The sequence below is a fragment of the Salvelinus namaycush genome, chromosome 4 (genome assembly GCF_016432855.1).
Source record: "Salvelinus namaycush isolate Seneca chromosome 4, SaNama_1.0, whole genome shotgun sequence".
Taxonomy (NCBI): domain Eukaryota; kingdom Metazoa; phylum Chordata; class Actinopteri; order Salmoniformes; family Salmonidae; genus Salvelinus; species Salvelinus namaycush.
This window is the reverse complement of record NC_052310.1, coordinates 34365276-34509454: the sequence shown is the minus strand read 5'-3', so window position 1 is coordinate 34509454 and position 144179 is coordinate 34365276. Positions and strand designations below refer to the sequence as shown.

Here is a 144179-nt window from a genome sequence, read left to right as displayed (position 1 = left end):
TTTATAGTTTGGACCGATCACAAAAATTTGGAATATATCAGAACCGCCAAGCGACTCAACTCCAGGCAGGCGCGGTGGGCACTCTTTTTCGGACGTTTTGACTTCTCTCTCTCGTATCGCCCGGGTTCCAAGAATGTCAAACCCGATTCCCTTTCTCGCATTTTTGACCATTCCGAACGCCCATCCACTCCCGAGTGCATCCTACCCGGGACCCTATGGGTCTCCACACTCACATGGGAGGTTGAATCGAGGGTCAAAACGGCCTTAGAAGGGGTAAAGCCTCCGCCCGGTTGCCCGCCTAATCGGTTGTTTGTGCCGGAGGGGTGTCGGTCCGATGTTATTCGGTGGGGGCATTGCTCCAACGTAGCGTGTCATCCAGGAGTCAGCCGCACTAGCTTTTTGGTTAAGCAACGCTTTTGGTGGCCACTGATGGCTCGTGACATTCACAGTTTTGTCTTGGCTTGCTCGGTTTGTGCCACTGGGAAGACTTCTAATCGACCTCCAGATGGGTTACTCCAACCGCTGTCGGTCCCTTCGAGACCCTGGTCCCACATCGCGCTAGATTTTGTTACCGCCCTCCCGCCCTCCCAGGGCAAGACGGTTGTTTTGACCGTGGTGGACCGGTTCTCGAAGGCGGCTCATTTTATTCCCTTGCCTAAATTACCATCTGCCAAGGAGACAGCGGTAACTGTCGTGGATCACGTCTTTCGCTTACATGGCCTGCCGATGGACGTAGTTTCTGACAGGGGGCCCCAATTTGTGTCCAAGTTTTGGCAAGAGTTTTGTAGGTTACTGGGAGCGAGTGTCAGTCTGTCTTCAGGGTTTCATCCCCAGAGCAACGGTCAAACGGAGAGGGCCAACCAAGATTTGGAGAGAGTGTTGCGATGTTTGGTTTCTAAGAATCCCTCTTCCTGGAGTCAACAACTCTCTATGGTTGAGTACGCTCACAATTCGTTGCCAGTGGCAGCCACGGGTCTCTCTCCGTTTGAGTGTAGTTTAGGTTACCAGCCACCTATCTTTCCCAGTACGGAGTCCGAGGTCACTGTTCCCTCCGCTCACGCTTTCATCCAGAGGTGCCGTCACGCATGGAGCAGAGCCCGTGAGACTCTTCTCCGGGTGGGGGCGCGCACCAAGGCTAAGGCCGATCGCCGCCGGTCGAAGCCTCCGGTATACGTCGTTGGCCAAGGAGTGTGGCTTTCTACTAAGAACATTCCACTCCGATCCGTTTCGAACAAGCTTGCCCCCAAATTTATCGGCCCGTTCAAAGTCACCAGGATCATTAGTCCGGTGGCGGTCCGGCTCAAGCTTCCTCCGGCGTATAGGAGAATTCATCCTACCTTTCATGTGTCTAAAATAAAACCTGTGTTTCAGGCACGCATTAACCCGCCGGTCCCGGTTCCCCCGCCGCCACGACTTGTTGATGGGGAACCCACCTTTTCTGTCAATCGTATTTTGGACTCTAGAAGGAGGGGACGCGGAATCCAGTACCTGGTGGACTGGGAGGGTTACGGTCCGGAGGAGAGAAGTTGGGTACCTGCTAGGGACATTCTGGATCACTCCCTTATCGATGATTTCAATCGACAGGTAGATTCGCCTGGGAACGCCAAGAGGCGTTCCTAGGGGGGGGGGGTATTGTCACGGTTCATGAATCCACTGCCTCCCTCTCTCTCTCTCTCTTTCTCTTTCTCTTTTTCTCTCTCTCTCTCTCTCTCTCTCTCTCTCTCTCCCGTGTTTGTGTGGGCGTGGTTCCCAATCTCGGCCTGATTGTCTGCGCCAGCTGGAATCACTTATCTTCCCTTTATATGTTCTGTAACCAGTGTTTCTTGTTGTCAGATCATTGTTACTTCCCTGAGGTTGTGTCGTGTGTCTGGGCTCTTTCTCTCGCCGCCCTTGTGTGGATTATCTTCTGTGCTCCTTCCTACCCATCCGGACACATTCCCCTGGATTTCTCAGCACGCTATCTTCGGTATATGCGCCGTAGTCCCTGGGTCGGATTCCGTCTGAGTACAGTCTGTCTGTCCTGTTGCTGCTGTAAACTGTATTCATTAAACCATCGTTGCTTGCATCTTGCATCCGCCTCTGTATTGTCACACCCTTTGCCTTGATGACAGGTTTGCACACTCTTGGCATTCTCTCAACCAACTTCACCTGGAATGCTTTTCCAACAGTCTTGAAGGCGTTCCCATATATGCTGAGCACTTGTCGGCTGCTTTTCTCCTAGAGAGCTCAATTTTTATGGAATGATCTGCCAATCAATGTGAGAGATGCAGACTCGGTCTCAACCTTTAATTAAGTCTTGACTGAAGACTTCAGTAGTTCCTAAAATTGAGTGTAGTCTGGCCTAGGGGTGCGAAGGTGGATGGCAAGGCACTGGAGTGACGAACCACCCTTGCTGTCTCTGCCTGGCCGGCTCCCCTCTCTCCACTGGGATTCTCTGCGCCCGACCCTATTTTGGGGGCTGAGTCACTGGCTTGGTCGCACTCTCCCATCCTTCCTGTCCTCGGCGCTCGTGCGGTGGGGGAATTCTTCATGGGCTATACTCAGCCTTGTCTCAGGGTAGTAAGTTAGTGGTCTATTGATATCCCTTTAGTGGTGTGGGGGCTGAGCTTTGGCAAAGTAGTTGTGGTTATATCCTGCCCGGTTGGCCCGGTTTAGGGGCAAAGTTGGACGGGCCACAATGTCTCCCAAACCCCCTGTCTCAGTCTCCAGCATTTATGCCGCAATAGTTTATGTGCCGAGGAGCTAAGGTCAGTCTGTCAAATCTGGTGTAATTCTCCTGTGTGGTCTTAGGTATGCTCTCTCTACCTGGCCTGACGACTCCTGGCTATTTGACCCTGATTTACTAGAAGACCCTGCTATGAACATTTGAACATTTGAACATCTTGAAGAACGATCTAGCCTTAATGGCAATGTACTCTTATAATCTCCACCCGACACAGTCAGAAGAGGACTGGCCACCCCTCAGAGCCTGTTTCCTATCCAGGTTTCTTCCTAGGTTCCTGCTTTTCTAGGAAGATTTTTCCTAGCCTCGTGCTTCTACATCTGCATTGCTTGCTCTCTTGGGTTTTAGGCTCGGTTTCTGTATAACTGCTGATGTAAAAAGGGTTTTATAAATATATTTGAATGATTGATTAAGGCTATCTCCATTTTAATGTAGTCCATTTTCATCTTCTTTTGTATTTGACAAAAGTGTAAAGCTAATATTTGAGATTTACTGCCACCTGCAGTGCTGGAGTCCTGAACAAAATCTTGTGTGTCATTCATTTATTGTGGCCACTAGATGGCGGTGACATAGCTTAAAGCTATTTACAAACCATAGCACCCAATTTGAAGAAGACAATGCTCTGATCAGCGGCTGATTGCTCCCAATAGGAATCCCTACCCATTTGACAACTTTACCCAGTCGACATTGTCCATGCTAAAACAGGTTATATTAAAGTTGAATCCTCTAACTATCTCAATGACCTCCACCTGTTTCATACAAAATGGTGGTGCATTTCCTTGAGCCAGAGGCGGAAGGACAGGAGAAACACTGACATGGTGAGGGTTGACCTTGGCATATGGGAACTATTGGTGCCGTGTTTTTTAATTCTCATGGTTTAGAGGTAAAAATGTCTAATGTCATAAACCCAGGAGAAGGCGGCGTACTACTGTAGCCTTTGCACTGACACAAATAACACATGTATAAACACACATGACTAAATGGGTAAATCCAATTTTAAGGACTCTGATCTATTCCGCTCCGACAGCCACCTTCCCAAATAAGTGTCTAGTCAATGTTACACACAGACAGCAGTTAAATAAGTGAAGCTAAACGTTTCTTCCACCGAGCTCCCTGGCCTGTTACGGATATGTCAGTTGAGCACAGCAGAGTACATGGCAGTGTGAATAATTTGCAATTGTGAGAGATGAAGTAACACATAGGGGGTCATAAAACATGTACTCTCTGGATAATTCCATCATGCCATTCTCCTATACTTCTTTCTTTCAACTCGCCTGTCACCCAAAAGCACTTATCACAGGAGTTATGTTGAGTTGTGTTTGAACTGTTTTAGAATATTGATTTGGAGGCATGACATTTTAAGTAATACCGGGTGTTAGCTATCGTAGGCAATGCCTTTGGTTTGCATATGAGGGAGATGAGGGGAGCAAAGGAAATAAGAATAAAGCACTTAGTGTGAACAACTAGTAAAAGGGGATAATGCGGATGGGAAAGAACCAATGATGAACTCTATTTAAGGTCTAAAAAATAGCAAAATACAGTACCAATCAAAAGTTTGCCAAGAGTGTGCAAAGCTGTCATCAAGGCAAAGGGTGGCTACTTTGAAGAATCTAAAATAAAAAATACATTTGGATTTGTTTAACACTTTTTTGGTTACTACATGATTCCATGTGTTATTTCACAGTTGTGATGTCTTCACTATTATTCTACAATGTAGAAAATAGTAAAAATAAAGAAAAGTAGGTGTGTCCAAACTTTTCACTGGTACTGTATTTTTTTTTTAATAGCTTATTTACATAAGTATTCAGACCCTAAGTATTCAATCACGAAATTGAGCTCAGGTGCATCCTGTTTCCATTGATCATCCTTAAGATATTTCTACAACTTGATTGGAGTCCACCTGTGGTAAATTCAATTGATTAGGTGTGTCCAAACTTTTGACTGGTACTGTATGTCTGTCCGTATGTCTGTCAGTCAAAGTGTATTCTGTTATGTACAAAAGTCATTCAGACTTAACCAATCGATCTGTGTTTTCTCCCCACAGGTTGCAGTTAATGTCTGTTTAAGCAGGGAACTTGGCTTGCCAAGAGAGGGAGAGGAGTGAGAGAGGACAACGGGGAGATGAGGTAACTTTGCAGCACTCCATTGAACAGCAATAAGCTTTGAGGGCTTAGCCAGCATAAACATATTAAACAGATGAGATTCATCAACACTCTAGTGTCAAATCCATAATGCCCACAGGCAAATCTCAGCCAACTGCAGATACAGGGCTCTCCTCAACACACAGGCAAGCCGCCATCAATTCTGCAGAAGGCAAGAGGGAGAAACTGAAATCATAAGTAAAGATAGGCCTAAGATATTTGGTCTTCAATTGACAGCCTTTCTGAATAAAGACATCATAAGCTAGTCTAGACATTCCTTCAAATGCATGTGAAGTTACAATTGTCACAGGAATATTACCTGCTGAGACTAAAGTCTGGTTAAATTACAAAGCAATGAAAAGCAATCTTTTAGCAGATCTAAATACTTAGTCTGAGACAAGGGCTGGTTCCAATTCAAACGAAACTAGGAATAGTGATGTTTATGCAGTATCTTTACTTACAGTTCATTCGGAAAGTATTCAGACTCCTTGACTTTTTCCACATTTTGTTATGCTACAGCGTTTTCTAAAATGGTTTCAATAAAACATGTTCCTGAATTGCACATTTCTTCAAAATAAAAAACAAATATCTTATTTACATAAGTATTCAGACCCTTTTTTATGAGACTCTAAATTGAAGTGCATCCTGTTTCCATTGATCATCCTTGAGATGTTTCTACAACTTAATTGGAGTCCACCTATGGTAAATTCAATTGATTGGACATGATTTGGAAAGGCACACACCTGTCTATATACGGTCCCACAGTTGAGAGTGCATGTCAGAGCAAAAACCAAGCCATGAGGTCGAAGGAGTTGACCGAAGAGCTCCGAGACAGGATTGTGTCAAAGCACAGATCTAGGGAAGGGAACTAAACAATTATGCAGCATTGAAGGTCCCCAAGAACACAGTGACCTCCATCATTCTTAAATGGAAGAAGTTTGGAAACACCAAAACTCTTCCTAGAGCTGGCCGCCCTGCCAAACTGAGCAATCGGGGGAGAAGGGGCTTGGTCAGGGAGGTGACCAAGAACCCGATGGTCACTCTGACAGAGTTCCAGAGTTCCTCTGTGGAGATGGGAGAAACTTCCAGAAGGAAAGCATCTCTGCAGCACTCCACCAATCAGGCCTTTATGGTAGAGTGGGCAGACGGAAGCCACTCCTCAGTAAAAGGCACATGACAGCCCGCTTGGAGTTTGCCAAAAGGCACCTAAAGGACTCTCGAACCATGAGAAACAAGATTATCTGGTCTGATGAAACCAATATTGAACTCTTTGGCCTGAATACCAAGCGTCACGTTGGAGGAAACCTGGCACCATCCCTACAGTGAAGCATGGTGGTGGCAGCTTCATGATGTGGGGATGTTTTTTAGTGGCAGCGACTGGGAAACTAGTCAGGATTGAGGGACAGATGAACGGAGCAAAGTACAGGGAGATCGTTGATGAAAACCTGTTCCAGAGTGCTCAGGTCCTCAGACTGGGGTGAAGGTTCACCTTCCAAAAGGATAACGACCCTAACCACACAGCCAAGACGATGCAGGACTGGCTTCGGGAGAAGTCTCTGAATGTCCTTGAGTGGCCCAGCCAGAGCCCGGACTTGAACCCGATTGAACATCTCTGGAGAGACCTGAAAATAGCTGTGCAGCGACGCTCACCATCCAACCTGACAGAGCTTGAGAGGATCTTCAGAGAATAATGGGAGAAACTCCCCAAATACAAGTGTGCCAAGCTTGTAGGGTCATACCCAAGACTGGAGGCTGTAATCACTGCCAAAGGTGCTTCAACATAGTACTGAATAATAAAGGGTCTGAATACTTATGTAAATGTGATAGTTCAGTTTTTAATTTGTTATAAATTTGCAAACGTTTCTAAAAAAAAAAACAATTTTTGCTTTGTTATTATGGGGTATTGTATGTAAGGGTCTGTATGTAGATTGATGAGGGGGGGAAATTATTTAATACATTTTAGAATAAGGCTGTAGCGTAACACAGTGTGGAAAAGGTGAAGGGTCTGAATACTTTCTGAATGCACTGTACCAAATACATTACCTACACTTATGACATCCAAGTGCGATAGGTTAGGCATGCGTACTAGCAAGTGGTTAGGGTTAAGGTTACGTTTAGGCATGCTAGAGAGGGGTAAGGGTTAGGTTTCGAGGTTAAACCACGTCAAAACGAAAACCCAATTGGATTCAAACTGCTGCCACTTGCAGATTGCGATACGTTACATCCTCCGCCACCCCCAACTGGCTTAAAAATGCAAGCCATTTACAGTAAAACACATGTCGATTTGCAAAAACTTTCACACAGTTCATCTTTAATTAGTTTAATCTCCAAGCTGCACAGCTGGACCAGTATATCATACCCTGATAAAATGATACATTTAAATTGAAATATTTATCCTCTGAGGTACCGTAAGGGGGGCCCTTTAACTTTATTTCACCATTTATCTGTTGTCTCATTTCTTTCCAAATCATTATAGCCTTTGCCTTTTGGATAGTTTCACTGGATGTTGCCAGATCAGCATGAAATTAAGCTCAGTTTGAATCTTTACATGCTCCAATCAGATGAGCTGAGATTTAATCATCAGCTGCCTACCCTACCGGAATGAGTCCCCTCTGATGAAATGGACTACATATTCATAGGTTCACTTACATGGTTGATTATAACAGCGGAGAAATGTATACATTTTTCTATTTCCTGTGAAAATGAAGATGGATATTGGCCCTCATTGATTGAGTCTGGAAGTATGAGAACAAATGGGAGGAGAACCCATCTCACATGGAGGAGAAATACGATGCTGGGCTGGATATGAACAAAGCATCTGATCTTCGGTTAGTTTACTCTTCTCAGATGTGTTAAATGCATAAAACAGTCCTATTCATTCATTTCCAGCTGCTTAATGTATCATTTACAGCAGAGAGAACGTTGCGTTTTGCTGCTAATTTGTGTGCATGGCCTTGTAATAATTCCATTACCTTGCCTGACATAAAATAATGCCTTTGAATAATGGGAAATAATACCTGATGAATTAATTTACGCGATAGCATCTGGGGTAAGTAGCTTAAATGCCATCTTAAATTACATGCAGGCATTGGGAAAACTTTCAACTTGTCTCATTTGCATAAGAGGAGCACTGAGTGTAGCCTTGCTTCTCAGAGAGGCCGGCACAATCCCAGAGAAGGCTAATTGATGAAATATTTTTAATAAATTATAAATCACATAATTAGTGAGCAGAAAACATTATCCACAATCTTTTTTTCTCCATGACAGACTGTATCCCTCTCTATTGTTTGGTCCTACTTAAATGTACTGCCAACAATTAAGCGATTGCTCGTTAGCACCCAGCTGTGGCACTGGTCCACATACTGTATCACAAGGAGTGCATCATTGTGTGCCAATCATCATAAATGGTTCTGTTTGTTACCTCTTTTGCTGTGTGACCTCTGGCAGGTGAAAATACTCCTTTCGAAAGTGGTTTATACAGTATGCGCAACAAATCACTTTTTAAAAAAGTAATAGACTTCATAAAAGCATACCAGTGTAAAAAGAGTTGCGTTATTGTGTTTGGACAGTGTTTCAGACATATACGCAGGATAAATTAGGCCCTAAGGTAATAATAGCAAAATATAATATGGCTAGTATGGCTAAAATCTTTTCAAACAATCGAGTCAAACCATTTAACTATGGCACAGCTTGATTGTGTGAAAAGACTACAAGTTGGTACCAGTCTTGATAGGGATTGTCATACTAGGTCACCAAATCCCAATGTAAAGCACACTGCACAAAATTTGTATTCCTGCAAAAGATTACTAATAACTTCCTTGTTTTCAGTTAACACATTTACAGTGTTCTACTAAATAGCATTAGTGTTGTAATGAAATAACCCCTGCAAAGTTTACACAAAATAATACATCTGTCACGTTCCTGACCGGTTTTCTGTTATTTTGTATGTGTTTGACGGTCAGGGCGTGAGTTTGGGTGGGTAGTCTATGTTGTGTGTTTCTATGTTTGTTAAGGGTGACCTGATATGGCTCTCAATTAGAGGCAGGTGGTTTTCATTTCCTCTGATTGAGAGCCATATTAAGGTAGGTGTTTTCACACTGTTTGTTTGTGGGTGGTTGTCTCCTGTGTCTGTGTCTATGTACGTTGCGTTGCGCCACACGGGACTGTTTTCGGTTTGTTTGTTCGTTTGTTCGGTTTATGTAGTCTGTTCCTGTTTCATGCGTTCTTCGTGTCATGTAAGTTCTTATGTTCAGGTGCGTCTACGTCGTTTGTTGTTTTGTAGTTTGTTAAAGTGTTTTCGTGTTTTTTCGTCTTGAATTTAATAAATCATGTCCTCAGCCCAGAGCTGCCATTTATACAGAACCACCCACCACACCAGAACCAAGCGGCGTGAATTTGAGCAGTGGCCTGCTACACAGGAATCCTGGACATGGGATGAAATATTGGAGGGAAAAGGACACTGGGCTCATATTGGGGAATATCGCGCGCTCCTGAGGAGATGGAAGCAGCGAGAGCCCAGGAGCGGTGGTATGAGGAGGCAGCAAAGAGACGTGGCTGGAAGCCGGAGAATCAAGCTCAAAACCGCAGATATGAAGGTATGTGGCTAGCAAGGAAGCCCGAGAAGAAACCCCAAAAATTTCTTGGGGGGGGGCTAAGAGGTAGTGGGCCAAGGGCAGGTAGGAGACCTGCGCCCACTTCTCAGGCTAACCGTGGAGAGCGGGAGTACGGGCAGACACCGTGTTACGCAGTAGAGCGCACGGTGTCTCCTGTACGTGTGCATAGCCCGGTGCGGGTTATTCCACCTCCCCGCACTGGTAGGGCTAGATTGAGTGTTGAGCCGGATGTCATGAAGCCGGCCCTACATATCTGGCCACCAGTACGCCTCCTCGGGCCGGCTTACATGGCACCAGCCTTACGCATGGTGTCCCCGGTTCGCCTACATAGCCCGGTGCGGGTTATTCCACCTCCCGGCACTGGTCGGGCGACGGGGAGTATTCAACCAGGTAAGGTTGGGCAGGCTCAATGCTCAAGGGAGCCAGTACGCCTGCACGGTCCGGTATTTCCGGCGCCACCTTCCCGCCCCAGCCTAGTACCACCAGTGCCTACACCACGCACCAGGCTTCCAGTGCGTTTCCAGAGCCCTGTTCCTCCTCCACGCACTCTCCCTATGGTGCGTGTCTCCAGCCCAGTGCCTCCAGTTCCGGCACCACGCACTAAGCCACCTGTGCGTCTCCAGAGCCCTGTACGCACTGTTCCTTCTCCCCGCACTAGCCTTGAAGTGCGTGTCTCCAGTCCGGTGCCTCCAGTTCCGGTACCACGCACCAGGCCTATAGTGCGCTTCGAGAGGTCAGTGTGCCCTGTCCCTGCTCCCCGCACTAGCCTTGAAGTGCGTGTCTCCAGTCCGGTGCCTCCAGTTCCGGCACCACGCACCAGGCCTACAGTGCCATCTGAGCCATCCGTCTCCCCAGCGCCATCTGAGCCATCCATCTCCCCAGCGCCATCTGAGCCATCCGTCTCCCCAGCGCCATCTGAGCCATCCGTCTCCCCAGCGCCGTCTGAGCCATCCGTCTGTCCCGAGCCATTAGAGCCGCCAGTCTGTCCCGAGCCGTCAGAGCCGTTAGTCAGTCAGGAGCCGCTAGAGCCATTTGTCAGTCAGGATCTGCCAGAGCAGCCAACCAGACAGGATCTGCCAGAGCCGCCAACCAGACAGGATCTGCCAGAGCCGCCAACCAGACAGGATCTGCCAGAGCCGCCAACCAGACAGGATCTGCCAGAGCCGCCAGCGAGCCATGAGCGTCCAGAGCCGCCAGCGAGCCATGAGCGTCCAGAGCCGCCAGCGAGCCATGAGCGTCCAGAGCCGCCAGCCAGCCATGAGCGTCCAGAGCCGTCAGCCAGCCATGAGCGTCCAGAGCCGTCAGCCAGCCATGAGCGTCCAGAGCCGTCGGCCAGCCATGAGCGTCCAGAGCCGTCGGCCAGCCATGAGCGTCCAGAGCCGTCGGCCAGCCATGAGCGTCCAGAGTCGTCGGCCAGCCATGAGCAGCTCCTCAGGCCGGAGCTGTTATTTATCCAGAACTGCCCCTCAGTCCAGAGCTGTCTCTCTGTCCGGAGCTGCCCTTCAGTCCGGAGTTGCCCCTCTATCCTGAGCTACCTCTCTATCCTGAGCTACCTCTCTATCCTGAGCTATCCCTCTGTCCTGAGCTACCTCTCTGTCCTGAGCTACCTTGTCCCGGAGCTGTCCTTTATCTTGGTGTTGCCCCTTAAATTAGGTGGGTGGAGTAAGAGGGTGGTCATTCTGAGGGGGAGACGTAAGCTGGGATTGACTATGGTGGGGTGGGGACCTCGCCCTGAGCCTGAGCCACCACCGTGGTCAGACGCCCACCCAGACCCTCCCCTAGACTTTTGGTGGTGCGTTCGGAGTACGCACCTTGAGGGGGGGGTTATGTCACGTTCCTGACCGGTTTTCTGTTATTTTGTATGTGTTTGACGGTCAGGGCGTGAGTTTGGGTGGGTAGTCTATGTTGTGTGTTTCTATGTTTGTTAAGGGTGACCTGATATGGCTCTCAATTAGAGGCAGGTGGTTTTCATTTCCTCTGATTGAGAGCCATATTAAGGTAGGTGTTTTCACACTTTGTTTGTGGGTGGTTGTCTCCTGTGTCTGTGTCTATGTACGTTGCGTTGCGCCACACGGGACTGTTTTCGGTTTGTTTGTTCGTTTGTTCGGTTTATGTAGTCTGTTCCTGTTTCATGCGTTCTTCGTGTCATGTAAGTTCTTATGTTCAGGTGCGTCTACGTCGTTTGTTGTTTTGTAGTTAAAGTGTTTTCGTGTTTTTTCGTCTTGAATTTAATAAATCATGTCATCTCAAGAAGCTGCATTTTGGTTCAATCCTTGCTCCTCCTCTTCGGATGAAGAGGAGGAGGAAAGCCGTTACAACATCAAAGGCTTCACCTTTAAAACCTCATTTATTTTCCCAATAAAATTATTAGCGCAACAACTTGTTCCATTTTCATTCAATTTTTTATGTGAGAGATTACATTCTGTTAGAAAATGACTCTCTACAGTCATTTTAATTGGCTAAATTGAGGGAATGTCAATTTAAAGTGGAAATAAAACATGTTCGGCTGACTGATATCATCTCTTTAATTTTGGTCATTTAAAATGTTGTCATTAAAATGCATTATTGATAGAAAAAACACCTATGGCAACAATGTTTCTGAACATTCATTCAACTAGGAAATCACTGTAACGGGGTTAGCAACAGGAATGTCACTCAGGTGTCCATCTTGAAATGACAAAACCTGCTACAGTGTATTGATGCCCAAAAGTATTGTCCCACTCGCCAAAGACGTCAGTTCAACGTCTAGTTTGGATTTAGATGTTATTAAGTTGTCAACTTACATGAATTGAATGTGAAATTCACAAACATTTCAGCAATGTCATTGGTTTAGGTTTTAAGTTGGGTGAAAAAAAGACAAATTCCTTTACATTGATGACTTTTGCAAATCCAATCAGTTTCCATGTTGATTCAAAATCACGACATTGAATTTTTGATGATGTGGATACAATGTACTGCATATCTTTATCTTTCAGGGATCCCCAGCATTGTCAGCGACATCCTTTGTTCAGCATAACATTAATTCTTTCTCAACTGGGGATTCGTATAGTAGCTGTTAGTTAGATCCCTTGTTGTCATTTGAATGGAGACAGAACCTCAGAACCAGCATCATCATTTTCTTATTAGGTGTTTAGTTTTCTTGAGACTGAGGTTTTCTTTTGATTCTTTGACGGATTTTCTTTATTTTTGTTTAAAAGTTCCCTCTTAATTTTGCTCATCTGCAGCAAAGTGCTCAGGTAAACTCCACCATAGCTCAGGGAGAGAGAACCCCCCCCCCCCCTCCCCCCCGCCCAGATTGTGGAAAATCTCCTGCCTTTAGAGTAAGAGCGAGAGAGGGAGAGGAATGCCTTTCCTTCCTCATTACACTGCTGTCATTTACTCTTCATCCCCCGTACTCTTTAGTGGCATTAAGACGGGATGTAAATTTGACAGTTAACGCTGTTAGAAAATGGCTGGTTCAAGAAGGGCAGGAATTAGAGATGGGCATTAGGCACTGATAAGCTCTTTTCCTCTGCCGCGGCGGCGGCTGCTTAACATTCATGGGAAAGTCATCATCAAACAACGTTATCGCAGCTCTGTTGACGGCTGAGGAACATCATCACTATGATAATTTTTTTTATAGCTGTGAGCCAAAAAAGCACTCTTTTATTTCAGCGGTTTGTTAATGAGATAGGAGCTTGTTGGTATGGGCGATGCAAACTTGCCACTCTCCAGTGTTTGTTTGAGCCCCCCCCCCCCCCCTTGTCCCCCATCCCCACTCTCCCAAATTCCCCCTCTTCCCCCTCTGTGCTGTTTAATGTTGCAGGGGGACATTTTTTATGTACTCCAATAGAAGTGTTCTGTGTACGTTGCTGAAGGAGGGCCTTTATGTGTACCTTACAGATAAGTTGCTCAAAGAACGAAAAACATAATGATATCAACAAACACTCTCTCTAAGCAGCAAGGTGCCTTGGCGTGTGGCACCTGTCAATCACTTACTAGCATACGGTCACGGGTGCAAGGAGGGGTTGAACTATAAGATATCATTGGTTGACCTATAGCTATTTTAGTTGAGGTATATTTCTGGTATGACCATCATAAAGCTTCATTCCCATGTCCTTCAGCAACAAAAGTGGTTATTATGATCTCTCTTTAAATGGTAAAATTGTATTTTTGATCGTTTAGTGCCGACTTAATTTGACTTATGGTGGAATTGAGGAGTATGGTTTAAGTTGTCTGAAATGCATCTAAGAGATATAGGAAAGCATCAAGGACAAAAAGAAAGGTTAAATGTGTAACCCTGGTTCCAGAAAAGCCTATTAACTTCCATACATTTGTACCGCCCGGTACCAGGTTAACTTCTGAGGAGTTTTGTGAAGCTTGCTCAAACCATTCAGACTGTACAGAAGTTTATTCCAAAAAAAAGGTCACACGACGAGGGAACCAATATCAGACTAGTCCAGTGAAAATTGTGGTCATCTTAGAGCAGGACGGACGACGCGTTCGTGAGAGTCTCAGCTTTTTAGAACGGGGTCCAAATAGTTTCTAGCAGTTTGGACATTACATACATTTTCATGAGAACAACTGTTTCCGGGATGTGTCCTGGTCTCCCAAACAGCATTGTCCCTCTGCCGCATTCCACCGCACAGCCGAATAGCCGACACCGGCGGATGCAGTGGATTGAGACGCAGCCAATGCAAACATTGGAAGTCTCTAGGTTTAACTGACGGATTTTGATGAATAAAACAGTGATTAATTATGCTAACTCCACGTGGGTGCGGACATCAACTCCAGGGGGTTGGACCCTGCATTGGGTTGGACCTTGCATTGGACCTTGTATTTTGCACTATAATGGCCCGGAGTAGAGATTTCTACAGCTTTGGAAACCATTACAAGTTGAGCAATGTATGAAGTGTGGTCGCTGCCAGCACAAAGCAGCTCTGTTTTGGATGGGGATGCGTACACTGTGGACTGTAGATACCCAAAATCAGATATTGGATTTATTACTTAGCTTTTGTTTGTTGAATGGCTTAGCAGATATTTTATCTTTTGAGATCCCTACCAAGGGAGCCTACCAAGGATATCTAACTTGCATTCATTTGTTTTAAAACTTGTGTGGACTGAACTGAAAATTGTGATATGCCATTCATTCATTGTCGTTTCAGACATTCCATAAGTCATAAACAATGGTCCTAACAGCAAATCGCCCTAGTATATATGTTTCACTGTTTGGAACTTTGCAACATCTCTTGCTTTGAACTCAGACTAACAGAGCTGTTATAGCCTAACTGAATATCCTGCTGGGTAGAGTTGTTTGTTTTTATATCCATCCCCATGAGCTGTTAATTTCCCAGCATAAGGTCCTTCTATTGCTTTCAAAGTAAATGTATTTCCTCATGGCCTCGAGTCCTAGGGCACAAACAGGTGCGTTTGTGAATTCTCTGTTGTTTTTTAGCGCTTCTCCGCTTTTACCTTTATTGAACAGAGAAAAGGCAACTTTGTAAATAAATTGGTGTTTATTTCTTACCAGTTTGTACCCTAGGCATATTTCATAAGGATAACCTTGAATGCACCCATGACAAAAGTAGGCTACAATACATATAAATATTGCCATTCATTTTCTGAGAATTAAATGTGATACATGGTGTTTATGTCTCATTGCGTGCCTGGCAGACATCATAATCACAACACACGGTGTCCCCCTCCAGAGTGTAAAGAACCTTGACGTGATCTTGGACAACACCCTGTCTTTCTCTGCAAACATCAAAGCAGTGACTCGATCCTGCAGGTTCATGCTCTAAAACAGCTGTAGAGTACGACCTTTCCTCACACAGGAAGCGGCGCAGGTCCTAATCCAGGCACTTGTCATCTCCCGTCTAGACTACTGCAACTCACTGTTGTCTGGGCTCCCCGCTTGTGCCATCAAACCTCTGCAACTTATCCAGAATGCTGCAGACATCCTGGAGTTCAACCTTCCTAAGTTTCCCATGTAACCCCGCTCCTCCGCACACTCCACTGGCTTCCAGTCGAAGCTCGCATCATCTTCAAGACCCTAGTGCTTGCCTACGGAGCAGCAAAGGGAACTGCCCTTCCTTAGCTTCAGGCTATGTTCGAACCCGACATCCCAACCCGAGCACTCTTTTCCGCCATCTCTGGTCTTTTGGCCCTCCTACCCCTACGGGAGAGCAGCTCCCGCTCAACCCAGTCAAAGCTCTTCTCTGTCCTGGCACCCAAATGGTTGAACAAGCTTCCCCCTAAAGCCTGGAGAGCGGAGTCACTCCCTGCCCATTTTTCAAAACGTCCAAAACTGTTCAAGGAGGTCGGTTACGGTATCTTAAATAACTCTACCCCACCCCCCACCCCCCACCCCCCACCCCCCACCACCAAACATTTTAAATAAATAACTACAAGCACTGACTTTGCTGAAAAATACTTTGTGGAGGGAAAATGTACTTACGATACGATTGTTATGTGAAGTCTAAGCCTTATAAGTTGTTTGTTTAAAGTGGGTCTAGTTGACCTTTTCTGAGTACATTTACTACATTGAATGACTGTTATTCTACAGTACCAGTATGCTTCAGTAGAATTTTGAGCCCATTACTTAGTAATCACATTGTAAAATCCTCTGTGCCTTTCATCCATCCCACACCCTGCTGCTGTATTTGTGATCCCTCCTTCTCTCTCTCCCCTGTTCACTCTCTCGGTTTCCCTTGCGTTGGTGTTTCAATTCTGAGGGAATGAATGGATTACTCTTACTGAAATAGCTGTAACTATGATTTGAGGTCAACAGCAAATCCATTTAGAAAAAAACATACAAGTAACCCCACTTTTCTCTCCCATCCACGGTGACCTGTTTTTCAACAGTTCCTCATCATGTGGAGCTGAGCCAAGAGCTTAGTGCCCCCATTGTTGGGAGGTAATCTGTAACACTATTTCTTCCCTAATATATTTACATTATTGTATTAGACTAAAATAAGCACCCTATGCGAGTGAGAGCTGGAGTGTTGTTGAATGATTACCTAGAGGACTGACAACAAACAGATGTCAAATGGAAGGGGAAGCGATGGGTCATGGCGGAAACATACTGTGATGCGATTCCTCACATTCTGGATTCTAGTAAAAGGCTTAGTTTTGTGACTGCACAATAATGTGTCTCAACCTTTTCATCAAAAGCATGCTAGAATGCTTTAATTAACTTATAACAAAGCTCCAACTTTTTCTTGGGAGGAGAGGCTATTATCTTATGCTAATTATGGGTACCTAATGAGTAAATGTAGAAAGCATGTGATATTATGACCAAATCTCATGTGTTCTTGAAAATGGTTGACCATAGATCAATAACAGATGAGGTCAATAGGGCAGAATGGGGTATTTATGGATTTATTCATATTTTACATTTTAAATAATAATTTAAAATAAGCAGATAAGGGATAGAAACGTTTGTGAAAATGTCCTTAGTTTAGGATTGGATTCTAGAAATTGTCTCCCTGCATACTGAATATGATGAGGGGTGCCTGGATTAAGACTTCATAACTCATTCATAACACATTCCCAAGCAGTGGATCATTCTTATCTCAACAACTAATATATTGGTTATGTCACAGTAATGGCCCTTATCAACTAGCTACAATTATGAGCTGCTGCTTATGAATGTGTTATGGATGTATTATGAAGTCCTTATGTAGGCTACCATTCAAAGTGTTACCATTTTTTCTAGGTTATTTATTTGTCATGGCTGAATTATGATCATTTACAAGCACTGCTTTCTAAATAAAAGGCTCTGAATTTGCGGCAGTTCTTGTGATGCACGGGTTCACAACTTATTAATTTGTAATTAGCAGGTAATACTACTTAATTGAAACTGATACTGTTTTAATAGTTTTTAAGAGTACAGTTTCAACAGAAACAAATCCACTCATTCAACACAATAAAACTGGTTGCATGAAAGAAATAAAGTGAAAAAGCAAAGAGCATTGAAGCTAACGAAGTGCATTACACACATATTAAAGTCATTTTCTCTCTGCCTCCCAGAATTGGCCAAAACACTTTTAAGTTTCCATTGTACTCCTAGGTATGTAGGTTTTTTTGCTAGTTAACTTTGAAGTAGCTCAAAAACGCATATAGGTAGAGAGGGGATGGCATCAAATAATCAGCAACTTCAAAAAGCATGCTGCCACTTAGCTCTCCCTAAGCTAATGTCCTCGAGACATTCCCGAATGGAAATGATTCAAACTCATTTAGTGGCAGCAAATTGGTCTAAGTTCAATCAGAAAACAGACTGGCGCTGAACAAGAAGTACAGCGTAATTACACTTGTTTGTCAAATGAAAATTTCATTTGGGCAGAAATGAAACCTTCCAGCAACTTATTTTAAGGTGAGCTTCTAGTTGTTTTATCAGCTAAATGCAGTAAAATCCATAATCATATGGTGATAATGAAAATGGAGCCAATGTTAACATTCAGGCTTCCATTACCCCGGGCACATGGCGATAAAAATTAAGTACCATAGTCCTCTGCCAGGCACGTTGACACCCAGGCTGGTCTTTAGCCTCTTAGATGCGTTTTTGCATTTTAAAAACGTTATCAAAGCACTGTTTCCATGTGGAAAATGTCAACGTAAAATGCACTGAAGGCAAATTGGAATTTCATTAATTGCAAAATTATTGCTTTCGACTGATGTATTACTATGCTTGTTAAGAGCTCGAGACTAGAACACTTTTCGTCTGTCTGCTGTGCAGTCTCACCTCCTCTTGTTCATTGTCATTTTCTGAAAGTTACATCTACTTTCTGACCAAAATGGAAAGTAGTAGTTGTACTAAAGGGTAAGTGAAGGCAATATCTGAATATCTAAAACATTAATTTCCAACATAATAGCATTATCTTTGTCTTATGTGGATCTAAATGGTGCCATACAGAGTACAGAGACAAATGATGAGGAAAGAGGAAAGACGATGGACACATGATTAGACACTATTCTCCGTTTGTTTTGAATGTCGTTAGCAACCTACTGTTGGAGTGTATTGGTCGAAACCAGTCACTTACAGCCTGAGCTACAACACACCATAATGGTTGGTCCTAGATTAACCAATGTTATCATACAAAGAGGTGACCTCCCATGGTCTAGTTGGTAATGATCCATATGTTTCACTAGAAACATAGACTGTATACAGAGAGCGCCTATCAGTCAGACCAAGAGTATTGAGCTGCAACTACAACACAGCTTTAGAGAGGCCCCTGTGTGCAGGTATCAGAGAGTCCAGAGTGTAGGTATCAGCTGACTGATACACCTTCCCTTACAGAGCTTGTGTTTATTGATTTACCTCTTAATCCTCCGTATCTCAATGTTGTCAGTGATGTAGGAGTGAAGGAATCAATGGGTTGACTGATCAAATCCGACAGATTTATCAACAGAAAATAAAGACTAAAATGAAGTAAACATTTTTTCACTTACTTGGTTTGAATGACACACTGACTCTTGGGGGACTCAAACCACGACCCAGGCTTGGAAGCCACATTTATATTTGATTTGTTCTTCTCTTCTCACCTCAGGTGTGCTATTTACCATACACGAGCACAATTGCAAAAGTCATATGCTGCATAGAATATCAACTAAAGGGAACTACTGTCCCTGTACTTCGCCATGCAGGAAAGGGGCACATTACGTACAAACAGACGCACAAGTGTTATACCATACAGGCCAGAGTATTAGTCTTACTACTATATACCTTTCATAACAGTTTAATATGTAAAGACAAATAATGCCGTTTTTTTATTTAGTAATTATTTGATCATTTCCAAACCTAGGTAGTGGAATGCGTTCAAATAATTTGTGCAATGACGGTCTGCAATAAAGCTTTTGGAGGTGGTTATCAATTAAAATGTCTCCATTTAGACATCACTTTAATATCAAGGCAGATTGTTGCCTGGTAACCTGTGTCAGTCATACGGACATTATTCAAATAAAACTAAACCTACAGTATTGTCACACGGCTCATCTCGATTAATCACATCATGACTTGGATTTGTAATGACGTTTTATGCTAACCTATTTCAATATACATTGGCCTTGATGCGCAGAGAGCTGCATACGGGTATACACATATGTCTTGCATAGATGAGATTGAGAGCAACTGCAAATGTATTTGCAGTGGAGCTCTGACCTCTTGTGAACCATCCAGGTAGTGCACTAGTGACTAGTATGCTACTTAATCGAGAAATGCAGAACAAATTATGAATCATCTTTGCCACTGAAAATAATCCAAATGTAGGCACATTTTTTCTGTATATAGAGTTTCTGTGAATGCAAAGTATGATAGACTACATTTCACTCTACTTGGCAAGATTATTTAATGCATGTTTATTTAATGCATGTAAAACATTGAAGTCACTGTTGGACTTAATATTATGTGCAATTGGACAGTATGAGTTTGCTGTTTGAGTTTGGTCATATTTGATCAAATGTATGTAAAATGTAAAATGTTACATTTTCTATTTACAATCCAGCATTGAGAGCTGAGATTCTGTTTCATGAGAGCTCTACAGTAGGACGACACACAATACCATTATTCAAAAACCATTACATGTTGCAGACAACTACAGTATATTCTGTATGGGGATAATCAATGATTGAAAAGTATACTGCATGCCGTAGCCGGTTTTAATATCTCACCTCTGTGGTGCAGTTGGCTAGTTATACATAGTCACTTGTCAATCTATTACTCCTTGACATCATTGAATTAGATACTGGATTAAGCAAAAAATAAGGCTAAGTATAGTTCAGCTTCATGGCCACGAGTACAAACTCCTTTAAGAATGAGCAGAGTAATACATTGAACCATACTCCTGCCACGGGTGGCACCTTGCTAAACCTCTTCACTATTTACCCTATTAATAAAAATATACTGTACCTCCGATATACCACATTGTCAAGGATTGCACAAAATGTCAGTATGTATACGGAATATAGCACTAATTTGTGTTGCCGTGAACTTAGTACCTTTTGGGGATCTGTACATAGGATACTGACATCTTTCTATATTTAGATGTGCTCTAAGAATATATATATATATATATATATATATATATATAAACGCTCTCACATTGACAATGAGGCCACTCTGCAAACGTTCTATTCAAAATAAAACATCTAAACATCTCTAACTAGACATGCACGCGGCCCAACATAAGTAAATGAAGCAAGAAGGATCTGCTGGACAGCATGATTACTGTAGGCCAAAGCTGACATCCAAATGGAATGTCTTATCATGTCCAAGTGATTCCAGCAGAGCAGAAATGGTAGATGACAGCAAAATGATCTTTAAATAGTATTTTAAGATGGTGATCAATATCATCAATATTGCCTATTTAGATCATCCAGATTAGGCTAACTGGTCCTTTAAATGTTTCATAAATTATACACTGAACAAAAATATAAGTGTTGGTCCCATATTTCACGAGCTGAAATAAAAGATCCCTGAAATGTTCCATAGGCACAAAAAAGAATCTTTCTCAACTTTAAAAAAAATCCTTGTTAGTGAGCATTTCTCCTTTGGCAAGATAATCCATCCACCTGACAGGCATGACATATAAAGAAGGTGATTAAACAGCAAGATCATTGCACAGGTGCACCTTGTGCTGGGGGCAATAAAAGGCCACCTGAAAATGTGCAGTTTTGTCACACAACACAACGCAACAAATATCTCAAGTTTTGAGGGAGCATGCAACTGGCATGCTAACTGCAGGAATTTGTTTCCAGAGAATTTAATGTTAATTTCTCTACCAATGTCGTTTTAGAAAATTTGGCAGTACGTCCAACCGGCCTCACAACGTGTATGGCGTCGTGTGGGCGAGCAGTTTGCTGATGTCGACATTGTGAACACAGTGACCCATGGTGGCGGTGGGGTTATGGTATGGATAACAAACACAATAGCATTTTATCGATGGCAATTTGAATGCATAGAGATACCATGATTATATCCTGAGGCCCATCGTCATACCATTCTTCCACTGCCATCACCTCATGTTTCAGCATGATAATGCACAGCCCCATATTGCAAGGATCTGTACACAATTCCTGGAAGCTGAAAATGTCCCAGTTCTTCCATGTCCTGCTTACTCACCAGAAATGTCACCTATTGAGCATGTTTTGGGATGCTCTGGATCGACGTGTATGATAGCGTGTTCCAGTTCCCGCCACTATCCAGCAACTTTGCACAGCCATTGAAGAGGAGTGGGACAACATTCCCTAGACCACAATCAACAGCCTAATCAACTCTATGCGAAAGAGATGTGTCGCGCTGCGTTACGAAAATGGTGTTCCCACCAGATACTGACTGGTTTTCTGATCCACGTCGCTACCTTTTTTTTCAGGTATCTGTGAGTGTGACCAACAGATGCATATCTTTATTCCCAGTCATGTGAAATCCATAGACTAGGGCCTAACAAATGTATTTCAGTTGAATGATTTCCTTATATGAACTGTATGTAACTCAGTAAAATATTTTAAATTATTACATGTTGCGTTTATATTTTTGTTCAGTATATTTCCTCAGCGATAATCTCTTTAAAACGTCATTGTATTATCAATGTTACTGACTTGCAGCTTGTAGCAGCTCTAACCTGTAGAAAGTGGAGGAAACTGCAAAAGAAAGCAATTTAAAAAAAAAGAATGTAGACATATTGGTTTTCATTATTTTTCTGCTGTTTATAAAACTAAAATATACAATATAAGAAGTAACAATCTGTCATAAGTTTGGCTACTGGCATTAACAGACCATCTCAGTGCCCTTGTTAGTGTCCGCCCTCAGATTTGAAGGTTGGGGGTTTCAATCCCCAGTCAAGTCATACCAAAGACTAAAAAGGGACCCGATGCCTCTCTGCTTGGCACTCAGCATTAAGGAAATGGATTGGGAGTAAGGCTCTGCGATTAACTAGTATCCTGTTCAGTGGGTGTACTTGTATATCAAACTGTCTCACACTACAGAAACAGGAGACAGGCTCCTGGGCTGTTCTGGATCGGACAAGATTACTTACTGTCAATGGCACCACTCATTCTTTCTAGTAAAACAGGTCGTTTTTAGAAGGACTACTTAAAGGGATGGTTCCCTTTTTCTTTAGGTTTTAGTTTATTTTCATAGGGGTGTTGTCATTTCCTACAAACTGGTTTTCAACAGGCTAGGTAATGCACGGATAAGCTAAAGCGTGAACTATCCCTTTATGACATCAAATCTAGCTAATTATAACATTGCAAAGTGGCTTGTCTAAAACGTAAGATTACAACAACAGTCAAACGATAGCAGTTTAGGAACCACCCCCGTATATTTTGACAATGGCCAATTGAAATAGGACCCTTCAATGGCACACTTATCTTTGTATTGTTCTGCCAATGACGACCTCAACCTAATATCTAAAAAACCCATGAATAAGATTTGTTGTTGTCTCTTCTGAGTACGCCTGCATAGAACGTCCTTGTTGAGGGAAATGTCAATCCTATTTTCCTCCTTGCTAGTCAATGCAATGCTTGTTTAAATGATAATTGGAATCTTATCCTGCTGTTTGCTCATCATTTCCCTTGTGTGGGCTTTCTCGACCTGAACTCCATTTAAGTTGTTAATAACATTTTAGAATAGTTCCAATTCAGGTAAGCAGAATCTGATTACCTTGATGGATTGGAAAATGTATGTCTGACATAGGTTTATTTGATTTATTTCTGAGCTACAAATGGAGCAGTTTTATCAAGGGAAACAAACATTGCTCAGGTACTCAGGCACAACATACGATATATTCTACCTCAAAGTATGAAAACACTGGGGGAATATTGGAGTGACATACAGTACTTATACTTGTTTTGTCATTTGTGCCACTGTGTTGTATCTAATGATTTCTGGAAATCCAGACAATACAGTATATAAGTAATATGTCGCTGCAAATGACATATTGCTAATGTGTACGTTTTGGTGACATATACATGTAGGTTACAATGATAAAATGTCACAACTTTGAAATGTTCTAATGAGACCATATTGGGAAATCCTCAGTCCCAAGTGCAGTACTGATGCTCAAACTTGAAAAACTTGTTGAAGAGTGTATTATTAACGGGCACAAAAACATGCAGTGTGATGATCCAAATGTAAGTACCAATTAAAATAATTGCAAATATGTTCTCATATTTTGTACAGTAACCTCTGAGGGCAAAACAGAGCTCAAGCACAGAAGTACATTTCCCGAAGATGTATTTGTGTGGCCTAATGTGAGTGTAGAAATAAAATCACCTGAATATATTTTCATTAGGTACAAGACTCCATGTGCAGGGTCTAAAACTATTCTCAAACTGTTTTAGATTTCCTTCCATAAGCATCTCATTCTGTCTGATGGACATCTTGCCACAACTGCTGGCCAGCTGTTTACCAAATGAGGTTATAGTGTTTCCCCTACCAACTATACATTTCAATAATTTGTTGGAGGGGCCTCTCACTATCACTTGTTATCATATTATCAATGAGGACTCAATTTCGCTTCGGCCACTCCAACTGGAGAGCTGAACCCGGCCCTATTACAGTCCTGTAATGAAGTGCAATGGAGTGGTAATTGGTCCACATTATACCAGATCAGGTAACGTTAGACCTATTTCCTTATCACAATGAGCCCTGCTGCTGATTCATAGTCCCTTTTTTATGCAGGCTATCATCCAAATAACATTTCAGCTACCACCCCCTATTTCAGTTTTCCATTTCAAGATTTCACTCCACATCCTTAGGTTGTAAGTGCAACTTGTTTCTGGTTTCTCTCCACTTAAAACTCCAGAAAAACTCCCTTATTACTAATGCAGATATGTGGGTGGATCCAGATATGTCTCCTAGGATGGGGAAGTACAGTAAGTGAGCAGGTTACATGAGCGTCTTCCTGTAATGTGAGATGTACAGTTCTGGTCTGGCCCATTGTGCTCTTGTGGCTCCGTCCATGCCGTGCATTGCAATATTGTTCTCTTTTGTCCTGGTGTGAGTCAAATGAATAGGCAAAATCATACTCCACCTTTTTGAAATGATACCTCACTCTACTCTAAGAAGTGTTTTTCTAACTGAAATCCCCAACACATTATGTCCCATTTCTGATAAAGTTAATTCATTTAAGAACATTTCAAGATATCACTTCAAATCCCAATCATATCTTTGAGATGAGAGGTTAAACATATCCCAGGGAAATGATGGTAAGATTTTCAGACAGAGAAGCTGCCCTATATTCATGGCGGTTGAATATTTCCACTGTTTATGAACATGCACAAGTGTAACTTTTGTTGAGAATGACAGTGGCCAGGGTTATAATTATATGGGTCACACTTTTTCTATAATTTTGTCAAATTATAAATTATGCCATATCCAAGCATTCAACTGAGCTGAACAACAGATTTCCCTATAGTAGACTAGGCATGATTCCCAACTCTCAAATATTCCACCTTTAAATGATTTCTTCTCTCAATAGAAATGTGACACTGCAAGGTCAACTTACTAGATATCATGTACTACAGGGTTGAGGTCAATACAGTGGAAGCTAACAGTGTGGAAGGGAAAAGACAAATGGGAAGTATTGACAATGGCTGGTATTGATTCACTGACTGTTACACAGTACATGCAGAGGTGTACATAGTCAAGGATACTATTTACTGACACTTCACACAGATTCATCATGCACTTGACAATTGGGTTCAAATCAGAGAATGCACGAATTCTGAGCTTGTTGAAATGCATCTGTAGAGATTTCGAATTTTGGTCGTTTTTTTGTTTTCTTGACAGAACAATGGTCCAGAAGTATACTTAAAAAAAAAGTCTAGATTTAAAAAACAATGAACTTTTGTTTTGACATACTGCAGTGTAGGCCCAGCCTCCTGCTCTGAACGGAGTCTGGCTCTCTGGTAAGGTCAAACCCATGTGCTGAACACTCACTGAGGAATAAAAGACAGGATATTGGATAACAAGGTTAAAATATAGGAGCAAAATATACTCTTATTAAACTTAGGCTGCTGGGATTTGACTTGAGCCACTTAATAGACAGTAGTTTTGAGGGAATCCAAACAAAAGGTAAAGGTACGGTCATGCTTATGGTAGCTAATGGCCGAGTTAAAAGAAATTAGGGGACTTTTTCCACAGGAAATTGTACTTAGAGACAGGTCATGGATCACCAGACTCTTCAGAGGCAGTTTCAGAAGTGAGCGTTTATTAGAACTATTAAAAAGACAACATACTTTCAGGGAAGGAGATAAAAAAATATTATATATACAGTCCCAGTCAAAAGCTTGGACACACCTACTCATTCAAGTGTTTTTCTTTATTTTTACTATTTTCTACATTGTAGAATAATAGAGACGACATCACAACTATGATGGAGTGATGGAGTGCTGCATCAGATGACCTGTCCTCCACAATCACCAGACCCCAACCCAATTGAGATGGTTTGGGATGAGTTGGACCGCAGAATGAAGGAAAAGCAGCCAACAAGTGCACAGCATATGTGGGAACTCCTTCAGCATTCAGCAAAAGCATTCCTCATGAAGCTAGTTGAGAGAATGCCAAGAATGTGCAAAAGGTGGCTACTTTGAAGAATCTCAAATGTAAAATATATTTTGATTTGTTTAACCATTTTTTTATTACTACATGATTCCATATGTGTTATTTCATAGTTTTGATGTCTTCACTATTATTCTACAATGTTGAAAATAGTCAAAATAAAGAAAAACCCTTGAATGAGTAGGTGTGTCCAAACTTTTAACTGGTACTGTACACACACACACACACACACACACACACACACACACACACACACACACACACACACACACACACACACACACACACACACACACACACACACACACACACACACACACACACACACACACACACACACACACACACACACACACACACACACACAATCTGTTATTAAACAGAAAAGAGAAGTGCAGTATGATTTCATGGCTGGAGCACCAACTGATTTCATTTTTAGATAAGTGCAAAAACTAGTGGAAGTATCAGTCTCATATAACTCTCGAATTGGATTTTGATCAATGATAGGTATGAGTGTGTGTGGAGTTGGAGCTGGAGTTAGTGTTTGTATTCAGTAATGACGTGCTGCCCTCTGGTGGCATCACTAGCTCTATTCTGGGCATGTGTCAATGTATACACTATAAAGTTCTGGAAATCAAATCAAAATCAATTCAAATTTTATTTGTCACATGCGCCGATTACAACAGGTGTAGACCTTACAGTGAAATGCTTACTTACAAGCCCTTAACCAACAATGCAATTTTAAGGAAAATACCTTATATAAGAAATAAAAGTAAAAAATAATTAAAGAGCAGCAGTAAAATAACAATAGCGAGGCTATAAACAGGGGGTACCGGTACAGAGTCATTGTGCGGGGGCACTGGTTAGTCGAGGTAATATGTACTTGTAGGTGGAGTTATTAAAGTGACTATGCATAGATAATAACAGAGAGTAGCAGCAGTGTAGTCTGTATAGTCTGGGTAGCCATTTGATTAGATGTTCAGGTGTCTTATGGCTTGGGGGTTGAAGCTGTTTAGAAGCCTCTTGGACCTAGACTTGGCGCTCCGGTACCGCTTGCTGTGGGGTAGCAGAGAGAACAGTCTATGACTAGGGTGGCTGGAGTCTGACAATTTGTAGGGGCTTTCTCTGACACCGCCTGGTACAGAGGTCCTGGATGGCAGGAAGCTTGGACCCAGTGATGTACTGGGCAGTACACACTACCCTCTGTAGTGCCTTGCGGTCAGAGGCCGAGCAGTTGCCATACCAGGCAGTGATGCAACCCGTCAATATGCTCTTCGATGGTGCAACTGTAGAACCTTTTGAGGATCTGAAGACCCATGCCAAATCTTTTCAGTCTCCTGAGGGGGATAGGTTATGTAGTGCCCTCTTCACGACTGTCTTGGTGTGCTTGGACCATGTTAGTTTGTTGGTGATGTGGACGCCAAGGATCTTGAAGCTCTCAACCTGCTCCACTACAACCCCATCGATAAGAATGGGGGCGTGCTCGGTCTTCCTTTTCCTGTAGTCCACAATCTCCTTTGACTTGATTACGTTGAGGGAGAGGTTCCTCTTAGAGGTGCTTATGAGTGTTGTGATGTGGTTTTGCCATGAATACTTTATGCATGACGATATAGTCACATAACTATAGAAATACAAACTTTTTTCATTTTTTATAAATGCTTACTGAATAGGCTGTTTGATGAGGCCATCTTTTGGTCTAATATGTAAATGATGTGGAACCACAAGACATGCCTATACCGTCAACTTGCATGAGCCCTCAGTCTCTGACATGCTTTTTGTTGTATTTTCAGGTTGACATTGAAAAGCACTCATTTTAATCTGTGAGGAAGTGAAAAAAGGAACATGAGACAACTATCAGGTGTGTGTGTGTGTGTGTGTGTGTGTGTGTGTGTGTGTGTGTGTGTGTGTGTGTGTGTGTGTGTGTGTGTGTGTGTGTTTGTGTGTGTGTGTGTGTGTGTGTGTGTGTGTGTGTGTGTGTGTGTGTGTGCGTGTGTGGACGTGTTTAACTATTCTTGTGGGGACCAGAAGTCCCTACAAGAATAGTAAATGAACAAACAGTTGACCAGCTGGGGACATTTTGTTAGTCCCCACAAGGTCAAATCCTATTTCTAGGGGGTTTAGGGTTAAGGTTAGAATTAGTGTTAGGGTTAGAATTAACTTAAATATTAAGGTTAGGAGCTAGGGTTAGTTGTAGGGTTAGGGTTAGGAGCTAGGGTTAGGTTTAGGTTTAGGGTTAGGATAAAGTTGAGGTTTTTGGGTTAGGGTTAGGGTTAGGGTTAAGGTTAGGGTTAGGGTTAGGGTAAGAGTACGGGTTAGGATTAGGGTTAGGTTTAGGGTTAGGGGTTAGGGAAAATAGGATTTTGAATGGGACTGAATTGTACGTCCCCACAAGGTTAGCTGTACAAGACTGTGTGTGTGTGTGTGTGTGTGTGTGTGTGTGTGTGTGTGTGTGTGTGTGTTATTGGTGGTGTCAAATACAATGACTGTTTTGTGGTCTTCGTATGTTTGCTCTATCGTTATTGTTTTGACCTGAGGCTTGTTTTTGTTGGTACAAACCAAACTTTGTGAGAAGAGACGACTCATGTCGCAAGCACTAGTTCATATCTACACAAATTACTAAAGGATACCGTCTGCATTTCTTTCACACTCCTCTCAGGGGAATGTCTCACTGCTGTAACTGTTTTAGGAAGTGACGCCGTGCCACTCAACATCAGGAAACTGTTTCTATTAATATGACAGCGCAGGGGGTTAGTTTGTGAAAGTTGTTCATGCGAAGAGCCTAAATTCAGCAGGGAAGAAAGAAGGGCTTGACTCCAAAAAGTAAGGCCAGCCATTGACAAGGACAGATGTTTTGTGCTGCGGGGTGAGTTGATACAACTGTTCTCAAACTTCACAATGGATAGAGTTGTCTCGTCTTCAGAAACGGGTAAGAAGTGAACTTGTCTTAAATGTCTTTCTTTTTTGTCCGATGTTAGCCTGACAACAATATAGAAATGTTTCTAATTGTACAAACCAATACTATAAGCACTCACTGCACACTGTAGAACCTATCGTTGGTCAATCAACAATTCAGCGGGGAAGAAAGAAAGGGTTTGGTTTTAATGAATGTTTTCATTGAGAAACTTAAATATGACATATACCTAAAAATGTTTCAAGAATCTGTTAAAATTGCTTTTTTTTTGTAGTTTGACTGAATGTAAAAACCATTTACAGATTTGCTTTCAAAATAAGGAAGTTAGTGTTTTACTCTTCCTGTAGGTAGTTAGCATTGGTGACATGTTTTTGCATGTCATCTCAGCAAAAGTTTTGCAAAACAATTTCTGTACATTATGATTGAAACACATTTATGATTGTGGATAATAATGTTGGTTCAGACAAATGACGCGTGTTTCTCAATTCTACGAATGTAGTGGTTTCTGACAATAAAGAAGCTATACTATATGCTGTTTCTTTAACTTTTAGGTTTACAGGGATGAACTTGGCTTGATACTCGGATCAATGTTTGTTCAGCTCCCTATTGACTGTACTCATCTCAAACAGCATGCCTATTGATTCTTCTAACCACATTAACCTTGAAATCTCATAGCTCAGGCTGTTTTGGACACTCGGCATTGTCTACAGTTTTAGTGCAACGTTTAGCATAACCCCAGCTTTAATACCCTGACTTTTCTTTTTCTCAAGAGAAAAAAAGAACTATAAAGATAATTTGATATAAATGTAGGCATATTAAGTACAGTTATGTTTATAAAAGTTATAGATCTTTTAATAATTAATTGATAAAATAGATCCCATGATTTGTCTTCCAGCAATGTCTGGATTCCACTCCACGTGCGAGCTGTTGATTGTCCATTCTAGCGAGGCTCAGGAATGGGCAACGTACCTGCAAAAAATCTTGAAGTCTTCACGGAAGTTCCCTAAGAGGTCTATCGTATTGTATGCAGTTGACTGTGCTGATCAGCTACATGGATGTGACTTCAACATTTTCCATAATAGTAAATGCATTGTGCTGCTACTGACAGCCGCATTCCTAGACATTCTAGATGACCCTGAAGTCCTGGGTACTTTTCAGAGACTCCTACACCCTCCACACAGAGTGGTGGCGCTGTTGTGTGGAATGTCAGAGGATGACATATCGACTGAATGGTTTGAGGACTGGCAGAGCTGGAGAAAACTTTATCCTGAAGATGAGCCTGCTCTCTACATCTCCACCATTCTACAATCCATTGCTGACAGTATGTTCACTATAATACCCTTATAAAGTTTGGGGAAAGTATATTACATTTTATATATATTTTTAACCTATATTTAACAAGGCAAGTCAGTTGAGAACAAATTATTATTTACAATGACGCCAGACAACGCTGGGACAATTATGCACTGCCCTATGGGACTCCCAATCACAGCCGGTTGTGAAACAGCCTGTATTCGAACTAGGGTGTCCGTAGTGACACCTCTAGCACTGAGCTGCAGTGCCTTAGATCGCTGCTGCACTCGGGAGCCAGATATAGCCAGATTCTCATAACATTCAGACATAAGTTTCCGCTTGGGTTTTTGTTTCTCTGTTTAAAGTGGATGTAACCATTACTGAATTATACTCAGAGAATTACATACCATCTAGTTGTGAACTTACAGGCTAAACTTTCAGTTCACTAAACTCACCCATTCCACAATTTTCAACCTATACCTACCGATAGGTTTTTATTTTGACTTTGTATTCAAAAGGTAATACAGAAGAGGCTGAACATGATGTGGAAGCTATGGCAACAACAGAAGCAAAAATCCCTGTGGTCAAGAACCGCAAAGCTGAGGGGACAGAGGACGAGTCAGTGACAGAACCAGAGTGTGTCCAGGATGACAGTGACAACGTGAGAACAGAGGTCCACCCAAACCAGGCAACGAGCCCCACACATCCTGCCTGCCTCACTGTACAACCAAACAGAGTTCTATGTGGGGTAAGAATTGCTTAACATACTTTATAGACAATGCTGTAATGGCACTGAACAACGTTCAAAGATTTCTTCTGGACAGCACAGCATAAGGAAAGATTAATGGTACATTGTACAGTGCCTTCAGAAAGTTTTCAGACCTCTTGATTTTTTCCACATTTGTTGTTTTGCAGACTGAATTTAAAATTGATTAACTTGTAGAAGAAAAAGAGGAGGAAGGGGAGCGCTGCTAAGGTACACAATAGTAGATTTTGGTAGACAGAAGGTGCTCTTTGGTAAAAGGGGTAAATTGGTTATCACAAAGAACAGAGGACCAAGGCACTCTTCATATAATTAACTAAAATGACATTATTTGTATGGCATGTTCAATAGAAACAAAGTTTTACAAATCTGCATGGCCTTCATCAGGGAGTACAAAGAAATGATAATGCAATGTCCTCTTTTAAACAGCTTTTTCCAATCAGCCCTAATTAGAAGAGTGAGTGGTTACAACATTGATTGGACAACACCTAGTAAGCAATACTATACACATTAAAAAGTGAAATACTGTAGATATCTTATCAACATTGTTTACTCCAAGCTAGAAGCATCAGAACGCCTAGAAAGGTAGTTCTAACCTTAAATATGACTGGGCAAAGTGCCAAGAAAAGGAAAGTAATCTATTCCATAGTACACAGATAACATGGACAACAACAGTCTAAACATAAACTCAGCAAAAAAAGAAACGTCCTCTCACTGTCAACTGCATTTATTTTCAGCAAACTTAACATGTGTAAATATTTTTATGAACATAACAAGATCCAACAACTGAGACACAAACTGAACAAGTTTCACAGACATGTGACTAACAGAAATGGAATAATGTGTCCCTGAACAAAGGGGGGGTCAAAATCAAAAGTAACAGTCAGTGTCTGGTGTGGCCACCAGCTGCATTAAGTACTGCAGTGCATCTCCTCATGGACTGCACCAGATTTGCCAGTTCTTGCTGTAAGATGTTACCCTACTCTTCCACCAAGGCACCTGCAAGTTCCGGGACATTTCTGGGGGGAATGGCCCTAGCCCTCGCCCTCCGATCCAACAGGTCCCAGAAGTGCTCAATGGGATTGAGATCCGGACGCTTCGCTGGCCATGGCAGAACACTGACATTCCTGTCTTGCAAGAAATCATGCACAGAACGAGCAGTATGGCTGGTGGCATGGTCATGCTGGAGGGTCATGTCAGGATGAGCCTGCAGGAAGGGTACCACATGAGGCAGGAGGCTGTTTTCCCTGTAACGCACAGCGTTGAGATTGCCTGCAATGACAACAAGCTTAGTCCGATGATGCTGTGACACACCACCCCAGACCATGACGGACCCTCCACCTCCAAATCAATCCCGCTCCAGGGTACAGGCCGCGGTGTAACGCTCATTCCTTCGACGATAAACGCGAATCCGACCATCACCTCTGGTGAGACAAAACCGCGACTCGTCAGTGAAGAGCACTTTTTGCCAGTCCTGTCTGGTCCAGCAACGGTGGGTTTGTGCCCATAGGCGACGTTGTTGTCTGATGTCTGGTGAGGACCTGCCTTACAACAGGCCTACAAGCCCTCAGTCCAGCCTCTCTCAGCTTATTGCGGACAGTCTGAGCACTAATGGAGGGATTATGCATTCCCGGTGTAACTCGGGCAGTTGTTGTTGCCATCCTGTACCTGTCCCGCAGGTGTGATGTTCAGATGTACTGATCCTGTACAAGTGTTGTTACACGTGGTCTGCCACTGCGAGGACGATCAGCTGTCCGTCCTGTCTCCCTGTAGCGCTGTCTTAGGCGTCTCACAGTACGGACATTGCAATTTATTGCCCTGGCCACATCTACAGTCCTCATGCCTCCTTGTAGCTTGCCTTGTAGTTCACGCAGATGAGCAGGGACCCTGGGCATCTTTCTTTTGGTGTTTTTCAGAGTCAGTAGAAAGGCCTCTTTAGTGTCCTAAATTTTCATAACTGTGGCCTTAATTGCCTACTGTCTGTAAGCTGTTAGTGTCTTAACGACCGTTCCACAGGTGCATGTTCATGAATTGTTTACGATTCATTGAACAAGCATGGGGAACAGTGTTTAAACCCTTTACAATGAAGATCTGTGAAGTTATTTGGATTTTTATGAATTATCTTTGAAAGACAGAGTCCTGAAAAAGGGACGTTTCTTTTTTTGCTGAGTTTAGCTGAGGGCAATAGAGCAAAATGTCCACCAGATGACAGCAAATGGACCTATCACGACCCTACAGAAAAGGTGAAAAATCCATATCTTAATTTAACCAGGGTACTTAGTGGCCTGTAATTTGTAAATCCAAAAACTTTCCCTTTGGGTTAGCCGTTTAAGACAGTCCCCTTTTCTAATTGAGGCCGGAACATGATCAATACCCATAGCTTGTAGGGAGGCAGGGTTGCCATGGTGTAAGGACTTGTAGTGCCTTGCCATGGGGTAGTCTTCGTTGCCTACCCGTATGGCATACTTGTGTTCCGCTAAGCGGTCTTGAGGTCTTCTCATTGTCCGTCCTATGTAGAACATCTTGCACTGTGGACATTCCAATCTGTAGATGACATGAGTGGTTTTGCAGTTAATGAAATGCTTGACGTGATACTCCATTTTAGAAGCTGTGTCAACAAAATACTTTTCCTGTGCAATATTTCTGCGATGGTTGCACTGGTTGCATTTAAAAGAGCCCTTGGGTTTGTGGTCTAACCAAGTTTTTTGAGCATCACCAGGAAGATAGCTGTGGACTAATTTGTCATTTAGGGTAGGACATCTCTTAAAGCTTATTATTGGTGGCTCTGGGAAGACTTGGCGTAGTAGCGTATCATTTTGGACGATTCCCCAATTATTTTTTATTATACTTTTAATGTTCTCTGCTTCAGTGCTGTATTTTGTAACAAAATACACTCTCTCTGATGTATCACGAGGCACTCCCCTTCGCAACAAGTTCTCTCTGTCAAGTCATCCGGCCCTTATACCTGCATCTTTCAGGACCTGAGCGCTGTAGCCCCGATTCAAGAAGCGGTTCTCCAATTCAGCAGATTTGACACTGTAGTCTGTTTCCTGATCACAAATTCTGCGGAGTCTTTGGAATTGGCCATATGGAATGTTCTCTTTTAGCCTTTTGGGGTGAAAGCTGTCTGCCCTCAGAATGGTATTCCCGTCTTTAGGCTTCCTAAAGATTGATGTGTGCAAACAACCTTTGTCATTTTTACTGATGTCAAGGTCCAAAAAATGAATGTTTTCCTTGCTGTACTCCATAGTTAGTTTGATGTTAGGGTTAATGCTGTTAAGGTATTGGTGGAAGGAAATAAGTTCATCTTCTGATCCAAAATGAAATCATTTTCCCATTTACCCAAGTACAAACCGCGTAGGAAGGGCTGTAGCAAGCTCCCATGGCACATCCTTTGACCTGTTTAGTAATACGGTCCTGAAAGATAAAGATGTTATTATTAAGATACCATTGAGTCAGTGAGACAATGAATTCTGTAGGAGGCATCTCAGTCGCAGGCCGGGTACTCAAGAAATGGTGCATAGCTGCCAATCCTTGTTCATGTTCAATGGTGGTGTATAGAGACTCCACATCCATGGTGACTAAAAAGGAAGCTGTACCTATATTGTTCAATTCCTTAATTTTGTTCAACACATCTGTGGTATCTTGAAGATAGGCTGGGAGTGACGGCAGAAAAGGCTTAATAAAGTAATCAATGTACTTAGAGATGGGTTCTAATGGATTACATTGAGATGTTTTGGTCACTGGCCTACACACACACACACACACACACACACACACACACACACACACACACACACACACACACACACACACACACACACACACACACACACACACACACACACACACACACACACACACACACACACACACACACACACACCTCATAATGTCAAAGTGGAATTATGTTTTTAGAAATGTTTACAAATTAATAACAAATGAATATCTGAAATGTCTTCAGTCAATAAGTATTCAACCCCTTTGTTATGGCAAGACTAAATAAGTTCAGGAGCAACAATTTGCTTAACAGTCACATAAAAAGTTTTTTAATGACTACCTCATGTCTGTACCCCACACATACAATTATCGTTAAATGTCCCTTAGCTGAGCAGTGAATTTCAAACACAGATTCAACCACAAAGAAAAGGGAGGTTTTCCAATGCCTCGCAAAGAAGGGTACCTATTGGTAGATGGGTAAAAATAAAACAAAAACAGACATTGAATATCCCTTTGAGCATGGTGAAGTTAATAATTATACTTTGGATGGTGTATCAATACACCCAGTCACTACAAAAATACAGACATCCTTCCTAACTCAGTTGCCGGAGAGGAAAGGGAACCGCTCAGGGATTTCACTAGAGGCCAATGGTGACTTTACAATCAGTTAAAGAGTTTAATGGCTGTGATAGCAGAAAACTGAGGATGGATCAACAACATTGTAGTTACTCCACAATCAGTGGTGAATATAGCATGTAATCTTGGTGGGGCCAACTCAACCAGTTTTTTAAAAAGCGTTGGGCCAGTAACCGAAAGGTTGCTGGATCGAATCCCCGTGCTGACAAGGTAAAAATCTGTTGTTCTGCCCCTGAACAAGGCAGTTAACCTGCTGTTCCCCAGTAGGTCGTCATTGTAAATCAGAATTTGTTCTTAACTGGCTTGCCTAGTTAAATAAAGGTTACATTTTAAAAAAAATACAAAAAATAAAATGCCAGCAAAGCCACTACATAACATTTTAATATTTTATATTTTAAAAAGGAAGGAAAATACAATCACGACGATCCACTTTTATAGACAATATACCGATGAACTGACAGTGTATTGTGCAAACAAAACAACCCTAGCAATATCAACTGGAATTACATGGGTCTATTACTGAACGTTTTGAATGGGAAAAGACTGTCACTGGCAAACATGGTTACAGACCCAACAACATTATATAATATCCCCTTCTCGTGAAGAAATGAACATGAGCTAATTATAATACACAAAGTAAGCAAAGCAATGAAATCATTCCAACATGATCTAAAATGATGAATAAGATACTAATGAGATAGACCTACAGTATATACTGTAAGGAATATAACAATTGAGATGTACAAACTATGGCATAAGGGAACAATGAGCGGATAAGAGGCAAGCCGTAATTTCGATGAAGACATTAATGAGCTAGTAGTTAATAAAACTATTTGCTCAGCAATTTTTGAAATGTACAGTGACAGAATTCAGAACATGGGCCATTCTTACAATATTCTCCCCGTGCACCAAGTCAGAACTGTAGGATAAATAACAGGGGCATATAAGCAGACAATGAAAGGGCTTACAATATTTGATTATGACATTTCTCTACAACAGGCTATAGACTACATGTGCACCACCAAGTCAGAACATTAGGCCACTTCTGTGGGGGAGAGGGACCAAATTCTTAGGGTGATGGGCTACTAACAGCTTACTACATTCTCTGGATTTATGGTGCTTTCAAGACAACAGGGAACTATGAAAAAAACAAGGTTGAATCATGACATCAGTGATCTTCAGGTTGTAGCTCTAGAAAGAGGCCTGAGTTCCCAACTTGGAATTTCGAGTTGGATGACCGTTCAAAACGTATTTTCCCAGTCCAAGCTAGTTTTGTCCCCCGAGTTCCCAGTTGTCTTGAACACAGTGAAGTCTGAGATTTCCCAGTTCCGAGTTTCCAGTTGTTTTGAATGCGGCAGAAGTCATGATGGATTGACAGCATGGTCAATGTATTTAACCTTTTCTGGCCCATGGTGTTGCGTGTGAATGTTTATCCTTTTAAGCTTGGAAATAAGACCCTTTCAGACGGATGTTATAAATCCTTAAACCCAGACCCAGACTGCTTGTCTAGCTTGCTAGCTAATATTGTGAAAGTATGATGTTGACATCAGTCTAATCAAAGCTACGGTTAATATAATGTGATTTAACGTCATTTTATCTGTAGCTAATGACCTTGAGACTTTTTGGACGGGCACTTCTAATGTAAATCTATGACAGCACCCAATGGGGCTTGAACTGCTTAGCTCTTCCTGTGGATTCGGCGGTGACGTAGTGTCCCCATGAGTGACAGAACACTGAGCCAATCACTGCGCAACTAGAGAAGATTACCAACGCCTATGCTCTGTACTTTCGCTGGCAGCCCCCTCCACCACAGGAAGTACTGAGCTAGGCTGAAACACCTGCATTTTGGAGTGGCCATACTCAAGAAAGAGACCATGTTTGTATGCGGCTTTATTAACTCAAGGAAAACATAGTTGTTTTTTTACATTGTTTGCAAACTGATATGTGACACAAATAGATGCCAAAATAACATGCAACAACAATATATATACATACAGTACCAAACGTTTGGACACACCTACTCATTCAAGCATGTGCAAAGATGTCATCAAGGCCATGGGTGGCTACTGAAGAATCTCAAATATAACATATATTTTGATTTGTTGAACACTTTTTTGGTTACTACATGATTCCATATGTGTTGTTTCATAGTTGTGATGTCTTCACTATTATTCTACAATGTAGAAAATAGTAAAAAATTAAGAAAATCCCTGGAATGACTAGGTGTGTCCAAACTTTTGACTGGGACTATATTTAATAAAACATTTGTTTATTTATTTATTTGCTAAACAGGTGGGGCAGAGCCTTACAGCCCCAGCTGCCCTGAATGACGGGCTGCCACTGTCCACAATACTAACCTAAATGACAGAGTGGAAAGAAGGAAGCCTGTACAGAAACATTTTTTTTTCTAAAACATGCATCCTGTTTGCAATTACGCACTAAAGTAAAACTGCAAAAAATGTGGCAAAGAAATTGGCTATGTCCTAAATACAAAGCGTTATGTTTGGGGCAAAACCAACACATCACTGAGTACCACTCTCCATATTTTCAAGCATTGTGGTGGCTGCATCATGTTATGGATATGTTTGTCATGGGCAAAGACTAGGGAGTTTTTAGGATAAAAAGAAACTGAATAGAACTAAGCACAGGCAAAATCCTAGAGGAAAACCTGGTTCAGTCTGCTTTCCAACAGACACTGGGAGTTTAAATTCACCTTTCAGCAGGACAATAACCTAAAACACAAGGCTAAATATAAGAATCTATGGCAAGACTTGAAAATGTCTGTCTAGCAACGATCAACGAGCAACTTGACAGAGCTTGAAGATTTTTTTTAGAATATAGTACAATCCAGGTGTGCAATGCTCTTAGAGGCTTACCTAGAAAGACTCACAGCTGTAATCTCGTCTCGAGGTTGTGAATACTTATGTAAATGAGATGTTTCTATATTTCATTTTCAATAAATTTGAAAACATTTCTAAAAACATGTTTTCAATTTGTCACGATTGGGTATTGTGTGTAGATGGGCGAGAAAAATATATATTTAATACATTTTTAATTCCGGATGCAACACAACAAAGTAAGTCAAGGGGGAAGAATACTTTCTGAAGGCAATGTACATGATACTGTTATAATTGTAACAGTTGTTGGAGTGTATGGTATTGGACAACCATGCCTCTTTGTTACTATCATTTTTGGTGTGTGAATTTGTCTGATTATTTCTTGATTCATATCGAGGCACACCCTTAAATTACACTCAAATTATAATCAGCCCAGGACAACTTTATTTGCAATTACAGTTTTTTTTGTTGCCAACTCCTATTAAGCCTAGAATACAATTTCTTCCAGTATCTGATGTCTCCGTGATGACTGTACATGTTTTACAGGACCATGCAACTATTTTCATAATCTTTTCAAATAAACTGGACAACCAATTGAAAATGGAGGTGGAGTTTTCCTCTAAAGATTTAGCTGCAAAACGGGTTGTAGGGATTTTGGAGAATGAATACACCATCAGTGTTAATGCGCCTGGTAAGTAGGCTACCTTTAGAGACTTTATAGCAAAGCTATAGAGGAACATTTAGAACACTTACCCAGTCTTCTGTTTCACTTTCACTTATTATTCTATTTCACTATTACATTCTTATTGTGGACATTTCTTTGACCAATGTGAATAACTTGAAGTGATTTGCCAGCCACTATTCTGTACAGTAGATAAAGAATGCTAACCCAGGTAAATGTTATCTTTACCAGATATGCCAGCAGGAGAGATGTCACTCACTCTGCATGGCAATGACTCACCAGTCTGTTTGAGGCCTGTAACATACTACACAGCCATGGGAGAAGTCAGTCGTTACCTTGAACTTGCAGCTGCTCCCATGGATTTTATGTGTCAGGTGAGAGTGCTCAGTATAGGGTAAAAACAGAATACTGAAGACTGACAAACTCTGTTTTCAACACCTCTAAATAATTTATTTTGAAAGGGATAATTCACCCAAAATACAAAATGACATATTGGTTTCTTAACCCTGTAAGCAGTCTATGGACAAGGTTTGACAGCAATCCATGCTTTGTTTAAGTTTCCATGGCACTGTTTCCAAATGCAAACATTTTATCATTTGTGCCAAATCCAAGTCCTGGTACCGATATTAGAATTTTGTCCAAATCATCCGAAAGTATCTCAAATTCATTGTGAAGCTCAACAAAATCACTTTTAGATGATTTGAACATGATGTATGAAAAAGGCTAATATCGGTACCATGACTTGAATGGGATTTGTGCCACAAATGCGAGTCCCTGTTACCATTTACTAGGCTTGCAACAAGCTAAGGTGCTGGGGATGGGCTTAAAATGCAAGCTACGGTTCCAAGCATCGGGGGTTCCATCCCAGTGATAAGCACTCGTTTTGCTATTTTAGTTTTTTCTGTTTTAACCCTATCCCAAACCTTAACCCTAACCTTAACCAGTTGGAATTACTGCCTAAACTTAAGTTTCGGTTTCATTTTTGTGCAGTTTGACTGAAAGCTAACATATGGCGAATACGCTGTCATTAAAAGGGCTTTTAAGAGGCCATCTCCTGTTGCCTGCAGTTATGTCAAATGTCTACATTTTCATTGGAGGCTACATTGCATTTCACACAGACTAAAGCTTCAAGGAAACCTAAAAAACATGTATATTTAAATTCTTTAGAACATATTCTATTTCCATCAATAGTGTGTTGTTCATTTCTATGTTTCTAGGCATTCAATATCACATCCAATGCCACAGAGTCACTTGACAATATGCTGACAGACTCGTTAAAAGGCAGGATTCCTGCAAGTGAACTTCATGTGTTTGGAATCAGACAGATCGAGAAAGACAATATGGCTGCATGTAAGTGCTTTACATTTTGACCAGAAAATATAATGGAATGATACATTTGCTTGTCTACACACTAACAGTTCTATTGAAACTGCTATGCGTGTTTTTGTTGTAAGGAAAAACAATGTGCTAGCTAGTTTCTAGTGAATACTAGAAACACTACATTGTTGTAGATTTTTCACAAGAGAGTAAAGGGAGTTCCTCAAACAATTCAACTAATCTCAGTTAGGCATTTTATAAAATCATATTATTTCAAATCAAGTGATACAGTTGCGGCCGAATATATTGGCACCATTGCACTTTCCCCTATTTCTTATAAAATAATTTGACATTTAAGCATTTGGCCATCAGATCTTGTAATTGGATTTTCAATATTGCATTTTTTTAAAACTTAAGTTTACTATTTTAATTGAGAAAATAAAGATAAATGGCATTGCCAAAATTATTGCCACCCAGGAGCTAGCACAGCTTTTGGCCAAGATAAATACAGACAAATGCTTCTTGTTTACTGCAGCTTTCCACTGGCAATTTGGCCCACTTTTTAGCAACAAACTGCTCTAATTCTTCAATGTTTAAAGGGTGCCCTCCACCAACTGCTGTTTTCAGATCTCGCCATAAGTTTTGGATGTGATTCAGATCTGGACTCTTCGCTGGACACTCCAAAACAGTCCAGCATCTCTTACGGAATCATTCCTGGGTGCTTTCTGATGTGTGTTTGGGGTCGTTTTCCTGCTGGAAGACCCATAACCTTCAATGGGGACCCAGTTTTTGGACACCGGGTTGAACATTGGACTCCAAAACACCTGATAATCTGATGATTTCATGATGTCTTGCACGCATTCAAGGCTCCCAGTACCAGAGGCAGCAAAGCAACCCAGCAAAGCATTATTAAACCTCCCCATATTTGACTGCAGGGAGGTTGTTATTTTCTTTGAATGCTTAATTTGTTTGTCAGGAAACACAGCACTGATCTGTATTGCCAAAGAGCTCTAATTTCATTTCATTGGTCCACAGAACATGTTCCCCAGGATTTAGGCTTGTTTAGGTGGGTTTTTGAGAAGTTCAATCAGGCTTTCTTGTGTCTCCTTCAGCAGTGGAGTCTCTATGATTTGTATATCAACAGCAAAATGAAGCATTCAAAGAAAAGAAGACCTACCCTACAATCAAACATGGGGGAAGTTCGATAATGCTGTGGCGTTGCTTTGCTGCCTCTGGTACTGTAAGTCTTGAATGTGTGCAAGACATCATGAAATCATCAGATTATCAAATCAAATCAAAGTTTATTTGTCACATGCGCCGAATACAACAGGTGTAGTAGACCTTACAGGGAAATGCTTACTTACAGGCTCTAACCAATAGTGCAAAAAAGGTATTAGGTGAACAATAGGTAAGTAAAGAAATAAAACAACAGTTAAAAGATAGGCTATATACAGTAGCGAGGCTATAAAAGTAGCGAGGCTACATACAGACACCGGTTAGTCAGGCTGATTGAGGTAGTATGTACATGTAGATATGGTTAAAGTGACTATGCATATATGATGAACAGAGAGTAGCAGTAGGGTAAAAAGAGGGGTTGGCGGGTGGTGGGTGGCGGGACACAATGCAGATAGCCCGGTTTGCCAATGTGCGGGAGCACTGGTTGGTCGGCCCAATTGAGGTAGTATGTACATGAATGTATAGTTAAAGTGACTATGCATATATGATAAACAGAGAGTAGCAGCAGCGTAAAAAATTGTTTTGGAGTGCAATGTTCAATTCATGTCTGCAAACTGTCTCTGTTGAAGGTTGTGGGTCTTCCAGCAGGATAACAACCCCAAAACACATCAAACGCATGCTGGAATTGTTAAAAAAAGAAACGCTGGACTGTTCTGGAGTGGTCAGCAAAGAGTCTAGATCTGAATCACATACATAACCTATGGCGAGAGCTGAAAACAACAGTTGGTGGAGGGCACCCCTCAAACATTGAATAATTAGATATGTTTGCTGCTGGAGAGTGGCACAAATTTCCAGTAGAAAGATGCATCAAGCTCACAAGAAGCATTTATTGGCAGTTATCTTGGCTAGTCCTTTTTTTTCATGCTAGTTGTTTTAATAACTTAAGTTAACAACAATGTAATTTGCTCTGCAATGTTGAAATCCAATAACAATGAGTGGAGACATTTTATTATTTTAATTTCAACTTATTTTAGAAGAAATAGGGAATTATTTCAGAAAGGTGCAACTGTTTTTGCTTTTTTTTATGGGGAAAAAATACAGACAGTGGCTCTAAGCAGAGTTGGGGTCAATTCCATTTAAAAATAGGGGGTTGATTGAAATTCCCTTTATATTGAGAATCAAAAGACACTAAAACATAAAGAATGAAGAAAAACAATCTTGCAATTTGGGTTATGACAGTGTAGTACAGTTGTAGTAAGCAAGCCCAAAAGCCATGTATAAGTTATTTTCTTATTTAATTCTTTAGCATTGTCATTTAATTACAGGAACTTTTACAGATTATGCCTTAAATTAATTACAGATTGTGACGTTAAATTTACTCTGACAGTCATCTTAGTTCATAGTCAAACGTATATAAATCCATCCTAAAGCAGACAGTTATGGTTACGAAATTGGATAAATGGGACACTTCAAGAAAAATAAGTTGCCAAAATGTGATTTTTTTCATATGACCGATGAACTACCATTCACCTGCTGTAATCATCCACATTTTTTATCTGGCACATCCAAAAATGTGATGTGGGACATGGCCACTGGTCACCCAAAAATGTTATCTGGACATTCAAAAATGCCATCAAATGATGTCCACATTTTTTTATCTAAGAGTCCAAGAATCTTATCCCCATTGAGTTTTGTTGACATCCAGAGATATGAGCCAAGGTCCTAAAAAGGTCAATACATTCTGTGTTCTAGGTGAATTGGGAACATTTCTTTTTTGGGAACATTTCTTTTTTTATCAAGTTCAACTTATATCCTGAAGGTTTTGAGTCTTCAAGAACATTCATAACAAGTGGAATAGATCACAGTTGTCTGTTTTTGTCACTCAGATCAGCGAAAGCAGGAGCTTCCCACTCTGCTTCATTTTGCTGCAAAGTATGGCCTGAAGAAGCTTACCACAGTCCTGCTACAGTGTCCAGGTGCCTTGCAGGCCTACAGCGTGATGAATAAGAATGGAGACTACCCAAATACACTGGCAGAGAGGAGCGGCTTCTCTGACCTGAGACAGTTCATGGACGACTTTGTGGTAAGTCCATTGTTAGTATATTCATTCAGTGATGTGTTTATCTTGTATCTCTCTAGTGTGATCTCAATTTGGGAAAATGCTCTGGATCGCACAACAATGATTTCAAATAACAGCCACCGGCTCTTATTGTAGTAACTTTGTGAAATCATATCTTTAGTGAAGACTAAGACTATGTGCACGATATCTCGTATGTAGGAGACGGCTGACATGCTGAAGTCTCATATCAAAGAGTCCATCGCGGCTGAAGAAGATGAGGATGTGTACGAGTCCACATCCAACTCCTCTCGAGATATCATCATGAAGTATTCCCTAAACCCCGGGTGCCAAGAAGACATCTATGAGTCCATGATGGGGTTAAGCCCAGACTACATGGAAGACCTATGTATGATTAATTACATGAAGTACCATTTCCCTTTGATGATGATGACGATGATGATGGATTACTACTATCTTTGAATATTTATTCCCCTCAGATGAGGACATGGAGAAGGCATTAAGAGAGTCGCATAACCCAGAAGAAATCATACTTAGAACATTTTTTCAAGGTAAATTGACAAAACACTAATGGTGGGAACCAATATCGATTATTCAATATGATATTGATATCGTTTGATATCAATAAACAGTGCATTCGAAAAGTATTCCGAATCCTTGACTTTTTCCACATTATGTTACGTTACAGCCTTATTCTAAAATTGATTCAATGTTTTTTTCTCTCATCAATCTATACACAATGCCCTATAATGACAAAGTAAAAATAGGTTTTTATACATTTTTGCATATAAAAAACTGAAATATCACATTTACGTAGGTATGCAGACTTTACGTAGGTATTCAGATTTACTCTGTACTTTGTTGAAGCACTTTTGACAGAGATTACAACCGTGAGTCTTCTTGGGTATGACAAGCTTTGCACACCTGTATCAATCAGGTTCAAGTCCGGGCTCTGGCTAGGCCACTCAAGGACATTCAAAGACTTGTCCCGAAGCCAGTTCTGCGTTGTCTTGGCTGTGTGCTTAGAGTTGTTGTCCTGTTGGAAGGTGAACCTTCGCCCCAGTCTGAGGTCCTGAGCAGGTTTTCATCAAGGATCTCTCTGTACTTCGCTCCGTTCATCTTTCCCTCGATCCTGACTAGTCTCCCAATACCTACCGCTGAAAAATATCCCCACAGAATGATGCTGCCACCACCATGCTTCACCGTAGGGATGGTGCCAGGTTTCCTCCAGACGTGACGCTTGGCATTCAGGCCAAAGAGTTCAATCTTGGTTTCATCAGATCAGAGAATCTTGTTTCTCATGGTCTGAGAGTCCTTTAGGTGCCTTTCGGCAAACTTCAAGCGGGCTGTCATGTGCCTCTTACTGAGGAGTGGCTTCCGTCTGGCCCCTCTACCATAAAGGCCTGATGGGTGGAGAGCTGCAGAGATGGTTGTCCTTCTGAAAGGTTATCTCATCTAAGAAATTTGGAACCACTAAGATTCTTCCTAGAGCTGGCCGCCTGGCCAAACTGAGCAATCGGGGAGAAGGGCCTTGGTCAGGGATGTGACCAAGAACCCGATGGTCACTCTGTCAGAGCTCCAGAGTTGTCCTAACCTTTCAGAAGGACAACCATCTCTGCAGCACTCCACCAATCAGGCCTTTATGGTAAAGTGGCCAGACGGAAGCCACTCCTCAGTAAAAGGCACGTGACAGCCTGCTTGGAGTTTGCCAAAAGGCACATAAAGACTCATACCATGGAGCAACAAGATTCTCTGGTCTGTTGAAACCAAGATTGAACTCTTTGGCCTGAATGGGAAGCACCACATCTGGAGGAAACCTGGCACCATCGCTACGGTCAAGCATGGTGTTGGCAGCATCATGCTGTGGGGATGTTTTTTAGCAGCAGGGACTGGGAGACTAGTCAGGATCGAGGGAGAGATGAACGGAGTAAAGTTCAGACAGATCCTTGATGAAAACCTGCTCTAGAGCACTCAGGACCCCAGACTGGGGCGAAGGTTCACCTTCCAACAGGACAACGACCCTAAGCACACAGCCAAGACAATGCAGGAGTGGCTTCAGGACAAGTCTCTTTATGTCCTTGAGGGGCCCAGCCAAAGCTCAGAATGGAACCCAATAGAACATCTCTGGAGAGACCTGAAAATAGCTGTGCAGCGATGCTCCCCATCCAACCTCCTAGAGCTTGAGAGGATCTGCAGAGAAGAATGAGAGAAACTCACCAAATACAGGTGTGCCAAGCTTGTAGCATCATACCCAAGAAGACTCCACGCTGTAATCGCTGCCAAAGGTGCTTCAGCAAAGTACTGAGTTAAGGGTCTGAATACTTAAATGTAAATGTGATATATCCGTTTTTGATTTTTATTAACTTTGCAAAAATCTCTAAAACCTGTTTGTGTTTGTCATTACGGGGTATTGAGTGTAGATTGATGATGGTGTCTGAATATTATCTGAATGCACTATAATTGTCTGCTTATGGGCCCTCAATGGTTGATGGGGTTCTCATTGTATTTAAACTGGTTGGGTAAGTTTATGTCCCCAGAGCATTCACATCTGGCTCAAGGGGCAATCAACAGTTGTCTAAACTTCACTACAAAATACTGTACTGCATTGTACTGTAATTGGACTTGTGGACGTACTCTTTTTTTTACAAATGATGTGGCTTTTTAAGGGAAACCTGATGCAGGTGTGGCCCAAGTTGGTGAGCATACAGCGAATGAAGAGGTGGGAGACCAGGTGGAAGAACCAGAGGGGTTTGAGGAGGAAGACCCTTACAACATGTGTATTCAAGATGAAATCTATGACACGGTGGACGAGAATGCGACCTATATCCCAGACATTTTAAACCGTCCACCAGCTCCAATTCCGAGACCTGTGACGTTTTCAGAGCCTGAGGAGTCCAAGACCTACATCTCAAGAGGTACATGACTGAACAGCACAAGTGTTCTCCAAAGCTATTAGCTAGTGCATAAGTCGCCAAACCAGTGGTGTATTTAAGGTCCAGGTGAATGACTATGCTTTTCACAGTGTTTTCGGGAAATGAAGAATCAAATCCACAGAGGAACCTCAGAGAAATCCCGTCAAACACAGGTACATATCAAATTGAACATCACTTGAGATGTTATTTTCTATGTATTGCACATTGCCCTGAATCACAGCTTCTCCACTAATTAGTAAACAATGTATGTGACTCCAAACCTCCAGTGAGGCCTGTGAGTGACAGAGCCGCCACCTCCTCTTCCAACGACCCCTATGCTGGAATGAAGACCCCAGGCCAGAGGCAGCTCATAGCCTTGCAGGAGAAAGTGAAGGCGGGGGTCCTGAGTGTGGATGATGCTGTGCAGGAATTCAAGACCTGGCAGTTTGACCAGGAAAGGAGATCTCAGTCTCTGCGCTATCAACAGGTACAGTAGTAGATTATAGTTAATACTCATATCTCTTGGCAGAACACAAGAAACAGATATTTTCTGTGGCCCGGGCCTAGCTTTTGGGGGTACAATGATTATCTGAAATACTACCTCCATGAATTCAGAAAATATTTTTTTGTCACAGGAAAATCTGAAAAGATTACGAGACAGCATTTCCAGACGCCATAAAGAGAGGGAGAAGCTTGGGAAGGAGATTGGTAGGCATATTTGGAGACTCTTCTATACTTTGCCTCTACATGTGACAAGAGCATACTGTATTTTATAGGTCACTTCAACTGCAATTACAGTATCAGTCAAAAGTTTGGACACACCTACTTGTTCCAGGGTTTTTCTTAATTTTTTACTATTTTCTACATTGTAGAATAATAGTGAAGACATCAAAACTATGAAATAACACATGGAATAATGTGGTAACCAAAAAAGTGTTAAACAAATCCAAATATATTTTATATTTGAAATTCTTCAAAGTAGCCACCCTTTGCCTTGATGACAACTTTGCACATTTCATTTATCAGGCTACTGAAGTGTACATTTTTTATTTTATTGGCCTTTCCTCTTTGACTATGCCTACAATTATGTCAGTCCATAAGACAGCATTAGTGGTCACATTTGATCAGTTGTGTAAAGTACTTAAAAACTTCTTCGGGATCGGTGTCCCTTCCATGGGACGGTTGAGCTAACGTAGGCTAATGCAATTAGCATGAGGTTGTAAGTAACAAGAACATTTCCCAGGACATAGATATATCTGATATTGGCAGAAAGCTTAAATTCTTGTTAATCTAACTGCACTGTCCAATTTCCAGTAGCTATTACAGTGAAAGAATACCATGCTATTGTTTGAGGAGTGTGCACAATTTTGAACATGAAAAGTTATTAATAAACAAATTAGGCACATTTGGGCAGTCTTGATTGAACAGAAATGCAATGGTTCATTGGATCAGTCTAAAATTGTGCATATACACTGATGCCATCTAGTGGCCAAAATCTAAATTGAACCTGGGCTGGAGTAATACATTATAGCCTTTCTCTTGCATTTCAAATATGATGGTACAAAAAAATACAAAGAAGAAGTTAAAGTAGCCTTTTATTGTCCCCAGCACAATGTGCTCCTGTGTAATGATCATGCTGTTTAATCAGCTTATTGATATACCACACCTGTCAGGTGGATGGATTACCTTGGCAAATGAAAAATGCTCACTAACAGGGATGTAAACTAATTTGTGCAACATTTTTTTGAGAAATAAGCTTTTCGTGCATATGGGATCTTTTATTTCAGCTCATGAAACATGGGACTGAAATAAAACTTTACATGTTGCGTATATACTTTTCTCCAGTATAAAATCATGATAATGTTACAGTAAAACACTTAAATGGAAATACTTTGGAACATATATGTACTGTATATATGACATTTAGCTTATTGTTGATGATTGATGCTTATTGTTGATCTGGCCTCTTCCCTGTGAGGTCTGGAGATAAGCGCCCCTTTGCAGAGGAACCTTCACTGGGGCTCCAACATGGCTTTGGAGTGTTCTGTGTACGAACCTGCCCCACAGGTCATGGCCGAAACCCCTCCTGTGGCCCGGCCAATCCAGAGAAGCACTTGGAAGACTGGCAGTACCTCCAGCACATCCAGTGAGTCTTATCTGTCATTTTCATGTCACTATGATCCTTATGTCAGGATGGCAGTCAAAAATGACAGCTGATGTAATTCTGATGTTGGATATATTACAAGATGATGTTAGTGTGGATTGTCTTGATCAAAAATCTGTTTTAGTTCTTATAGAATATACTTTTCTTCGCAGAGGTGATGAAATCTGCAACACGTGGTCATTTGTTATGCTGATCAACTCTGATTATTTCCATATCATCTATGTCATTATGTCTAAAAGATTAGACCGGTAGCTACATTTCTCTCCCCATTATTGTTGCTTTACTCAGCTGCTCTCTCTGAGTCGCAATCGTCTATAGCTATAATGTGTACTCAAGCCTACTGTCTGAAGAGGGGAGTTCATCACATCTTACTACAGGCTCTTAACTCTTAACTCTTCAAGAAATTGTTTCACATTTACTTGTCGTGTTTCTTTCCTGAGCGTATAGTTTTTACTTTTACTTTCTCAGGTAGTGGCAGTAACAGACTCAGCACACATAGTAACATTAGCTACAGCAGTGGAACTGAGCCTGAGTTTGAGGTAAGGCCAAATTGTTCTTCAAAGCCCAGTTCACCCAACACGCTTTTGGTATATTTCTGTCTTTGTGAATACATGGCTTAGTCAACAAAGCTAAATAGCTTATCCTTATTCCTACATGTAGTTGCTGAGAGACATTAAATCCAATTGAGTCAAATCACCGCAAAAAGCAATACATTATAAACACCTTTGTAATTGATCTAAAGCATCTTGATTTTTATAAATCATACTTAGGAAAGCACCATGTACAGTCATGGACAAAAGTTTTGAGAATGACACAAATATAAATTTTCACAAACTCTACTGCCTCAGTTTGTATGATGGCAATTTGCATATACTCCAGAATGTTATGAAGAGTGATCAGATGAATTGCAATTAATTGCAAAGTCCCTCTTTGCCATGCAAATGAACTGAATCCCCAAAAAACATTTCCACTGTATTTCAGCCCTGCCATAAAAGGACCAGCTGACATCATATCAGTGAGAGAGATCACTCTGTCATGCTGATTGAGTTCAAATAACAGACTGGAAGCTTCAAAAGGAGGGTGGTGCTTGAAATCATTGTTCTTCCTCTGTCAACCATGGTTACCTGCAAGGACACACGTGCCATCATCATTGATTTGCACAAAAAGGGTTTCACAGGCAAGGATATTGCTGCCAGTATCTAAATCAACCATTTATCGGATCATCAAGAACTTCAAGGAGAGTGGTTCAATTGTTGTGAAGAAGGTTTCAGGGAGCCCAAGAAAGTCCAGCAAGCACCAGGACCGTCTCCTAAAGTTGATTCAGCTGCGGGATTGGGGCACCACCAGTACAGAGCTTGCTCAGGAATGGCAGCAGGCAGGTGTGATTGCATCTGCAAACACAGTGAGGCGAAGACTTTTGGAGGATGGCCTGGTGTCAAGAAGGCCAGTAAAGAAGCCACTTCTCTCCAGGAAAAACATCAGGGACAGACTGATATTCTGCAAAAGGTACAGGGATTGGACTGCTGAGGACTGGGGTAAAGTCATTTTCTCTGATGAATCCCCTTTCCGTTTGTTTGGGGCATCCAGAAAAAAGCTTGTCCGGAGAAGACAAGGTGAGCGCTAACATCAGTCCTGTGTCATGCCAACAGTAAAGCATCCTGAGACCATTCATATGTGGTGTTGCTTCTCAGTCAAGGGAGTGGCCTCACTCACAATTTTGCCTAAGCACACAGCCATGAATATAGAATGGTACCTACACATCCTCCGAGAGCAACTTCTCCCAACCATCCAGGAACAGTTTGGTTACGAACAATGCCTTTTCCAGCATGATGGAGCACCTTGCCATTAGACAAAAGTGATAACTAAGTGGCTCGGGGAAGAAAACATCGTTATTTTGGGTCCATGGCCAGGAAACTCCCCAGACCTTAATCCCATTGAGAATTTGTGGTCAATCCTCAAGAGGCGGGTGGACAAACAAAAACACAATTCTGACAAACTCCAAGCATTGATTATGCACGAATGGGCTGCCATCAGTCAGGATGTGGCCCAGAAGTTAATTGACAGCATGCCAGGGCAGATTGCAGAGATCTTGAAAAATAATGGTCAACACTGCAAATATTGACTCTTTGCATCAACTTCATGTAATTGTCAATAAAAGCCTGACACTTATGAAATGCTTGTAATTATACTTCAGTATTCCATAGTAACATCTGACAAAAATATCTAAAGACACTGAAGCAGCAAACTTTGTGAATGTATATTTGTGTCATTCTCAAAACTTTTGGCCACGACTGTAGTTATTTACAATGTACTCTTGTCAATGTATTTACAATGTTCTCTGTCAATGGCGCTTTTGTCGATAACCTGATTATTAATTATGCTGTATATTGATTTGATCCATGGAAAGGACACAGTTGACCTCCTCCCTCTTCCTCCACGACCCCCAAGGATCGCTGAGTCCACACCTCTACTTCCTCCCCCCAGAATCCCTCCACGACTCCCAGACCGGTAAGCCCAGTCTCTGGATAAGAGAGGCCCTTTCATACGTTCCTGTGTCAGGATAACCGAAACTTGATGTAACTTTATTACAGAATGTAATTGCATGTAATGCAACATGGAATTACAGAAAGGCAACATTGCAGGAGTTAAAAATAGAATCAGTAATATTTTACCTTTATTTAACTAGACAAGTCAATTAAGAACAAATTCTTATTTACAATGACAGCCTAGGAAAAGTGGGTTAACTGCCTTGTTCAGGAGCAGAACGACAGATTTGTATCTTGTCAGCTCAGCGATTCGATCTAGCAACCTTTCGGTTACTGGCCCAACACTCTAACCACTAGGCTACCTGCCACACCGTCATCACAAACAGCAGACTTGCCTTGCGGCTCACAGAAATCAACAACAAAATGTAACTTAAATGTATGTCAACTTATGATGCTTTTCCGATTAGACTTTCCCCCACACCAGTGGGCTGACAGTGTTTTATGTTCATGTAAGCTTTAGTGTTATTGTGTTTCCATCTAGAGTGTGACATTCAAGACTGTTGTGAGAAGGTGTTAAAGTTCACAGCTAGCCATTGTTATGTAAATACCAGCTGAAAAGTACCCAAGGCCTTGCCTTGGCTCCAAGTTAGAGCAGTTCCGCCAGAGCCATGGCCCAGTGAGACAACAAGAAGCCTGAGCCGGAGTAAAACACTGAGGTAGACGGAAATTCACCATCATAGTACCACAGCAATGTGAGTATTATGACAGTATAGAATCACAAATGGTCTAATATTGCAGTATAACAACCAATGTTACAATATTACAAGGTGATTTATTAATGCTGTAGTCTAGATAGCAGCTCAATAAAGAGTCATATGAAAACCAGTAGTTTATTTGAGGATATTACACATTGAAAAGACAAGCCAACTTGAGAAACAGATCAGTGCGCATTATACACAGTGGTAAAAGTGAGATGACGATATGATAAAGAGGAAATACTCGCTGACTGATGACTGCACTGTCAGAGAGGAAACCTGAAGTTTGAAGATAGGCTATATTCATGTCAACTTTTTCTTTATTATCTAAAATGAGAACTTGTCACAAGGTAGAGAGGTGGATATACACTGAGTATACCAAACACGAGGAATACCTTCCTGATATTAGGTCCACATCCTTTGGGTGGTGGACCATTCTTGGTACACACAGGAAACGGTTGAGTATGAAAAATCCAGCAGCATTGCAGTTGTTGACGTAAACCGGTGGGCCTGGCACCTACTACCATACCCTGTTCAAAGGCACTTCTATGTTTTGTCTTGCCCATTCACCCTCTGAATGGCACACATACATAATCCATGTCTCAACTGTCTCAAGGCTTAAAAATCCTTGTTTAACCTGTCTCCTTCCTTCCCTTCATCTACATTGATTTGAAGTGGATTTAATATCTACATTGATTTGAAGTGGATTTAATAAGAGACAACAATAAGGGATCATAACTTTCACCTGGTCAGTCTATATAATGGAAAGAGCAGATGTTTCGTACACTCAGTGTATATTGAGTTAGAGTTTAACATCAAAAGGCTTTTACCACAACTTGCTGTATATTAGGCTACTCATAGAAAGCTTTTATTGTCTAGTTTTATGTTCCCTGTATTCATATGAACATTTGCTTCATAAGGCCTTGGTCCATGGTCTCACGTCAGATTCCGTCACTCCTCCGTAAAGCTCGTCCCTCAGCCGATCTGTCTTGTAGGACATGGAACTCAAATTCAAACCGCCATTCAAAAAATGAAAACAGTACAAAATGTAACAATATCACTGCGCCCTCATATGACTCTCCATGAAATAGGCCGAATAACTAATAATAATCCTAGAGTATTTAAATTGAAGTAAATGTGACTAAATGACTCACTGAAAATGTACCAAGTATAATATGCTATACTTATAAATATTATTTACATATAAATAAAACAATTATCCAAAATGTGACCAGAGGACAATATTCAGAAAATAGTTCAAATAGGCTATTTGATTGACAACGATTCTTACTTCTGTAACAATGTAAAAAATGTAAACAACTATTCAGAGACTATTTCAAAATGTAGGTAAACTCTCAATAAGATTAGGTACAGAACAGGCCTGACACAAAATGTAGAAAGAGTAGCCTACTTTGACAACAATTCAGTGGATGCAACAAGTAATAGATAGAGACAGATAAAGAGAGAAGATACAAAACATAACTGTTCAAAGGCAATAAAAGATGCGTAGGACAAATTCATATTTCACACTGTCACTTTAGTGTTTGCATTTAGCCTACAACATGTCATGGAACTTCTGGAAGCATGGCCCCATCCTGAAAAGTGGCACAGAACACGTAGCGCACCCAAAGGAGGTTTCTAAACATCTCCCACTCCTTGCCCTGCATCCATTTGGGATGCACAACACACAACCTCTCTTGCAACCTTCAAACTTCACCTGCTTTCAAATGAGTGACAACTCGGTCCACATGCCCTGGTGCCACACTCTTAGCTCCCCTCTTCCTGCCACTGTAGCCATATCCCAAAGTGAATGCCCAGGCTGCATTTTTAACGCCTTCATGAACCAGCGCCTGCGGTTTCTGGGAAGGGGCCTTGCAGGGTCCACCACACAATGTACGCATTTATGATGGAAATGTTGAGCATCCCCCAAACACATACTTCCACCATTGTGCACCCAACATTGTAATAGCTCAATAGCTCCTCAAGCTCTGGAACAGACATACAGTTGAAGTCGGAAGTTTACATACACCTTAACCAAATATATTTAAACTCAGTTTTTCACAATTCCTGACATTTAATCCTAGTAAAAATTCCCTGTCTTAGGTCAGTTAGGATCACCACTTTATTTTAAGAATGTGAAATGTCAGAATAATAGTAGAGAGTGATTTATTTCAGCTCTTATTTCTTTCATCACATTCCCAGTGGGTCAGAAGTTTATAGACACTCAATTAGTATTTGGTAGCATTGCCTTTAAATTGTTTAACTTGGGTCAAACGTTTCGGGTAACCTTCCACAAGCTTCCCACAATAAGTTGGATGAATTTTGGCCCATTCCTCCTGACAGAGCTGGTGTAACTGAGACAGGTTTGTAGGTCTCCTTCCTCGCACACACTTTTTCAGTTCTGCCCACAAATTTTCTATGGGATTGAGGTCAGGGCTTTGTGATGGCCACTCCAATACCTTGACTTTGTTGTCCTTAAGCCATTTTGCCACAACTTTGGAAGTATGCTTGGGGTCATTGCGACCAAGCTTTAACTTCCTGACTGATGTCTTGAGATGTTGCTTCAATATATCCACATAATTTTCCACCCTCATGATGCCATCTATTTAGTGAAGTGCACCAGTCCCTCCTGCAGCAAAGCACCCCCACAACAGGATGCTGCCACCCCCGTGCTTCACGGTTGGGATGGTATTCTTCGGCTTGCAGGCCTCCCCCTTTTTCCTCCAAACATAACGATGGTCATTATGGTCAAACAGTTCTGTTTTTGTTTCGTCAGACCAGTTCTATTCTCCAAATAGTACGATCTTTGTCCCCATGTGCAGATGCAAACCGTAGTCTGGCTTTTTTATGGCGGTTTTGGAGCAGTGGCTTCTTCCTTGCTGAGCGGCCTTTCAGGTTATGTCGATATAGGACGCGTTTTACTGTGGATATAGATACTTTTGTGCCTGTTTCCTGCAGCATCTTCACAAGGTCCTTTGCTGTTGTTCTGGGATTGATTTGCACTTTTCACACCAAAGTACTGTAACGGCTTTCCTCCTCCTCTTCATCCGAAGAGGAGGAGCAGGGATTGAACCAAAATGCAGCGTTGGAATATGACATACTGATTTATTGAACAAGACGAAAAAAACACGAAAACACTTTAACAAACTACAAAACAACAAACGACGTAGACGCACCTGAACATAAGAACTTACATATAACGAAGAACGCATGAAACAGGAACAGACTACATAAACCGAACAAACAAACCGAAAACAGTCCCGTGTGGCGCAACGTACACAGACACAGGAGACAACCACCCACAACAAACAATGTGAAAACACCTACCTTAATATGACTCTCAATCAGAGGAAATGAAAACCACCTGCCTCTAATTGAGAGCCATATCAGGTCACCCTTAAACAAACATAGAAACACATAACATAGACTACCCACCCAAACTCACGCCCTGACCGTCAAACACATACAAAATAACAGAAAACCGGTCAGGAACGTGACATAACCCCCCCCTCAAGGTGCGTACTCCGAACGCACCACCAAAAGTCTAGGGGAGGGTCTGGGTGGGCGTCTGACCACGGTGGTGGCTCAGGCTCTGGGCGAGGTCCCCACCCCACCATAGTCAATCCCAGCTTACGTCTCCCCCTCTGAATGACCACCCTCCTATTCCACCCACTTAATTTAAAGGGTACCGTCGATATAAGGGGCAGCACCGGGATAAGGTAGCTCAGGACAGAGAGATAGCTCAGGACAGAGAGGTAGGTCAGGATAGAGAGGTAGCTCAGGATAGAGGGGCAACTCCGGACTGAAGGGCAGCTCCGGACAGAGAGACAGCTCTGGACTGAGAGGCAGTTCTGGATAAATGGCCGCTCTGGGCTGAGGGGCAGCTCATGACTGGCTGACGGCTCTGGACGCTCATGGCTAGCTGACGGCTCTGGACGCTCATGGCTGGCTGACGGCTCTGGACGCTCATGGCTGGCTGACGGCTCTGGACGCTCATGGCTGGCTGACGGCTCTGGACGCTCATGGCTGGCTGACGGCTCTGGACGCTCATGGCTGGCTGACGGCTCTGGACGCTCATGGCTAGCTGACGGCTCTGGACGCTCATGGCTAGCTGACGGCTCTGGACGCTCATGGCTAGCTGACGGCTCTGGACGCTCATGGCTAGCTGACGGCTCTGGACGCTCATGGCTGGCTGACGGCTCTGGACGCTCATGGCTCGCTGACGGCTCTGGACGCTCATGGCTCGCTGACGGCTCTGGACGCTCATGGCTGGCTGACTGCTCTGGACGCTCATGGCTGGCTGACGGCTCTGGACACTCATGGCTCGCTGACGGCTCTGGCAGATCCTGTCTGGTTGGCGGCTCTGGCAGATCCTGTCTGGTTGGCGGCTCTGGCAGATCCTGTCTGGTTGGCGGCTCTGGCAGATCCTGTCTGGTTGGCGGCTCTGGCAGATCCTGTCTGGTTGGCGGCTCTTGCAGATCCTGTCTGGTTGGCGGCTCTGGCAGATCCTGACTGACGAATGGCTCTAGCGGCTCCTGACTGACTAACGGCTCTGACGGCTCGGGACAGACGGGCGGCTCTAATGGCTCGGGACAGACGGAAGGCTCAGACGGCACTGGGCAGACGGATGGCTCAGATGGCGCTGGGGAGACGGATGGCTCAGATGGCGCTGGGCAGACGGATGGCTCTGGCCGGATGAGGCGCACTGTAGGCCTGGTGCGTGGTGCCGGAACTGGAGGCACCGGGCTAAGGACACGCACCTTCAGGCTAGTGCGGGGAGCAGGGACAGGGCACACTGACCTCTCGAAGCGCACTATAGGCCTGGTGCGTGGTACCGGAACTGGTGGTACCGGGCTAAGGGCACGCACCTCAGGGCGAGTGCGGGGAGAAGGAACAGTGCGTACAGGGCTCTGGAGACGCACAGGTGGCTTAGTGCGTGGTGCCGGAACTGGAGGCACTGGGCTGGAGACACGCACCATAGGGAGAGTGCGTGGAGGAGGAACAGGGCTCTGAAAACGCACTGGAAGCCTGGTGCGTGGTGTAGGCACTGGTGGTACTAGGCTGGGGCGGGAAGGTGGCGCCGGAAATACCGGACCGTGTAGGCGTACTGGCTCCCTTGAGCACTGAGCCTGCCCAACCTTACCTGGTTGTATGCTCCCCGTCGCCTGACCAGTGCGGGGAGGTGGAATAACCCGCACCGGGCTATGTAGGCGAACCGGGGACACCATGCGTAAGGCTGGTGCCATGTAAGCCGGCCCAAGGAGACGTACTGGTGGCCAGATATGTAGAGCCGGCTTCATGGCACTTGGCTCAATGCTCAATCTAGCCCTACCAGTGCGGGGAGGTGGAATAACCCGCACCGGGCTATGCACACGTACAGGAGACACCGTGCGCTCTACTGCGTAACACGGTGTCTGCCCGTACTCCCGCTCTCCACGGTTAGCCTGGGAAGTGGGCGCAGGTCTCCTACCTGCCCTAGACCCACTACCTCTTAGCCCCCCCCCCAAGAAATTTTTGGGGTTTCTTCTCGGGCTTCCTTGCTAGCCGCGTACCTTCATATCTGCGGTTTTGAGCTTCATTCTCCGGTTTCCAGCCACGTCTCTTTGCTGCCTCCTCATACCACCGCTCCTGGGCTCTCGCTGCTTCCATCTCCTCACGAGCGCGGCGATATTCCCCAATGTGAGCCCAGTGTCCTTTTCCCTCCAATACTTCATCCCATGTCCAGGATTCCTGTGTAGCAGGCCACTGCTCGAATTCATGCTGCTTGGTTCTGGTGTGGTGGGTGGTTCTGTAACGGCTTTCCTCCTCCTCTTCATCCGAAGAGGAGGAGCAGGGATTGAACCAAAATGCAGCGTTGGAATATGACATACTGATTTATTGAACAAGACGAAAAAAACACGAAAACACTTTAACAAACTACAAAACAACAAACGACGTAGACGCACCTGAACATAAGAACTTACATATAACGAAGAACGCATGAAACAGGAACAGACTACATAAACCGAACAAACAAACCGAAAACAGTCCCGTGTGGCGCAACGTACACAGACACAGGAGACAACCACCCACAACAAACAATGTGAAAACACCTACCTTAATATGACTCTCAATCAGAGGAAATGAAAACCACCTGCCTCTAATTGAGAGCCATATCAGGTCACCCTTAAACAAACATAGAAACACATAACATAGACTACCCACCCAAACTCACGCCCTGACCGTCAAACACATACAAAATAACAGAAAACCGGTCAGGAACGTGACAAGTACGTTCATCTCTAGGAGACAGAACGTGTCTCCTTCTTGAGCAGTATGACTGCTGCATGGTCCCATGGTGTTTATACTTGTGTACTATTGTTTGTACAGATGAATGTAGTACCTTCAGGCGTTTGGAAATTGCTCCCAAGGATGACCCAGACTTGTGGAGGTCTACATTTTTTTCTGATGTCTTGGCTGATTTCTTTTGATTTTGATGTCAAGCAAAGAGGCACTGAGTTTGAAGGTAGGCCTTGAAATACATCCACAGGTACACCTCCAATTGACTCAAATTATGTCAATTAGCCTATCAGAAGCTTCTTAAGCCATGACATAATTTTTTGGAATTTTCCAAGCTTTCCAAGCTGAAAAATGACTTGTGTCATGCACAAAGTAGATGTCCTAACCGACTTGCCAAAACTATAGTTTTTAACAACACATTTGTGGAGTAGTTGAGAAACAAGTTTTAATGACTCCAACCTAAGTGTATGTAAACTTCCGACTTCAACTGTAAGTTCCTACCACTTTTAAAAACAACTCCAAAACCCCTGCCACTGTCACTTTAGGCCCAGGCTGTGTGGTACAAGGATGAATGGTGGGACGTAGACGCCCCTCTCGGGTGTGCTCTCCCTCTTCCCCTCCGCTCTCTCTGCTTCCTAATCTCCCTCTGCTTCTTCCTCTCCCTCTTCACTCTCCTCTTTCTCTCTACCTCCAGTCCCCTCTCCCTCCACTCTCCTCTCTGTCCTCTTCACTCTCCTTTTCCTCACTCCCACTCCACATCTCTATCCCTCCAATCATCTCTAACTCCTCTTCCTCCCTGCCTTTTGCTGCTGAGCCCTGACTCTCCACATCACTTCCCTCACTTTCACTGACCTAGAGGAGCAGAGTAACAGAGGAAAAGGAGAAGAGCAACAAATAGAATACAATTGTAGTCAGGAACATCAACTTTCTCTCTCCCTCACACTGTCTCTCTTCCTTCCTCTTTATTTTTCTCAACCATACACATACTCTCTTCCTAATAAGGGGATAAATTAATAAATTGTGTGATAGAGTTACACGCCTCCCATTCCACACACACACACACACACACACTCTCTCTCTCTCCTCCAATCAACTCTTGCTTTCTTGCCTGACATACTAACTACAGAGTTCGCCAATGTTATCTGATTAGTTGCGAAACTGGGACAGTTTCCAAAGTAATTGCATCGGTAGAAACAGGACAAAACAAGCTACATGTTAGCTGGCTATGTAAACAAATATCCAACTAATCTAACACGACAGGTAAGCTGTCAAATAATAGGAAAACGAGACAATGTATAGCCTATGAAGATCTGCACCTAGCAAACATGATAAACCATAACCTAAGCCCAACATATAAACACAAATTACTCTAGACTTTATTTCGGTGGCAAATTAGCTGGTTGTCTGTATGGCCAGCTAGTGAAAGTGACTGAGGTTGACACACCCAATTTTACCGCTACAAATAACTTTTCTTGCCTGACAGACATTAAATTACCTTGAAGTTGTAGACATGCAGACCCACATATAAGAGGAACTGACTTCAAAAACCAGTCCGTAGATCAGCATGTTTCTCCGTGATCGTATTGTTGAGTCAACTGAGCACAGTCAGCAGCTGACTCTGGAGGCTACCGCAATGACTCGTGGCAGAAGAACAACTACTTCATAAAAACTCATAATGTGTAAGCTTTGGCATAACTAGCTACAATAGTAGCTTGCTAGCTATCTTTTGTTGGAATATTCAACATTGTCTGTGCAGCGCTAAGTAGGAAGCTGGTTGGTTAGCAGCATCCTTTCTGTCAAAGATGATTTAATTGACTGGCTCCGTTTACGCATTAGCAAACTAATGTTAAAGGACAAATTTATGTTAGCTTTCATGCCATAGTCAAACTTCAGAAATATTGCTAATTTAAGCAAAATAACCCTTAGCTAGGGGCGACTTCAAGACTTCCTCACCAAAAAAAGCATCAATATTATTGACATTTATTGTTTTAGCCAGATTAATTCAGACAGTTTTGCGGCAGAAATTGGCTTCAGCAGATGACGTCGCCTAGGCAATATTTTTGAATGTTAGACAGATGATAGTCCCAGTCGGTATTAGATAGAATGTCGTGGTCCCGCCTTTCTGTGGGGGAAAAAAACCTGTGTTTACCTAGGATACCACATTGTCTCACAGCAAAAAGTTGTCCTTTTTCAAATGCAATTGTCTTTTTGTCTGTTTGTTTTAGTCCATTACAAAACAACATTTAATAAAGTACATGACTTAAGATCACTTTTCAGCATTACCTGCTCCTGAGCGTTCTCACTACTTAGTAAAACGTAATATTGTAGGGCTTCCCTCATGCCCCTTTTCATGACACCTTGACGGTGCTAGCAACCACGTGAGTGAGTGAGCGCTAGCTAGCCGACCAGAACATTAAGCTAGCCAAGACCAACAGCACAAACAAATGGACTATACAGTACCAGTCAGAAATTTGGACACACCTACTCATTCCAGGGTTTTTCTTTATTTCTACAATTTTCTACATTGTAGAATAATAGTGAAGACATCAAACTATGAAATAACACATATGGAATCATGTAGTAACACAAAAATGTGTTAAAGAAATCAAAATATATTTTATATTTGAAATTCTTCAAAGTAGCCACCCTTTGCCTTGATGACAGATTTGCACACTCTTGGCATTCTCTTAATCAGATTCATACTGATGGTGATGGTGTTGATGTGAGCCATGACCAGCCTTTCAAAGCACTTCATGGCTACAGACGTGAGTGCTACGGGTCGGTCGTCATTTAGGCAGGTTACCTTAGTGTTCTTGGGCACAGGCACTATGGTGCTTAAAACATGTTGGTATTACAGACTCGGACAGGGAGAGGTTGAAAATGTCAGTGAAGACACTTGCTAGTTGGTCAGTTCATGCTCGCAGTACATGTCCTGGTAATCTGTCTGGCCCTGTGGCCTTGTGAATGTTGACCTGTCTAAAGGTCTTACTCACATTGGCTGCAGAGAGCGTGATCACACAGTCTTCCGGGACAGTTGGTGCTCTCATGCATGTTTCAGTGTTATTTGCCTCGAAGCGAGCATAGAAGTAGTTTAGCTCGTCCTGTATGATCGTGTCACTGGGCAGCTCTCGGCTGTGCTTCCCTTAGTAGTCTGTAATGGTTTGCAGGCCCTGCCACATCCGGCGAGCATCGGAGCCGGTGTAGTACGACTCGATCTTAGTCCTGTATTGACGCTTTGCCTGTTTGATGGTTCTTCGGAGTGTATAGCGGAATTTGTTATAATCTTCCGGGTTAGAGTCCCGCTCCTTGAAAGCGGCAGCTCTAGCCTTTAGCTCAGTGTGGATGCTGCCTGTAATCCATGGCTTCTGGTTGGGGTATGTACGTACGGTCACTGTGGGGGGGACGTCATCGATGTACTTATTGATGAAGCCAATGACAGATGTGGTGTACTCCTCAACGCCATTGGAGGAATCCCGGAACATATTCCAGTCTGTGCTAGCAAAACAGTCCTGTAGCTTAGTATCGGCTTCATCTGACCACTTTTTTATTGATCTAGTCACTGGTGCTTCCTGCTTTAGTTTTTGCTTGTAAGCAGGAATTAGGAGGATGGAATTATGGTCAGATTTGCCAAATGGAGGGCGAGGGAGAGCTTTGTATGCATCTCTGTGTGTGGAGTATAGGTGGTCCAGAGTTCTTTTCCATCTGGTTGCAATTTAACATGCTGATAGAAATTTGGTAAAACTGATTTAAGTTTCCCTGTATTAAAGTCCCCGCCTACTAGGAGCGCCGCCTCTGGGTGAGCGTTTTCTAGTTTGCTTATGGCGGTATACAGCTCATTCAATGCTATCTTAGTGCCAGCCTCTGACTATGGTGGTCTAGTGGAATGCCTTATTATCACCTGAATATCGACTCGGAGTAGCAGAACTACTTTCGAGCTATCCCATTACCCTTTGCGATATACGAGACATAATCAGTGCAGGCAGAATTGAAGCGCTATCTGACGTAAGACAATGGCCTTAGTCATAATGCAGTTTGAATGTCTATGAGCAGTTATTAGCGCCCAATTTCTCCATTGTAATGCATTTCTCATAAGCAGTTAAATATGCATCATGAAGAGGGTATTCATATGCAGTGTTGCCATTTATTCTTCTTACTTGTAATGAAACTGGTCCGGGTATATTTCTGTTGATAGTTCTGTGAATTTTGCATCTCAAACTAAATAATTTGGGTAATCCGAGTTGATGTGCATTTTAAACTGCCAACCACAAAACCAACCCGACCCTAATGATTGCCAAAAAACTGCTCTCGTGGGTCTTTAACCTAGATGTAAGTCTAACTGGGACATAGGCCAGGTCGCAATTGTAAATGAGAACGTGTTCTCAACTTGCCTACCTGGTTAAATAAAGGTGAAATAAAATAAAATATATAGGCTATATGTTGAAATGTAAAAATAAAAAAAAGAACATATCCAGTTACTGCAGCTGACATTATGACTGTTTTCTTAATGATTATAGAACTGAGACTTACTGGACTAACTGTGAAACAGACAATCAGCTATAAGGGGTTCTACAGAATGACACCTCTACAACACCTTGACTATTTTAATAATACACACTCATTTGAGATGACTGAAAATACTGTGTGACTCACACGAATACACTCTGCAGTGCTTAATCTCTGTTTAATTTGTCATGCCAAGTGTAACAACCATGTTGTTATCTGTTATACATTTTAGGGCTTCAGAGAGTTTGTTGCAGGAGCGTTACACATCATGCCCCACTCGAGCACTTCCTAAAAGACCAACTCAGAGGACCACCTTTCCCCCTCCCATACCCCGGAGAACACGGTGACGCACATCTCTGCTGTATCATTTTGAATGTCTGCCCTCCAAAATGTATATCAATGTCTAATCAGGCAGTATTATTTATTAGTTTTTTCTTTTTTGGGGGGGGGGCATAAAAGACTGTAAAAACGCCAGCAAATCATTTGCAGTCAGTTGATTTTTATTTTGAAACACTGTTCCAAAGTATTCCCATGCATAATAGAGAGATATACAGTATGTGATCGTATACACATGTAAGCAGGGTTTGAAATGATTATGTTTTAGTCAATTATTATATCTGTTTGGGCTTCTTGTGGTCAATTTGCAGTCTATAAATTATGTGTAACTATGTTCCGGCCCCCTGCTCAATAAATCTAGTTGATGATCGCTGATTTATATGAACATCAGAATACATGAAGGTTTGAGTGTGTAGAACAGAAGCACATAGAACATGATCATCAAGTCAGTCAATTCAGGAAGTAAACTGAAATTCCAATTTAAATGGCCAATCTTGGATTCAAACAACAAAGCACACCCCGTCACTTTTTAGGTGAACCGCTGAGAGATGGGCCTGTAGAAATGTAATAAAAAAAGGGAAAACATTTTTTAATGACTTCTTAATAAAATTAAAATAAGCTATTAATTTCAAAAGTTTTTATTTGTTTAGAATTTTAGATTTCAATCATTTTCAGAATTGACTGACTTGAATTCTAACTGACCCCAACCCTACCATAGACCCATTGATACTGTACATGGATCTTGTAATAACTGCATGCGTTAGAATTGTAAAGGGTTTTCAACAAAGTGATCAAATAAAGATTGTGTTTGTTTATCAAGCTTGTGCATGCGTACTACTGTATTATACAACCGATCACACAATGAAGTTTGATTTTACAAATGCAAAGTTTAAACATTCATGTAATCTGTTTAAAAATAAATATGTTGAGTTCAGTGGCAATTTTAGCATGTAAATCTTGGTGTGTCTTTTTTTTAGATGCATGCCAGCAAACCCACAACCCAACACTAAAAACTACATTAATTGCACTATAACGGTGACAAACGTTGCCCACATACTGTTAGGGCCTACATAAAGCTGTCCCAACAGCAGAGTCTCAACAGCAGTCCAAACACCTTACCACTGCTACACCTGGCTATCAGCGGAGCCTTGTCTGGCAGCGAAACAGTTCCTTCAGCCTCATTTACTGCCTTTTAAAAAAACATAGCCGGTATGGCTGACTTGCTTAAACAAATGTGGTTTCTACTGACAATTGAGATGTACAAACTATGGCATAAGGGAACGACGAGTGGATAAGAGGCAATCCGTAATTTCGATTAAGACCTTAATGAGCGAGGTAGGATGGACGTAGTCAATATAACTATTTGTTAAATAAAATGGGCATATAAGCAGACAATGAAAGTTCTAACAATATTCAATGATTACATTTCTCTTAAACAGGCTATAGGCTACATGTGCACCATCAAGTCAGAACAGTAGGCGAAATTAGGAGGGAAAACGGGACCTAATTGTTAGGGTGAGGCACATGGGCTACTAACAGCTTATTACACAACATACACATAGTATTACTTTCTTAGCTACAGTATACATATCTCCCTGGCATATTACATCATTTATGCAGCAGCATACAATACATTTTTGAACTCACCTTGTTGTGCTGTGCTCACTTGAACAGGAAGCTGGTGCTGCGGTCCTTCGTGGGCAAATTTTGTCATCAAACTTGGTCATCAAAGTCTGGCATTCTCTGGATTTATGGTGCTTTCAAGACAACTGGGAACTCGGGAAAAAACAAGGTTGAATCATGATGACCTCAGGGATCTTCAGGTCGGAGCTCTAGAAAGAGGCCTGAGTTCCAAACTTGCAATTCCGATTTGGATGACCGTTCAAAACATGTTTTCCCAATCGGAGCTAGTTTTTTTTCAGAGTTCCCAGTTGTCTTGAACTCACTGAAATCAGATTTCCAATTCTGAGTTTCCAGTTGTTTTGAGCGCGGCAGAAGTCATGCTGGATTGACACCATGGCCAATGTTGAATGTTTATCCTTTTAAGCTTGGAAAAGAGACCATTAAACCCAAACTTTGGACCACACACCCACTCCACTGAATAGCAGGCTAGTGATTGCCCTGCAATGCTTGCAGTTAGCCACTGATTCCTTCCAAACCACTCATTGTTGAATTTGCAATTTCCAAGTTGTTGCGTAATGTTTACGTCCAATGGCCGATGAGCACCGGTACGTTTTATCTATAATTTCTCTTCTTTATTTATCTTCATATGACAAAGATTAAAAAGGATTTTCCAGTAGATTGTCAACGTGATTCATGATGATGACTGCTAGCTTGCTAGCAAAGATTTTGAAAATATGACGTTAACATGATGAGTCCAATCAAAGCTGCTGTAGATATAACTTAATTTGACTTCCTTTTATCTGTGGCCAATGACCTTGAGCCTTCTTGGATAGGCACTTCTAATGTAACTCTATGGCAGCATCCAAGGGGCTTGAATGTTCGAGCTCTACCCTTAGATTTGGCGGTGACGTAGTGTCCTCATGAGTGACAGAACACTAAGCCAATCACGACGCAACTAGAGAACATTACCAACCCCTACGCTTAGTATTTTCCGATGGCTGCCCCACCACCACAGAAAGCACTGAGCTAGGCTGTAACACCTGCATTTTGGAGCTGCCTTACTCAAGAAAGCAAAAAAGAGACCATGTTTGTTTGCGGCTTTATTATTATTATTATTTTTTATCTAGAAAGGCCCAGCATGACGGGTCGCTACTGGTTGCGTTAGTGTTTGGTGTGCACTGCAAGACATGGACATGAACATTCATTTCCTAGACAAGCGTTTTACACTGCACACTGTACATACTGTATGGTACAATTTCAGCCACTTGGTGGCGCTCTGTACATGAGATACAATGTTTTGTTCGGTGATGTTTGGCATGCTAGGCATTATTTCAAAACAGTTATTTACTTCTATATTTTATAATATATACACAATGAAATATCATGTGTTTATTGTCTGTTGCTTTGATGTTTAGTGTCATTGTCAACCTGCACAGCACAACACATTATTGTTCGCTTACATTTGAGTGTATTTCATACTGCAAGTACCATATGTAGCTTAACTGACAAGCCCAAGACAGATCCAATAGGCTACTCTTATGGTGTATTAATTTCTAACATTTGCACCTGTTGCTGAGTCACTATGCACAGTGGTCAGAAATACAATTGAAAAAAACACTAACTTCACCAAACGTACAATCACCTCATACGCTGCAATTAATCAAATGCATTAATTTAATCTTACATGAATTTCATATTTGACAATAATGTATTTAATTAAATGATCCATCAACATTCTAAGGATCATAAATGTGTAAGAAGCCTGTAATGTAAGAGTTTATATGACAATGAGTCCTGAAACCACCTCCCTCCCTTGCCTGTCCTCAAGGAGGGAAATACGCATGTAGCCTATGAGCAAGGAGTGAGGTACAATGCGTTGTCGGGGTGATTGGTGGGTGCTGTGTAGCTCACTGTCCTGACTGTACATTGTAGCACAGACCTCTTTGCCGTGTGTGGGAGCGATATTGATAAACAACACTGGATTGCAACAAAGGTAAACGTTTTCCATTTTATTGTCTCTATCTCAAATGCTTTATTTGCGCGTCAGATACTGTAAATAGCCTACAAAAGCCAATTTGCATCATGCTCATGTTGTATAATTTCGCCCCCTTGGTAACAAATGCCCTGACAAATTTGTGTTTGATTCTGTGCGCCGAGGGACTTGCGGTAATGTCTCGAGTGTTTGATTGTAATTCTAAAATTAGCCTATTACCTACATTGGTGGGCTTTTATTGTATTCCAAATGGGACCAACATGGCCTGGGACTTAGTCTTCAGACGGCAGTACAGTCGTTGTGTTGAAGCTATACTGCAGTAAAGACACATCCATTTGATATCTGCAACCATACACACGACCGCTGCTCATCCTTGTGTCGCACTAGACTAGACACTAGTCTATAGCTTTGTAAAATGAAGTATCCCAAATCATGGAACGAAATAATGTAACGTTTATTATTGTCATGGAACGCCCTTTGCATGTTTTATCTGGTTACAAAAGACAATAGTCTACTATTGGCCTACTGCACATTGAACAACGTCACTTGAACTCTTTCTTAGTTTACTCTTAATTGGTTCAGAATATTGTACCTGTTTTCATTAGAGCAGAAACAACATATGGCAACATAGTATGTAGGTAAATACATGAATAACATCAGTGGTATGTATGGGCATAATGCAATGCATATTATGCGGCACTGATAGGTAACCCCATTTAACTTGATTTGTGGCTACTGTACAAAAGGTACCGTACAGTATAATGACATGTGGGTGTCTATTTACAAACTAGCATTCATCTCAAAATGTGAGTGTGAATAGGCTGTGTGAGCGAAGGGAAAAATGAGTCCGAGCTCTGAAATTCCCATTCTTATTATAATCTCTTGCGTGCCCAATGTCCATTCCAGTACATTGCATTCCACTGTAAACTATATGCCTACCTGGTTCTCTCTGTAATTAGTCTGTATGTGCAAAAATGACACAATGAATTAGATACTGCTGTCTCAACCTTCTGTACTGTGCTCTGCAGTTGGAAGCAAATATGATTACTGCATAACCAACCCACTGTATGAGCTAAATAAGAAACAACCTCTGGACAAATGCTATGGATTATGCTGTTATTGATTGTCTGCACAAACCCTCATGTCACGTATAGACATGAAAGCAACTGAATGATCCATAGGGACTGAATGTACAATAGTAATGACACACTGAATGGTTACCTCCATGTTCAGACAGTTGTTTGACAAATCGGCCTCGGGGCTGGTTTCCTGATTAAGTGCATGTGACCTGAATGTAATTTATAGATTGGCAGGTAAGGGTGCTCTCGAGAGGCTAGATGTTCTTTACCATTCGGCCATCAGATTTGCCACCAATCCACGATAATTGAGAATTTCAATAAGCATTTCTCTACGGCTGGCCATGCTTTCCATCTGGCTACCCCAACGCTGACCAACAGCTCTGCACCCCCCGCAGCAACTGCCCAAGCCCCCCCCCCCCCCCCCCCCCCCCCCCCCCCCCCCCGCTTCTCCTTCACCCAAATCCAGACAGCTGATGTTCTGAAAGAGCTGCAAAATCTGGATCCCTACAAATCAGCTGGGCTAAACAATCTGGACCCTCTCTTCCTAAAATTATCCGCCACCAAGTCTTCGAAAGCCAAATGAACAAACAGATCAACGACCATGTAGAATCCCACTGTACCTTCTCCGCTATGCAATCTGGTTTCCAAGCTGGTCACGGGTGCACTTCAGCCACGCTCTCGGTCCTAAACGATATCATAAGGTCATCTATAAGTCTTTGCTAGGTAAAGCTCCGCCTTATCTCAGCTCACTGGTCACTATAGCAACACCCACCCATAGCACGCGCTCCAGCAGGTATACTTCACTGGTCATCCCCAAAGCCTATTCCTCATTTGGCTGCCTTTCCTTCCAGTTCTCTGCTGCCTATGACTGGAACGAATTGCAAAAATCACTGAAGTTGGAGAATTATAAACTCCCTCACTAACTTTAAGCATCAGCTGTCAGAGCAGCTTACCGATCGCTGCAGCTGTACGTAGCCTATCTGTAAATAGCCCATTCAACCAACTACCTACCTTATCCCCATATTTGTTTTGTTTTTCTGCTCTTTTGCACACCTGTATTTCTACTTGCACATCCTCATCTGCACATATATCACACCAGTGTAAATTGCTCAATTGTAATTACTTCACCACTATTGGCCTATTTATTGCCTTACCTCCTTACTTCATTTGCACACACTGTATACAGATTTTTGTATTGTGTTATTGATTGTACGTTTGTTTATCCCGTGTGTAACTCTGTGTTGTTGTTTTTGTCACACTGCTTTGCTTTATCTTGGTCAGGTCGCAGTTGTAAATGAGAACTTGTTCTCAACTGGCCTACCTGGTTAAATAAAGAAAAATAAATTAAAAAATTAAAAATGGCCCTATAGGACACATCACTGCACTCTATACTCCTCTGTAAACTGGTCATCTCTGTATGTATACTTGTCGCAATACCCATTGGTTGATGCTTATTTATAAAACCCTCTTAGGCCTCACACCCCTCTATCTGAGATATCTACTGCAGCCCTCATCCTCCACATACAACACCCGTTCTGCCGGTCACATTCTGTTTAAGGTCCCCAAAGCAAACACATCCCTGGGTCGCTCGTCTTTTCAGTTCGCTGCAGCTAGCACCTGGAACGAGCTGCAACAAACACTCAAAATGGACAGTTTTATCTCTCCATTCAAAGACTCAATCATGGACACTTACTGACAGTTGTGGCTGCTTTGCGTGGTGTATTGTTGTCTCTACTTTCTTGCCCTTTGTGCTGTTGTCTGTGCCCAATAATGTTTGTACCATGTTTTGTGCTGCTACCATGTTGTACTGCTGCCATGTTGTGTTGCTACCATGTTGTTGTCATGTTGTGTTGCTACCATGCTGTGGTGTCATGTGTTGTTGTCTTAGGTCTCTCTTTATGTAGTGTTGTCTCTCTTGTTGTCATGTATGTTTTGTCCTATATTTTAATTTTATTTTCAATCCAAGCCCCCGTCCCCGCATGAGGCCTTTTGCCTTTTGGTAGGCCGTCACTGTAAATAAGAATTTGTTCTTAACTGACTTGCCTACTAAAATAAAGGTTTTAAAAAAAACTTCCACATAAACAGGGTTGCCAGGTCTAGCTAAAATTTCTATAATAATGACCACTCAAAACCTGGTCTGAAAATATGCCCACATTTTTTTCCACTTTTCCACATCAAGAGAAGAGTTGCCAAATGTATACAATAAGCTAACGACGTTAGAAGCAAAGTTCGGTTTTCATCAAAATGATTATTATTGCGAACTATTACATGATGTAATAAACACATTTGAATATGTTGCAAGAGAAAATATAATTTGCCCTTATTAAACTCGCCAGATCATTTTCTTTCAATGGATGTTGATTTAACTCGTCTGACTACTATGATTAAGCAATAAGGCATGAGGGGATATGGTATATAGCCTAAGGGCTGTTTTTAAGCATTACACAACGCAGAGTGTCAACCCTGGGGTGCCTTATTGCTATTATAAACTGGTTACCAACATAATTAGAACAGTAAAAAGTATTTTTTTGTCATACCCATGGTATACGGTCTGATATACCACTGCTTTCAGCCAATCAGCGTTCAGGGCTCAAACCCGGTTTATAATTGTAAATAAATCCCTTTTGCACATGTGCATAACTATAGATACATCCACCAGGAGATTTTGAGTTATGAAAGTTGGACAGAGGATCTTGAAATCTCTGCGCAAGAAACACTTGGACAAAAAAACGAATGCTAGGCTATTTTCTGGCAATTGTGCTGTTATTATGTGCCAGATGTTAAGACCATTTGCAAGATTTACTTGTCATTTCAGTAGGCATAGGCTACAGAATAAAATCTGGGTTTATGGTTGTAATTCAACTTTGTCATGTCTTGCTTAGATACAGTGCATTCAGAAAGTATTCAAAACCCTTGGCATTTTCCACATTTTGTTACATTACAGCCTTATTCTAAAATGTATTAAATAAATAAAAATCCTCATCAATCTACACACAATACCCCATAAAGACAAAGGGAAAACAGTTTTACTGTAGATCCAGGTAGCCTATAGCCCCTGATAGGCCTAAATCTTATTTCAGATAGGCTACTGTAGCCTAGCCAAGATGTAGGCAAGATGTAAACAGAACGATTTAGCAGCTTGCTTAGTTCAAATATACTTACAAATTTATTCAACATGAATAGCTTAGCAATTTTGAGGTAAGAAGTGCTTGTGTTTTCAAATATCCTGCTGGAATAGGCTACTGAGGATGGGGTCGCAATTTCAATCACTGAATTAAACATTAATAATGTGTATATGAACTGAATATTCTTGTCAACAACAGCCAGTGTTTATCAAAAAATAAAAATACCTGTAGCCTAATCTGACTGACTGTTACCGTCAATCTAATGCGTGCAACTGATCGGCAATTTAAATAACTAAACACGGCCATTAATAATGGCAGAATAACACAAGGCTAAAACAACAATACACTGGCTATAGGCTATAGACTATTTATTAAATCTGTTTGCCAGCTATAGGTAGGCTACACAAGTGGCACAAATGCATTTTCAATGACTCCAGTGATATTGTAATTTCAACATATTTATTGTAGCCTACAATGGCATATACATTTGATGGCCAACAGATGCAAATGTATCATTCTCCACATTTAATGTCAGTTTCATTGAGGACTTTTCCCCATAACAGAAGCACACGACTTCCATTTTAAATGTCCACTCCTGCATAATTACACGTTAATTAGCCTACCTACAACTGGTAAAAAGTTCCCACAGCGTGCGCATGCTGCTCTGTCTCGGCTCACTCACATGACTCAGCCAATAGCGGACTGAGCTGCATGCTTCTCTCTCAACACACACACCCCTCCTGCGCTCCCCACATCTCACTCACTCAGCAACAGCCTGAGTTGAAATCTTAAATCAAATCAAACTTTGTTTGCCACATGCGCCGAATACAACAAGGGTAGACTTTACCGTGAAATGCTTACTTTACAAGCCCTTAACCAACAGTGCAGTTCAAGAAGAAGAAAATATTTACCAAGTAGGCTAAAATAAAAAGTAATAATACAAAGTAATACAATAAGAATAACAATTACGAGGCTATATACAGGGGGCACTGGTACCGAGTCAGTTTGCAGGGGTACAGGCTAGTTGAGGTAATCTGTACATGTAGGTAGGGGCGAAGTGACTATGCATAGGTAACAAACAAACAGCGAGTAGCAGCAGTGTACAAGAGAGGGGGGGGGGGGGGGGGGGGGTCAATGTAAATTGTCTGGTGGCGATTTTTATGAATTGTTTAGCAGTCTAATGGCTTGGGGGTAGAAGCTGTCGAGGAGCCTTTTGGTCCTAGACTTGGCACTCCGGTACGGCTTGCCGTGCGATAGCAGAGAATACAGTCTATAACTTGAGTGACTGGAGTCTCTGACAATTTTATGGGCTTTCCTCACTGCCTATTATATAGGTCCTGGATGGCAGGAAGCTTGGCCCCAGTGATGTACTGGGCTGTTCGCACAACCCTCTGTAGCGCCTTACGGTCAGGCGGTGATGCAACCAGTCAGGATGCTCTCAATGGTGCAGCTGTAGAACCTTTTGAGGATCTCAGGACCCATGCCAAATCTTTTCAGTCTCCTGAGGGAGAAAAGGTTTTGTCGTGCCCTCTTCACGACTATCTTGGTATGTTTGGACCATGATAGTTCGTTGGTGATGTGGACACCAAGGAACTTGAAACTCTCGACCCGCTCCACTACAGCCCCGTCGATGTTAATGAGGGCCTGTTCAGACCACCTTTTCCTGTAGTCCACGATCAGCTCCTTTGTCTTGCTCACATTGAGGGAGAGGTTGTTGTCCTGGCACCACACTGCCAGTTCTCTGACCTCCTCCCTATAGGCCGTCTCATCGTTGTCGGTGATCAGGCCTACCACTGTTGTGTCGTCAGCAAACTTAATGATGGTGTTGGAGTCTTGAATGGCCACGCAGTCGGGGGTGAACAGGGAATACAGGAGGGGACTAAGTACACACCCCTGAGGGGCCCCAGTGTTGAGGATCAGCGTGGAAGACGTGTTGTTGCCTACTCTTTCCACCTAGGGGCGTCCCGTCAGGAAGTCCAGGATCCAGTTGGAGAGGGAGGTGTTTAGTCCCAGAGTCCTTAGCTTAGTGATGAGCTTCGTGGGCACTATGGTGTTGAACGCTGAGCTGGTTTGACAATCTACATCTGGTGGCCAAATTGACCTGCTGACCAAATGTGATTGGATGGTGGCTCTACAGTTTAAGGTCTCTGACAGGTGATTCATTATTTTGTTACCGGATATAATTACCTGCTCAGCTGGCCATCCTCAGCATCATGGCTAATTTGGCCAGGTTTACCTATGAGAAAAGCTAGCAGCTAACCAATTTAGACCAATGGTTTAACACCATGGTCTAAGCAAAAGTTCACAACATTCTGTTTATTCTAAATAACTGATGGGTCTTTGGGCAAGCCGGTTTCTGCCAGAGACACCAGAAAGGTTTCTGTTTCCATCCCGTGACTGCTTGTTGCTTAGCAACCTTCTCCCTCCCCCTTTTCTCCATCTGCTCCCATTGGCCAAAGTGGATCGTGCTGCTTGAAGCTTTATGCTTTTCAAGGTCGGTGTGCACAAAGAGAAGCCCACCAATGCAAGCGAGTAAACAAGAAAGTGAATAGACAATTTATTGTTTGGCGATTGATTTCTAGTCACCCTCTCGCTGGCTCTGCAAGTGGTGATGGAAAAACAAGGGGGAAAAAACCATTGGGAAAGGGGGATACCTAGTCACCTGAATGTGTCTACCACATTTAACCCAATCCATCTGAATCAGAGAGGTGCAGGGGCTGCCTTAATCAACATCCACATCTTTGGCACCCGGGGAATAGTGGGTTAACTGCTTTGCTCAGAACGACAGATTTTGACCTTGTCAGCTCGGGGATTCGATCCAGACACGTTTTGGTTACTGGCCCGACGCTCTATCCACTAGGCTACCTGCATTGTTGATTGTTGTTTTGACAAAAGCATCCAGTTTTGCTATGTGCCCCACACAGCGTCATCCAGGCATGGTAGAATACCCAACAAAAATGTTAAAGGCAAGCATGTGTATGTAGTGTGCTGTAGTGATAAAGCTGAGTGCCTGCTTATCCAAATAAATAAAGTTATCATTCTTGGAGCTGCCAGTTAATAGGCTATTAGTGCCCTTTAGTGCTTGTGTCAGGGTAAAGGGATAGACAGACATGGGGGTAGCACTCTTAAAATAGGCAGATATTGATACATTTTTAGAGATGTTATTTTCATATGAGCCTACCTTGTCAAAGCACTTGAAATGACTGGATTACGACATTGCTCTTTTTAGGTATGTGTAGCTTGTCACGCCCTGGCCTTAGTATTCTTTGTTTTCTTAATTATTTTAGTTAGGTCAAGGTGTGACATGGGGAATGTATGTGTTTTTTGTAGTGTCTAGGGTGGTTGTAAGGTTTAGGGGGTTTATTAGAGTAGTTGGGTTTATGTTTAGTATAGTAGTCTAGCTGTGTCTATGGTTGAGTGTAGGTATCTAGGAAAGTCTATGGTTGCCTGAATTGGGTCTCAATTAGAGACAGCTGGTTATTGTTGTCTCTGATTGGGAGCCATATTTAAGGCAACCATAGGCTTTAGCTGTTTGTGGGGAATTGTCTATGTCGAAGTGTTTTGTGTCAGCACTGATGTTTGTATAGCTTCACGGTCGTCAGTTCTGTTTGTTGTTTTGTTTTTTCCTTCTTTAAAATAAAAGAAGATGTACTTTCCACGCGCTGCGCCTTGGTCCTCTCTCAGTCCCGTTGACGATCGTGACAGAATTCCCCACCACTTATGCGGGATCAAGCAGCGTGAAAAGCGGCAACAGGAGCAGCGCAAGGAGGAATGGAAATGGGAGCGTAATATGGACTACACTACGTGGGAGGAGATCGACAGGTGGGCGATCGACCCAGGGCGAGTGCCGGAGCCAGCCTGGGATTCTCTGGCGCAGTGTGAGGAGGGATACCGGCGAATGGAGGCAGCACGACGACGCGGTAGGAAGCCTGTGAGTCAGCCCAAAAAATTTCTTGGGGGGGGGCTTAGAGGTAGTGGGCCGAGGGCAGGTAGGAGACCTGCGCCCACTTCACAGGCTAACCGTGGAGAGCGGGAGTACGGGCGAACACCGTGTTATGCAGTAGAGCGCACGGTGTCTCCTGTACGTGTTCATAGCCCGGTGCGGGTTATTCCACCTCCCCGCACTGGTAGGGCTAGATTGGGCATTGAGCCAGGTGCCATGATGCCGGCTCAACGCGTCTGGTCTCCAGTGCGTCTCCTCGGGCCGGCATACATGGCACCAGCCTTACGCATGGTGTCCCCGGTTTGCCTACATAGCCCGGTGCGGGTTATTCCACCTCCCCGCACTGGTCGGGCGACGGGGAGCATTCAACCAGGTAAGGTTGGGCAGGCTCGGTGTTCAAGGGAACCAGTACGCCTGCACGGTCCGGTATTTCCGGCACCACCTCCCCGCCCCAGTCCAGTTCCACCAGTGCCTACACCACGTAACAGGCTTCCAGTGTGTCTCCAGAGCCCTGTTCCTCCTCCACGCACTCGTCCTATGGTGCGTGTCTCCAGCCCGGTACCACCAATTCCGGCACCACGCACTAAGCCTCCTGTGCGTCTCCAGAGTCCTGTGCATCCTGTTGCTGCTCCCCGCACTAGCCCTGAGATGCGTGTCCCCAGCCCGGTACCACCAGTTCCGGCACCACGCACTAGGCCTAATGTGCGTCCCCAGGGTCCAGTATGCCCTGTTCCTTCTCCCCGCACTAGCCTGAAGGTGCGTGTCCTTAGCCCGGTGCCTCCAGTTCCGGCACCACGCACCAGGCCTACAGTGCGCCTCATCCGGCCAGAGCCATCCGTCTGCGCCATCCGTCTCCCCAGCGCCGTCTGAGCCATCCGTCTCCCCAGCGCCGTCTGAGCCATCCGTCTCCCCAGCGCCGTCTGAGCCATCCGTCTGCCCCGAGCCATTAGAGCCGCCCGTCTGTCCCGAGCCGTCAGAGCCGTTAGTCAGTCAGGAGCCGCTAGAGCCATTCGTCAGTCAGGATCTGCCAGAGCCGCCAACCAGACAGGATCTGCCAGAGCCGCCAACCAGACAGGATCTGCCAGAGCCGCCAACCAGACAGGATCTGCCAGAGCCGCCAACCAGACAGGATCTGCCAGAGCCGTCAGCCAGCCAGGATCTGCCAGAGCCGTCAGCCAGCCAGGATCTGCCAGAGCCGTCAGCCAGCAATGAGCAGCCAGATCCGTCAGCCAGCCATGAGCAGCCAGATCCGTCAGCCAGCCATGAGCAGCCAGATCCGTCAGCCAGCCATGAGCAGCCAGATCCGTCAGCCAGCCATGAGCAGCCAGATCCATCAGCCAGCCATGAGCAGCCAGATCCGTCAGCCAGCCATGAGCAGCCAGATCCGTCAGCCAGCCATGAGCCGTACAGCCAGGATCCGCCAGAGCCGTCCAGCCAGGATCCGCCAGAGCCGTCATCCAGCCAGGATCCGTTCCTCAGTCCGGAGCTGCCGTCCCTCAGTCCGGAGCTGCCCCTTATCCTGGTGCTGCCCCTTAGTCCGGTGCTGCCCCTTAGTCCGGTGCTGCCCCTTAGTCCGGTGCTGCCCCTTAGTCCGGTGCTGCCCCTTAGTCCGGTGCTGCCCCTTAGTCCGGTGCTGCCCCTTAGTCCGGTGCTGCCCCTTAGTCCGGTGCTGCCCCTTAATCCAGTGGGGTTAATGTGGAGGGTGGCCATTTGGAGGAGGCTACGTAAGCGGGTAGTGACTATGGTGGGGTGGGGACCACGACCAGTGCCGGAGCCGCCGCCGTGGACGGACGCCCACCCAGACCCTCCCCTAGACTATGTGCTGGTGCGCCCGGAGTTCGCACCTTAAGGGGGGGGTTATGTCACGCCCTGGCCTTAGTATTCTTTGTTTTCTTAATTATTTTAGTTAGGTCAGGGTGTGACATGGGGAATGTATGTGTTTTTTGTAGTGTCTAGGGTGGTTGTAAGGTTTAGGGGGTTTATTAGAGTAGTTGGGTTTATGTTTAGTATAGTAGTCTAGCTGTGTCTATGGTTGAGTGTAGGTATCTAGGAAAGTCTATGGTTGCCTGAATTGGGTCTCAATTAGAGACAGCTGGTTATTGTTGTCTCTGATTGGGAGCCATATTTAAGGCAACCATAGGCTTTAGCTGTTTGTGGGGAATTGTCTATGTCGAAGTGTTTTGTGTCAGCACTGATGTTTGTATAGCTTCACGGTCGTCAGTTCTGTTTGTTGTTTTGTTTTTTCCTTCTTTAAAATAAAAGAAGATGTACTTTCCACGCGCTGCGCCTTGGTCCTCTCTCAGTCCCGTTGACGATCGTGACATAGCTACTGTATCCTTTGACAAAATAATCAAGTAGTCTGGTCACACAGCCACTCAGGGAGTTATAATATGCAACACACTGAACAGTAAGCTTGCATTCCATGTCCAAGTCAAAACATCCCCCTGAAACAAGGTGACATTTTCAACACTCTCTCACGAAATAACCTGAACAGTCATCAACAGTCCCATAAACATGTTAAGGTTCCCCAATGTTTAAGCCAATAGGAATCCACCTCCTACACTTAAGGTGAGACTTGTCCTCTGGCAGTGATAGTGTAGATGAGGTCTTCCAGTTACAGAATTACCTAATTAAATACTCTATGTGTCAGCCAAATGGTATCTAATCTGTATTATCATGTACTCCATTGTAGTGTATTCTATGTTTAAGATTGATAATACAATTTTTGAGAGATAAAAAATCCCATATAAAAAAACATATTTGTATTGTTTTGTACTTTTTGCCAGGTGCCTCACATTGTCTCATTGTTTATCCTCTCTCTCTCTGTGCTTCTCTGTGTATTCTCTACCAAGTGATCTTGGAGGAAAGTCTAGAGTCCTTGTGAAACAACCGTATCGTCCTTGGTAAACTGTCAGTTTAATGACATTCTTATTACACTGGCTCTAAAAACTCAGCTGTCAGGTTGTGCCCTCTCTAAAAATGTCCATGTGAGACGTTGTGTCCGTGTGGTATGCCAGTGCCTTCCCTGTCAGTCCTTTTCACGGCCATGCTAGCTTGCCGCAGCACCAGCAACAACTACCCTCCTACCTCAGAAGCCATAACCTTTCACTGGCCAGACCAACTCACTGGGTGGGTGTTTATCCTCTCCGAAAAGGGTGACACCTAGCCCCACCACTCGAACATACTGTAAAGCTGCCCTATTTTCCCCTATTCATCACACACATTTTAGTGGATGCTTATCATTTTCAAATATTTATTCTCCTTCAGTGCTTACGTGGATTTCAGTTATTTTCATTGCTATTGTGTTTAACTTTATCCATATTTTCTCGTGTAATATATTATGTAGGATTAAAAGAATACTCCAGTCCGGTAGGTATGTGTTGGACATATTTTCCCTCTCGACAATTACTCTTTCCTAAAAAACTAGAAACCCAGAAACACTAGAATATGTACAAGTTGCATACATTTCCTTTTAGGTTGCAGTTGTTTAAAACTAGCCCTTGAACATCCAATAGCTGTGGTGTGGAATTTGTAGAAGCCTCGGCTCACAGCCTGTGTGGATGCTGTTTATGGAAGAGAGGGGGACCTCTCAATTAGAGGGCTAAGCAGCTGCTCTGGAGCGGGCCTTTCTGTCCATGTTTGGAGCTGTTTGGTGAGATCCACACTGAGCGCTGGACAGCTTCTCTCCTCTCTGCCGTTTGTTGACAAAGCAAAAGTCAACTACATGATGTAACAGCTCTCTGTCTTTCTCTATGTAGTACACCAGACCTCGTGGCGAGAGTTTTTGGAAACACTAATCACATTTAAGGAAAACTCAGAAATATAGTAGGGATGCAGGGCTGTGTGAGGTGTATCATAGTTCAACTTGGTAGCACTCTCCTTTTGTTTATTTAAAAAAAAGCAAACAGCAGTTCTCAAACATGTGGAGACTAAAAGATTGCTACAGCACACAACAGCTGTTCACAGTCACTGGCAGTGACATTGAGTTTACAGGGAGTTAGATCATTAGATCATTTTACTGCAATAATATATAGTGGCAAGAAAAAGTATGTGAACCCTTTGGAATTACCTGGATTTCTGCATAAATTGCACAATAACAGACAAACACACAATAACAGACACAATAACAGACAAACACAGTGTGCTTAAACTAATAACACACAAATTATTGTATTTTTCTTGTCTATATTGAATACACCATTTAAACATTCACAGTGTAGGTTGGAAAAAGTATGTGAACCCCTAGGCTAGTGACTTCTCCAAAAGCTAATTGGAGTCAGGAGTCAGCTATCCTGGAGCCCAATCAATGAGACGAGATTGGAGATGTTGGTTAGAGCTGCCATAGCCCTATAAAAAACACTCACAATATTTGAGTTTGCTATTCACAAGAAGCATTGCCTGATGTAAACCATGCCTCGAACAAAAGAGATCTCAGAAGACCTAAGATTAAGAATTGTTGACTTGCATAAAGTTGGAAAGGGTTACAAAAATATCTCTAAAAGCCTTGTTCATGTTCATCAGTCCACGGTCAGACAAATTGTCTATAAATGGGGAAAGTTCAGCACTGTTGCTACTCTCCCTAGGAGTGGCCGTAAGGAAAAGATGACTGCAATAGCACAGCGCAGAATGCTCAATGAGGTTAAGAAGAATCCTAGAGTGTCAGCTAAAGACTTACAGAAATCTCTGGAACATGTTAAGTTTCTGTTGACGAGTCTACGATACGTAAAACACTAAACAAGAATGGTGTTCATGGGAGGGCACCACGGAAGAAGCCACTGGTGTCCAAAAAAAAACATTTTTGCAAAAGTGCACCTGGATTTTCCACAGTGCTACTAGCAAAATATTCTGTGGACAGATGAAACTACAGTTGAGTTGTTTGCAAGGAACACACAACACTATGAAAAAAGAGAAAAAAGGGCACAGCACACCAACATGAAAAACTTATCCCGTAAAGTATGGTGAGGGAGCATCATGGTTTGGGGCTGCTTTGCTGCCTCAGGACCTAGACAGCTAGCTATCATCGACGGGAAAACGAATTCCCAAGTTTATCTGGACATTTTGCAGGAGAATGTAAGGCTGTCTGCCAATTGAAGCTCAACAGAAGTTGGGTGATGCAACAGGACAACGACCCAAAACACAGAAGTAAATCAACAACAGAATGGATTCAACAGAAGAAAATACGCCTTCTGGAGTGGCCCAGTCAGAGTCCTGACCTCAACCCGATTGAGATGCTGTGGCATGACCTCAAGAGAGCGGTTCACATCCCAAGAATATTGCTGAACTGAAACAGTTTTGTAAAGAGGAATGGTTCAAAATTCTTCCTGACCGTTGTGCAGGTCTGATCAGAACTACAGAAAATGTTTGGTTGAGGTTATTGCTGCCAAGGGAGGGACAACCAGTTATTAAATCCAAGGGTTCACATACTTTTCCCACCCTGCACTGTGAATGTTTACACGGTGTGTTCAATAAAGACATGAAAATGTATAATTGTTTGTGTGTTATTAGTTTAAACAGACTGTTTGTCTATTGTTGTGACTTAGATGAAGATCAGATCAAATTTTATGACCAATTTATGCAGAAATCCAGGTAATTCCAAAGGGTTCACGTACTTCTTCTCTGCTACTGTACATACTGTACTAGTATTACATTCCTCTCAACTGTTAATCACCATACAGTTTTACAGTTTAATGAGACCATAGTTGTTGATGTTGACCACATGTTGATAATCAACTTAGTGAAATGACACAGTATGACTGACCAGTGTATCAGTAAGAGAGCTTGTGAGTCAAGCCCAAGGGTTGTCCAGTATCTAATTCCAAACATCTTGTAATGTCCAGTCTATGTTGCATGGACTGGATTTGGATGTGGGGCCAAATGTTTTGAAATGATCTGTTGCAGCTGTTGAGTGGGTGCCACATTCCCAGGTGGCATGCGATGACAGGTCCATCTGGGTACGCCTTGTGCTGAAAGCAACCAGACCCCCAGACTCCCTTGTTGGTCTGGTTCAAGGTCAGAACTGGGCACCTAAAGCAGAGGGTGCAGGGGCCGGTCCGTATCACCTCACCCAGCTAGTCTCAGAAGACTGAGGAGAGAGAGAGATCTTAAAGAGGGACTGTCTGGAGTCTTGTAGGCTGTTGTGACTGTCTGAGAGAGCTTCCTACTCAAGGCTGGTTGATCTGGTTTGCAAAGAAGCTTGTTGGTAAGCTGTGATCTTAATGTGACGTATTTGCAGAATTTTGTGTCTTTTGGAAATACCTTTTTTTAGGAGAGGGTTTTAAGGAAAGTGTGTGTACTTAAAGTGAGTGTTGAAAACACCCAAAACATATCTAGTGATGGAAAAATTGAAGTGATGCAGAAGATGTGTTTTTCCTGTATGTCTTTTCTATAACCATAAGTATATATACACAGTGGCATGTACTCCTTTGGCAAACAATGTTCTCCTCTTAAATGAGAAATACCCCACAAGCAGTTGTGTTGGGCTCCTTAAATATTATAATAGGGATGAGTTTGTCACATGACATCTCCCAAGCATCTTATCTATCTACACAACTTGCTCCGGCTTTGAGATGATTCTTGGTTTGGAAAAAGATTCTGCTGAAGGGTAGCTGTCTGTGCTGTGGAACCTCTGCTGATAATATTTACTGTATAATGAATATGACTTTCTCTGTTTGTCCTGAATCACACTTTATGGAGAGTAATCTATCTTTAAAAAAACTCTGGAGTGCAATGTTGTTGTCTCCTTCGATTTGATGGGTTTTCTTATTTCTTGTGCCCCTGTTACTATACTTGGATGTGTAGTGTCAGCATTTGTTGCTGGCATGCCAACTTGTGTGGCCTTCCACTTCACTGCTGAGCCATTGTTGCTTCTAGATGTTTCTACTTCACAATAACAGCACTTACAGTTGCCCAGGGCAGCTCTAGCAGGGCAGAAATTTGACAAACTGACTTGTTGGAAAGGTGGCATCCTATGACTGTGCCACGTTGAAAGTCACTGAGCTCTTCAGTACGGGCCATTCTACAGGCAATGTTTGTCTATGGAGATTGCATGGCTGTGTGCTCGATGTCATACACCTGTCAGCAATGGGTGTTGCTGAAATAGTCGAATCCACTAATATGAAGGGGTGTCCACATACTTTAAAATATTTTTTATATACAGTCATTTTCCCACATATTTATCAAGAGTGTAAATACAGACCCCACTGTATAAACATATGGAATGTAAATGTCAATTTGCAGTCCCTCCAGGATTCTGCCATTGCAATTATGTTTTGAAAAATCAACAATCTCCCACATATTATGTGAGAGCTTTCAAATTATACCCAATCACTGCACTATTTCCTCATAAAACAGTCAAGTCATTGTGATATTATTGCACAAAACTGACCCATCACCGCCGTACAGAAAGATGGCTCACAATTTCACGACACATTTACTGCATAATATGGTTCAATCTATAAGGGCACAAGGCGAGACCCATATGCAGACACAGGAAGCAGATGGTTGAGCTCCGATATTTATTATAACACAAGGGGTAGGCAAAAGGCAGGTCGGGTACAGGCGAGAGTTCATAAACCAGGTCAGGGTCCAAACAGTACATGGCATTAGACAGTCTCGAGGTCAGGACAGGCAGGGGTTCAGTAACCAGGTCTGAGTCCAAACAGTACAAGGCGTTAGGCAGGCTCGAGGTCAGGGCAGGAAGAATGGTCAGGCAGGCGGGTTCGGTGTCAGGACAGGCAAGGGTCAAAAGCAGGAAGACTAGGAAAAACAGAGACTGGGAAAAATAGAAGCTAGGAGATAAATGCTGGTTGACTTGGCAAACAAGATGAACTGGCACAAAGAGACAGAAAACACAGGGATAAATACACCGGGGATGATGAGCGACATCTGGAGGGGATGGAGACAAGCACAAGGACAGGTGAAACAGATCAGGGCATGACACAATCAAGCCATACTTTAACAAACCTTTTCCCTCATCAGCACATTTTCGGGACAAATTGGACAAAATCATCTGCATATTGCCATGTAAAATGACAGAATTGCCGCAAATATCACAACAAATTTCAGCAAACTCCTGTAGGGACTGAAATTGTTTAACACAAGTAATGTAATGTAAATATGTAATCTAAATGATAGTGGTGGAAAAAGTACCCAATTGTCTTACTTGAGTAAAAGTAAAGATATCTTAATAGAAAATTCTCAAGTAAAAGTGAAAGTCACCCAGTAAAATACTACTTGAGGAAGAATATGACACTTTTTTGTACATTTTCTGACATGCGAGCACTTAGATATGGTAATTTTCATATTTTCATAAATCCTTAGGATGTTTGTCAATAACGTATAGTAAGGCATTTGTGAAAATTCTATAGCACTATAGAGTGGGAAAGCGGCCGTGTGTATAGACAATTAATAGACACAGCAGCAAATAAAACCTAATAAGAACATCTTTCTCGTCCAGGACCGGAGTCTAGACATACCGGTGCGCCGTAGCCAATCAGAGCTACAGTAGGCCTTCATGCAAATAAGCCATTTGCCACATGGGCCTGCCATCATTCACGTTGAACTAGAATGTGTGTTTACAGGCAGTGGCAACTGTTTACTTGTTCTCTCGAGCTTTCGTGACTAACTGTTACTTTTTTTTCCTCTGACACCGGTCATATTCAGTGGGTGTTGTACGTTAGTAAATTCATCAGTTATTCTGCGCTCTGGCACACTCAGATGAGAGTGCTCTGAAATCAGAGTAGATAGCCAGAGTCAATTTACAAATGCAAGAGATATGCTAATTGGATAACAGTCGTTCAGCTAGCTTGCAAACCGATTCCATTTTTTTGCTTAGTAACCAACTGACACCTGCATCTAGCTGTAGCCATACAAAAACAACGATATGAGGGGGAAAAGTCAGTCACTCACCCACTCCTCTAATGACATAACATCCTCCCAGCAGCTAGCTAGCTAATGGTAGGCTCTGTGTTTTTAGCTTTCTAAATAAGAGCTACAGAAATAGACATACTAGCCTATTAGCCACGTTATGACTGACTTGGGATCATTGTCCTTGCTAGATTGATTCTATTGACATTCCCAGCCTTAGTTACATTCATCTGTTTGTCCAAAATATTGAGTCATTGAAACTGAAATAGTGCATCCCGAATGGGTGAAGGCAGCAAACAATGTACCAGGCCAGGTTGATTTACAACCTCATAGCAATATTTTTTGGACTACCAAGAAATCTATTTGTGAATTATATTAATCATGCATTGAATTGCATCCATCTCTTCTGCCAACAATGCCTTACTGTACGTCATGGAATTTTAAGTCAAATATAACCTATTTTTTAAACCTCAAAGTTGGTTTTGTAGCATAAACTTTTACTGATATTATGACTGTCTGTTTCATATTTACAAAGTAGATAAAATGCTGTCAGTTCCACTTTAAATATCAAAAGTAAATGTAATTGAAAAAATATACTTTAAGTATCAAAAGTAAAAGTATAAATGATTTCAAATTCCTTATATTAAGCAAACCAACTGACACATTGTTCTTGTTTTTTAAAGTTACGAATAGCCAGGGGCACCCTCAAACACTCAGACATAATTTACAAACAAAGCATTTTAGTGAGTCCGCCAGATCAGAGGCAGTAGGGATGAACAGGGATGTTCTCTTGATAAGTGCGTGAATTGTAACATTTTCCTGTCCTGCTAAGCATTCAATATGTAACGAGTAATTTTGGGTGTCAGGGAAAATGTATAGAGTAAAAAGTACATTATTTTCTTCAGAAATGTAGTGGAGTAAAAGTAAAAGTTGTCCAAAATATAAATAGTAAAGTAAAGTACAGATACCCCAAAAACTACTTAAGTAGTACTTAAGTACTTTACAGCACTGCTAAATTATAATACCATAAGCCACAAACTTGTGACAGGGTCTACTCCTGCAATTTTGCTTCGATTTCCTTCATTTTAGGCAAAAATACCGTAGAATGCCTGTTGCTACAGTTAACAGTGCTGTCACAATGCATATGATGTATGCATTTGTAGGCCAATTTGGAAACAGTATAATGGCTACATTGCCCATAATGCAATCAGTCAATCTGCTGCCATGGATTTATGCGATGTCATAATGCATTTTATAAAGCAAAGCGTTTCAGAGAAGGAGAGCATAATAATGAATAATAATAATAATAATGACTAAGATTCTATGGACTGCACTGCCATTGAGAGTCTGTGAATAAGGCCCCAGATGTTTGTGTTGCATCAGATGACCTGGCCTCCACAATCACCCGACCTCAACCCAATTGAGATGGTTTGGGATGAATTGGACTGCAGAGTGAAGGAAAAGCAGCCAACAAGTGCTCAGCACTTATGTGGGAACTCCTTCAAGGCTGTCCTTCAAGGCTCCTTCAAAGCATTCCAGGTGAAGCTGGTTGAGAGAATGCCAAGAGTGTGCAAAGCTGTCATCAAGGCAAAGGGTGGCAACTTTGAAGAATCTCAAATGTAACACTTTTTTTGGTTACTACATTATTCCATATGTGTTATTTCATAATTGTGATGTCTTCACTATTAAAAATTAAGAAAAACCCTTGAATGAGTAGGTGTGTCCAAACTTTTGACTGGTACTGTATTAAAAAAAAATCTGCCCATACTTAGTGACTTCCTAAATAGTTTTTTTTATTTTTATAAACAGAGCTCTGTGTTCATTCTCTCTCAAGAGGAAAGGGAAAGAGGGATACCTAGTCTGGGGAACAGTGGGTTAACTGCCTTGCTCAGGTACAGAACAATAGATTTGAACCTTGTCAGCTTGGGGATTCGATCTAGCAACTTTTTGGTTACTGGCCCAACGCTCCTACCCGCTAGGCTACCTGCAAGAGGCGGTAGGAGTTGGATAAAAATATATATGTTAGTAATTGGTGATGAAGTCCCTTTGGTGCAGGGAATTACATACCGCAATGAAAGTTACCTCATTATAGAATGGCAGTGGATTCATCATATCTTCAGCAGAAATATCCATGCACTGTTGCTGTCATTCATTCTTGTCAATTCGTCTGTTGTCAGGTTTCAGCCTCTTTCTCCCAACTCAACCCCCTCCCCCTGTTTAGCTAATGAATGACCAATGTCCAGAGGTCTTGCTGATGTCACAGAGTGGCGGGAAACAGTTGTCAGGAAGCCACCTCATGGCCTCTTAAGCTAATGACCTATATCAGACTTCTCATTAGATATCAGAAAGCAGAGCACTATCTTTTATCATCTAAACACACGGCCAAAATGAATTTGGTTGGAAATTGGGTTTTGAGTTTCTCAATTTAGTATACTCAATTTAGTATACTATTTGTTCTTCAGTGCGCATGTCACTGAGGCAAATGTACCTGTATTTGTTGAAGTTAAATAGGCTCTAAAATCATTTCAAATTGTCCAGATCGAGAGAATGTACATTTAAGTAGAGATTCTCAGTACTGGAGGTTTACTTGAATACAGCTTATCTCAGTCTCCTGTGTATCTTGGCCTGAGCACTGCTGGCTGTCCCTGCACAGATGCGCTTAGACCTGTCTCTGTATTTCTCTCTCTCTCACTCTCATTCTACTCTCACTCTCTCTCTCTCTGTCTCTCTCCCTACAAATCTTTCTCTATTTCTCTCTCTTGCTATGTCACTCTCTTTCTCTCTCCCTACCATCATACCTATCTCTATCTCTCTCTCTCTCTCGCTCTCTCTCTCTCTCTCTCTCTGAGCGGACTACTGACGTTCTCTGTTCGGAGGCATCCCTCTTCCTAATAAGGACTAAAGCGATCTCTGCACTGATGTGTTTACCTAGCGTAGTGTACACTGTTAGCCCTCACGTCTTCTCTTTTGTCTGCAAGGGAGATTTATGATTCAGTGTTTTAAAACACTTACCCTAATTTCAGGAGTATGTCATCGAACCCCAACTGTGTGTGTGTGTCTGTGTGTGTTTGTGTACAGTGCGCGTGGGTTCGCATGCAAGCATGTGAGCAAGCGAGAGGGAGAAAGAGAGCAAATGTTTAACTCAATTCCAACCTTTTCTGCAGTGGACAATATAAATGGGAGTGTTCTGAGTGCCTCTTAAATCAGTCCTCTTGGCGATGTACATTGGAGGACAACCTGGAAGTGTTTCACTGCCTCTTTTTATGTGGTCGTGTTCCTGCATGCTCCACTGATGCAGGTCAGATTAACATATGTCCTGTTCTCCCTCTCCTCTCTTTCTACACACTTTTTTATATATACAGTGGGGCAAAAAAGTATTTAGTCAGCCACCAATTGTGCAAGTTCTCCCACTTAAAAAGATGAGAGGCCTGTAATTTTCATCATAGGTACACTTCAACTATGACAGACAAAGTGAGAAAAGAAAATCCAGAAAATCACATTGTAGGATTTTTTATGAATTTATTTGCAAATTATGGTGGAAAATAAGTATTTGGTCAATAACAAAAGTTTATCTCAATACTTTGTTATATACCCTTTGTTGGCAATGACAGAGGTCAAACGTTTTCTGTAAGTCTTCACAAGGTTTTCACACACTGTTGCTGGTATTTTGGCCCATTCCTCCATGCAGGTCTCCTCTAGAGCAGTGATGTTTTGGGGCTGTTGCTGGGCAACACAGACTTTCAACTCCCTCCAAAGATTTTCTATGGGGTTGAGATCTGGAGACTGGCTAGGCCACTCCAGGACCTTGAAATGCTTCATACGAAGCCACTCCTTCGTTGCCCGGGCGGTGTGTTTGGGATCATTGTCATGCTGAAAGACCCAGCCACGTTTCATCTTCAATGCCCTTGCTGATGGAAGGAGGTTTTCACTCAAAATCTCACGATACATGGCCCCATTCATTCTTTCCTTTACACAGATCAGTCGTCCTGGTCCCTTTGCAGAAAAACAGCCCCAAAGCATGATGTTTCCACCCCCATGCTTCACAGTAGGTATGGTGTTCTTTGGATGCAACTCAGCATTCTTTGTCCTCCAAACACGACGAGTTGAGTTTTTACCAAAAAGTTCTATTTTGGTTTCATCTGACCATATGACATTCTCCCAATCTTCTTCTGGATCATCCAAATGCTCTCTAGCAAACTTCAGACGGGCCTGGACATGTACTGGCTTAAGCAGGGGGACACGTCTGGCACTGCAGGATTTGAGTCCCTGGCGGCGTAGTGTGTTACTGATGGTAGGCTTTGTTACTTTGGTCCCAGCTCTCTGCAGGTCATTCACTAGGTCCCCCCGTGTGGTTCTGGGATTTTTGCTCACCGTTCTTGTGATCATTTTGACCCCACGGGGTGAGATCTTGCGTGGAGCCCCAGATCGAGGGAGATTATCAGTGGTCTTGTATGTCTTCCATTTCCTAATAATTGCTCCCACAGTTGATTTCTTCAAACCAAGCTGCTTACCTATTGCAGATTCAGTCTTCCCAGCCTGGTGCAGGTCTACAATTTTGTTTCTGGTGTACTTTGACAGCTCTTTGGTCTTGGCCATAGTGGAGTTTGGAGTGTGACTGTTTGAGGTTGTGGACAGGTGTCTTTTATACTGATAACAAGTTCAAACAGGTGCCATTAATACAGGTAACGAGTGGAGGACAGAGGAGCCTCTTAAAGAAGAAGTTACAGGTCTGTGAGAGCCAGAAATCTTGCTTGTTTGTAGGTGACCAAATACTTATTTTCCACCATAATTTGCAAATAAATTCATAAAAAATCCTACAATGTGATTTTCATGATTTTTTTTCTCATTTTGTCTGTCATAGTTGAAGTGTACCTATGATGAAAATTACAGGCCTCTCTCATCTTTTTAAGTGGGGGAACTTGCACAATTGGTGGCTGACTAAATACTTTTTTGCCCCACTGTATATAGTGCCAAATAAGGGTTCTTTGGCTTACAAACAGTTTCAGGTTTTTGCAATGTTAACGAAGATGGAAAAAGGCTGCTGTTGAAATATTGTTTATGTTTGCCAAAAAAGAGATCAGGTTCTAGAGGTCCTTCAAAGTTTTATTTGAGATGACTGTACAAGCATCAAGATTGATTGTCAGTTTCTCATTGTTTCTTGGGACCTAGAACTAGCATATCTGTTTTCAAGTAAAAAATGCATATACAGTCGTGGCCAAAAGTTTTGAGATTGACACAAATATTAATTTTCACAAATTCTGCTGCCTCAGTTTGTATGATGGCAATTTGCATATACTCCAGAATGTTATGAAGAGTGATCAGATGAATTGCAATTAATTGCAAAGTCCCTCTTTGCCATGCAAATGAACTGAATCCCCCAAAAACTTTTCCACTGCATTTGAGCCCTGCCACAAAAGGACCAGCTGACATCATGTCAGTGATTCTCTCGTTAACACAAGTGTGAGCGTTGACGAGGACAAGGCTGGAGATCACTCTGTCATGCTGATTGAGTTTGAATAACAGACTGGAATTCTCAAAAGGAGGGTGGTGCTTGGAATCATTGTTCTTCCTCTGTCAACCATGGTTACCTGCAAGGAAACACATGCCGTCATCATTGCTTTGCACAAAAAGGGCTTCACAGGCAAGGATATTGCTGCCAGTAAGATTGCACCTAAATCAACCATTTATCGGATCATCAAGAACTTCAAGGAGAGTGGTTCATCGTTGTGAAGAAGGCGTCAGGGCGCCCAAGAAAGTCCAGCAAGCACCAGGACTGTCTCCTAAAGTTGATTCAGCTGCGGGATCGGGGCACCACCAGTACAAAGCTTGCTCAGGAATGGCAGCAGGCAGGTGTGAGGTTATCTGCACGCACAGTGAGGCGAAGACTTTTGAGGATGGCCTGTTGTCAAGAAGGGCAGCAAAGAAGCCACTTCTCTCCAGGAAAAACATCAGGGACAGACTGATATTCTGCAAAAGGTACAGGGATTGGACTGCTGAGGACTGGGGTAAAGTCATTTTCTCTGATGAATCCCTTTTCCGATTGTTTGGAGCATCCGGAAAAAAGCTTGTCCGGAGAAGACAAGGTGAGCGCTACCATCAGTCCGGTGTCATGCCAGCAGTAAAGCATACTGAGACCATTCATGTGTGCGGTTGCTTCTCAGCCAAGGGAGTGGGCTCACTCACAATTTTGCCTAAGAACACATGAATAAAGAATGGTACCAACACATCCTCCGAGAGCAACTTCTCCCAACCATCCAGGAACAGTTTGGTGATGAACAATGCCTCTTCCAGCATGATGGAGCACCTTGCCATAAGGCAAAAGTGATAACGAAGTGGCTCGGGGAAGAAAACATCGATATTTTGGGTCCATGGCCAGGAAACTCCCCAGACCTTAATCCCATTGAGAACTTGTGGTCAATCCTCAAGAGGCGGGTGGACAAACAAAAACCCACAAATTCTGACAAACTCCAAGCATTTATTATGCAAGAATGGGCTGCCATCAGTCAGGATGTGAAAAAAATAAAATAAAAATGGAATTATTAAATTTACATAAGTATTCAGACCCTTTACTCAGTACTTTGTTGAAGCACCTTTGGCAGCGATTACATAATCGAGTCTTCTTGGTTATGACGCTACATGCTTGACACACCTGTATTTAGAGAGTTTATCCCATTCTTCTCTGAAGATCCTCTCAAGCTCTGTCAGGTTAGATGGGGAGCATTGCTGCACAGCTACTTTCAGGTCTCCAGAGATGTTTGATCATGTCCAAGTCTGGGCTCTGGCTGGGCCACTCAAGGACATTCAGAGATTTGTCCCAAAGCCACTCCTGCGTTGTCTTGGCTGTGTGCTTAGGGTCCTGTTGGAAGGGGAACCTTCGCCCCAGTCTGAGGTCCTGAGCTCTCTGGAGCAGGTTTTCATCAAGGATATCTCAGAACTTTGCTCCGTTCATCTTTGCCTTGATCCTGACTAGTCTTCCAGTCCCTGCCGCTGAAAAACAAACCCCACAGCATGATGCTGCCACCACCATGCTTCATTGTAGTGATGGTGCCAGGTTTCCTACAGACGTGATGCTTGGCATTCAGGCCAAAGAGTTCAATACTCCAAGCGGGCTGTTATGTGCCTTTTACTGAGGATTGGCTTTCGTCTGCCCACTCTACCATAAAGGCCTGATTGGTGGAGTGCTGCAGAGATGGTTGTCCTTCTGGAAGGTTATCCCATGTCCACAGAGGAACTCTAGAGTTCTGTCAGAGTGACCATTGGGTTCTTGGTCACCTCCCTGACCAAAGCCCTTCTCCCTCGATTGCTCAGTTTGGCCGGGCGGACAGCTCTAGGAACAGTCTTGGTGGTTCCAAACTTCTTCCATTTAAGAATGATGGAGGCCACTGTGTTCTTGGGAACTTCAATGCTGCAGAAATGTTTTGGTACCCTTCCCCAGATCAGTGCCTCGACACAATCCTGCCTCGGAGTTCTACGGACAATTCCTTTCGACTTCATGGTTTGGCTTTTGCTCAGACATGCACTGTCAACTGTGGGACCTTATATGGACATGTGTTCCTTTCCAAATTATGTCCAATCAATTGAATTTACCACATGTAGACTCCAATCAACTTGTAGAAAAAGCTCAAGGATGTTCAACCTGAGCTCAATTTCAAGTCTCATAGCAAAAGGTCTGAATACTAATGTAAATAATAATTTTTTAAAATAAATTTACAAAAATGTCTAAAAACTTGTTTTCACTTTGTCATTATGGGGTATTGTGTGTAGATTGCTGAGGATTTTAGAATAAGGCTGTAACATAACAAAATGTGGATTAAGTTAAGGAGTATGAATACTTTCCGAAGGCGCTGTATAGTGAAAACAAAAGTGGGGTCAAGGTTTGGCTTTTTCAGGAGAGGCTTTATTACTGCCGCTTTATTACTGCCACAGCATAGGAGGGCCAAGCACAGGAAGTAGCTCTTCGTAGTTTAGTTGGAATATGGTCCAGTAGACAGCTGGAAGATTTCGAGGCCATGACTATTTTTGTGAATGTGCCGAGAGATATAGGATAAAAAAAACGTAAGTGTCTCCATTGATCCGAGGTCCTGACAGTTTTGTCCAGACTCAGTACCAAGTTTTGGAGAAATACATGTATGTTCAAAGAGCAGTCCGTAATTCGTTATTTGTGAAAATGATCATGAATTCATCACTGCTGATGTGAAGGCCATCCTCACTTGGGGAATGCTGCTTTTTAGTTAGCTCTGTGACAGTATCAAAAATACATTTTGGATTGTTTTAATTCTCAATCAAGTTGGAAAAGTAGGCTGATCGAGCAGCAGTTAGGGATTTTCGATATTGTACGGTAGTCGGAAGACTTCGAATTTGGTGGAGCGCCAATTCCGTTCAAATTTTGTGGAAGCTTGCTTCAGGGCTCGGGTATTTTCTGTTTACTGAGACCTCGTTTCTTGTGACCATTTAATTTTTGTAATTTTTTTGCGGTGTTTCGCAAAGTTATGTTTAGGCCCTCGGTTAGGTGATTTTTGTACCCCGATGTTCTTGGGTAGGTGAAGGGAGTCTGGAAGGGCATCTAGGACTCTTTTTATTTTATTTTTTATTTATTTCACCTTTATTTAACCAGGTAGGCAAGTTGAGAACAAGTTCTCATTTACAATTGCGACCTGGCCAAGATAAAGCAAAGCAGTTCGACACATACAACAACACAGAGTTACACATGGAGTAAAACAAACATACAGTCAATAATACTGTTGAAAAATAAGTCTATATACAATGTGAGCAAATGAGGTGAGATAAGGGAGGTAAAGGCAAAAAAAGGCCATGGGGGCAAAGTAAATACAATATAGCAATATATCTTTGGGTTCATTGGTTGGGGTCTTAGTGAATTATTTGTTGCGATTGCAAAGGTAAAAAGATGGTGGTCCGATGGTCCAGGATTATGAGGAAAAACATTTAGATCCACAATATCTATTCCTGGGTATGATTGTGGCAATGCTTAGGTTCCGAGACATGTTGGACAAAACCCACTGGGTTGATGATGGCTCCGAACGCCTTTTTAAAATGTGGGTCTGTGGACTCCAAATATTATCTGCCGGAGGCCTGTAAACAGTAACTATAAAAAGTGATTAAGTAGGATGCAAAGATTTCATGACTAGAACCTCAAAAGACAAAAACTCATCAATTGAAATTTGCCATTGTAAATGTTAGCAACACCTCTGCCTTTTGCGGAATGCGCAGGGGATATGGTCACTAATGTAGCCAGGAGGAGAGGCCGTATTTAACGCAGTAAATTCATCAGGCTTAAACCATGTTTCAGTCAGGCCAATCACATCAAGTTTATGAACAGTGATTAGTACATTGACTATGACTGCCTTGGAAGTGAGGTATTTAACATTAAGTAGTACTCTTTTGAGATGTGAAGTATTATCACAACCTCTTTAAAAAATGACAGGAATGGAGGAGGTATTTATTCCAGTGATATTGCTAAGGCAAACACCACCATGTTTTACTCTGCTGACTGCACTGTCTGTGCTGGGGGCAGACTCCACTAAGATGGCATACTGGCTAACAGCCTGTTGCCTGGCCTGCACCCTATCTCATTGTGGAGCTAGAGGAGTTAGAGCCCTGTCTATGTTGATAGATAAGATGAGAGCACCCCTCCAGCTAGGATGGAGTCTGTCACTCCTCAGCAGGCCAGACTTGGTCTTGTTTGTGGGTGAGTCCCAGAAAGAGGGCCAATTATCTCCAAATTCAATCTTTTGGGAGGGGCTATATTCAATCACCGATTGAGTTGTGCTAGTCTGCTGTAGAGCTCATCACTCCCCCTAACTGGGAGGGGGCCAGAGACAATTACTTGATATCCCGACACATCTTTCTGGCTAACTTACACGCTGAAGCTATGTTGTGCTTGCTGACCTCTAACTGTTTCATCCTAACATTGTTGTTGCCGACATGGTTAACAGTATCGCTATACTCTCTACACTGTCCAATTATAGCCTCAGCCAGCACCATCTTCAGATTTGCCTTTACGTCATTAGCCCTGCCCCCTGGTAAACAATGTATGATCGCTGGATGATTATTTTTAAGTCTAATATTGCGGGGAATGGAGTCGCCAATGACTAGGGTTTTCAATTTGTCAGAGCTAATGGTGGGAGACCTAAGAATGGTTGAGCTCTGAATCAGACTCCTTTCTTAGTGGGGAAAACTGGTTGCAAGTTTCTAGCAGCTGAATGAGCGACACTGGTTGAGCATGCAGACAGCATTTCTTTCCAGAAACCGTGAGAAAATGATCCGGCTGCAGGGACTGTGCGGGGGGATTAACCTGTTATGGCTGCAAGGGGCAGTATTGAGTAGCCAGTTAAATCGTGCCCATTTCAAACGGCCTCGTACTCAATTCTTGCTCGTACAATATGCATATTATTATTACTATTGGATAGAAAACACTCTCTAGTTTCTAAAACCGTTTGAATTATTTCTCTGAGTGAAACAGAACTCATTCTGCAGCACATTTCCTGACCAGGAAGTGGAATGTCAGAAATCGATGCTCTGTTCAACTTCCTGCCTATACATGGGCATGATACGTAAGAGTCTACGTACACTTCATACACCTTCCCCTGGTTGTCAAGAGGCGGTGAGAGAAGAAATTTCATGTTTATCTTGATCTGAGGTGGAATTAAAGGTCTTTGTATGACGTGACCGTCCATTTCCTGTTTCTGGAGCGCGCGAAAGGGGACATGGATTTGCCTTCTGTTTAGCTCTCGTTATGGACGACTAACATCTCCGGTTTAGATTTTATTTGATACATGTGACCATATCATCGTAAAGTATGTTTTTTCAATATAGTTTAATCAGATTATTGAAATTTTTTCGGGAGTTTTGCCGTGTTCCGTTCTCTGACTTTGTTGACGTTGGAGAGATCCGTGCCACTTGGCAAGTGCCCATGCTAAATCAAGAGGGAAATTTGCCGTTCCAGATCCAAACAACGACTGTTCTGGACAAAGGACACCTTGTCCAACATTCTGACGGAAGATCACCAAAAGTAAGAAACAATTTATGATGCTATTTCTAATATCTGTCGTGCATGTGAACTGGTCGTGGGCGCCCAAGTGTTTCTGGCTATTGTGGCTACGCTAATATAACGCTATATTGTGTTTTCGCTGTAAAACACTTGATAAATCGGAAATATTGTCTGGAATCACTGAATCACTGAATCACTGTCTTTCAATTGCTGTACACTATGTATTTTTCAGAAATGTTTTATGATGAGTAATTAGGTATTTGACGTTGGTGTCTGTAAATATTATGGCTGCTTTCGGTGCAATTTCTGATTGTAGCTGAAATGTAAACTATGATTTATACCTGAAATATGCACATTTTTCGAACAAAACATATGCTATACAATAAATATGTTATCAGACTGTCATCTGATGAAGTTGTTTCTTGGTTAGTGGCTATTTATATCTTTATTTGGTCGAATTTGTGATAGCTACTGATGGAGTAAAAAACTGATGGAGTAAGAAAAGTGGTGTCTTTTGCTAACGTGGTTAGCTAATAGATTTACATATTGTGTCTTCCCTGTAAAACATTTTAAAAATCGGACATGTTGGCTTGATTCACAAGATGTGTACCTTTCATATGCTGTATTGGACTTGTTAATGTGTGAAAGTTAAATATTTAAAAAAATATATATTTTGAATTTCGCGCCCTGCACTTGAGCTGGATGTTGTCATAAGTGTACCGGTGTCGGGCTGCACCCCAAACAGGTTAACACTACTACCTGTACTTACTGGTGGCACAGACACTGTTTCATTCTTTCCTAAACGTAAATTGCCCTTGCCTCACGATTGCGTCTGAAGCTGGGCTTGCAACTCGGCTATCCTCGCCAAAAGGCGATAGTTCACCTGCATATGATGAGTATAGCAACTGAAATTAGAAGCCATAATGTTACTTTGTTTTTTCGGCTGTTGGAGGTCCTGCAGATCCATGTCCAGATAAAGTGTCCGGGGGTGAAAAAATGGAATGAAAAAAGTTGAGTGAAAACAAATCTAAGACGTTGGTAAATATATCAAGTACAGAGTTCGATTAAACAGTTATTAAAAGTAAAAAGCGAAGTTTGTCAGGTAGCTAAGTAGCAGCAAACAGCACAGCAACGACGCAGAAGTGTGACAGAAGTGACATGTAACACCTTTTTTCCAGGAGAGAAAAAGCTCTGGAACAGCTGGGGGTCCCTGAGGAGAGAATTGAGAACCACTTATTTAATCAACCATTCTCAATTGACACATGGCCTGACATGTCTTTCACAAGACACTGTTACTAGCCATAGTCATATATATTTTATTTTTTTTAATTTTTAATTTATTTAACTATATAATATGTAATGACAAAACATAACAGATAAACTTGAATGACACTCTCACTCACGGTTGCACAAAAAGAGCTGTTAGCAAACCAGGCCCCAAAATATTATAATGTTGCCCGCCCCTACATTTGAATTCTCACTAAAAGAGGAAAGAACCCTTTTCTGAAACGCAAAGAACTATTGAAGGGCTCAAAGGGTTCTTTGAGTTATTATGGCTCCACATAGAACCTTCACCCTTCCCAAATAACCCTTGATGAACTATCTTTTCTTAGTGTACTGTGTCCCATTCCTGGAGGACACATTTAGCTGTCACACAAGGACTCTGTCTGATGTATTCCCTTACTCTTTGTGCATTGAATAGCAATAGCAGCACTGTATTGAGCAGTAATACGCATCACTCTGGTGTCGTGATGTGATTATCATTAATCTGATGACTGTTATTTATCTAATCAAACTATGTTTAATTGTTACTCGATTAAATCAATCATGTAACAATTAACTCATTAGGAATTTGGGGCACCACGGGAAGAGTTGTTTAACGAGTTACTATCTCCCGACTTAAACTCTAAAGATATATAGATATCTCTTACATCAATAACAGTCAATTATTAATAATTATTACCTCATCAGTCTCATTCTGAATGTCGCATAATCCTTGGATCCGCAAGAACCCTAGCCATTATTGATGAATCAGTAATACACAAATTGGCTTAATTATTTATTTACTAACTAACTAAAAAATAACACAGAATACACATATACACTAACATGAGATAAAAGTCCCTAGTGGACTGACACGATATGACAGCTTGTTACACAATGGAAAGGGGTTGGGGGAAAATAAAGAGAGGGAGTGACAAAGAGAGTCAACGTATCGTACATACATTTGGAAACTACGCTCACAGATACCAGAATACTTAGCACCCTAACCACCGCTCATTCGGATTAGAAATGCAATATATATTTACGCGTAGCTGTCTTTCTTTGTCGTCTTTCTGTTGAAACCAATCGATCCGTCTATGGGTAATGGCTCGATGTAAGGCTCTGGTCACAATGTCCTTAGTTGTAGAGCTTCTCTGGTCTTGGAGTGTTCGTTAGAATAGATACTTCCGAGTCAAAGTTCTAGGACCACTTTTTACATGCACAGCTGCAGACTGTGAATGTTTCTTGTCTCCTAGGTAGGTTATCTTTTTCTGTAGAGATTGAGAGTTTCAGAGTTTCACCATTTCAAATGTATGGACTACCGTCCCATGTTTTCTGGTCTGGGGAGTTTAAACCATTTCATAACGTTCACCTCACGCTGTAAGTCAGGCTGGTCTGTAGAGTTTAAACCATTTTCAGCCGTGTAGCCACCGCTCCACGCTGTCTGGTCTCAATACAAAGTTTCTAACCATTTCAACGTGTGGACCACGGCCTCACGTCTTTTTGGTCTTTTAGTTTGAACCATTTCGTAATGTTCAGCTCACGCTGGCCGTCTGGCTGATCTATATGTTAATTCTTAGCGAGTCCTTTTAAGCACTCTGGCCAAAGGGGCGTTCCGTCATGCTGATACAAATTCTGAGCTCACTTGGGCGTGGCTACTGACTGTGCATAGCTTATATGAAAAACAATTATCTCATTAGAAAACTAAAATCACATTTCTATCTTTTCAAAAATACTCTCATACTTAATCATTTATTTTATACAACATTTAGATGTAAACTTGACAGATAGGATGTGTTTCCTTCCTAACTTACAGTTACTTTGTTATACCATCCTTAATGACATCACAAAATAATAAACAATGTGACAGGATTATTCTTTAGACCGCCTCCACCTTCCCATTCTTAACATTCCTATTTTAGGAATATTGTTCTAAAGTTCATTCTCTTGGAGAGAAAAGGTTTTGGTGGAAAAAGTCTCTGTAACAAAGGAGTTTCAGTCTTTCAATACTGCAGGGCAAGGAAGAGAAAGTTATTTCTAAATTTACAACCCAGTGTTAAGGTGTCAAGACCGGCTCGGACCCCCTTCCCCTCTTCTGTGGGAGTGAGGGGGTCTGGCTATCTTCAAGCATTTGCCTAGCTGATGGGTCCTTTGATCCACTGTCAGGAGAGTCATAACAGTCCCCCTCTGGTGGGTTCAACCTTGATAGGATTTCTGCAAGCTGCATACCACCACAAGAATGGCCTGCGGATGTCCTGGTTGGGGATCGGCGTTGCGGTCCCGTCGTCTGGTTGTCCAGGCTGGTAGATCCAGGAAGTAACTTAAGCAGATGTTAACAATGCACACTTACGAAAAACACAATTACATTTCTTCCCCAAATGAGCGGCGTTGTGGCACTAACTGATGGTTGTATGGGGAACTTGTTTATGGCTCTATCACTTCCTAAGTGTCAAAGAAAATGAAACAAAAATGAATAAGAGCATAAACAAAAGATATACAAAATATAGTTACCACACCTTAATCATCTAATTGGACTGTATTCTATATACGTCCATGGTCTTGGCTAAATGACCCTGTCATGGCATTGTGTCTAATGTCATATCTAGGGCGTTCCTACTTAGCGGTGTGTTGCTTAGGGCACTATCCTTAGTTGATAACTACATGATAAGTCTACAGCTGTAAGGCACCAGCTTCAGACAGTCTACAGGGATGACCTATGGGCCTCTGGGTAGAAACTGGTGAGTACGGTAGCTGTAGAGTCAAAGGCCTCAGAGTACATTTTCAACTTTACCAACGCTGGTATTTTGCTCGGACCCTTAAGTGATCCTAGCATAAATCCTCATTAAATGTTCCGTTGTACAGTGTGTTTATGCTTACACAAGCGCACATTCCAAGGGAAAGAAAACCAAGTATCCTGGTAGGCTGCAACCTGTTCAGAATGAGTCTGACATCGTCCGATAATTTTCATGTTAGTGCCTGGAGGTCAGTAAGAATCGTTGTCGACCTCAAACCATATGCAAAGGGGACCTGTAGATGTTTTACTGCAAGTTACTGTGTCTTACACCATTGCAGTGGCGATAGGTATGGAGTCTATTTCATAGCTATGTTATCCACAGAGGAGCTAACCTCACAACGGAAGTACTCTATAAGCACTGAACCAGTCGTACCCGGTGTGATCATGGTTCATGACTTCTCCTGAATGGAGGGTTCTATTTATTAGTGGCGTGTGTGTTAACCATCAGAAGAGTGTTCTGAAGATTCCCTTCCACATGTTGCAACCTGAGTGACTACTATCTCCTCTGTCACTGTTATCAAGGGCAATTTGACTTGTTAGGTCTCTAACCTTCTTACTGAGTTTGGCTGGACTGACTGTTGCTGGCATTGGTACTGGTACCCAAAGGGAAATGTTATCCTACCGGAATACATGATTAGAGCATTTTACTAGTTGCATTGTAGTTGAGACTACATATTTCAAGGAATGATTATTGTTGCCATTTGTTTTGGAGGTGGAAAGTCCACTGGACTTCTTTTACAACCAGTGTGGTACACCTCAGTGATATCTCAGATGTATTCTAAGGTTATCCACGTTGAGGGGCCTGTCCTCTCCTCTCTGTTCTCATGGGGAAGTTTACAACTAGATTTGTTTCCTGTTCTGGCGGCCTCGTACAGTATGGGCTGTTTGAGTTGCGTTTTATGGTCATATTCCCCACAAAGTGGAGTGGTTGTTCGCAACTACGTGATGTGTCATATCGACTATTCGGGGTCTGAGTGGAATTGGCTATTGCGATGTTTTTGGCATTTTGCTTTGCAACATTTGTATCAGAGTCTATAGACAAAGCTTGAGGGCTTGTTTCTTGATCGAGCTGGCCCATTGAGCTGGCCCTGAATAGGGTCTCGAGTGAGAGCGGGAGTAATTTATCTCGAGAGTCATGACACTGGTATTGTTTGTGTACCTAATCATACCACTAATGGCTAATGAGGTGAATACCCTTACATACATTCCTAGGCTGCTCATTTGTTCTGTTAATGTGTTTGAATTGATGTGTTCTGGGTCTCTCTTGTTCCACTTAAAGTAACTCTGGACGTCTTAGATCCTGTTTCAGCATGTAACACAACCATAGGTGTGGCCTTTCTTTCATAAGCTGGATGCAGCTATGTTATGCATCAGTGACAGCAGCACAGATAGGACTACAGTTCAGTGTGTTAAAGTGATTCATGAAAATGTTAGTTCAAATATGATTACTTGATCCATCCATGTAGGCCTATACAATGTCATCTTTTTCATGTTCAAGTGCATTACTGTCAAAGACCGCGGAAGTAAAAATACATATTTGGACACTCAAGATTTAGCCTACTGTAGTAACTGAAATATATGACTGTAGGCCTAAAACTCTCACATGTAGCCTAATATAATATTATTACTTGCAGTAAAATAATGTTAATTTTGTCTCAGGAATAGGAGTGGAGAAATATGATTACTTTCATTCGGCATCTTGAGAGAATGCAAATGCATGTTTAGGGGCCGTGCAAAAGTGCTGTCTTTGTCAGCGACATAAAAGCTGACAGTAGGGTATTTCAACCATATATTTCTACCACATAAAATATGCATCCAAATCTTCTCAGATTCATGTTGGAGCGTTTTCACAGCTTTTCATTTCCTTGAAAACCTTCAAACGTATGTCATTTGGAAATATATATAAAAAACTGTTTTTTGGAAATGTTTGCAAATTTATTTAAAAAATAAAACAGAAATACCTTATTTACGTAAGTATTCAGACCTTTTCCTATGAGACTCGAAATTGAGCTCAGGTGCATCCTGTTTCCATTGATGATCCTTGAGATGTTTCTACAACTTGATTGGAGTCCACTTGTGGTAGATTCAATTGATTGGACATGTTTTGGAAAGGCACACGCCTGTCTATATAAGGTCTCACAGTTGACAATGCATGTCAGAGCAAAAACCAAGCCATGAGGTTGAAGGAATTGTCCGTAGAGCTCCGAGACAGGATTGTGTCGAGGCACAGATCTGGGGAAGCGTACCAAAAAATGTCTGCAGCATTGAAGGTCCCCAAGAACACAGTGGCCTCCATCATTCTTAAATGGAAGAAGTTTGGAACCACCAGGACTTTTCCTAGAACTGGCCACCTGGCCAAACTGAGCAATCAGGGGAGAATGGCTTTGGTCAGGGATGTGGCCAAGAACCCGATTGTCACTCTGACAGAGCTCCAGAGTTCCTCTGTGGAAATGGGAGAATCTTCCAGGAGGACAACCATCTCTGCAGCACTCCACCAATCAGGCCTTTATGGTAGAGTGGCCAGACGGAAGCCACTCCTCTGTAAAATACACATGACAGCTCGCACCTAAAGGACTCTCAGACCATGAGAAACAAGATTCTCTAGTCTGATGAAACCAAGGTTGAACTTTTTGGCCTGAATGCCAAGCATCACGTCTGGAGGAAACCTGGCGCCATCCCTATGTTGAAGCATGGTGGTGGTAGCATCATGCTGTGGTGATGTTTTTCAGTGGCAGATACTAGGAAACTAGTCAGGATCAACGGAAAGATGAATGGGACAAAGTACAGAGAGGTCCTTGATGAAAACCTGCTCCAGAGCGCTCAGGACCTCAGACTAGGGCGAAGGGTCACCTTTCAACAGGACAATGACTCTAAGCACACAGCCAAGACAGCACAAGAGTGGCTTTGGGACAAGTCTCTGAATGTCTTTGAATGGCCCAGCCAGAGCCCAGACTTGAACCCGATCGAACATCTCTGGAGAGACCTGAAAGTAGCTGTGCAGCGATGCTCCCCATCCAACCTGACAGCTTGAGAGGATCTTCAAAGAAAAATTGGAGAAACTCTCCAAATATAGGTGTGCCAAGCTTGTAGCGTCATACCCAAGAAGAATTGAGGCTGTAATCGCTGCCAAAGGTGCTTCAACAAAGTACTGAGGAAAGGGTCTGAATACTTATGTAAATGTGATATTTCTGTTTTAAATACGTTTGTAAACATTTCTAAAAAACGTTTTTTGCTTTGTCATTATGGGGTATTGTGTGTAGATTGATGAGGAAAACATGTAATTTCATACATTTTAGAATAAGGCTGTAACGTAACAAAATGTGGAAAAAGTGAAGTGGTATGAATACTTTCCGAATGTGGTGTATGTTTAGCCCATGTATCTGATGCTGTCTGGCCAAAAAGAGTGGCATGTCATACTCTTTTTTTCCCAGACAGCATCAGATACGTGGGCTACATTTAGTAAAACAGAGGGGCGCTGTTTCGCCGCTTGGATGCTTTCTCTGTTGAGGTAGTTTCAGCCACTTGTGAATTGAAGGAAAGTTGGCGGGTGCACAGTGCACTGTTCGAATGCTGGAATTATTTTGGATGAACGTGCAAAGGTAACCAATTTTTTTGAAGACTGGCCTCTGCCTGTGGCCTCCAAATTACTAAGTCTGCAGGTAATGACAGAAGAGAAGATGCATGTAGGCCTATCTAATTATAGACAAGGTGGCTAACAAATAGCCTACCAAATGTTGGAAATTATATGCAGAAAAATATCAGAAATAGAGGTAACAGTAGCCTGAGTAGGCAAAGATGACTGGCCAGGACCGTGACGCATGCGGACATCAGTGGACGAGTCAATTATAATGTGCTTTCCTCTGCCCTTTCCTCTGACGCATGCCAAGATACTTACAACGCCTGGATAGGTATTTTTACTTATCAGTTAACCACATCATACAGTATGTTATAGCAATCTCTCAGATGCTTGCAACTTCTGAGCAGGGTAACATGACCATAGAGTGGATAAAACATGCACAGGTAGCCTATTTTTTGAAGTGATTTGTTTGACAATCAGATGAAAACATCATGCCTGGCTGTGTTCACACCATATGAAAGGGTAATACATTTACAGCTAAATGACATGCCTTTACTATTATGCTCATAAATAAATTGTGCATGCGCAAATAGGTGGTCCCACACCCCCTGTCAAAACAAATATTTTCCACCATCCCTGATTACTGTCAGTTTCGACTATATCCCAGCCTATTCCTGCCTAGAAACAAACTGCTGCTCAAACTTCCTGGTCTCCCCATGATGGCCCATACAAAACTGACTACTATGCTGTAAATTAATGCATTTTGCTCAAATCTGCTTTCCTCTACAATAACTCTCCCTCTGACTTTCTTTTGTTCCAGGGCTGACCAACAGAGGGCAGTGTGAGATTTGAACAATCCTACAGTAAGTTTCATCCCCTTATTTTTTTTCATGTCTCTCATTATACTGCATAGCTCAGTTCTGTGGTCCCAGAAGGCTTTAGTGATGTTTAGGGTCTTCAATCCTATATTTCATCACAATGCCTGTTCATTTGGTTGAGTGTAAAATGATCAAGTTCATTTTGATAATTGAAGCAGCATAATCACACCAGAAATATCCCTATCGTATGTTACACCACTAACCATAAATTCTAGTCAATCAACTAAGCATTGAGAAACAAAAGCAAAAGCAATGAACTACAACAAAAGTGCTATTTTATGATGGAGGGCTAACATACAGTAGGCTACATGTTAGAGTGGGCAGAGTTAGAGATGGCATGCATTTGAGGCATTGACAGTTTAGGGGAAGGGGACACACAAATGCTGTCTACTCATCAGAGGGAAAGTTACATGGTAAGATGCAAGATTTCATCACCGTTCTGTATGTGATGTAGCATACACATCATTTTAAATAGTTAAACAACAATTGTCCGTAACATCTGTTACTGTACACTTGTAGCTCTGTTCTCTGTAGTCAAAAGTACAGTGGTCCACTGTCCTTTATGTTTCCAAAGGTCATTGTCACAGCGATCTGCCACTATCAGCTCCTTTCTGCAATATGTCTTCCAGCTCCACTTCACCTCGATGTTATTAGTCTCAAAATATGTGTGTTTTTTTCTTTCATGAGGATGTTGTGTATGTAATAACTGTCTACAATGTCTACAATGTTAAGTATTGCAGTGCTCATCAGCCCCAAATTCCCCCAAATCTGTTGTATAATACAGAAAGACAGTATACTATTTGGCTTATCCCATTCTTGGTGAGGTTCAGGTAAATACATTTGTTTACACCCAGGGATCGAATGGAGGGGGTGTGAGAGGGGATGGTATCTCTCTTGTTAACAAAAAATACATAGTGCATCTCTCTTGTTAACCTTTTACTGCAGTGGGCTAAATCAGGGTCACACAGAGTGATTCTTGGTAGTCTTAAACAAATCTACTTTGAAACAAAGTATACACCTCACGTATATGGTTATGGGCTTTAAAACAGAAGACACCTGTACAGTACAATGTCAGATATCGAGTTGAAGTGTATTATATTTTGAGTTCCCAATATTACACTTTATATACATCACAAAAGATTGAATTGAAATATAACAAAACTGTTTGACACAGAGACACCGGATTTTCATTAGGTTTTTTGAAATAATATTTTTTAATTATGAAATTATGAAATATATTAATAACATTCCACCCATGAGGCCAAAGAGGGTGCTTTTGGTCATTGACTGCAGGAAAGGGCTACCTTGATTTTGACAATTAATACACTTAACACCCCTTCCCTGCCAATGCAACTGTATACTATTCCCCCTGTTCACTTTGCACAATTTGTCCCCAGCTTACACCTGTACACTGTCTGTTGTTTTGGTAGTTCCTCCGGTCTCCTCAGGTCCTCGCTGTTTGTCTGCAGTCAGAATCACCCCTCTGACAAGCATGAAAGGCTCTCCTGACCTAATTCCGGCTGCAGGTGAACACACTCATTAACTCCTCCTCCACCCCTCCAACTCATTTATCTTTCATCAGCCTGTACTCTAGGACACCTCTGACACACTGGATATGCCGAGGAGGATCCTTTCAATACTCACTTGCTAACGATGTGCATTCACTTTAAACAACTGTAAGCTACTGTAGTGTCTCTTTTTTACCTTTATTTAAATAGGCAAGTCAGTTTAAGAACAAATTCTTATTTACAATGACGGCCCACACCGGCCAAACCCGGACGACGCTGTGCCAATTGTGCGTCGCCCTATGGGACTCCCAATCACGGCCGGTTGTGATACAGCCTGGAATCGAACCAGGGTGTCTGTAGTGACGCCTCTAGCACTGAGATGCAGTGCCTTAGACCTCTGCGCCACCGTTGTACTAATTGGATATAATGACAGACTGATGGTGTTAGCATATAATTCATGATATGGATGTGGGGAGTATTAGTGTTGTTCTGGATTTGACATTTACATTCTATTTTTATAATTTGGGGATTGAGGTAACATGGATTCCCTCAGGACCTGAGGCAATAGAGCTGTGGTGATTTGAAGCTTACTGAGAATAGATTCAAACAGAGTGTAGAATTGCGAGGTTGTCTCACACATTTTGGCATTGAAGAATGAGTGACTATGGGCATCCGATGTAAGTCAATCTAGTGGTAACGTCCTTGCATGTACCTGTCTATCTGTCTATAGAGCTGGACCCTACAAGGGTGTGTAAAGGGAAGGGGGTCGTGACTCTGAGGGCCACTCTGGTACACATAGACGACGAGGACTGCGTCAGTAAAGAGTCCAACGTCGAAACAGCACCAGGTAAGTCAACCAGAGTGCTACAGCTGCTCTCAAGACTTAGATATCACATCATATGTGCATTATATCTAATATCTCTGATATTATGTTGACTTTTCTTTCTATTACAGAGTCGAGTGATACGCTAGCATCGCTCTGTGAAAAGTGGTCAGGTTAGAGAGCTGATGTCTAGCTGGAGTAATAGCTGATGAGACAAACTATTTCAAAGTGGAAGGAAATGTTCCCGTTAACAAAATAGCATATTGTAATATATTGATTATGTCATAGTATGAATCACTAACTTTAATGACTATTTAGTCATTTGTTTTCCATAGTGATCTTGATGGATATGGAGAAGAATTCACCGTAATTCACAAGCTTTTCTGTTCATAGAGGTCTTAAAATGTTTGATATACTTCATGAAGTTCAGCTGGGCTCACTTATACACATATTTCAGTAGGTTTTGATATTAAAGTGAGAACTTGACACATTTCAAAGTGTATTTATATTTGGTTGCCCAGCACAACACAGAATCATTGACCATGATTGCTCATATTTCCATGTGTTTCATCAAAGACCTCTTTTGTTCGGACCGGCCCACACTGCACTTTGGAACCAGGGCCTTGACTGTGGACTTGTTTGTTGCCTTCAGCATGTTAGAACTGGGCTGGAGACTGGCCAAGGCTTTTGGGGAGATGCTTTATTTGCGAGCCTGAATATAAAGGCCATTGGAACAAACAGCCTTTACAGACCACTGAATAGGCGCCTTGTTCTGATAACAAAGTTCACAGATTGCGGGAGAATCATTATTTTATTTCTCCATGGGGATATTAGCATCTATGTACGGGAAAAGCACTATGGGAAGCTTTTTGTCCCTGCAGGATTATCCAGTGATTTATTTAATTGAGGATTAATTGTTTCCTGTTTGTAGTTTGGTGTTAATCTCTGAAACAGGTTCATCGCCAAAAGGCAAACATTGCCAAGAGTACAGTAGTTTGTGTATCTTTCAGTATTGTTAGGTTTCTGAGAGGATCGTCTTGCACTGCTATTCGCTGGCCAAAATTAGATTGTTTTGGGATCATTTCAGGTAGTTGGATCGGCCAGATCAATGGAGACAGCTCTCTAACAGGATTGGCTGAGGGATGCTTCCACGACATCACAGCTGATTTACCTACAGTCAACAGAACTCAACCCCAGGTATGTATTATCTAATCAGTGAATAAGCTTTTGTGAATTTCCCCTATTTATGGGATAATACTGTAAATTGGATAATGCTATGCTTGTTTAATGTGATTAAAACCAGATTTAATTGTGATAGAAATAGCTATATTTGGTGTATTTTTGCTGTTGCGAGTCAATTGAAGTGATTATTTCTTTGCAAAACCAGAATGTATTAATATGCAACTTCTTGGCCTTTTACTTAGTTTATTGTTATTATCCAAAACTTCTATAAGAGAGGAACAGCATCACTTACAATTTCATTAATAAAGATAAACAGCATCACGAGTTTTATTCACTTGTTACCAGGGAAGTTCTCCTGTGAGCACCGAAGAACACCAGTTTCTTGCCTTTGACATTCAGAGCCATATTACATCGACAAAGGCTCCCTCTGCCTACCCATCCACCACCAAAACTGTCAACCCAACCATAGTTCTGCTACAACACAACAGAGGTAAGCACCTCTGATTCTGGGTAGTACTGTATGTGGGTGAAATTGCCATGCAAACAGTTGACCACACTGTGAAGTATGGACTCCATTGATTTGTTTAAATGGAAAGTTCCGACACTGAAAGCTTTTTTTAAGTAAATCAAAAGTATGGAACATCAGATCAATCAGGTACAACAATGCTCCAGTGTCCTTCACTTTGTGTGCCAATAGCAGTTTTGTTATCAATATGTGTTTCGTCTCCAGATATTGCTGCATTGTTTTTTGTGCATTCATGTGTCTGGGATGCTTTTTTCAGTTGACACAGCATGCTGAATATGTTTGTCGTCAGCCTCATATCGGCCCAATGCGCCAAGTTTTCATGCTCCTGCTCTGAGATATTGGATTTTTTTAAATCTCACGGATGGAGAGTACTCAATGATATCTGATTGATAAATGACTTTTACATATCATTTGGTATCTCAAGCTAAGTATTTTCATTGCCGTGGTTTTTGTCTGTTCATAATCATGTTTCACCATTGAAATTACTGTATGTCATTTGCATAGTATGCTTGTGGATTATACGGGGTAAATTGGTTGCCCACCATTTATGTAGACCTATAGTACAGGTCATCTACTCATCAAGGGAAACACATTTTGACTAGTAGAACCCACTGTCGGGCTTCTCTTCCCTTTGACACAGCAATGTTGGCTTTTTCAGACCCCACCCCAGAGAGGGACAAATTGTCTGATCCAGGACCTGTAGTTGGGGCAGAGAGAGAACAGAGCCAACACCCAGATATGGACGGCAAGAGGATGAGGTTCTCACAATCCCCTGTCTTGGGCCCACTGAACCAGCCCAACCTGCCAGTACGGGTAAGAACACAAACCTATGTACAGTCCAGATGTTATGAGTCGTGCATAATTGTATGAGGCCCGAAAACATTGTCATCTACTTTGTGCCTTTTTAAAATAATCTTCACAGGGCATTTTTTATTTGATGCTGAGGAGTACACATGGCTACAGGAAGATGTTTAGGGCTGGGGGGTTCTACCCATGCTGCTGATAGCTATTTTGGTCCGCTCATACAGGAGTAATAAAGGCCCAGTATAGTACTTTTGTGATATTTAAAAAAATATATATATATATATTCTGATTTATCAGCACCCCTACTTCCTGCAGCTATTGGAGTACAGTGTTGAAAATCAATATGCCTCACTGCCAATCGCCAATCCACTCTTACCCATATATTTGTCAGAACCCCTGTTTATTTTTAGATATGGCAAAAACCAAGACTATGTTCTTTTCAGAACACAGAAAAGTCCAAGGACTGGTACAAGAACATGTTCAAACAAATACACAGAATTCCAGGTAAGGGGATCATCATGAACATCAAACTCACTGTTCTCGTGTGTGTTTTGACTTGATATCAGTTGTTTCTGTCAAGCCGTTGTCTTTGTGAGTCTGTGAGTGTGTTCATTGCTGTCACGCTGTGTGTGTTTTGTGTCTCCGTCACCTCGCTCAGAACCTGTTGAGGAAAACCCATACCGCCCCACCTACATATTCCCTGAATTCTATGATCCTAGACAGATGAAAACCACAGGTACCCAATTGCAATCATGGCTCCACTTCCTGACTTTACTAATCATGTATAATTCCTTCTTTATAATGACCTCATTACTGCATTGACTCTCCTTTTGTTACTTACCATTGCCTTGATAGAATTGAAAATGGGTCAGTAAATTGAGCACTTGATTGCTTAGCGAAACTAAGAGTGAGACTAATAGAAAACTACACTGCGAATTCCCTTTAACTGTTTGATATTTAACATGAATGCAAAACATAACATTTCGCATTAACTAATCCATACACAATGGATTGGAAGCTCTGCTCATGTTTTAAAATGTATATATATTTATGTACAGTCATAGCTAGATTTGAGCCACTAGATGATGCTCAAGTGCATGGATTACAACAACCAAGCACGACAGAGAGGCTTTGTATGTACTGTCCAGGCAGTAGTAGACCACACGGCCTGTGTTCCATCTACAGTATAATGTTAGCCTTTTTACACTAGACTAGTTTAAATCGGTCTAGTCGGTGTAAAAACGCTGTATTTGTGTGTGTATGTGTATTCAGTTATTCTGTATTGACCCACTGAAATAATAGTTCTTTAGCTGTTTGTACTATCTAACAGTTTACTATTTGTACTACCCATCTAACAGTTGACAGTTGTTTTTAAATCATAAACGCCATTGCATGCTGTTTTGTACAGTATGTACTGTGTATAGATCTACTTCCTTTCTCTTTGTTTCTGCTCACGTCTGCTTCCAGGCAAGCTGATATGTCTAGTTATTCACTGAATCGGTCAATCAATTGATCAATAAATCAAACAGTTGATCGAAGAAGGTTTGTACGAAATGTGTAGACTATTCCGAGATTTCCAAGAACAGCATTACTTATTCATAAGGATGTTAATCGATTGGATCCATCTTTAGAGAAGTAATGCTTCTTCCAAAGGGTTTTGACTGACACAACCTATGAATAGCACTCTATTTACAGTGTGTTTGAAGAAATATAATGTCTGAACTAATGGAATAAAGGACATACTGTACTGGGCAATTACAGAAGAGAAGGAGACGCTTACTGTGCCCTTTGAAGAGCTGTACCGGGTCTTATAGCCTTAAATGTGATATAAGGTTCTGGCTATACCCTGCGTTACAGCAGAAATACCTGAAATACATACTGTATATATCAGCATAATGTATTTGAATTTGAGAATTAATTTTAATCGTGATTAGATGTTTATAATAATAAATATGGCCCCTCCAGGAAAGCTATTGTTGTGGATGCATGTTATTGCTATAACGTGCCTTTTTGGTCTGTAATCCCCCCCAATATTATATATATATATTTTTTTTTATTCTTAATCACGCTTCTGTTCTATATAACTTCGAACATGCGTTAAGGCAGGGTTTCCCAATCTCGGTCCTATAATAAGCAGTTCACAGAGTACAGTCATTATAGTGTGGCACTGCTGCTACCAAAGTGACCTCTACTGGTTAGAGTGTCTACAAATGTAGCACCACTTTAACAAGCTAATTTAAATGACAATAGATTGGGTCACCCTTGATTAACATTGCATAGCTTAGACCCTATACAAGTGGAACTGCCAGTGGATCGACCTTGTGTATGTTAGTAAGTACATGTTTATAGTCAATAGATACTAACGTTTTTTCTCTCTCTTTCAGATGATGGTCCCTCCCCCTACGGTTTTGTGGAAGATGGTGAGTTTTGGCAATTGTCATTCTCATAGATTGAGAAATTAACATGATATCCATATTGTGATCTCAAATAGCATGATCTTTGGATTTTGTTTACATTTTACTGTACAATCAAATTGTACAGTAGACACTTTCATCACTGGGAAGAGATGTCAGTTTATTTCAGTTTAAGCTAAACATTACAGGCCGCTTTCACAGCAGTGTCTGTTGTTCTTGTGTGTTTATGTTCAGTGAAAGGGGTCCCACGGTCAAAAAGTGCAGCTGAAGTTGACCATAGGTCGTCTATGCCTGTGCCAACCCGGTCCTCTTCCCTCTTCCCTTCCAAAAGGTAAGTCATTTTCTATTGCCGCTTCCCTTTAACATGGATAGTAGTATAGTGTATCCGCGAAGACCTCTTAACCCATTGAACTCACTCTTCATAATACATTCACTGCCTCTGCAGAGCAGTTCACAAGGCGATGCATTTTTGGTAGCACTTTTACGCGAGGGACTGTAATGAGATGCAGTAAGAGGTATACGATTATATTCATGTTTGGTGTGATAGTGAATGTTTAATGAGGTACAGTGTACATACACCACGTAACATGTAACCGGCACACTTGAACACATGCTTGTCAAAGATTTAAGGATTCAAATGTTGTGTTTATATTAGATGGTTTTTTTTAGGCATTAGAAGTAGACGAGCAAAGAGCAGTACATCTGTTCCTCACCTCTGACGTTGAATCACGGTAACCGTGGTAACCTCCAGTTAGGTCCTCCCTGACCTCTACTACCTCAGGTGCTTGTTGTCATGCTAGATGTGACTAAACAGCCTCCTCACCTCTCCCCTTAATGTTAGTGCTGACAAAGAACATCCGCTCTCCTAGGCGTGTGGAGGAATGAGTGATTCATTAATGAAAGAAGACAGGTGATAGAGGATAAACTGTTGCGCACGGAAGCTGAGGATGGCGTGCCTGGTTGGCTCTAGCGCCTTCCTTGGTGTATATATGTTTCCTCTAGTTACTGTACCTCTAGCGTTTGAACCTTCTGAGGCCGCATTTGTGTTTGTTGACCGCTTGTGGATTATTCTCTTCTCTTTGACAATTACTTTTGTGTTTTTACAAGTAACATTTGATGAAATACCTGGATTTTCCCACTACAATAAGCTGTTTGATCGGTAACTAATGGGTGTAATAGATAGCATTTGTTTCGAACTTACGTAAAAATATTCAATGGAACACTAGGCCCAATTGTTTTAGTCTTTGCTTATTCCCAGTGGAATCATAGTGGAACCAAGGTGGAACCAAAGGAACCATAGTGGAATTCTATATCCTGAAGCAGATCACATTGAAATGCAGGAAATGCAGCTAGGGTCTTTGGTTCAGTTTACTTAGCTAGCATGACTCGATTCATGCCTTGACATGACTGTATATTTTATTATTTATAAAAAAAATTATAAGACAGCTCTGATGGAGAGAGCGAGAGAGAGAGAACGACATGGAAAAAGAGATGGAGAGTGGGAGGGGCACGAGCTTTCCTGTATGGGAAAACGCTGTTGATAATAGAGCTGTCACCCCAAAAACTAGCCCCAGACGGTTGCCATGGAGACTGCTTGACTTGATAGGGATTTGCTCTCCCCTCCCTCCTGCAGGAACGAGTGGGAGCCCCCTGACAAAAAGGTAGACACCAGGAAGTACCGTGCCGAGCCCAAAAGCATCTTCGAGTACGAGCCGGGAAAATCATCGGTGCTGAAACTGGAGAGAAAGGTAACGACAGCCATGCATCCAGTGCCACGTGTGTGTTTCTGTGTTTGCCTCTGCAGTCTCTATACTACGCATGTTGTGTAAGCTGTTTCCCTCTAAGAGCTTAGGGTGGCTGCTTCACTAACTAGGGCAGCTCTAGTAGGCAACGTATGTATAGACTGAATTTCCATGTGTACAACATTCCTAAAGGGGGATCCTATTACAATGACAGATGACCTATCTGGCGGTGTGTAGGTATCACTTACAAGCCATGGCCATTGTCTTGCAGTGTTTCAACCAACGGCTTGAATTGGCTTGAATTGGCTTGAATTTGTTGGGAAAGGAGTTGGACAAATGCCTGTAAAAAATAAATAATGCAATGGATATTGTGACATCAGGCAATGTCCTTGTGGGGTGTCTTTTTTCATTACCTTTGACAGTATGAATACCGGTAGGTAGATCATTGTCCCAATACAGTGTGCACTACCAGGTTTCAATTGAAATAATAGAATCAGCTCCATCAAAGAGGAATTAAAGGCCCACTGTGATATTTACAGTCATTTTTAATGGCATGCACCCATTGATTCTTAAAGAGTATCACTTATAAATGCCTCGTGAGATTCATTAAGGAGTAGGCCTTTAAATAAATGCTGCATATATGTTTAAGCTGACAGTTGGTTTAGCTAACAGCCTCTTTGTGTGGCTCATACATAATAGAATAGAGTTGTATCTCCTCTACAGTAGAATAGTTATTTGATTATATCATAATGCAATCATTGTTTGTCTTTTATGGTAAGCTATTAAGGGTTATGATGCGGTTTTGGACCAATCCCAGTGGCACCACATACTGAACAGTAGAGAACAGGGCCTTGTTCATGCTGTCCATCATTGTCAGACAGACACTGCATGTGACGTGACAGTCTCTGTAATTACAGACCACGGTCAGTGGTTGTGTGTCAGGTTCCTGGCAGCATTAGCGGTGGACTATACGGTCTCTTACTTTCATTTAGCCTATTATACTGTAGCTGTAGTTCTGTCGATTCTTGTCTTTCTCATTGCCATTGTGGCTCAATGATTGATATAAACAAATCAAATCAAATTGACATGCTAGTAAACTATTTATATTAACATTTAGAATAAGTACAATAAGAATATTTCACAAATAAGAACACAAAAGCAGATGGGACCCATGAAAACATGTAGTATTACACTTGCTTATCTTCTCTTACACGTATGCACACACTGCACACTACAGTTGAGTACGATTCAGATGACTGCTTCATATTATTTGTTGAAGTCACATGTTATGTGCATTCTATGTCTTTATACATTTGAGAACAAATCAGTATAAGATCCTAATTCCAAAATGTCCTTCTTTTTTTCACCTGGGATAATTCACCGGCACATAAAGACAAATCTTTAGGAATTATTTCTGATTGTGAACTCTTGTTTAGAAATTCATTATGTCGGGAATGTTGTCTGGATCACATCAAGAATGTGTCATAGCCTCATTGCCTGTGTCTGTAAATGATGTGCTGTCTGAACTGTCTTCTCTTTGTCTTTCTCCTCTTTTCCTTGTTGCCATGGCCTTGTAGACTCAGGACATAAGTCCAGAAGATGTACATTTAGAGAATGAGCCTTGGTATAGATTCTTTTCAGAGATGGATTTTGATAAAGCGGTAAGTGGTCACAGTCTTAAAGTGACGGTGTATTTAAACAATGCATGTGATAATAACATCCATGTTTAAATGCCTAAACAAACTATGTCTGTCCGTAACGACAACTCCAACAACTTTTGCAAACCTTTACTCAACATTAACCAAAAACGTTATCCCCTCCTAAAACTCGCGTAATGGGGCCTTACCTTGAGTTATTGCCTGCTATCACTTTTCCCAGCTCTAGGTAGTCAATCAACTCTAGATATAGCTCTATCATTGTACAGTATATACAACACATTGTTATATTTTTCTTTCTACTATCAGTCGGAAGTGGGTCTGTGGCAAAGAAATGCAGATAATTGTTTTGTTATGCTATCATTGCTAATTATTTTTAATTTGGCAAGTTTTATACATTGAAGACCAACTCCGTCTCTCCACTTCAATAACCCCTGGAAGTGTGCTGTCTTATATAAAGAAAAAATCCCCTTCTATGCTGTATATCTTGGTGACTGCTCTTCATCTGTGAGGCTTGCTGTGTTTGGATTGTAACTTAGCTACATCAACTATGCTGGGAGCTGAGCATTGTATGACGACCTACAGCAGAAGTGTCTCCTGTCCGGTCATTAGGCGATTTACATTTTTGAACATTGTCCATATGTTAGGCTAATTATATACCCAATTCGGGTTAGGTGTCCTACTGCTACTGTATATGATGATAAAGAATAATTGATGAACGCTACAGCTGTCGGTGCAGTTGGCCATCTTTGTATTTTGTCCCTTACAACAGGATCCTCAAGGCAATGCCAACACTGGCACCATGCCGCCTGTGCCATGTCATTAACTCAGCACCCATGTGGAACTCTTTTTGTTGTTGCATTTATGGGCACCCTGCAAATGAGGACACATAGCATACCCCAGAGGACTGGGCAAGGTGATTCAACTGTGGGTAATACTTTAGTTCAAGACTGTTATACCCTTTTCACACAATCATGCTGACACGAACCGTATTGTGCTGGCTCAGATATTTTCCTATCACGTGGTCCTTTCCAGTAGAGTCTCTGACAACTATGGTAGATAAAACCAGGCCAGCACAATACAGCTTGGCTCTGCTTGGCTCAACCCGGTAGTGTGAAAAGAGTATTACAGTGCCCACACAATCATTACATGACAGGCCTTATTGAATCAAGGAGTGCTGTCTAGTCTGGTTTACAGTGCATTCGGAAAGTATTCAGACCTCTTGACCTTTTCCCCATTTTGTTACGTTACAGCCTTATTCTAAAAAACTATTCTTGGGTATGACGCTACAAGCTTGGCACACCCATTCCTTCTCTGCAGATCCTCTCAAGCTCTGTCAGGTTGGATGGGGAGCGTCACTGCACAGCTATTTTCAGGTCTCTCCAGGGATGTTCGATCGGGTTCATGTCTGGGCTCTGGCTTGGCTACTCGAGGACATTCAGAGACTTGTCCTGAAGCCACTCCTGCATTGTGTTGGCTGTGTGCTTAGGGTCATTGTCCTGTTGGAAGGTGAACCTTCACCCCAGTCTGAGGTCCTGAGCGCTCTAGAGCAGGTTTTCATCAAGGATATCCCTGTACTTTGCACCGTTCATTCATCTCAATCCTAACTGGTCTCCCAGTCCCTGCCGCTGAAAAACATCCCCACAGCATGATGCTGCCACCACCATGCTTCTCTGGAGCTCTGTCAGAGTGACCAGCGGGTTCTTGGTCACCTCCCTGACCAAGGCCCTTCTCCCCGATTGCTCAGTTTGGCTGGGCGGCCAGCTCTAGGAAGAGTCTTGGTGGTTACGAACTTCTTACATTTAAGAATGATGGAGGCCACTGTGTTCTTTGATTCATTTTTTGGTACCCTTCTTGGTACCCTACCCCACCTGTCTCTGAGCTCTACGGACAATTCCTTTGACCTCATGGCTTGGTTTTTGCTCTGACATGCACTGTCAACTGTGAGACCTTATATAGACAGGTGTGTGCCTTTCATGTCCAATCAATTGAATTTACCACAAGTGGACTCCAATCAAGTTGTAGAAACATCTCGAGGATGATCAATGTAAACAGGATGCACCTGAGCTCAATTTAGAGTCTCATAGCAAAGCGTCTGAATACTTATGTAAATAAGGTATTTCTGTGTTTTTTTTTAATACATTTACAAAAATGTCTAAAAGCCTGTTTTCACTTTGTCATTATGGGGTATTGTGTGTAGATTTATGAGGAAAACATTTAATTTTATAAATTTTATAATAAAGCTGTAACGTAACAAAATGTGGAAAAGGTCAAGGGGTCTCAATACTTTCTGAAGGCACTGTATTTACTATAGTATCTTTTCCAAGTGAGGGCATGTTGTCAAAGTTGAATCATAAGTTTGATATACAGTAGTCAGCTTGACAAATACCGGTAGGCTACGTGCCTTGGGCTCCAGTTGGCACCAGACAAGTATTCAGACTCACTGGCTGCCCACAAACAGATGTTCTGTCTCCTTGCCTTCTGCTTTGTAAGTCAGTCAGGACCAACCTCCACAGCGGAGTCTGCCTGGAAACCACACCCTGGATCGTATGATGCGGAGCCACTGACTACATGAGATCATATTCTCACGTCAGCTGAACACAGGGCAGGCTTAAGAATCTCTCATCTTCCCAACCTTGTCTTTAAGTCAGTGTTATCCATGGAAAGTATTGTCTGACTCAGACTCCAGCAACTCCTGTCCTGCAACTCCTGGTTGGTTATATTAGGATTAGGAGGGGGTAGTACTAAAAACTTGGCCTCCAAGTAGGATGGTTTCCAGATGAGCTCAATTTGATGTCTGACTAACTCAAAGCTCCTGCTACACCTGGTATGTGTAGTATTTGACCCTCAAGGGGTGGACTAGACATGCCGGCACATTGGGGTTTGATTGGCATATCTCTTCTTGGTTATGGTGACTCTACAGGCTGCTTGTAACCTCTATGAGTTCTCAGAGTGCTCATGGGATGATGACTCCTTCTTAGAAGGTCTAGTGACTCTAGACTCCATGTATGTCCATTTAACACATGACAATCAACCTATGGAGGAAACCTGAGTATTCTTTCACAATATATACAGTACCAGTCAAAAAGTTTGTACACACCTACTCATTCAAAGGCTTTTCTTCATTTTTACTATTTAATACATTGTAGAATAATAGTGATGACATCAAAACTATGAAATAACACATATGGAATCATGTTGTAACCAAAAAAGTGTTCAACAAATCAAAATATATTTTATATTTGAGATTCTTCAAAGTAGCCATCCTTTGCCATGATGACAGCTTTGCACACTCTTGGCATTCTCTCAACCAGCTTCATTGGGTAGTCACCTGGAATGCATTTCAATTAACAGATGTGCCTTGTTAAAAGTTAACTTGTGGAATTTCTTTCCTTCTTAATGCGTTTGAGCCAATCAGTTGTGTTGTGACAAGGTAGGGGTGGTATACAGCAGACAGCCCTGTTTGGTAAAAGACCAAGTCCATATTTAAGCAAGAACAGCTCAAATAAGCAAAGAGAAATGACAGTCCGTCATTACTTTAAGACATGAAGGTCAGTCAATACGGAAAATGTCAAGAACTTTGAAAGTTTCTTCAAGTGCTGTCGCTAAAGCCATCAAACTGGCTCTCATGAGGACCGTCACAGGAAAGGAAGACCCAGAGTTACCTCTGCTGCAGAGGATAAGTTCATTAGAGTTACCAGCCTCAGAAATTGCAGCCCAAATAAGTGCATCACAGACTTCAAGTAACAGACACATCTCAAAATCAACTGTTCAGAGGAGACTGCGTGAATCAGGCCTTCATGGTAAATTGCCGCAAAGAAACCACTACTAAAGGACAACAATAATAAGAAGAGACTTGCTTGGTTCAAGAAACACGAACAATGGACATTAGACTGGTAGAAATCTGTCATTTGGTCTGATGAGTCCAAATGTGCTATCTTTTGTTTTCAACAGGACAATGGCCCAACCCACGTCCCGGCTGTGTAAGGGCTATTTGACCAAGAAGGAGAGTGATGGAGTGCTGCATCAGATGACCTGGTCTCCACAATCACCCGACCTCAACCCAATTGAGATGGTTTGGGATGAGTTGGACCGCAGAGTGAAGGAAAAGCAGCCAACAAGTGCTCAGCATATGTGGGAACTCCTTCAAGACTGTTGGAAAAGCATTCCAGTTGAAGCTGTTAGAGATAATGCCAAGAGTGTGCAAAGCTGTCATCAAGGCAACGGGTGGCTACTTTGAAGAATCTCAAATATAACATATATTTTGATTTGTTTAACACTTGTTTGGTTACTACATGATTCCATATGTGTTATTTCATAGTTTTGATGTCTTCACTATTATTTTACAATGTAGAGAATTGTACAAATAAAGAAAAACCCTTGAATGAGTAGGTGTGTACAAACTTTTGATTGGTTCTGTGTGTGTGTGTGTATATATATTTATTTTTATTTTATTTTATTATTATTATTTTTGCCTATGCCCAGGAGCTTAATGGTTTCTTGACAGAGTATCGATCTAACAATAGATAAAGTGGTTTTCTGACCTGTTATACTTGTAGTGCATTGTCTTATGATCACAATCCTTGTCGCTCCAAAATCATGGTCATAACCAGATCGATGCACTGACATTCTTGTTTGATCACATCAACCATTAATACTTCACAAAGGTCACGACTTATGCATGAGCTCACAGTCAAAGGCCTCGGCATTCATATGATTACAGTCACATTCAATCACAGCTCCATGGACATACAAGGTGAAACGGAAGCAAAATACCATACATATCTATGGTTAGGAAGAAAGTTTTGGCCTTCTGTGTCCCGACTGAGTGACTGCGTCAGTGACTAGTCTGTCTGGCGTAAGCTGTCACTGAGAGGGCAGCTGCATGTGGGGTCATTAATACAGTGTCGGACTCTGACCACAGTCTCTGTACGGATTCATACACTGAATGGGTGGGCATCCCAAATGGCACCCTAGTCCCTATATAGTGCACTGCTTTTGGCCAGAGCCCGATGGTCCCTGGTCAAAAGTAGTGCGCTATATAGGGACTAGGGTGCCATTTGGGACGCGCCCATTATGAACCTCTCCACGACTTTAATGTTCGACCGGAAGTAACCCATAATCCCCTCAGCTCATTGTTTTCATATTTAACCTCAGTTATAGACTTAACCTTTATCTCTAGCTATAACAGTAACAACATGCTAGGGGAGCTGATTTTTTTAATAAGAACTTGTCTAAACATTTACTTTTGGAAGGAAAGGCTCCCATTACACTCATGATTCCTATTTTTGGAATGTGAATAAACAAAGTACCCAGATCCCCAACCTGCAATGTTGGCCTATATATATCACCTGGCAGCAAAGTCATCACAGACACCTGTTTGGAAAATGTGCAAACATTGTTAATGCAGTGTTCCACTGACGGGTCCAGAGAAAGGAATTCACAGTACCTTCATCCGCCTAGATTTGTAAACAGCTTTAAATATTTTATGTGTCCCTTCATTTCCAGTGAAACCACACATTACACACAAAGAGACATCAGATCTCGGCAATATCTGTCTAAAGTCCTTGTTTGACTTCGGGGATCTTGGCATGCTCGTGACAATTGTTCATGCATATGAACTTTCCATCGTTAGTAATATTATTTTGTACTCCACTTTATATGGAATGTTTCACATGGAAGGTTAAATCATATTTTCCACCCAAAAATATGAGTGAACCTTTGCATTACATCTTTTCAGCTTGTAATTGTTATTTCACCTGCCATACACTAAACACATATCCATACACGTAATGAAGATTGCTGGGAATCCCTAGGCTTGTAAATCTCTTGTAAATAATCAGAATGAGATCCCCTTCCTTTAGTTCACATAAGTCTCTCACTCCTATTTCATGATTTTTTTCCCATCAGAGCAGTGTAGTGTCAGCTCAATTACTCACAAGTACCAGGGGACACCATCCATTTCATCCCCTGTTGAGAGGGACTGGGAGATCAGTCAGCAGACCTGGGTTCAAATATTATTTATAGTCTTTCAAATACTTTTAGTGTTTACTTTAGCCTTCTTGTAGTGCCAGATGTGTGGGGTTTGCAGATTTGCAACTATTATATTGGCTCCATTGCGCCAGGCAAGCTCAATCGAGCCCAGCTAAAGTATTTGAAATGATTTCCAAAAGTGTTTGAACCCAGTTCTGTCCGACAGAGAGGGATAGGTAGACAAGAGAGTGAAAAGACACAGATAATTCAGTGGCGGTGGCATGTTCTCGAAGAAGGGCTAAGGCGCCTGTGGAACATTTGGCTTTATAAATAGATTAGTCTATATACCTGCCAGGCTGAATTCTGATCTTATAAAGATAGGCATTCATTTTGAAAGGTTATTAATGATCCTCCTCCCCTGGCAACCACAAGGAAGGCATGTTGTGGGAAATGAGCTTGTGCAGTATGCTACTGGTCTGGTATGGTCATCTGTTTGGGATGGGGCAGGGGTGGACATGTATGGTTGGGGGAGAGGTGCTTTTAGAAGGGCCAGGCTGGCGCTTGGGATTGTGTAATCTTATTTGCAAACAACACTTATGCTTTTATTCATAGCCCGCCTGTCATGTCTGTTATTTTTACACTCTGTGATGTCCGCATGGAGAAAAGCAACAGAAACAGTGGTCTAAAATTAGCCAGCTCTAAACCATTCAAAGCGCTAGCGGGTGCTACCCCACCAGCGAATGGCTCTTTTGACTTTTAGTAACCGCCCCAGAATAACATCAAATAAGATAACTATGTGTTTTGTCAGCTCGCACGGCAAAGTCCTATAAACAAACGTATTCACTCACCCTTTCCTTGTTTGTTTGTGTATGTTGGCCTGTGCTTATGCTTCATGGCATTGTGTCAGTTTTACTTTATTTGTGTGTTATTGTAATGCCTCTGACTGTGTTTCTCAAGGCTTTTATTGTGTTTTGGGATTGTTGTTATCAGCATCACACTGTGATGATATTTGTGTGTGTGTGTGTAATTTGGCCTGCTTGCACCACCAGCTGGTTAACTGTCCCCTGGTCTGGTCCAGTGGTAATGATAGTGACTCAATACCAGACAAAAGAGAGGCCCTCTGTGAGGGACACCAGCTCATTGGCTGAGCCTAGTGACAGCCCCCTCCCCGCATGGGCGCCCCTGACCGATGCACGCCCACCCCCCTCCTCACTGCCGCTTGTTTTCTCCAACTTGCAAGCGTGCCAAAACACACGCTTGCTCCTCCATGTAAAAGCTTCGTTCAGCAGAGCTAACAATCCCAGGCTTTGGAGACACTTCAGACAGACACACGAGAAAGAGAAAAGAGAGCCAGTCACCACAGCTAATGCTCCTGCTTCTATTCTAGTTGGAAGAGACCTTCCTGTGGATTTATCAATGACTTCTTTGTTTGGTCTGTTGCAGAGTGCCCCCTCTTTTAGCCCCCTGGAAACACCCGCCGAACTACAGCAGTAGTAAGTCCATGCTTCTCTTACCTCTATGCTTCTGTCTTATGCTTATCCATTCCAAAATGTGTGTTTGTCTGTGTTTAGGGCACGTTTTTAGGAGTGCTGTCAGCAGGGGATTTTAAGCATTTTAACACCCTGTGGAGATTTCCCCATTTAGGGAAGGGGGGAGAATCCTGCTGCTTCCTGAGAGGGGGGGACAGCGAAAGAGAGAGGTTCCTATTAACGAGTGTAAAAGCTGCCAGTACAGTGTGTCCTCTGTCTGGAGAGGTTTTGGGAGGTAGCGGTGTTGGGGACATGGCTACTATATGGCGATTTATTTAAAGCTGAAAGCAAACAGCCCCCGAGTCAAACCTGGATGACATTTGTGAGTGGAGAGAGACAGGGAACTCCGCTCTATTCCACCCTACAGCTACGTAATTTTATCCGTTATCTCCCCAGAGTGGGTGTGTGAAGCCAGCCTGTATCTTATAACGAGAATAACATTGATATGAAAGTGGGTGTTCGATCAATAAGCAAACCAGCAGCGTTACGACTTTGATCTCTTTGTTGTTTTGTCAGCAGAGATTTATTTGCGCTCATTTTGTTTCTGGAATTAAACTTAAGGAATTCTAGCCCTAGCCAATGGCAGAAAGTTCTCCCACCATTTCTGTTTGGAACTTTCCATCTCTCCCGAAACTTCTATTTGGATTTCACAGCATGATATTCCCTAACTCTTTTGAATAGTTTATTTTTCTCAAGGATCTTTGACGTCGTTCATTGTCGCCAGCTCATTGGATATTAAGTAACACAGGTTATTGATAATGCCATGCACTGTATTGGAATGAGTTAATTAACAGATACATCTGTCTGTGCACTTATTATATTATGTCATAATTTTTATGAATGCTGCATTTTTTAACTTATTTCAATAGTCCAGATGGATTTCTGAAAGCATTAAATCAGTCTAAAGCCTTTTTTCCCTTTTCTTTTTGTATATTTATTTGTAAAAGTCTAAGAAATATGTTTAGTAACTTGTCGCATCATCTGCCACCAAGTTGTTATGGGCATTTAAAATATGCTAAAACTGTTTCTGGTTAACAGCCAATCACATTTGCACATTACTTTAATGTTTTTTCTACAAAAAAATCAGACTGCTTCATTGGACCAAACTGGCTTTGATTTGATAATGTTTATTAATGTTTATGATGCAAGTATTGCATCACAGCAGTTTATGTACAAACCCTGTCATCTGTTTAAGAAATTTGTTTAAAATTGTAAACTCATGAGATGAAGCCATAAGTCCCACAGGCTTTCCTCAAAGGGTTACGAGACACATGTTTAGGGGGTGAGAGTTTACTGGGGTTTCTTTGAAATTAAAGGCCTAGCCTATATTCAAGAACTTTCTAGTACACATTTACCTCATTGTTGTATACCACATTGCTTACTGTATACAGACGTGTATAAACAAGGGACCAAAATATATATTTTTGGCTGAGTTCAAGATAGGTTAGCAACAGACATGTGTACAGACAGTATTCAATTGTTAGCATCTCAATCAAATGTCAATAGTCTATCAGGAGTAGGCTTATATTTCCAATATTGCCATTTACAAACAGGGTAGGCTACTATCAAACTATTCTTAGCCTTGCAATATTATCCATCATTAATGATCAAACTCTCTTCCCCAATACATTTGTATCACATTGATGCCTGCTGGTTAGATGCAATTGGGTAAGAACATCTTCAGATAACTGAAGTTATGCAACTGCTCCATAGCCTAGTTGTGGGGCCACGGGCTCCCTCTCAGGCAATGGGATGTCTTATGACCTCACATAGACTCTTCCCAGGAAACCATCTGAGATGGTTCCAAGGCGTTATACAGCCCCTGTAGCCTGGTAAGGGGTACCTTATTTGAATACTTGCATGTACCCTATAAAGTACAGGTTTTTATTGAGTATGAATGCAGTAGCCCAAATGGCTGGTTATTCTGAGAACTATGAAAAAGGTTCTTGTTGAAGGGGTTAAATAAACAAAAAAGGAGGCATGGCTCCTCCTCTTAACATTTTACTGCAGTGGGCTAAATCAGGGTCACACAGAGTGTTTCTTGGTCTTAAACATGGTAGTTTTAACATGGTTATGGGTAAATGTTTTTTTTTTTTTTTTAAATAAGACACCTGTACCATGTCAGTATAGAGCTGAAATGTATTCAGTTTTGAGTTTGCATCCCAATATAACAACCATTTGATATAGAAACACTGGATTTTGTAATTTTTTTAATAATGTTGATTAATTATGAAAAATATGAATAACATTTCACCCATGAGGCCACTAGAGGGTGCTTCTGGTCATTAAACCAGGCATTATGTCAGAGGGCCAAACTCATTTGGGGAAAACCTGCTGCTCTTCTCACGCCTCGCTGTACTCCACTTCTGGTCTCAAAGATGCCTATTGTGTCTCCAAATGTTTTTTTATTGTTAATTTACAGCACAGGAAAGTGGAATATCCTGCAATGGGAAACAGACTACTGTTGTGTTACCCTGTAGAGATACTGTGGGTGGGTGGAGTAATTCACTGTGCTGAATTTACTCTGCTCAAAAACTTTGTTTTCAGGCTTTGTTACATTTTCCCACGTGATTTACTACGTTACTGGAAATTGTTGTTAGTTTAATGGCCTCCACTCATGCATGGCAGCATAAATAGAAAGACAGAGAAGCATCAAACTCTCTCCTGAGACAGTGGCATTTGAAGTAGAGTAACCCTAAAAAAAGTACAGATGCATAGCAGAGTAACATGTTCAAACAATAATATTTGAAATCTCTCCCATTGGCCTCCGTGGAATGCAAAGTTAAGGGCAGTGAGCACAAGTAGAGTGCTGTTTTATTTTACGTCTAGGTCCAAATCTTTACACTCCTCATGTTCCCCTAATAAAATGAACAAAAAGGCTGAATCAACAAGTAATCAACCACAGAATGTGTAAGACAAGTCTAACCATATGGCAACTCACAAAATTGCGCCAATAAAAATAAAAATGCTTTATCTTTTCATAAATCTCATGTTACTCAAATTGTTTTACTCAATTAAACTGCACTTAATTACCAACACTGGCATGTATTACAGCATGCTTTCTTCTAGCTAGCTGGCTGTGTGAACATATAGTCTTGTCCTAATCAGGCTTTCTGAGTCAAGCTGCTTTTTAGGGTTAATATTTTCTCCATGTTTTGCTCTAGCTCCGGGTGTAAGGCCGGACACAGCGAGGTGGAGAAGGACGAAGGATCATCCAGCAGCGAGCCAGCGGCTCCAGAATGTGACCGCCATGTTTACAAGAGTGTCCTGGAGGGCGGCGACATTCCCCTGCAAGGTCTGCGGGCCATCAACAAGCGCCATGCCAGCACCTCCTCCAAAGGTAGGATTCCACTCCACATCTATACTGAACTGGCTTCACAGTGGGACTCTGAAAGGGGTTTTTACCACTCAGATGGAACCAAATGACTTATGGGGATGGATCATAAAAGTATCTGTTAGGGATACATGTGTTTCCTTTTAACTTTGTGTTGAAATCCACATGTGTTTTTGCTTCAGGTTATCACACCAGACGCCAATCATCTTTCAGCATAAATATTTTCTCAGCCGTTTATTTTTTAAATCATTGATATCATGGATGTTTCACCAAACTGTCCATATCCGCTTGGAAATCCATCGAGAGTTAGGCTGTCGAAGCTTTTCCTGCTAAATCAATGGAGGCTATCAAGCTAACCTTGGGGTGTGCCCTCATCCTACAGTTATCTGCCTCTGCAGACCAGGCATTCGTTGGAGAGGCTTAGGGGCAGGGCTCCAGAGTGTTCTAAAGCCAGGGAGCAAAGGTCCAGACGAGGGGGCTAATGGGGAGGAAAGGGGGGGATAAACAGGGCTCTGGTTTTCTAGGCTGGGCCAGACAGGGGCGAGGTAAACAAGAGGGACACAGCAGGGTGGTTAGGCATGAGGAAGTCAGCTGTCAGAGGGAGGTCAGAGGATGGAATTCCTGCGCACATGACCAGGGGAGAGAAATGCGAGGGGGGGGGGGGGGAGGAGGGAAGGGGAGGAGAAAGGAAGGGACAGATCGGGAACCGCGTGGCAATGTTGCCCCAATACATAACCAGAATTCCAACTGGCCAAGCAAGGCCTAGTCCTGAAGTCTAAAAGTAAGAGAATTAACCTTTGCGCCAGTCCGTTTAGAGTTTGTTTTTGTTTTTGCCAGATGCACAAATGTATTCTTTGTAGAGCTATTATTAGTTTATGTAAGCTGTCTGCGCTCCTCAATTAGTAATACATATTTGTTCTCTACAGAATTATTTTAGATTGTCAGTACTGTATAGTGAAACAAAGATACCAGATAACTTGACTGAAGTTCAAGTCCCTATCCTATAAAAGTCTTGACTGAAGTCCCTTTTCCATAAAATGTGGAAACTGCTATAAAGGGAATTCCGCCCAGAGTCATCTTGAGCCAAAGTCAACTGACTAGCACGCTCTCTCATTATGGCCTGCCAGAGACACACCACCTCAGCTCTGTGGACACTCCGTTACAGTACATACAACAGAGCAAGATAAAGTGCAGAGAGAGCTTCATCATGTGGTCCTGCTTCATGCTCTTTAAAACAATAATGGCACACTTTGTTGTCACAGAACTTTGCTTCCTGTAGGCCTTTCTAGTGGCTATAATTATAACGTCCCCTTACAGTGCCTTGCAAAAATATTTGCCTCCCTTGGCATTTTTCCTATTTTGTTGCATTACAACCTATAATTTAAATGGATTTTTATTTGGATTCCATGTAATGGACATACACAAAATAGTCCAAATTGGTGAAGTGAAATGTTAAAAAATACCTGTTTTAAATTTTAGAAAAAGGAAAAGTGGTGCGTGCGTATGTTTTCACCCCCTTTGCGATGAAGCACCTAAATAAGATCTGGTGCAACCAATTACCTTCATAAGTCACATAATTTGTTAAATAAAGTCCACCTGTGTTCAATCTAAGTGTCACATGATCTGTCACATGATCTCAGTATATATACACCTGTTCTGAAAGGCCCCAGAGTCTGCAACACCACTAAGCAAGGGGCACCACCAAGCAAGCGACACCATGAAGACCAATGAGCTCTCCAAACAGGTCAGGGACAAAGTTGTGGAGAAGTACAAATCAGGGCTGGATTATAAAAAATACCCGAAACTTTGAACATCCCACGGAGCACCATTAAATCCATTATTAAAAAATGGAATGAATATGGCACCACAACAAACCTGCCAAGAGAAGGCCGCCCACCAAAACTCACGGACCAGGCAAGGAGGGCATTAATCAGAGGCAACAAAGAGACCAAAGATAACCCTGAAGGAGCTGCAAAGCTCCACAGCAGAGATTGGAGTATCTGTCCATAGGACCACTTTAAGCCGTACACTCCACAGAGCTGGGCTTTACAGAAGAGTGGCCAGAAAAAAAGACATTGCTGAAAGAAAGAAAATAAACAAACACGCTTGGTGTTCGCCAAAAGGTATGTGGGAGACTTCTTCCAAACATATGGAAGAAGGTGCTCTGGTTAGATGAGACTAAAATTGAGCTTTTTGGCCATCAAGGAAAAATGCTATATCTTGCACAAACCCAACACTTCTTCATCACCCCAAGAACACCATCCCCACAGTGACGCATGGTGGTGTCAGAATCATGCTGTGGGTATGTTTTTCATCAACAGGGACTGGGAAACTGGTGGGAATTGAAGGAATGATGGTGCTAAATACAGGGAAATTCTTGAGGGAAACATGTTTCAGTCTTCAAGAGATTTGAGACTGGGACTGAGCAATACTCGAGTGGTTTAAGGGGAAACATTTAAATGTCTTGGAATGGCCTAGTCAAAGCCCAGACCTCAATCCAATTGAGCATCTGTGGTATGACTTAAAGATTGCTGTACACCAGTGGAACACATCCAACTTGAAGGAGCTGGAGCAGTTTTGCCTTGAATAATGGGCAAAACTCCCAGTGGCTAGATGTGCCAAGCTTATAGAGACATACCCCAAGAGACTTGCATCTGAAATTGCTGCAAAAGTTAACTCTACAAAATATTGACTTTGGGGGGGGGGGGGGGGATAGTTATGCACGCTGAAGTTTTCTGTTTTTTTGTCTTATTTCTTGTTTGTTTCACAATAAAAAATATTTTGCATCGTCAAATTGGTAGGCATGTTGTGTAAATCAAATGATACAACCGGTCCAAAAATCTATTTTATTTCCAGGTTGTAAGGCAACAAAATAGGAAAAATGCCAAGGGGGGTGAATACTTTCGCAATCCACTGTATAATGTCCTATTCATGGAAATAACATTAGTATTCAACTTATACAGTGAGGAGTTGCTTAAACAGGATACTGAGGGTAGATATGACTGAGCCAAAAATACAGCCTCATTAGCATAATGCAAATTAGCATTTACTGCTGTAGGCAACATCCCTGTAGAGTTATCGCAACAGCTGGTGGCGGTTGTGTGTCATCATTCCCTACTGCGTTGTGTCATTCTTTACTGTGGTAGGACTAGCACATTATAGTATGTGGCATTACTAGCACATCTCTTACTCAGAGGTGAGAGTCAACCATGACTACTCATCCCAACAGGTGTGTCTTCCGGAATATTATGTGGTAGTCGCTCACAGTATGACCTTGCTGTTTTGACAGTTCTATTTGAGACTGTGTCCTGTGATGGACCCTGGAGTTGGAAGGGCTTTCTGGGTTAGCTGCAAAAAAGTTAAGGGCATTCCAATTCCTCAATGCTGAGGCCTAGTTCGTAAGTTGTGCGTAAATGGGCAGCGGTGGCTTATAGTGTAGTTTGTATTTCTTATGAACTCTTATGAGCTGTTTATTGCATCATTTTAGTTTATACTGATATCAAAGCTACTCTGGATTCTGTTCTGATGTTTATTGAAATATTTGAACATGTAATCTGTTTATTTAATTTGATGTTCGAACAGCAAGCGTACCAACATTGCATCACATAGCATTTCATGCATGACATACTGCCCTGCTCTATGCCCTTTCTGTTGTTTCACTTCTTTTATGTTACTGCTTACGATCACTAATCATTTAATTATGAATAATTGTGATTGAATCAACATATCAGCTCCGGTGAAAATTACGACACTTAACATGCATTTCTAGCGCTATTCAGAATCAACATGTTCACTTCTCCACTTAAAACAAAGCATTTAACAAGTGGCATTACTAATAGCGTAACAAAGTCATTTGTTACTTGATGTGAAATGCATCACGTTCTTTTCTCCCTCATCAACTTTTGATGGACGTTGTCTTTACTTTAGAAATGTGTTGACCCTGTGTTATTTTCAGTGTGTGTGAATTTGTGCCCATTAACCTAATATGCTGTTTATTCTGTTGTCCTGCATGCTTGCCAGTGGATTATCAAGGTGGGAATGGCTATATAATTTCACCATGCTCTAGTAGTCGATCAGTTCTTGCCAGTAATGCCCTAGGTTACCAGTGTAAGAATAAGAAGCCCTTATCTGCTGCCAAAGCCTGCATACCCCAAATCCTCCCCTCTAAGTTCAAACCTAAGCTGATACCCCCTAGTGTTGACAGCCAGGACAGGAGGCCTGCGCCTGCCAGGCACCCAAAGGCACACAGCTGTGAGGATATATACACAGGGAGCACAGGCGCAGAGGCCCAGGAGAGTGGACTAAACTCAAACACACACAAAAACTCTAATGGTCTCCCCCTTGATTCTGAGGCTGGTTTAAATAATGGCAGCCCTGCGACTAGAAGGAGCACATCTGAGTTCTCCACCCTGTACCGGAACATGCACAGCATCCAGAGGCCTTCCTGCTCAGTGGGCTCCAGCCCCCACGGGAGTGTCCGTAGCCTGACCTCCCTGTTCGAGAAGGTGGGGGTCAATGGAACTGATGGGGAGGGGGATGAGGCAGGCGAGAACATGCCCGGGCGGGACGCCGTGTCATCGCGGGTGTCAGAGTTTGAGCTGATCATCCAGCACTCCAGCCCGTCTCCCACACGCTCCTCCTCCATGCCAACACTACCCACCGGCCAGAGCCTCACCCACAACCACAGCCCCACCGACCTCTTCATGGCGTCCGCTGTCTCGGCTGAGTCGCTGCTGCTCACTGTCCCAGGGCACACTGGGCAGACAGAGGGCTGCCCTCTCGAGGACACGGAAGGCAAGGCAGCCCGAGACAAGGCGTTTCTGTCAGACAGTGAGATGGTGGGATCCTCTGAGTACAGTGACACACTGAGAGCCGAGTCCCTCTCTGGGACTGAGTCAGAGACAGAGCAGCACGGCCCCACAGAGAAAGCCCCAGTACCAACAGAGAAACCCCCAAAGGTCACTATCTCCAGAACCTCAAACAGTCCCCCAGCACCAGTCACCCCGTCCGCTTCCCCACACAAACACCACCACCATAAACCCAGCAGCAAGTGCAAAGGCTCCTGCCCAGCCTCCTATACCCGCTTCACCACTATCCGGCGGCACGAGAGGCAGCAGCAGGCCACGGCCCAGCAGGACAAACTGTCTACCCAGGAGAAAATAAAGAACTCTCTCCCCTCGAACCTCTTCCTCATGGGCCCTGCACCGTTCAGGGTGAAGAGGCCTCTCCGGTCTCACCAGGCCAAAAAGACTCTCTCAGCCACTAAGGTGATGGCAGGTCAAACGTCACAGACAAATTTCTATGATCCCAGGCCCCTCATTCCACTGCGCCTCTCTTCCTTGGAGGTGCTGGAGAAGCTGGGCAACGGGGAAGGTGCACCGTCCGACAGTGACAACAACCTGACTAATAGGGGAGTCTTGGACGCCAATGGGAATCTTCTGCAGCCGCTAGCAGCTCACCGCAGAGGTGGCTATCTCCTCTCCATATTTTCACCTGAGTGTCCCTTCTCCCACACACCCGTGCCGATCTCTATGGCCACTCATTGTGTTTTTTTCTCCAAGCTTTTCTCCTTCGCATTCTATCTGTATTTTTCACAACGTGATGCTACCACCTTCCATATTTTTTGTCTGTGTGGTGTGTCACAGTAACAATGCAGTGTTTGGTTACATTTTCTTGCCTGACACACATTCTTTTCCATAAACCCATCACAAAACACTTGTAACTTTAGTGCATTCTGACAACTTTTGGTAATGTATTTATTCAGAGACACGTCTTAAGGAGTTATACATAGCTACATAAAAATGTCAGAGGCCTACATGACACTTCTCTGAATTGTGTTAAAGTAGATTCAGGGATTCATTTAGATAAAAATGTATTGATCTTCATGTAAAATGCCATGTAATGTTGGTGTAGGCTATTGTTATGGCAATGCATATGGCATACAGTATACACCCTCAAGTAATGCGTTACCATATCTTTTATAAGGCTATGTGCTTCCGGGTTTTTGTCAGCTTTGGCGTAAGCAAATGTACTGTGTCAGGGGTCTGTTTTCATCTGTCATCCTCCATTTTTATCATTCTGACAAGACTGGAATTTCAAGTAGAGAGACTATGTGCTTCCCTCTTATTTCTTTGTAGCTGGTATTGGTACTTCCTGTATATATTCTGTGTAATAATACACGGATTTATGTCTCAGAGGTTGGTAATTATAGGGGTTTTCTTATGGTGTTTGGTTTGAGGAATGGTGAAATGTCTATTGCTAATGGCTGTGTGGGAAGCAAGATGAGTACTGTAGTACAGTTAGGGATAACTGGGATGAAGTAATTAAACATGTCAGTGTGGAAATCAGATGACTCATTGGTGATGGGTGATTTGCATTTACATTGTACATCAACCATATCATAAGTCACAATTGTTTTTATCTGAATGTTTTGTACAGTGTTTTGTTTCCTCTATAGCCATCAACCTCTAGTATTTTTTCATAAAAACAGGGTCATACTGTGTTACTGTGTTTATTGTTTTGTGCATGTGGGAATATGGTTTTTTTCTTCAGTGTGTGTATCTCTCCTTTATCATACTGCAACGGACACCTTTTCTTCAGAGCATGTCTAGTTCTATGTTTTACAGTGTTCCCTTGCATTGTCAAAATAAGTGTTATAGATCTATTGGAATAGTGGTATTGCAATAGGGTTAGAGCTATTTCTTTTTTTTATTGAAATATTATAGATATTGAAAGCAGCACTATTGATGAACTCTGTTATGGGGAAATGTTGAATGCCTTTGGAGAATTTCAGGACATAATTTATAAATTTTTTGTATTAGATTCAGACTCTTTGACCCAAGGAGACCTTGGTGACGGCCTGGATGAGGTGGTCAGGAGACGCCATGGAGATAAAGAGGTAATGTTTCTTTATTGTTTGTTTATTGTTTCTGCAACATTTCTTTTGTAGTCCTCTCTCAACAAAATCTGATAGGGCTTCACTCTCCTTTTGAACAATAAATATGACTAAAAACTGTTCAGCGTATACTAAAACTGTGAAATATTTCCACAATATTCAAATTGCTTTACTGATCATTTCCATCCTCCATCTTGGAGTGTCTGTGGTCCTTAGAACTATTAATGTGGCATGCACAAACAAGTAAAATGCTAAATAAATGACAGATAATGGTATGTTTCCCTGACAGAAAATTTTGGAAGAGCAACGGCGGCTGAAAAGGGAGCAGGAGGAGGCCGACACGGCATCGAGGCGACACACGGGAATTGTTCCCACCCACCATCAGTTCATCACTAACGAACGTTTCGGAGACCTGCTCAACATCAACATCAATGACGCAGACAAGAGGAAATCCGGATCAGAGGTACAATACAGTACCATCCCTCTCATTGTGAAAAATGACAGCTATTTTGGTGTGTGTGTGCAGTGGCGGATCTAGCTTGTATGGCTCCCTGGGGAACCCCACCTTCAGCCCCACTGCCAAAAAAATTAAATAAAAGAACCATTCTGCCATAACTGTAATTTTTATTCAGACATTTGGAACAACTAAAATAAATAATCATGACTTAAAAATATTTACAAAAAATAAGACTCAAATATCAAAAAGAAGTAACAAAGACAAATAGAAACAAATTTGTGTCGATTTGGCACTCGAGCATCAATACATTACCCATCCCCCAACACTATCAACCAAGAGTCAAGACTAAACCAATTCACCTTGGTGGTGTGCAGACTGGTTTTATATTATTCTTAAGTATTTCGCACAAACCAGAAAGAAATGCAACAATATGTCTGTGAAACTATATATTCACAGTATTATGAATGAATTGTGGTTTATTTGGTAGCATTTCGTAGTGTGACTGTACAGTACTAATGCAATTAGTAAAATCCAAGTTAGAGGTGCGCTATTTGATAGATTCCCCCGCTCCTCCTACCTCGGGCTTCCAGTGGGGAGACCTGAGGTATACCTACCCCCGCCCCCCTCCCATCTTGTACTTCTGAGTGGGAGACATTCCCAGGCAGTAGCCTGCCTAGCTCACAAACTAGAATCAGGGCGCCCACTCCGACATGGTTAATTGACCCACAGTCCCACATGGTGACATGATATCATTGACATGATGTGCAAATGAGCTATAGAAAACCGATCTCGCAAATGTCATCATTACGATTTTTGTTTTGTGCGGGCGCCCCGGCAAGATGCCGCCCTGGGAGGCTGCCAAAGTCGTCTATACCTAAATCCGCCAGTGTGTGTCTGTGTGTGTGTGTACTGTACTGTACTGTGTGTGAGTGTGCTGTAATGTACTGTGTGTGAGGGGAGGAGAGACAGTCGGGTTCCTGCTTTCACAGATGGTTTTGTCAGCTGTGACCAGACTTCAAAGGGTTGAAGCAAGCGCTGTACATTTGAGTCAGGTGTTACGGTGATTAGGGCATTAGTAACTCTGGTTTGAATCATTGTTCTGCCTTTTTACTGCTTATTACGTTCAACATGGGTCAACACCCACTGATGACTATAACCAGGGTGCACCCCAAAAATATTTTTCAAACACCTGAAACAGCTTTTTCCTGCAATCTAGAGCCGTAATCGTTATGCTTAATTCTATGTAAAATAATAAGTACATTTTTCAGCATATCTAAACATACATCATGAGCTGTCTGTATCCTCCTGACTGGTGGTCATTTTTTTAAGTCTACCAGCCTTGCTAGCAGGCATGCCAGCTAAGATAATTAGACAAGCTATACTGAACAAAAATGTAAACGCAACATGCAACAATTTCAACGTTTTTACTGAGTTACAGTTCATATAAGGAAATCAGTCATTTGAAATAAATTAATTAGGCCCTAATCTATGTTAGAATTTGTCTTCAACTTTAACATTACAGAGTATTTTGTGTAGATTGTTGACAAAAAAAATGACAAATCCATTTTAATCCCACTGTAACTACAAAATGTGGGAAAAGTCAAGGGGTGTGAATACTTTATGAAGGCGCTGTAGTTATGAGGTTGGGAAATTGGGAACCTATCTGGGCTAGCTAAAGCCAACTTCATACAATTGCTAGGTGGCTAGTAGTATTACAGAGAAATAACAACAACCCAAAATATTTTTGGGTAGTTTTAATTTTTTAAACAGTACAAATCTGAGGGTCCCCTGTGCCCCCTATGGGCATGACTCCTCTGACTACAACAATTTAAATATATTTACATATATTTAAATATATCATGATTTGACCTTGCTTGCCTGAATATGGATGAATGAAGCTATTGTGATAGTAGTTGTAGCCATAAACACATTCCAAGGTTCAACATAATGCTTTGTACAGGTTAGCACAATATAGGTTCTACAGTTTTGTTCACCCATTATGTTTGTGATTTACCGTTTCAACATACCTTTTTACAATATCATACATTTCCAATTATTTTTTTTAACGTTTTATTTAACTAGGCACGTCAGTTGAGAACAAATTCTTATTTATAATGGCAGCCTACTCCGGCCAAACCCAGACAACAAAGAGTATGCTCTCTACTCTACTCTATTTTCAGGGAGCAGCTAAATAAATCTGCCAAAAATACTGTATATCATCATGATAAATCTGCCTTTCACTCTGTTTTCCCTGACACACACATTTACTACATTTTAATCGGCCTGCCTGCTCTTTTGGCATCTGTTTGACTGCAGCCCACAGTAGCTCAGTATTTACCACCACCGTGCAGAAACAGTCACATGAGTCATTTCATTCCTGTCATTGCTAGAATATTCTCAGTGGATCAGGGACACTGAAAGGGCACAACTAACAACCAGATGAGCTCAGAAGTTACATTTAGCACTCAAAAACATTTAAGCATTTTAACTAATTACTGTTGTATGTGACCAGTACAAATTGTTACTCTGGATTATATGTTTATGTTTTTATAAATTCTAGGAATCATATTATGTTATTATATTATTGTTAATTTGCAGTGCTTTATATACTTTGGAGAAGAAAACAAATGTTTATTGCAGCCTGACATGTACAAAAGATTTTTTTCATGTGCCTCAACTTTTATGAATAAATAATGTCTTACTAGAGGGTATAAAGATATACTGTAACCACCAGCAGTAATTCACGTGAACATAAATTAGAAGATAGTTTTGTGTGAACCTCGCAACCTGGCATGCAAGGCCAGCCTGAACGGAATAACCAATGTTCAGTACATACCACAGGGCAAGGGAGTCCAGGCTCCTTTATCCATCCTGATTTTCTAACAGTCCCTGCTTTGTTTGTTTTACAGAGAACTCCAGCCCTGGCTCGGTTTGACTTCAGAGCGGAGACTCTAAAGTGGGTAAAACTCATTGACGCACATATCATGAGCGATTTCAAGAACATGCACAAAATATGTTAAGCTGCAGCGAAATATAAGCCTTGGTGTGTTGTAATCATCATGTGACTGTACCATATAGGCATTAGTGTGACTGACTGGTGGTGGTTTATATTCATCTCCACTCTCACATAGCAATTTACACGTGGGCAGACCTCATTCTGAGTCTCATAGTGAAATGTTCCATGTGGTTGATATGTGGTCATATTTCTCCTTTTGTCATATTGCCCATATGCCTTTTTGACATAATGCTCATATTTTTTAAATTTGGCATATTGTTGAATCCAATAGCTAACCTATATGTTTGTTGTTGCTCTCTTTTTCAGGGAGTTACCATTTCAAAAGGGAGACATTGTGTACATCATTCGACAGGTGGATAATAATTGGTTTGAAGGGGAGCATCACGGCAGAGTCGGCATTTTCCCACGGAGTTATGTTGAGGTACAAACAGTTCCAATATTGTAACTGAAAATGAACTCTGACCTTTTTGTTACTAATGGAACTCACTACAGTATGGTACAGACTGATGTGCCAAATTGACCAGTTATTGCAGTGTTATTATGACACAAGTCAATTCTTCAGGGTTATGACACCAGTCAGTTGAAAAGTTCAACAGTGGAAGAGGCCCAGTATTGATATTCACTGGAGCCGTGTTCAGTAAGAAGAAACTGTTTTGAAACAGGGAAGTGCCACCTTGTCCATGGAAAAACACAGATATTTGTTTCCTATTGCAAAATGTTCTACTACAGTGTGCCCTCTTGAATGTGACACTGTTACAGTACCTACCATTGACTTTGACTGATTGCCTCCTGAACTTGACACTAGATCCTAGCATTGACATTGACCGATTTGTATTTTGGCCTTTGTGTGTATGTTTTCTCCAGCTTCTTCCCCCCACGGAGAAGGCCCAGCCAAAGAAGAGTGCCCCAGTGCAGGTGCTGGAGTATGGAGAGGCCATTGCACGCTTCAACTTTACAGGGGACACGGTGGTGGAGATGTCTTTCAGAAAGGTAAAAAGAACTAGGTTTTAAGGGTATTGAGGTTCGGAGCAGTTTGTTCCTCTTTTTATGTAATACAGACGGAAATCACAAAGTATTGCAACCTAGTTCCATCATAGTTTCAGGATACAGGAAATACAGTATGCTTATCAGAAATGTGTGTGTACTGATGGTGTTTAGTTTGTGCTTGCTTTAATGTTATCTAATATAATGGTTTGATATATCATGCATATAAATGTGCGATCATACAGTATGAGCTAACGGGATGCCAATGTGTGTCTACAGGGAGAGAGGATCATCCTGATTCGCAGGGTCGATGAGAACTGGTACGAGGGCAAAGTCTCTGGCACCAATCGCCAGGGTATATTCCCAGTCACCTACATAGAGGTGCACAAACGACCCAGAGTAAAGAATGGATTGGATTACCCAGACCCCCCCATTGGCCAATCACCTCACCGCAGCCTCAATGCTTCCCCTCAGGTAATGACACGCTCCACACACACACACTCTCTTGTATAGCTGTCTGTCCAGGAATACACCAATCCTACACACTCCAAGTTTGCCTCAGTTTTTTTGTTTACTTTTGTGGTCTAGTATTGCTATTTATTTTAACTTTATTATTTGTGTTTTGTTTATTCAAACTCATGTCTAATGTTTAATCTTCCCGTTTCTGTCCCTCGTCCTCCCCTCTCTCTGGATGGTCATTTTGGTCTATAAGCTGAACCGTGTCCGTAACAACCGGCTCACCACATCCCCCCTGCCCCTCCCCCGCTCCCCCCGTCGCTCTGTGTCCCCCGAGGTCCATGCCATCTCCTCTGAGTGGATCTCCCTGACCATAGGGGGTGCCAGCCCCCCCACTGCCCCCACCCCTCCTCTACCCCCTCTCCCCTCCATGTCTTACCGCTGGGGCGAGTACCTGCCCCCCTCCAAGTCTGCCAGCCCCGTGCCCCCCATCTGCGGCAGCCCCTATTGCATCTCCCCCATGGCCTCCCCCTCCGCCTCCCCCCTGCCCCCGCCCTACCCGCCCCGCCCTGGCTCGGCCACCCCTTTCCTCACCTTCACCCCGCCCCAGGGGGAGGACTTCCTGCTCTCCCCTCCCTCTCCTCGCCTGTCCCGCAGCCTGAGCCCCTGTGGAGGGGCGGGCCTGGAGAGCTGGTTGACAGGGGCCAGCCCCTTGAGCATCCTGGAGAGGGAGTTGATGGAGGGGGAGGGGGCAGAGGGAGACAGGGGCACTGGCCGCGAAGCCCTGGACAGCTGGCGAAATAGCCCTGCAGAGGTATCTGATCAACTGCATGGTGTGCAGTGTTGCATCTCGGGCTCACTGTGGTTAGAACTGGAGTTCTTCCCTCCATGAGCCACAATAATAGGATGTTTCCGTTGTTGCTGCCTCTAGATAGATAATTGTGCAATAGATAGTGAATGACAACTAACTGTAATGTTGACCTAAGGTTGACCTTCCTCCAATGCAGTCAGCAGAGCTTACACGACTCCTGTGTCATATTTTGGACTGCATGTTTTTTTTTGTGTGTGTGTGTGTGCGCCACTAACATGCACATGTTTCAGTGTTAAATTGGGTTTTCATATGAAGATTTATCTCAGGTGTTTGGAATGAAAACCATGTGACCGTGCATGATTTGTATTTTTTTAATGTGTTGAATGATTCACAGGGGTTGCAGATTCTTGACCCCCACAATTACACCATCATATTGGAAAATAATGTCATAGAGAAGCCAATTTGATTACTATTTGAGGATTAAGACTGGTTCGCGAACAATCTGAAACAAATGTAGGACTGTTTTTATAGAAAATAACTTTTGCTTGAGAGATATGTCTATGGATGTTTCTAACAAACAGTGTAAATTGACTTCCACTACGATTGTGTTTACAGCACGCTGTTGGAAACGAAGTGCATCTTCCAGACATCACCCACTGGGCACACACTGGTTGAATCAACGTTGTTTCCATGTCATGTCATTTCATTGAAATGAACCAACGTAGAATAGACGTTGAATTGACATCTGTGCCCAGTGGGGAACTCCTATTTGTGATCCATAGAGTCTAATGTGTGTGTTCCTCTTACAGCTGGTGAAGAATGATAGCGACTACCATGGAAGAACCTCCAGAAGCCCTGTCATGTTGTTTGACATCCAGGACAACAACATGAATGCTAACTCATTCACGGTAAGGGGCCGATTTGCCCTTTGTGGGCGACGATAATGTTTGAAAATTGATATGTCTGGTATTTCTGGACAAGAAATATGTGGTGGGGATTTATTTATCATGATCTATGATGATCGCTTGCTTTAACTCGTCACTGTTAATTGAACTGAACTTCATCACTTAACTAATCATTTATCCTAAACCCAATCTCAGCTTTAGACTGTTACTTTGAGTTTCTGTGAAGAACAAGTCAATAAGATTAATATGACAGCATTATTGCATGACCTTGCTGTCATCTTTTCCTCCCCACTAATTGTGCATATAATCTTTTGAATAGTATCAGACGTGAACTAATAGTTTGTTGTGACTGTGTTCATTCTATATGCCACTCACTCTAGTGTCTTGCTCTTCCATGCTTACCCCTCGGCCGGACTCCACCACCATCTCTTCTGGTGTTTCACGACTTTCCTGGTTTTTCCTGGTTTCTAACGGATCCCTCCCTTTCTGCCTTGTTACTCACTGGACCTCCTACCTTCCTTCTTCCCGTGCACCCTCTAACTCCCTGCCCCTCTACCCAACTCCTTCATCTCTCCTTCTGGGCTGACTGGGAATTCTCTCTGACCTCTGACCTGACCACTGTCACTAGGAGGCGGTGTGTAATGAGATCATGAATATAGCCGAGACCTCGGTGAGGTACTGCAGCATCCTCTCCCCCCACCCCAATGACTCTGTCCTCCACAGACTCCTGCCCCCCCTTCACCCCAGTAAACAATCTCTCATCATTTCCCAGCAACCCCAGTCCCACAGCAGCAGCCCGGAGCCAAGCCGTCTCAGCTGTGGAATGTGAGTATGGCCGTCTGACGTCTGTCCCTACATCTAGTCTGAGCTCTGGATACTCTGGTTTCTGTTTTACTGTTGTACTCTGACTTAAGGCCCCAGTTCAACCGAGTCATGTTCATTAGGGCATGCCACGGAAAATATTTTAAAATGCTTTGCAATAGAAAACTAAAATGAGTCCCAGTAGTCGCTCCTTGTTTCAGTTGGTTTTAATCCATTTGGTGCCTATTGAACACTATCCTGGTCTTGTAAATACATCTCATATTTCGTTTTTGATTCTATGTCTCTCAAGTCCTTTTGTGGTTGTAGTTCTGACTTCATGTAATGTTATCCTACAGTTTCCAGGCTTTGTACAGTTACGTGCCACAGAATGAAGATGAGCTGGAGCTGCAGGAGGGAGATCTTGTCAGTGTCATGGAGAAGTGCGATGATGGCTGGTTTGTTGGTATGTGCCTGGGGGCTCAGGATGGATTCCCCAAAGATATGGTCATAGTCACATTCATCCATATAGGGTTACAGCAGAGAGACAGCAGAGTGACAGCAGAGGGTAAAACTGCCATGTGGGTAGTTTCTCGGAAATTCGCATATAGAGGAGGTTCAAACACATCAGGCTCTATTTTCGCAAACCTAACACAATGGTCAATCTTAGCGCTGGCAGTAGCGCTATAGGTTTTGGGGTGTGTCAAACATATTTTAGCTATTTTCACAACCAGAATTATTGGCGCAGTAGCAGGCGGTAGCTGGGTCTTGATGAATAAACAAGTTGTGGGTGCGTCGCGGCTTGACAACTCACTGGCCAATCAGAACGTGCTCAATTGCTAAATATGTGGTCACTTTAAGTTGTGTATTTACGATCTTTTATGTATTGCGTTGTCATCAACTCAACTAGTTCGTTAAATAGCCTCCCCCGTATTTGCTAAATATGTTGAATATGTTTGCAGTCCACATTGCTCTAATTGCATTGCTTCAATATGGAAATACATTGTTTTGTAGGGGCTAGGCCTACTGTAAATTGGACATGGACATGCCAAACATAGTCAATAAGCAAGATTAAATTCACTAGGCTATTGATGAGGCCTAAAAAGACGGTGTATAGTTCGAAAAGAAATGGGGCTATGTCTAAATAGTTACAGGCGCCATAATTACTCCCCGTGTGCTTATAATACAGACAAGGCAACTTAGACAATGGGGGGTTTTACGCACATCCAAACTTTTCAGCGGAGCTGGACAACGATTGAATATAAAGAGAAAGGGGGAATGTCCACTCTCACTGTTATACTGCTTCCAAATGTAATGTTTTATAAACATCATGGAGCCATCTTACTGATCAGATTTGCACTTCTCCAGAAATAGCCATGTACATTTTCAACATAAACCCATTGTCGCTGAATCTTTATAATAAGTTTGGTTTTTAATCAAATTAAATGAAAAGCAATTAATAGTTTTTTTTAAAACAACAATATTTCTAAATAGGATCGGGTCAGAAGCATGATATCATAAATCGCATCTCTTGTTCCATGAACATAAAGCAAACCAACCAACCATAGGAGGTTGGTTGGTGGCATCTTAATTGGGGAGGACGGGTTCATGGTAATGGCCGGGGCGGAAAAGGTGGAACGGTATCAAATTCTTCAATTACATGTTTCCACGTGTTTGATGCCATTAAATTCGCTCAGTTCCAGCCATTATTATGAGCCATCCTCCCCAGAGCAGCCTCCACTGGTGCACACGTAGGCATAAGGGCTCTTCGGCAGGAGGCATGGATGTTTGTCCTATACATTGAATATTGTTTAATAAAACATTGGTTATAGGCTACTGATTAGGCTACTATGCGCCTCCGCTGACAAAATCGATGCCATAACCAATTGGATTACTGCTAAACCAGCTTTTAGTGAGTCTTAAATATCACCAGTAGCGCTACTTGAAATTGGCACGTTTTTAATGACACACATCAAATATTTCCACCCCTTCCACCTTAGCGCAAGGGAGCTGATATAAGACAGGTCAATTACCAACCCTGGCTCCATAGCAAAGAGCGGGTTTTTAACAACTCGCAATTGCCAAAGAGCGTGCGTTTGGCCCAAAAATAGAGCCCGTAGAGTTCAAAACGTATGTGTTTATGTTTATGTACTCAATGGTAGTGCTTGCTATAATATCACATAAGTAGGCACATTTGGATTGCAAAGACTAACAAATGTTGTTGTTGTTTCGTTCTCAGGTACCTCGAAGAGGACAAAACAGTTTGGCACGTTTCCAGGAAATTACGTAAAAGAGGTCAACTTATAACCTGTCAACAAACATTTATAGTGTGAGGAGAACCTAGCTCTAACCCTTGGTTGCCTGTTGAGTGTTGGGAAATAATTACTTTTACTCTTGACTGTTTAAATTAGGACAGTCATTTAGTCAAGTGAATACGTTTGTCTAATGTAAGTGATCAGTTTGGTCTGAGGTATGTTAATGTGCATGAGGTGGCAATAGGAGAAAGCTAGCTGTTGACACTCTGCCCAATCGTCAGTGTGGTGTACACATACCTTAACCACGTCCTGCAGAGTACATGGTATTCTGACAATGGAATTTTTAGTAAAACAATTAAATGTCACACACTGCGGTATACACTGAGTGTACAAAACATTTAGGAACACCTTCCTAATATTGAGCTGCACCCCCCTTTACCCTCAAAACAGCCTCAATTCATCGGGGCATGGACTCGAGGTGTCAAAAGCGTTCCACAGGAATGCTGGCCCATGTTGACTCCAATGCTTCCCACAATTGTGTCCAGTTGGCTGGATGTCTATTGGGTGGTGGACTATTCTTGATACACAAGGGAAACTGTTGAGCGTAAAAAACCCACCATTGTTGCAGTTCTTGACACACTCAAACCAGTGCGACTGGCACCTACTACCATACCCCGTTCAGAGGCACTTAAATCTTTTGTCTTGCCCATTCAACCTCTGAATAGCACACATACACAATCCATATCTCAACTGTCTCATGGTTTAAAAATATTTCTTTAACCTGTCTCATCCCCTTCATCTACACTGATTTAAAGTGACATAAGGGATCATAGGTTTTACCTGGATTCACCTGGTCAGTCTGTCATGGAAAGAGCAGGTTTTCCTAATGTTTTGTACACTGTATATTCTTATACAGTAGGTATAGTACTTGCGGTGTGTTCTTGTGATTTGTTAACTACTATACAAAGTATTTTTGAAGCACATGAATGTCTATCTATATGAGGGAGCAGTAGCAGAGCAGTTTATGGATCAAGAGAGCGGTTCTTATAACCTCCATGATGGATCAGGAGGGCTCAAATGTGTAGTTGATACACTAGAGAAATATGAGCTGTTATTCATCAGCTACCTTTCAGGACCTATGTTGGGAAAAGTCGTTTTATTTCACTTTGAATGCAGATATATTTGAAGGTTGACATGACTTGCTAAGCCGTCTAGAAGACAATTTTATCCCCTAGGAAAACCCATGTAGTGTTTGGTTGGACATACCATGAAGGTACCAGCCTGTATGTGATGGCACATACTTGGGCAGTGTCCAACAGACCATATTCCTTGGTTTAAATTTCAAAAACCCATTGACCTGACAGCGAACTTAAAGAAACAAATTTATAGGCCTGCTATATTGTGTATCATCGTGGACTGGCTTGATTTTGTTAGCTCAGAATGCACTAAAAGTTAGAAAGCTATGTTTGTGACAATGTAGGCTTGTAGTCTTTGTAAAAAAATAGCAGAACACTCTTACCTCAGTGTAGTCCAAAAGCTTCCAATGCCATTTTAGTATTGCCTCTGGTTTCTATTCAAGGTCTGTACTATAATTCGAGCATGTTCATCTGCATGATAGAAATCCCAATGATCAAACATATTAGCTAAGCTTTCTGTCAGATGAAGTAATGAATGCAATCAGGAAGACTGGCTCTGCTATGTATGTACCTGATGAAGATAGCTTGTGTGTGTATGAGCTAATGAGTGAGTGAGTGTGCGTGATCTTCTGTGATTCCTATGAGGTAGCTGGTGGCAGACAGCTGCCTAAACTAGACTGGCTCCAGTGGAACCACAGGACAGGCATGGTATGCCACTTTTTTTGAAGCACTTAACTGTATCAATAGCTAGGTTCCCATCCAATTGGCGATAGATTTGAATGTGAATATTCGACAATCCGCATAAAAACAATATGCACATTTTCCCACCAGAGATGTGTTTGAATCACATTGACTTGTTGTGGATAAGAGTGATGACGTAGTGCACATAAAAATAACTTTTGCGGTTAAATTCCCATGCCCCAAAAAGTGAAATGTGTTGCCATCGCATTTTCAACGCTACTGAAGGTTTTGTCACAAGAATGTTGTGTTATATAGAGAACATGCCCACTCTGGTCTTGGCACGTGCGTTTTTAGCCCCAAGTTCGCAGATAGAGTGCGGGTAGGCTAGCCTACATTATGTGATTATTTGAATTGTCAAACAGCAGCCAAGCATCAATTATCATGTCACTAGAATATTTATTGGAATGGAGCATTAAGCTCATCTCCATGCACTTTCACCACCTTGTGAAGTTCATCATAATTTATTTAATCTATAGCTTAATAAACTGCATGCTTTCCCGAGTTGTAGTGGGACGACCACATGACTCTAAGTTAACTTGATATGATATTATATCAATATTTTCTTATTACAGGTATTTCCACCGCCATTTCTCGCATAATTAATTTGACTGACAAAAAAAAACATTTGGAAAGTTTAGCGACAAATTATTTTTTATTTTATCCGACATGTAATTTTCTTCGCATGAAAAGGTTAGTGCCATCATTATTTTGAGGTCTAGGCACAACAAGAAAAACATGACTAATTATCTTTGAGCTGGACTACTCCCTCAAGGAAGATTGCTTTGAATTCGGATATCAACGCATCGAAGCAGTCTTCCTGTGAGGACAGAGGTCCCCAATTTGAACGCTTCATCAGATTTGTAAACTGGTAAAAGGCATGCACCATGTCAGAATACTGTATATTCTGAAAACTTGGTAGATTGAAAAAAGGATGCCTTATGTTGTGGCAGCTCTACGTTCTTCTCTCTTAACTTGGTCATATCAAATTCTTCCTCTTTATGACTAACTGCTATGTGTTCTTCAGCGGAATCCTAAATGTCATGAGTGGCAGTGTAATTGAAATTAGAGTACATCAGTAAGACTATCAACATCTAACTCGTATTATTACCTTTTTACAGTAGTAATACTAATCTAGTTCCTGGAGTGATACCGATTAAGAGTATTTATATGTTACATATCTTTATTTATCCACTTGATGAAGTTAGCTACAGTAGTGCAGTGATGATT

General features: G+C 42.2%; 2 protein-coding genes across 3 annotated transcripts; both read left to right on the top strand.

Moving 5' to 3' along the window:
- The first annotated feature begins 28764 nt into the window (after window positions 1-28764).
- LOC120045583 (phosphoinositide 3-kinase adapter protein 1-like) lies at window positions 28765-63704 on the top strand. Its single transcript, XM_038990484.1, has 16 exons — window positions 28765-28939; window positions 30736-30965; window positions 38720-38864; window positions 39087-39229; window positions 40073-40205; window positions 43235-43431; window positions 43627-43813; window positions 43905-43976; window positions 46092-46340; window positions 46448-46510; window positions 46625-46824; window positions 46973-47045; window positions 48316-48483; window positions 48970-49040; window positions 50909-51009; window positions 62757-63704. The coding sequence occupies exons 1-16, from the start codon at window positions 28909-28911 to the stop codon at window positions 62869-62871; spliced, it is 2178 nt and encodes a 725-aa protein (XP_038846412.1). The 5' UTR covers window positions 28765-28908; the 3' UTR covers window positions 62872-63704.
- Window positions 63705-66354: 2650 nt separating this feature from the next.
- Window positions 66355-141535, top strand: LOC120046464 (sorbin and SH3 domain-containing protein 1-like). 2 transcript variants are annotated; one of them, XM_038991722.1, is made up of 24 exons: window positions 66355-66476; window positions 102951-102993; window positions 104439-104534; window positions 105247-105363; window positions 106427-106536; window positions 106867-107011; window positions 107706-107860; window positions 108295-108355; window positions 108510-108587; window positions 110236-110271; window positions 110500-110596; window positions 111899-112013; window positions 121079-121128; window positions 124329-124504; window positions 131320-131396; window positions 131683-131856; window positions 134760-134806; window positions 135173-135287; window positions 135731-135856; window positions 136130-136324; window positions 137927-138025; window positions 138795-138847; window positions 139180-139286; window positions 141060-141535. In XM_038991722.1, exons 3-24 carry the CDS (start codon window positions 104501-104503, stop codon window positions 141125-141127), a joined length of 2235 nt encoding a protein of 744 aa, XP_038847650.1. In that variant the 5' UTR covers window positions 66355-66476; window positions 102951-102993; window positions 104439-104500; the 3' UTR covers window positions 141128-141535. The 2 variants fall into 2 exon arrangements, with proteins under 2 accessions (XP_038847650.1, XP_038847651.1); XM_038991723.1 differs by lacking the exon at window positions 108510-108587.
- Window positions 141536-144179: the final 2644 nt, after the last annotated feature.

Coding starts and splice junctions, on each gene's coding strand:
- LOC120045583 (XM_038990484.1), top strand. CDS start 28,909: ATGGATAGAGTTGTCTCGTCTTCAGAAACGG. Junction 43,814..43,904: donor AGACTACATGGAAGACCTAT/GTATGATTAATT, acceptor TATTCCCCTCAG/ATGAGGACATGGAGAAGGCA. Junction 46,341..46,447: donor CAAGACCTACATCTCAAGAG/GTACATGACTGA, acceptor TGCTTTTCACAG/TGTTTTCGGGAAATGAAGAA.
- LOC120046464 (XM_038991722.1), top strand. CDS start 104,501: ATGAAAGGCTCTCCTGACCTAATTCCGGCTGCAG. Junction 121,129..124,328: donor CCCGCCGAACTACAGCAGTA/GTAAGTCCATGC, acceptor GTTTTGCTCTAG/CTCCGGGTGTAAGGCCGGAC. Junction 138,026..138,794: donor TGAATGCTAACTCATTCACG/GTAAGGGGCCGA, acceptor ATCATTTCCCAG/CAACCCCAGTCCCACAGCAG.